The following is a 144,179-nucleotide window of genomic DNA, read 5'->3' on the forward strand; positions in this document are numbered from 1 at the left end:
GATGACTGTGAATACAAGACTGCAACAAGAAATGAAATGCAACACACATCCAAGCCTATGCAGACATATCTCAGCACTAATGTTCTTTTCGAGGATATAATTCACTAACCACAGGGTTCCCAGTGATATAACTCAAGAATCCCACCCTTTTTTCGATATGAACACTTTGGGTGGTGATCTTGGTGATTTCATTCAGCCTTTGAGCTGATGCTCTCCAAGTGTTGGCAGTCTTACAAAGAGAAAAGCCAAGCAAAACTAAATTATCAAAAATTTTCAGTGATTTTTTACAGCAGCGATGGTGAGGAGGAAGGATTTCATTCTGCTTCATGTGGGATCAGCTGGCTCGTTCCTCTGAGCGAAGGAACTGCTTCTTTCTTTCTCTGCCTCTTGATCTGCCTTCAGCTTCATCTCCTGCACCTCAAATACTGACTCTGTGATACTTATAGGCACAAGAACCAGTTGATGGGCAAGCTGTAATATGAGCAGAGCTTCCTCTTAATATCATCATTGTGTGTGGGTTTGGTGGAAGAGGAGAAGAAATGATCATCCATAATGTCTACGAATTCTCATTCTTACTTCATGGAATTATTCAGTATGATGTTAATGTTATTTGAATCATTTCCTGATGAGCCATTATCTTGGAAAGGTTGGCTATAACCAAAAACCTGTTCTAGCATTACTGAATTGAAAGGAAATCATAATCCAGATCTTGTATGATCCTCCTCCCCTCCTCTCATTTTAAATGTATTTCCTATCCGCCCCTTTTTTCACTCTCCCTTACGATGTTGTCTTTTTGGGGACTGGCTCATTGACTCCCCGAAGATGCCCTTTGCCTTTCCCATGTTTGACATCTAAATGGAAAGAGCAGCAAGTACTGAGTCAGAAGGCAGGACCGACGTTCAAGTACATTCATCCACTGCGTGGGGCTACTTACTGATCCACAGCCGGAACCCTGGGTGCTTCCTCTCCCACCACTGGCAAGGAGCAAGGAGTTATCATTCATCAAATGCATCTGATGATGATATTTCTGAGCATGGGGTGGGTCACTTTGGGTTATATGACACAGTTCCTAAATCAACTATCAGAGATGGTCAGCCTCAACTTTTCTTGAACTTTTCAGGCTTCCATTTTTAAAAAATCTAAACCCATTTGATATTTCACAGAGACTATCGACCATTGTGTTTACAACAGGTAACTATGGCATTGATCTGAAGTCTTTTATGAATGTAACACTTTTAGATCCATTTGTTGCTATTCAGGGAGCACCGACCATTGTGTTTTCAATGGGTAGCAATAGTATTGGTCTGAAACTTTTTGTAAATGTAGTACTTCTAAATCCATTTGATGCCACTTAAAAACTATAAGCCATCCTATTTTCAACATGTAACACTTTGATCTGAAACCTTGCACGAATGCAGTGTTCCTTTAAAAACCTGGAGAAGTCTCCTTTTTATGTCAGAACAAACCTTTCAGAAGTGAAGATGTAGCATCCATGGGTGCTGGCCAAATTTCCTTGTGTTTTTATGAGGGCTGATTCTTAGATTCATATTTAAGGTATGGTATACAGTAGATTGCTGCTGATGCTGAGACTGGAGCTATTCATTCAGCTAGCAATCCTCAAAGTTATGCAAAGGCCTCAACAGAAATATAGCATTCTAGTAGCAATTGGAAATTTGAGTCCAAGGCATTGCAATTATTTCAGGTAGAAATAAGTTTGGACATACTTTTGTTTCACTGTAGTGTCCTGAACAACACTCCTCAGCCTTTCATACCTCACAGCGTCAACTTACTATATAAAAGACTCCGGAAGGAGCCCACAGCAAACTCCAGGGTTTCCCTGCTTCATGTCACCGACAACAGGGGCCAGTCATCAGCGAGCGTGGGTGCTGCATGCAGAGATTTACCTTGGTCCAGATTCTTGTTGACAGTTGTGGAGAGGGTTGTGCTTGTTGCTTCCTGCCTGCCCAATTTGGAGTGGTCTCAAGCATGTGGGGGAGGGGAAGGATTCAGAGGCAGGAATGTAGAAGATGTGGGTGAGGATAATTATTGGTGGAGTAAACAACTGCAGCGGGAAAATATTTATTAAATCACCATCATCAGCTCAGAACATTATGTGACTGTAAAGAATGATTAAAGTGAACAAGAAGAGGATTGTGGAGATTACACTCTTGGGAGTATTGTAAAGCTAAATCTGTTCTTCCAGATCAGCCTTTGCCATAAAACTGCACCATTGCCCAAAAATCTGAATAACAATTATACGATATGTTTGTACACTAATTATATTTTATCATTCTGACTGTTTTTCCCAGTTTACATTTCAAATTCTTCTTTATTTTCTCAACATTGACAAATGATTTCTGATGTACATGCACATAAATACAAGGCAGGGAGAAGTTATGAGTTTATGCAGCTCACATTTTTGAGTAGTTTACAAGGTGCTCAGCCTGTGTTCTTGCCCGTAGGCAGTTTGTATCTCACTTCAATTGGTGCAATGAGCAGTGGTCACTCAGCATCTGCAGAGGTAAGTGGACAGTCAACATTTCAGTTTGTTGTCCTTCATTATCTGAATGGTGGCCGATTAGGAAAAGGGGAGGTGCAACGAGACCTGGGTGTCGTTATACACCAGTCATTGAAAGTGGGCATGCAGGTACAGTTGGTGGTGAAAAAGGCGAATGGTATGCTGGCATTTATAGTGAGAGGATTCGAGTACAGGAGCAGGGAGGTACTACTGCAGTTGTACAAGGCCTTGGTGAGACCACACCTGGAGTATTGTGTGCAGTTTTGGTCCCCTAATCTGAGGAAAGACATCTTTGCCATAGAGGGAGTACAAAGAAGGTTCACCAGATTGATTCCTGGGATGGCAGGACTTTCATATGAAGAAAGACTGGATGAATTGGGCTTGTACTCGTTGGAATTTAGAAGATTGAGGGGGGATCTGATTGAAACATATAAGATCCTAAAGGGATTGGACAGGCTAGATGCAGGAAGATTGTTCCCGATGTTGGGGAAGTCCAGAACGAGGGGTCACAGTTTGAGGATAGAGGGGAAGCCTTTTAGGACCGAGATTAGGAAAAACTTCTTCACACAGAGAGTGGTGAATCTGTGGAATTCTCTGCCACAGGAAACAGTTGAGGCCAGTTCATTGGCTATATTTAAGAGGGAGTTAGATATGGCCCTTGTGGCTACGGGGGTCAGGGGGTATGGAGGGAAGGCTGGGGCGGGGTTCTGAGTTGGATGATCAGCCATGATCATAATAAATGGCAGTGCAGGCTCGAAGGGCCGAATGGCCTACTCCTGCACCTATTTTCTATGTTTCTATGTTTCTATGTTTCATCTGATCAGTCCAGTTGAAGGTCCTCGACCCGAAACCTCGACTTTCCATTTACCTCCTCAAACGCTGCCTGATCTACTAAGTTCCTCCAGCAGGTTGCTTGTTGTTCCATATTCCAGCATGTACTGTCTCTTCTGTCTCCATGGTGCAATTACTCATCTTTTTCAGAAATTATTGATTTGTAAGAACATTTGAAATGAATGATATTACATCCCATGTCATATAGCTCTCACTGGCTGTTCATAAGACATGATTAGTGACTGAAGAATTATTAAAAATGACTTGCATTCACACAGTTCTTTTCATAGTCTCAAGAATCCCAAAGTGATTGATAACAATTGGAGATCTTTTCTAAAAGCAGCCAAGTTTCACACAGCAGGTGAATATGACCCAACAATTCGCTTTCGGGAAGAACACTGGCCAGGAAGCAGGCAAAGCTGCCATGCTCTTCCTCAGAGTGTTGTACTACAAATTTCCTATTCTGACACTGGATCATTCACCTGAAACAGTAACTGTTTTTCTCTATTTAGTTGTGATACCTGACCTCCTGAACGACCCCAGCACTTCTTGATTTCCAGCCTCTGCAGTGTTTTTGATTTTCGATGTTTTCTTTGTAACCTCTGCGAGGTTATTTAAGATTTCTCTTTAACCTCTGCACATTGCCTAAATCTTTCAGCCTCAGTCTTGAGCTGGGCATTCCGGAGCAGGATTTGAACTCACCATCTACTAGTTCAAGACCAGCATGCTGCCTACTCACTGCAACTGAAATTTATGTCACTGCAGAAAAAAATTATGTCAAATACAAAAACTTTTGTAAATGAAAGTTCACATCCAGAACGTTAGCTTCTGTTCTCTTGGTCTTTGAAAGAGTAGTCAGGCTAATTATGTTTCCAGAGTGAAAAACAAACTGCAGGAGGAACTCAGCAGGTCAGGCAGCGTCTGTGGATGAAAATGGTCAGTCGAAATTTCAGGTCGAATCCCTCCATCTGGAGCTACTTACCCTTCTACTTCATGCTTACATCATGGTGACCTACTTATAGATCAGTAAACAGTATAGCAGGGATAAAATCAAGGTCTTCGGTCACAGAAAGAGGCCCTTCAACCCATCAAATCCATGCTGACCATTAAACACCTATTTGCTGTAATGTTGCACTCACTTCATTTTATTTTCCCCACATTCCCATCAATTTTTCCCAGATTCTAAAAGGGATAATTGATAGTGGCTGATTAAACTACCAGCCTCCACATCTCTGGGACATAGGAGAAAACCAGAGCACCCAGGAGAGTCACAGGGAGAATGTGCAAACCTCCACATCGACAGCACTAGAGGTGAAGATTGTACCCAGATTACTGAAGCTATGAGGCAGTAGGTCTATTAGCTGTGCTGTTGTTTGGGTCCAAGTTAGATATTTCGGCTAGGCAGGAGCTCTTGAGTCCTATGACTGGAAATGGAGCTCTGAGAATGACATTCCAATTTCCTGCTCTGTGACACTGAATGCAATGGGTGACTCCTTCCTTTAATCCCAGGTGGCATTGGTAACTTCATTGTAGGACACATTCTGGGTCATGAGTCAGAGAACATAGAACATTGCAGCGCAGGAACTGGCCCTTCAACCCACAAGGTTTGTACCAAATAGGTTGCTAAATTATACTAAATCCCTCTGTCTACACATTAATATCCCTTCTATTCTCTGCATATTCATTTGACCAGATAACAATCCCTCGAATGTCATGATGGTATCTGCTTACACTACTACTCCCGGCAACATGTCGCAGGCACATACCACTCTCTGCGTAAAAATAAAACTTGCCTTGTAAATCTCCTTAAAACTTGACCCCTTCAACTGCAGCCAATGCCCTCTCATATTCAAAGTGTCATGGCTCCCTATTCTGACAGGGCATTTGACAATTATTCCCAAGTGTAGTGGACAGGAAGTGGTCACTTTGTTAGAATTGGGCTGATCACTGTTTTTTGCTGATGATTTAGACTAATCTTGTGCATTGGTGTTGGTGTAGGTTAATTGTTGTCACGTGAACCAAGATACAATGAAAACCTATTTGTCTGTCTTTGACAGATCATTCCATCATTAAGGACCCTCTCCATCTCGGACTTGCCTTCTTTTCATTATCATCATTATGGGAGAAGTACAGGACAAAGACCACATTTGATGATTTAGGAACAGCTTCTGCCCCTCTGCAATCAGATTTCTGAACGGTTCCTGAACTCATGAATATATCTCACTGTTCCCCTTTCACACTATGTTATTTATCTAACTGTTGGTTTGTTTGTTTGTTTGTCTGTCTATGTATATACAGTATTTACCTATCAATTTGTGTATTTATTTACCTGTTTACCTATTTATTATTTATTTGTAACTAATAGTATTTTTCTTGTGTCTTGCACTGTGTTGCTGCCACAGATCAACAAATTTCATGACCTGCCGGTTATAATAAGCCCGGATTTTGGTTCTGATAAATTGAGATAGTAAAAAGAAAAGCAGAATGCAGAATAGTGATGTAGTCACATAGAAAGTGCAGTATAGGATGACAAATAAAGTGAAAAGGCTATACAGATTAAGAGTTCATCCTTTAACATTTGAGAGGTCTATTCAAGAGTCGGCTGAAAGCGGGATTACACAGGTATTCTTGAAACTCATAACTTGTGCTCTCGGGCTTTTTAAAATCTTGCCTCAGTGGAAAGGGGAGAAGAGAAAATGGCCAGAATGACAAATATTTTTGACTATGTTACCTGTTGTCCCAAGGCAGTTGATGGACTCAATAGAGGGGAGGCGGATTTGTGTGACAGGCTAGGCTGTGTCCACAGCTCCCTGCAAAATCTTGCAATCTTGCCAGAGCAGTTGCTACACCAGGCTGAGACACATCTGGGTCGGGAGGAAGGCTGTAATCTTGGGCTCACGGTTTAAACTCACAGTGCATCAGTAACAATTGAAGGGGTTTGTGATGTGGATCTGTGTTTCTTTCACAAATGATTAGTATTTTAATATTGACAAAAATAACAATTCCCTCCTGGTTCAGTCCCTGAGAGAGTGGTGTAGATAATTATTACCTTTAGACTAGCTGCAGGAAATCTTTTAGATTTTTCTCACTTGGATATGCCTGCATGTTTGACACACATCTGATGAATTCAAGAGGTTAAGGAGCTTCTGACATCCTATCTCGCCCTTTATAAGTGCCAAATCAATGCTAAGCATACTCTGTGACATTCAATATGATGCACTCCATGTACATCGCATCAAGTGGATTTTCCTGGACCAGTTCTCTATGCCCCTTCTTGAAGGTGTCAGACATTAACATGTGACCACTATGTTTATTTGTAACCAACAGAGCACAAAAGGAGCAATCAAATTGCAAACTGTTCCAGGAGACACCAGATAAACACATCTCTAGAGCTACATAAGAACCTAAGAAATAGGAGCAGGACTAGGCTATCTGGTCCGTCGAGCCTGTTCTGTTATTCAATAAGATCATAGGCTAATCTCCACCTACCAGCCTTTTCCCCATAACTCTTAATTCCCCTTCTACACTGAGATAGCCTCCACTGCTTCATTGGGCAGAGAAATCCACAGATTCACCACTCTCCGGGAAAGCAGTCCCTCTTCATCGCCGTCCTAAATCTACTCCCTCAAATCTTGAGGCTACTTCCCCTAGTTCTAGTCTCACCTACAGTGGAAACAACTTTCCTGCCTCTATCTTATCTATCTCTTTCATAATTTTATATGTTTCGATAAGATCTCCTCTCATTCTTCTCACTTGGATCTGCCTGCTTGTCTGACACACATCTGATAAACGCAATAGGTTATGGAGTTTCTGTCAACCTATCTCGCCCTGCGGTGAGGGACTGAATTAGCGGCAGGGATTTTGCCTTCTTAATCCTATTGTATCTGATCACCTTCTCGGAGAGTTTGCTGGCATAGTATATGGATCATTGGGATCACTTTTGGGGAAGGTATGACCTGTACAAAAGGGACAGTTTATATTTGAGCCCGAGAGGGTTCACTATCCTTGCGGGCAGGTGGGCTAGAGTTGTTTGGGTGGGTTTAATCTAATTTGCCAGGGGCTGGGAACCAGAGTGATAATGAAGATGAGGTAGTTGGTTTACAAACAGAGGCAATGGAGGAGGCTGAAGTTAGGGCAAAGTTCCATTCGACAGGACGAGATGCAAAATAAAAGGCAGACAAAATCAAAAAAGGTCTGAAGGTAGATAAATCACCTGGATCAGATGCTGTACACCCCAGGGTTTTGAAAGAGGTGGCTGAAGAGATTATGGAGGCATTGGTAATGATCTTTCAAGCATCACTAGATTCTGGAATGGATCCAGAAGACTGGAAAATTGAAAATGTCACTCTACTCTTCAAAAAGGGAGAGAGGCAGAAAAAAGAAATTATACTTCAGCTAGTCTGACTTCAGTTTTTGGGAAGATGTTGCAACTGATTATTAAGGATGTGGTGTTGGGGCACTTGGAGGCACATGATAAAATAGGCTGAAGTCAGCATGGTTTCATCAAGAGAAATCCTTGCCTGACAAATCTGTTGGAATTCTTTGAGAAATAACAAGCATGATAGACAAAGGAGAATCAGTTGATGTTGTGTACTTGGATTTTCAGAATGTTTTGATAAGTTGCCACATATGAGGCTGCTTAACAAGCTATGAGCCCATGGTATTACAGGAAAGATTCTAGCATGGATAAAACTGTGGCTGATTGGCAGGAGGCAAAGAGTGGGAATGAAGGGACCCTTTTCTGGTTGGCTGCCAGTAACTCGTAATATTCCACAGGGATCTGTGTTGGGACCAATTCTTTTTACTTTACATGTCAATAATTTAGATGATGGAATTGATGGCTTTGTTGCAAAGTTTGGAGATGATACAAAGATAGGTGGAGGGGCAGGTAGTTCTGAGTAAATAGAGGAGCTACAAGAAGGACTTAGACAGATTAAGAGCTTGGGCAAAGAAGTGGCAGATGGAATACAGGGTCAAGATATGTATGGTCATGCACTTTGGTAGAAGAAATGAAAGGGTTGACTATTTTCTAAATGGAGAGAAAACACAAAAATCTGAAGCAAAAAAGGGATTTGGGAGTGTTTGTGCTAGATTCCCTAAAGATTATTTTGCAGGTTGAGTCTGTGGTGAGGAAGGCATATGCAATGTTAGCATTCATTTCAAGAGGAATAGTAGATGAATAGCATTTGATGGCCATGGGCCTGTATTTACTAGAACTTAGAACAATGAGGGGTGACCTACTTGAAACCTGTTGAATGGTGAAAGGTTTTGATGGAGTGGATATGGAGAGGATGTTTCTTGTGGTGGGAGAGTATAAGACCGGAGGAAACAACCTCAAAATCGAGGGATGTCCTTTTAGAATGATGAGGATGAATTTCTATTGCCAGAGTGTGGTGACTCTGTTAAATTCTTCGCCACAAGCATCTGTGGAGGCCACATCTTTAAGTATACTTAAAGCAGAGATTGATAGGTTCTTGACTGGTCACGGCATGAAGGGATGCGGGGAGAAGGCTGGAGACTTGGGCTGAGATGGAAAATTGGATCAGGCGTGATGAAATAGCAGAGCAGACTCAATGGGCCAAATGGCTCATTTCTGCTCCTATATCTTATGGTTTTATGGTCTGAAATCAGCGAGTTCAAAATGTTTATTTATCCAGTCCTGTCATAGCTTAATTCAAGATATTAAATATATCTTTTACACATCATGTATTGTCTCATTTATTTTTAAGAGCTGCAACATTGGTCATCCACATACAAAATCGACAACAGTTAATTCTCTAGCACCTTTGAAAAGTGATGAAAGGTGGCCAATCAGTACTGTAAATTGAATTGAAAATCTTTTGTAGCTAATTCAGTGTGCAAGATTTTCTTCAAGATGCATTCTCACCCAAAGTAAAGTTGGATTACCAAAAACGTTCAAATTTGAGACAACTGAGTATCAATGCTGTTAACTGCAGTTTTTCATTCCGCCTTAGACAATGGTGGCGCTAGAACACAAGAGAAGTCAAACAGCAAAAATAAGCTGTAAATCAGTTAGTCTAGCCTCAGTGATGGAGAAGCTGCAGAGATAATAATCAGGACAAAAATATTAATTTACTGCCATGATGAGGCTACGCTTAGGTTGAAGGAGTAACACCTCATATTCTCATGTTGAGGTAGCTTCCAACTTGATAACAAGAACATTGATGCCTCTAACTTTCGGTAATTTCTTCCCCTTCCTCCACTCTTTTTCCATTCACCATTTTGGCTCCCCTCCCACCTCTTCTCTTCTCTTCAGCTGCTGAACACCATCCTCTGGTGCCCCTCTAACTTCCCTTTCACACATGGTCCACTATCCTCTCCTATCAGATTTCTTCTCCTTCAGCTCTTTACCTCTTCCACCTATCAATTCCCAGGTTCTTACTTCACCCCTCACCTTCTCACTTACCTATCACATGCTACCTTTTACTCCTGCCCCCTCTCCCCCTTCTTATTCTGGCTCCGCCCCTCCTTTCCAGTTAACGTGAATTCCTCACATCAAAATGTTCCCTGTCTTTTCCCCTCCACAGTCGCTGCTTGACCTGCTGAGTTCCTTCAGCATTTTGTAAGTGTTCCTCAAAATTATTAATCATCCAGATGGATGAATAATGTGAAGCCACTAAAGGTTGTGAGAGGCAAGTTACCATTGACCAAAGATGAGTTTTTTTGTCAAACAATGTGTTTGAGATGTTGTCCATGAACTTTCAAAGAGTGTTTCATAAAGTGGCCAGAGCAACCTTGCCATCAGAACTGAAACCAATGGATTAGATTAGATTAGATTATGGGGACACTCAGTCCTCGTTTATATGAGGAAACCTGCAGATGCTGGAAGTTCAAGCGACACACATAAAAGTTGCTGGTGAACGCAGCAGGCCAGGCAGCATCTCTAGGAAGAGGTACAGTCGACGTTTCGGGCTGAGACCCTTCGTCAGGACTAACTGAAAGAAGAGCTAGTAAGAGATTTGAAAGTGGGAGGGGGAGGGGGAAATCCAAAATGATAGGAGAAGACAGGAGGGGGAGGGATGGAGCCACGAGCTGGACAGGTGATAGGCAAAAGGGATACGAGAGGATCATGGGACAGGAGGCCTAGGGAGAAAGAAAAGGGGGAGGGAGGAAAAAGCCCAGAGGATGGACAAGGGGTATAGTGAGAGGGACAGAGGGAGAAAAAGGAGAGAGAGAAAGAATGTGTGTATATAAATAAATAACGGATGGGGTACGAGGGGGAGGTGGGGCATTAGCGGAAGTTTGAGAAGTCAATGTTCATGCCATCAGGTTGGATGGCAGCAGCAAGAAGGGAGCATGACCTGGGTGGTAGAGGTCCCTGATGATTGATGCTACGTTCCTGTGACAACGTTTCATGTAGACATGCTCAATGATTGGGAGAGCTTTACCTGTGATTGACTACAAGGATCTTGCCATAACGAAGACCTGAGTTACAGGGAAAGGTTGAATAGGTTAGGACTTTATCCCATGGGGAATATCTTGGGTGCAACACAGATAGACAGGGCTTTAAGGAGAAATTTTTAGGTCATTGGCCTTCATAAATCAAAGCATTGAGTACAGGAGTTGTTATGCAATGCTGAAGTTGTATAAGATGTTGGTGAGACTTAATTTGCAATGTTGTGTGCAGTTCTGGTCGCCTACCTACAGGAAAGATATCAATAAAATCAAAGGAGTACTGAAGATATTGCTGGGACTTCAGGACGTGAGTTATAGGTAGAGGTTGCATAGATTAGGTCTTCATTCCCTGGAGTGTAGGAGAATGAGGGGAGATTTGATAAAATTATGAGAGCTATAGACAGAGTACACGCAAGCAGGCTTTTTCCACTGAGGTGGGGCGAGACTAGAACTATAAGTCATGGGTTAAAGGTTAAAGGTGAAAAGTTTAAGGAGAACATGAGGGGGAACTTCTTCAGTCAGTGGATGGTGAGATTTTGGAATGAGCAGCCGCTGCAAATGGTGGATGCAAGTTCAATTTCAACATTTCAGAAAGGTTTGTGTAAGCACATGGACACGAGAGATGTTGACAGCTATGGCCCAAGTGCAGGTCAATAAGACTAGAATAGATAATAGTTCAGCACATACTAGATGGACCGAATGGTTGTTTATGTGCTATAGAGCTCTATAACTATGACTCTGTACCCATAGCTCTACTAATGAGTTGTTCTGTCAAAAGTTCTTAGCATTAATTGCAAATACTGAAAAGAGTTAAAATAGTTGATAAAAAAATGAGAATTCAGCTGGCTGGGTAGTGTCACAACAAGCAATCTTGCACTCAGCCTGAGCAAGAACAAGGAACTGATGGTTAACTTCAGCAAGGGGAAGTCAGGAAAACACTTACCAGTCTTCATTGAGGGGTCAATGGTGGAAAAGGTGAGCAGTTTCAAATCCCTGGCTGTTGTCATCTTATAGGTTCTATCTTGAGCCCAACACATTGATGCAATTACAAAGAAGGCATGCCAGCAGCTCTACTTCATTAAAAGTTTGAACCAATTTGGTATGTCTACAGATGTAGATTGAAGAGCAATCTGAGGGAATGCATCACTAGCTAACATGAAAGCTCCTGGGCACAAGATTGAAAGAGGCTGCAAAGGGTTATTGGTTCAGTCAGCTCCATTACAAGCACGTCCCTCCCACCATGGATATCTTCAGGAGATGGTGCCTCAGGAAGGTGGCATCCACCATCGAAGGGAGGAGGTACAGGAGCACAAAGACACTCGCTTAACTGTACATCATTGGGTATTCACCAAGGAAGAACAAGGGAGAAAATGTTAGAGCTGCAGCAATGAGGAAAATGCCCATTTCTCATGTCTAATTATGCCTAAGCTATCTCCTGGGTCCCAAAGACTCTTTCCTTCAAAATATAACGTTGAAGATCTTAAAAATTTAAAAAAATCTAATGACAGATTTTAACAACCCAAATACCATTTCAACCCTGCTGCAGTCCCACATGATGACAACTCATCCAGTGTTTAAGGCAGCATATTGCCGAATATGTCAGGAGATTCCAGCAGACAAAGGAGATACAAAGAGGCAGGCTGACTTGCGCATAATATCTAAATGAATTCTTAATGATCAGTGATATGCAAAACAAGTCTACAAGCAAATTCATGAATATCTTTATTATCTTATTTTGATCCACAATATATTAAACAATCATATACAGAAATGACAGAACATTTACAAACAATCAAATCTCCCATTTACAATAAAATCCTCAGTCAGGAGCTCCAGGCCCCTCAGTCTTGTAATCAGTAGGTACAGTACAATTGTTAACATTTTATCTATTCTGAATGAGGTTTTCTTGTGTTCACATTGAGTTCAGACTCTGTGGAGTTTCATTCGTGGTTAGTGCTGGGCTCTTGAGTCTTCATTTTGTTCCTGGAATGGAAAGATGAGCAGATTTGTAATTTTCAGCTGGACTGAGCTCACTCTGATGTTAATATTTTGCCATTAGTTTTAAAGATGATCATGTAGATACAAATCCTCAGTTTACACTTACATTTGAAGGTTCCTCCAATGATAATTCCATTGACTTGCTTTTCATCTGTTTTATGAGATAAATTATTGTAGCATTAGAAATCATCTCCAGGTGCAAGGTTTAAGTAGTGTTTATTTGTAAATGGGTAAGTGAAATCACTTTAAATTCAGAATTGCAAGTCACCGAGAAATCCCAACAAACACTTCACTTCACAATCAATCAGCAAAATATTAACATAATGGGCTCAAAGAAGATTTATAAGGGTGTTACTGAGAATAAGGAGTTTATAAGGAGATAAGTGAGGAGTTGTTTCTCTGGAGTGCAGGAAACTGAGGAAAAATGTAACAGAGGTTTATAGAATTATGACTGACATTGTTAAAACAAATAGCCAAAGTCTTTTCCCCAGGTTAAAGGATTCTAAAGCTAGAGAGCATAGGATAAATGTGAGAGGGGAAAGAAATAAATGGGATCTGATAGCAACTTTTTCATACAGAGCTGGTGTGTTTATAGAATGATCTGCCCAAGGAATTGGTAGAGCCGGGTACAATTATGACACTTAAAATTCATTTGGACAGCTCCATGGATAGAAAAATTTTCAAGGGACATGGGGCAAGTGCAGGGAAATGGGATTAGCTCAGTTCGACAACTTGGTGAGCACAAATGAATTGAATCAAAATTCCTGTTTCTGCATTGTATGAATAGAAGACTATTAATCTAAGAGAGGCCACTTCTTCCATCAATTGGTCTTGACTCTACTGACTTCCCTGCAGCATACACTTCCAGTCCCAGAGCCAGTAATTATATTCAATTAAATGAGGGAAATGGAAAGAATGCTCCTTTCATGAAGCCACCAGTTATATCTGCCCACAGACCATGAACAGGAGAGTGTGTCCTTTCTAATTCTATTTATTTTTCTAGGTCAAATATGATGGCAGAATATAGTATTAATGGTAAGACTCTTGGCAGTGTGGAGGATCAGAGGGATCTTGGACTCCGAGTCCATAGGACACTCAAAGCAGCTGCGCAGGTTGACTCTGCGGTTAAGAAGGCATATGGTGTATTGGCTTTCATCAATCGTGGAATTCAATTTAGGAGCCGAGAGGTAATGTTGCAGCTATATAGGACCCTGATCAGACCCCACTTGGAGTACTGTGCTCAGTTCTGGTCACCTCACTACAGGAAGGATGTGGAAACCATAAAAAAGGTGCAGAGGAAATTTACAAGGATGTTGCCTGGATTGGGGAGCATGCCTTATGAAAACAGGTTGAGAGAACTTGGCCTTTTCTGCTTAGAGCGGCAGAGGATGAGAGGTGACCTGATAGAGGTGTATAAGATGATGAGAGGCATTGATCGTGGGGATAGTCAGAGGCTTTTTCTCAGGGCTGAAATGGCTAGTATGAGAGGGCACAGGTTTAAGGTGCTTGGGAGTAGGTGCAGAGGAGATGTCGGGGTAAGTTTTTACGCAGAGAGTGGTGAGTGCGTGGAATGGGCTGCCGGCAACGGTGGACGAGGCAGAAACGATAGAGTCTTTTAAGAGGCTTTTGGATAGGTACATGGAGCTTAGAAATATAGAGCACTATGGATAACCCTAGGTAATTTCAAAGGTAAGGACATTTTCGCCCCAACTCTGTGGGCCGAAGGGCCTGTATTATGCTGTAGGTTTTCCATGTTTCTATGAAAATTAAGTGAAGAACAAATTTGTAGTCAGTTGGTCATGCTCTGAAAATGAATAGAGAATGTGTGCATTAATATGCCCTTTGTTGCCCATCTCCAGAGGGTCATTTAATTAAGATTACTCAGATTAGATTTCGTCACTATATTATAGTTGAAAATCAATAGATAAACATTCCACGATTATACTTACATGAGAAGACTCCTCGACTGATGTCTCCTTTGACTTACTCTCTACCTGCATGAAAAGATCAATATTTATATTGTCAGAATGTTAATCAATAAAAGTTTAAGGAGTAACCCTTGAACAAATCTTTAATGACTGAATTATAAATAACATTTGATATCATTTGTGTTCAATAATGCAGTGTAGAAGTGCTCGCCAAAACAACAATGTTTTGCAACAACGATCAACATAGCCTGGATAGAGTGAGGTGTGGGGATTGGTAGTTAATTTGGGAATAATGTCCTTCCATCTCAATTAATTGGCAATGGGTGTATGAAGCTGCTCTGCATCAACACCTGGACTCTGTTACTGCTGAGTGTTACAGTCAGTATCCTCATGCCCAGCACCAATAATGTTGATATCAAGCTCAAGTTATCCTTGTAGGAGACTCCACATTGGAGTCAAATCAACAAACTGCCCCTCAGCTAAACATCCCCACCGGAATCAATCATCAGAATCCCTTTCTCAATACACCGATCTACAAACGTAAAATAAATGGCCCTCTGTCCCTTTATTCTGACATGGTTGAATCCAAGCTTTTAAACATTTTTTACTTGGATTCAAGGTCAGAGAGATCATCAGAATTTTTTCCATTTATACTCACATTGGTTGAATCCTCAAGTGATGTGTCTTCTGATTTGTCTTTTTCCTGTATGGAAATAATATTTATATGTTTAGGACAGGATACTGAGGAATTTTGAAAATATATAAACTGAAAAATTACCAGCTTGTACTAGTAATAAATATTGGAATCTAATGGAGTCTTTTTTCACTCTGGAAATTTCAGAGCAGTGATTCAGTAGCAAATGCAGAAGGCCATCAAGAAGGCAAATTGCCTTTATTGCAAGAGGACCTGACAACAAGAATACTACAATTATATTGAGCATTGATGAGTATTGGGTAATTTTGGTCTGCTTATATCAGGAAGGAAATACTTGAGAAGGAGAGGCAAGAAAGGAACTATCATCAGGGTAGTTCCCAAGTCTGTCACCTGAGGACTGATTATTTAGGATGGTATCTATAGGCTGGAAGAATGAAATGTGATTGCCTTACAATGATCAAAATTATGTTTGCCTGTTCGAATAGGTAGAATACTTCACCCATCTAACAGCTTGGGTCACAGTCTCAAAGTAAAAGGTAGACCAATTAGGAATGAGGTGAGTTGAAATTAGGTGGTAGAGCTTTGGAATTTGCTACCCGAGAGAGCTGTGGAGGCTGATTCAAAATTGGGATTGTTGGATTGTTGGATCTTAAGGGAATCGAAACGTACAGTGTTACTACAGAAAAATGGATTGAGGTAGAAATTAATATTGAATATTCTCCCAGTCTACTCTCACCCATTGCCTGGAACAGGTCTATTATGAAGAAAGATCCTCGGACTCTATTCTGACAGATCAATCTAGGTTTCACATCTTATTGAGACTCTGAAGGTAGCAACTCCCAAATTAAACTTACATTCAGAGATTCTTCGTTCAGTGAAGTTTCTTCTGACTTGCTTTTCACCTGCATAAAATAATGAACATTTATAATATTAGCACAAGGTATATTTATTAAAATAATGCATTAATAGATTACCTCTAACTAGTAGAGCAGGATACAGAATCAAAAAAGAGGAGATGTTGACATTTCAGTGATAATCCAATGATTTATCATTAGATTAGAGAAGCCTCAATAAAAAGACTCAAAAATTAAAAAAAAACGACACCAATACACAAAAGAATACCTTGCCTAGAATCTGGTTCAGAGTGAATGGATATTCCTACAATAGAGGGCAAAGGCATCAACTGCCATCTCTTTTATTGAATCCTTCGTGCCCCTCCAAGAAGGAATGGTACTTAATGATTCCCTTTGCTGAAAGTTTGGCAGACACTCTTCTGGAAGTCCTAACTTCAAATATTAGAGTCCTCTCCATGCACATCAGGATCACCCACTGTTGCTCACACTTCATTGCTAACAATTGAGATCACAAGAAGAAAATTATAAATTACTAATTAATACTCACATTAGAGGTTTCCTCAAGTGATGATTCTTTTGATTTGCTTTGCGACTGTAAGGTGAAAGATACTTATTTTTAGATCTTCTGCATATGACACCAGTGAAATATTCAGTAAATGATTTTGTGTTAGAAATTCCATTGTCCTGAATTGTATGAATGCAGTTACCTCAATACTGTTGTCATTTGTTTCTGTTGAGTCACTCTCGCTGTCAACTGTCGTCAGACCGTCACACTCCACTTCAACATCAGCTACCTTATCAGCAAAAAATTCCACATGGCTTTTGCAAAACCCTTTCTCCTGTTAGAGTGAAGCATAATGTAAGGAAATTATTCATGATTCCAAGCAAGACACAAAACCAACATGATTATGATCTAACTCAATTCTTAGTATTTACTTTGATATAACTACGTATGTAAGGTCATTTCCATCAAAAAAGTTGTTAATATAGCTCATGTTTTGATGCTAATACGTGCATGGACTTGCATGATCTAATATAACTCTGGACTCACCGCAATGTTTTTAGGGAGGAAGGAGCAGCTGGGATCATCAAATTCCTGTCCAGAATTCTTGGAGCAGACAGTTTCTTTCACAGAGAATGTTAAATCCACGCTGTGGGACAGTTTACCTGTACGGTATGTCTGAAGAAAGGAAAAGGGATTATTGGTGAATTACTATCTCTGATGTTCTTCCTCTGGTCTGATAAAGCTCAGTGCTGCATAGGGCTTTATTTTCAGCAGATAATTATACTGGCAGAATCAGAGTCATCAACCAAACTGGCCCAAGAGGCTTAATTTACCCAATGCCAAAATGGCCACTTAAACCATCGTGATATGGATATGCAGTATGCAAGAACCGTTAGTTATTGGTGGAAAAAAACAACAAATTTCAAGACATACAGTATGACGGTGATATTGAAACTGATTCTGATTCTGAAATTGCAAACAAAATTGGAGAAGTTTTCAGGGACTTCCAAAATAATTGGTAGAACTTTCATCCCTAGTGCTGTAACTTTGGTCCAATCAGAGTTTCATGACTCTGATTGAGAATTTAAATTCCTGATCAGATATTCGTTGAAAACACAGTATAGAATGTAATACTCAGCTCCTGTTTAATGACTAAACTTTATCTCATCTTAATGTATCCCTAAGACTTAGATTTATACAGATTAAGGCCATTCAGCCCATCAGCCCTATACAGTCTCAACAGAACAATTCCATCAATCCCACTCTCTTGCTCCTCAAATCCCCATAATGCTGCATTGATCTTCCTATCACATGTCATTATCTCCCCTTTGCTTTCCTTTTTGCTGTTTATCTGCTCTAAGTGTAAATTTCAGTAGCCAATTAACCTGCACTCAGACACACCCATAGACTGTGAAACACAGTTAGCCAAGGACACACTTACATTTGTCACTCCACTCCTGGAGATACCACAGAGGTTGGTGATCTCGGTGATTTCATTCAGCTTTACAACTGAGGCTCTCAGAGCTTCCTTGGTGCTTGGCACTCCTGCAGAAAGAGAGTAGAAGTTGTACAGTACATTCCAACAAACTTCAGTGAATTCTTCTTACACATAGGTGAAATATCACTGACTGAAGCTCATTACCAACAACTCATTGCTCTCTGGGGTCCCACTCTCCCCTGGTACCTACCTAAGCAGTGGAGGATCTGCACGGCAATGATGGTGAGCAGGAAGGATTTCATTCTGCCTTGTATGGAATCAGTTAGCTGGTTTCTCAGAGCGAAGGAGCTGCTTCTCTCTCTCTTGATATGCCTTCACCTTGCTGCCTTTGCTCTTTATATCCTGCACCCCCACCACATTCAAACACAGACTCGTGTTTGCTCAGCTTGCTGACCGTGGGCACCGGAACTAGATGAAAGGTGGGTTCTAGTTATGGGCAAAGCTTCCTCCTGGTATCGTCATCATGTTTAGATTTGCTGGGAAATTGAGTGAGATCATGTTTCATTCCTTGGAATATGAAATACTAAACTTAAAGAGGAGAAGAAACATTCAACTCAAATTGATATAAATTTTCATTTTCTTTTCTTTTCTGTCAATCCTTCTGTGTAATTTTGATGCCATTATTAGACGTGAAGAAGCTTTGTGGGCAGTTGGAAGAGATTGCTTGATGACTTCTCCAGGAATATCTCCTTTCAGAGTAAGCATCTTCAAATTGATTGTGTAGTGATTGACTTTGGAAAGTCGAATTTGAAGGCAGAATACAGGGTTAATGGCAGGAATTAGTTGTGTAGCAGAAAAAAAGGGATCTTGGGTGCCATGCCCATAGATACCATATGCCACAAGTGTTTCCATAATTCCATAAGACATAGGATCAGAATTAGGCCATTCAGCCCATTGAGTCTACTCCACCACACTATTATGGCTGATTTATTATCCCTCTCAACCCCATTCTCCTGGTTTCTCCTCTTTGAAGCCCTTACTAATCAAGAACCGATCAACCTCCAGTTTAAATATACCCAATTACTTGACCTATATTTATGACTCTGAAGTTAAATACAGCTCCGATGTCATATTTAAGTTTGCTGACAACATTGTTGTTGTTTGCTGAATCAAAGGTGGTGACAAATCAGAATACAGGAGGGAGATCGAAAATATGGCTGAAAGGTGCCACAACAGCAACCTCTCACTCAACATCAGTAAAATCAAAGAACTGACCATTGACCACAGGGGGAGGAAACCAGAGATCCATGAGCCAGTCCTCATCAGGGGATCAGAGTGTCAGCAGCTTCGGTGTTATCAGTTCAGAGGATCTGTCCTGGGTGCAGCATGCAAATGCCATCACAAAGAAAGCACAGTTGTGCCTCTACTTTCTTAGAAGTTTGCGAAGATCCGGCATGTCATCCAAAACTTTGACAGACCACTATAGATGCACGGAGGAGAATAGACTGCCAGAAATGTCAAAGCTTGGTATGGAAGCACCAGCGTCCTTGACAGAAAAGGCCTAGAAAAAGTAATAGATACCGCCCAGTCTATCACAGGAAAAGCCCTCCCCACCATTGAACACATCTACAAGGAGCACTGTAGCAGGAAAGCAGCATACACCATCAAGGGCGCTCACCATCCAAGTCATACTCTCTTCTCACTGCTACCATCAACAAGGAGGTGCTAAAGCATTAGGTCCTACACCTTTGAGTCCCCTCCTTTACTCCCTGTACATCCATGACTGTGTCATCACCCACAGCTCTAATCTGCTAATTAAATTTGTTGATGACACTACATCGATTGGCCTTATCTCAAACAATATTGAGGTGGCCTACAGGGAAGAAGTCATCTCTCTGACACAGTGATGTCAGGAAAACAACCTCTCCCTCAATGTCACAAAAACAAAATAGGTGGTTGTGGACCACAGGAGGAATGGAGGCAGGCTAACACCTATAGCCATCAATCGATCTGGGGTTGAGGAAGTTTGGTATGGGCCCCCAAATCCTAAGAACTTTCTACAGAGGCACAATTGAGAGCATCCTGACTGGCTGCATCACTGCCAGGTATGGGAACTGTACCTCCCTTAATCACAGGATTCTGCAGAGAGTGGTGCGGACAGCCCAGCGCATCTGTAGTTGTGAACTTCCCATGATTCAGGACATTTACAAAGACAGGTTTGTAAAAAGGGCCAGAAAGATCACTGGGGACTCAAGTCACCCCAACCACAATCTATTCCAGCTGCTACCATCCGGGAAACAGTACTGCAGCATAAAAGCCAGGACCAACAAGCTCTGGGATAACTTCTTCCACCAGGCCACCAGGCTGATTAACTCACGCTAATTTGAGTGTATTTCAATGTTACATTGACTGTTCTATTTATTAAAGTTATTATAAATTACTATGATTGCACATTGCACATTTAGACAGAGACATAACGTAAAGATTTTTACTCCTCGTGTATGTGAAGGATGTAAGAAATAAAGTCAATTCAATTCACATGGTTCAGGAGCAGTTATCACCCCTCAACCATCAGCCACCTGAACCAGAGTGAATAACTTCACTCAGCCCAACACTGAAATGATTCCACAATCTATGAACTCACTTTTAAGGAGTCTACAGTTTACATCATCAATATTTACTGTTTCTTATTTATTTTTATTATTATTTTGTTTTTCTTTTCTGTATTTACACAGTTTGCTATCATTTGCACATTGATTGTCTGTCTTTGTCTGCAGCTTTTCATTGGATTTGTATTTCTTTGTATCAACTGTGAATGCCCTCAAGAAAACAAACCTCAGGGTAGTATATGGTAACATACTCGGACTTTGATAATAAATCTACTTTGAACTTTAATGTTTGAACATATGTCTGTAACAATGAATTTCACAGTTTCACTATTCTCTGGCTAGAGGAATTCCTCCTTATCTCTGTTCTAAATGGACATCCTTCTATTCTGAAACTGTACACAATGGTCCTGGCCTACCCCGTTGTGAGAAACATCCTTTCCATCTTCACTCTACTGGGCCTTTCAATATCTGATAGGTTTCAATGAGCTACCACCTCATTCTGCTAAACACCAGAGAGTACAGGCTTAGAGCCATCAAATGTTTCTCACACATTAACCCTTTCATTCGCTGGTTCTTTCTCGTGAATTTCCTCTGAACCCTCTCCAATGTCAGCACATCCTTTCTTAGATAAGGAGCACAAAAATGCTCACAATATTCCAAGTGTGGGCTGACTAATTTCTTACAAAGGCTCAGCATTACATCCTTGTTTTTATATTCTCGTCCTCTCGAAATGAATGCTAACGTTACATTTGCCTTTCTTATTATTGACTCAAACTGCAATTTAACCCTTAATGGATCTTGCACAAAGAATCCCAGGTCCCTTTGCACCTCTGATTTCTGAATTTTCTCCCATTTAGAGAGCAGCCTATGCCTTTATTCCTTTTACCAAAGTGCATGACTATGCACTTCCCTACACTATATTCCCTGCCACTTCTTTGTTCATTCTCTCAATCTGTCTCAGTCCTTCTGCATACTCCCTGCTTCCTCAACACTACCTGCCTCTCCACCTATCATCATATCATCTGCAAACTTGGCTGCAAATCCATCCATTCCAACATCCAAATCATTGACATATAACATAAAAAGAAGTCGTGTCCACTCTCACCCCTGAGAAACATCGGCAGTCACCGGCAGCCAATGAGAAAAGGCCCCTTTATTCAAACTCTTTCCTTCCTGTCAGTCAGCTAATCTTTGATCCATGCTAGTATCTTTACTGAAATACCATGGGACTTGCCTTGTTTAGCAGCATCATGTTCAGCACCTTGCTTAAGAGCTTCTGAAAATCCAACATCCACTGACTCTTTTGTTTATCCTGCTGGATATTTCTTCAAAGAATTCCAACTGATTTGTCAGGTAAGATTTCCCCTTAAGGAAACCATGCTGACTTTGGTCTACGTTACCATGAGCCTCCAGTACCTTGAAATCTCATCCTTAATAACGGACTCTAACATCTTGCCAACCATGGAAGTCAGACTAAACAGCCTATAATTTCTTATCTTTTGCCTCCCTCCATTCTTAAAGACTGGAATGACATTAGTAGTTTTCCAGTCCTTGGAACCATTTCAAAATCTAGTGATCTTTGAAAGATCAACATAAATGTCTCTTCAGCTATAGTTTTCAGAATCCTGAAGTGTAGTCCATTTTGTCCAGGTGACTTGTATACATTCAGAACTTTCAGTTATCCAAGCATCTTCTCCTTAGTAATTAAAACTGCACTCACTTGCTATATTTACCAAGGAGTTGTTTGGAAAGCAGGAAAGTCTGAAAGGTATGGTTTATTAGCCTTCATTAGTCAGGGCATTGAGTTCAAGGGCCGCTAGGTGATGTCGTAGCTCCATAAAACCTTGGCCAGACCACAATTGGAGTATTGTGCTAAGGTCTGGTTGCACCTTTATAGATTCAAATAGGCTTAAGTTTATTTATCACATGCACATCAAAGCATGCAGTGAAATGCGTCATTTGCATTAGCAGCCAACACGCTTAAGGCTGTGTTGGGGGAAACCCATAAGTATTGCCACGCATTCCACACCAACAGAGCCAGAATCAGAATCAGGTTTAATATCACTGGTATATGTAGTGAAATGTGGTGTTTTGTGGCAGCAGTACAGTACATCACAATACCTAATTTTTAAAAAAACCTATAAATCACAATAAGAAATATATACAGAAAATTAAATTAATAAGTAGTACAAAAAGAGAGAAATAAAAGAAAAAAAGATAGTGAAGTAGCATACACGGGTTCATTGTCCATTCTGAAATCTGATGGCAATCTGTTCCTAAAGCATTGAGTGTGTGCCTTCAGGTTCCTGTACCTCCTGCTTGATGATAGCAATGAGAAGAAGGCACGTCCTACGTGATGGGGTCCTTAATGACAGATGCTGCCTTTTTAAAGCATCATGTTTTGAAGATGTCCTCGACGCTGGTGAGGCCAGTGGCCATGATGAAACTGGTTGAGGATGCAACTTTCTGAAGCTTTTTCCTGTGCAGTGGACCCTCCATACCAGACAGTGATACAACCAGTTAGAATGCATTTCACAGTACAGTTTGCTGTCTTTGGTCACCTACCAAATCTCCTTAAAGTCCTAATGAAATATAGCCACTGTCACACCTTCTTTGTAATTGCATCAATATGTTGAGCTCAGGATAGGTCTTCGTAGATGTTCACACCCAGGCTCCTTGTCCTGGAGTATGTCCACAATGCTTGGCAGAACAACAACAGAACACAACAAGCAACAAATAACAATGGTAAAACCAAGCTCCATTCCTCCTTTCCTACCCAGGCACATACACAGTTTTCTCACCCCTGGAGGGACAACAGGCTTCAAGTTCCCCTGCGGACTTACAGAAGTTTGTACACTTGGCCTTGAGAAACAAACTTTGACTTCTGGACTTCTGATTCAACCTCGTGCCTTGATCGTTGGCATCAATCCCGCTGTTCACCAAACACCAGGTCTTGAAATCCCAGATCTCCAATAGTAGGACCCTGAATGCTAGGCCTCAGACTCCGGTCTTACTGATTCACAAACCTGGGGCGGGGGGTGGTCAAGAAAACTTATTCCTATTGACAGCATGGAACTCTGATTCCAGAATCTCCTAACATCCTGCTGTCTTGCGGTGAATTCTCGTCCACTCTCTGTAAGTTCAACATTTGATATCTGACATCTGACCACAGATGTCCCACGTCCGTGTCACTTGTTTCAAACACATAGTGGAGATTTAGACTCCAGCCTGTTCTCTAATTCCCCCACATCCCTGTTCCCTAGCCATATCCTGATCCCTAAATGCCCTCTATGACCCAAAAACCATCGCTACAAACATAAAAAAACAATTACAATTAAACAATTAAATATTTGAGAGACAGAGAGAGAAAGACCCTTCCTCAGAGCTGTTCCGATCAACTAGTCAAAAACCCAAAATATCAACTGTTTCTCCACAGATGCTGCCTGACGCACACATTTTTTCCCCAGCATTCTGTGTTTTCATTTCACACTCACCCTATTGGTGACATATTAAATCAATGGGCCTCATGACTTGCTCTTCATTCTGAGGAAATAACCTCCATTGCCCATAAGAAATTCTGAATTGTTCTGTTAAATTCCTAATAAACTAATCCTTCCCTGCACCAATGGAAACTGTCTTGGTATCTCAAATTTCCGAACTGCAGTTTCTAGTCATTCCTAACAGGTATTAACTCCATCCTGTCCACACTTTGTGGGTTTAACTTCCTTTCTCCCACTCTGGTAGATTGATTCCTTGGTACCAGCAGAGCCAAACACAGGGTGTTACTGGAGCCAGTGACACGTGGCTAGCTCGATAGGTTTATTACAGTTGAGATCATTCTTGGCGTCACTAATGTTGCGCTTACTTGGTCACCAACCAGTAGGCAATGTCAAGGGGAATGTTGGAGAGAAGGGCACAAACCTGAAACAACATCATTCAGCTCCACCATTCCCAAGGTACTGACGCAAGGGCATTTGGCTTGTGGTGTGCTGCAAGTCTCTAAGCACCGCCAAGCTTTTCCAGGCGTCATTCCAGTCGCCTTAACTCATTCATTTTCAGTGGGTGAAACGGAGAAAACAGGCAGTGTTTGGTTAATCTGGTCTGTCAACACATGCTGACAATTTCACACAGTTGAGCATTTCTGAGCAGAGCTGGCCATTCAGGTGATCTCCTGTGCTGTGTGTGGGTGTACCTGTTCACTCGTGCACTGGGAGCAGTAGGCACCCGTTGGCAACATCCAAGGTGGTTTCGTGGGTGGCCTCTGACTGACTGCTTCTCTGTCTGCTGGCCAAGTTTGTGTGGGACACATTCCCCAGATCACTCCTAAGGCTCCTCATCACAGTTTGCTAATATATTAATTACCAATCGTGCAGATAAACTTCTGGCAAGGAATATGAATAATCCAGCATCCAGAAATTAAAGCATTCACACTGTGACAGACAAAACAAGATGTTGACAACAAGATGTTGCAAAGCCCCAGTGTGATCTGTGAGAAAGTTATATCAGAACGTGTTGTTTTGTTCAACTTACCTTGTATCAAGGTTAGCAATAGTTCAGTAAATACCTGACATGCTCATGACCTGGTGTTCAGATTTACGCCACTGTTAATGAAAAGAGGATTGAATAATAGGTTCTTGGGACAGTTTTTTAGATTATGAGAACACTCAGTCCTCTTTTATTGTCATTTAGAAATGCATACATGCATTAAGAAATGATACAATGTTTCTCCGGAGTGATATCGCAGAAAACAGGACAGATCAAAGACTAACAATAACAGAACCACATAATTATAACATATAGTTACAGCAGTGCAAAGCAATATCATAATTTGATGAAGAACAGACCATGGGCACAGTAAACAAAAAGTCTCAAAGTCCCGAGTCAATCGACTCCTGAGTCCCCGATAGCAGCGGCAAAAGGGAGAAACTTCCTGCCATAAACCTCCAGGCACCGTCAACTTGCCGATACCTTGGAAGCAGCTGACCACAGCTGACACTGAGTTCATCCGTCCGAAAACTTCGAGCCTCTGACCAGCCTCTCCGATACAGCCTCCCGAGCACCATCCTCTGCCGAGCGCCTTCGACCTCTCCCCGGCCGCTGAAACACGCAAAGCCGAGGATTTCGGGGCCTTCAGCTCCGGAGATTCCGGTTACCACACAGTAGCAGCAGCAGCGAAGTGGGCATTTCAGAAGTTTTCCAAATGTTCCTCTGTGTTCTCACGTCTGTCCCCATCAAATCAGAATTGTGCACGGTCCCCACTTGACAGGTAACAGGTATTCATCACTGAAGTGGCCGCGTGCACTGCCGTCACGCTGCCATCTTCTCCCCCCTCCCGGGAGGTTTAGACCATGATCATAGATTGCTCCTCACTGTGTTGTGAAGAACGTCCATTTACTCAAACCTCTATATGCATTGAACTCATGTTATTGCAGCATTAAAGCAGAGGATTGTCAGAATAAAAGATCAGCCCTATTACAAAGCTTTCTCTGCAGCTTGTTCCTGATAACTGTAACCGTTTAGCTCTCTAAGCATGGGTGCTTCACCCAGGGCTATGTTTTAAACTGGGATTTGATGACAGTGGTACTGAAACCTGTGGTCAGGCTTCCTGGCTCCTGGGCTGCACGCTGGCCCCAGAGTTCGAATGGGAGGGGAAGTAGAGAGTGAAAATGAGAACATCAAAACAAATAGTGGAGGTAAATAGGTCAAGAAAAGGATGACTGCCAGGGGAATGAGGTGTCAACATCTGCACAAAAATAGCAATCATATTTTGAACAAGAATTAAAGTTCAAAGTTCAAAATAAATTTATTATTGAAGTACATATTTGTCACCTTATACAACTCTGAGATTTGTTTTTATTGTGGGCATACACAGTAAATCCAAGAAACATAATAGAATTGATGAAAAACCACACCCAACAGGACAGAAAAATCAATATGCAAAAGACAACAAAGGAAGCAAATTAAAAAGAAAAAAAGAAATAAAAATAATAAGTAAATAAGCAAGAAATATTGAGAATGAGAAGAAGAGTCCTTGAAAGTGAGCCAATAGATTGTGGAAACAGTTCAGTGTTGGTGTGAATGAAATTGATCACAGTTGACTTAAGTTATCCCCACTGGTTCAAAAGCCTGATGGTTGAAAAGTAATAACTATTTCTGGACCTGTTGATGTGAGTTGGTGTGTGGCTTCTGTATCTACTTCCAGATGGCAGAATCAGGATGAGAGCATGGCCTGGATGGTGGGAGTCTTGTGATGTTGGATGCTGCTTTCCTGCGACATCACTTCACATAAGTATGCTTTGTACTCAATGGTTCTGAGGGCTTTACCCCTGATGGACTGAGCCATCTCCACTACTTTTTGTAGGATTTTCCATTCAAGGGCATTGGTGTTCCCATACCAGGCCATTATGTAACTGGCCAATATACTCTCCACCACATATCTATAGAACTTTGTCAAAATTGTAGATGTCATGCCAAATCTTCGCAAGCTCCTAAGTAGATGCAACTCTGTGTCGTGCTTTCTTTCATAGTTGCACTAATGCGCTGGGCACCAGGACAGATGTTCCAAAATGATAACACTAATGAATTTAAAGTTGCTGACCTCCTCCATCTCTGATCCGTTGATGAGGACAGGCTCATGGGCCTCTGGTTTCCTCCTCCTACAGTCAATCATCAGCTCTTTGGTTTTGCTGACATTGAGTGAGAGGTTATTATTGTGGCACCACTCAGCCGGATTTTCAATTTCCCTCCCATATGCTGATTTATCACCACCTTTGATTCAGTCAATGACAGTGGTGTAATCAACAGACTTAAATATAGTGTTGGAGTTGTGCTTAGCCTCAGAATCATGAGTATAAAGCAAGTAGAGCAGGGGGCTAAGCACAAGACCTTGTGGAGCACCTGTGCTGTTGGAGGCTGTGGAGGAGATACTACCAGTCTGAAACGTCTGAGATCCATTTGCACAAGGAGATATTGAGGCCAAGGTCTTGAAGCTTATTGTTAGTTTTGAAGGGGTGATAGTATTGAAAGCCAAGTTGTAGTCAATGAAGAGCATCCTGATGAATGCATCTTTGCTGTCCAGGTGTTCAATAGTATTGAGTGAAGAGACAGTGAAATGACACCTGTTGTGCTGGTAGGCAAATTGGAGTGGATTCATGTCGCTTTTCAGACAGGAGTTGATATGTCTCATCACTAACCTCTCAAAGCACTTCATCATTGTGGATGTAAGTATCACTGGACAATAGTAATTGACGCGGGTTACCATGTTCTTCTAGGGCACCAGTATAATTGAAGCAAGTGGGACCCTCTGACTGCCAAAGTGAGAAGTTAAAGATATTGGTGAACGTGCCAGCCAATTGATCAGCACAGGTCTTTATTACTCAGCCAGGTACTAAACTGGGCCGGATGCTTTCCAAGGGTTCAGCCTCCCCTCACATCGGGAAGTAAGGGAAGGATAGCCAAGTAATCAGATTTCCCAAAGTGCGGACTGGGCATGAAACAGTAAGGTTTCCTTGGTGTAGTATAGCAGTGGTGTACTGTGTTGGGACCCCTGGTGCTAGAGGTTACATGCTAATTGTAGTTGGGCAGAGATTTCTTCGAAGAAGCTTGACTGATGTCCTTGACTATGATTTGAAATGTGTTGGTGTGGGCTGTTTCATGTTTGGTAATGGCAGCATTCAACATCTTGAGTGCCTGATTCCCGTCAGCTTTTGGCCATATGTAAACAGGTCAGGATCATGGAGGAGAACTCCCTGGTAAGTGAAATGATTGGCACTTAATTGTTAGATGTTCCAGGTCAGGAGAACAATAGTGCCACAAGACCATTGTGTCCGAGCACTACAAGGAGTTTATCATGAAACACAGACCCCCACTTTTTCAAAGTTGCTGGTGAACGCAGGAGGCCAGGCAGCATCTCTAGGAAGAGGTAGAGTCGACGCTTCGGGCCGAGACAGTTAGTCCTGATGAAGGGTCTCGGCTCAAAACTTGGACTGTACCTCTTCCCAGAGATGCTGCCTGGCCTGCTGCGTTCACCAGCAACTTTGACGTGTGTTGCTTGAATTTCCAGCATCTGTAGATTTCGTAGTGTTTGCCCCCACTTTTTGCCTTCTCTAAATCACATGGCTCATCCAGGGTTTCTGGTTGGGAAACACTGAATGACTTTGTGGGGTCATACTTGTCCACAGCTGTTTTTATGAAGTCCTTAACAACCATGCCATCTTCATTCAGATCCTCCAAATCCTTGAACACAGCACAGTAGACCAACTCGAAGCAATCCTGTAATTGTTTTCTGCCTCCTGCAAACACCTCTCAGGTGTTTTTATGTTTGTAGCTTTGCCGTTATGCAGGCCGGAGGAGGATAACCAAATGATCATATTTCCCAAAATGCAGTCTAGGCATGGAACGGTAGGCACTCCTAATGGTAGTATAGCAGTGGCCGAGTGTGTTGGGACCCCTGGTACTGCAGGTTATATATTGATGATAATTGGGCAAAGATTTCTTGAAACAAGCCTGAGTTCCCTGAGAATGATTTGAAAGGTGTCAGGGTAAGCTGTTTCTTGTTTGCAAATGGTAGCACTCAATATATCGAGTGCCTGTTTAATGTTAGCCTTTGGCGGTATGTAAACTGCGGTCAAGCTCATGGAGGAGAACTCTCTTGGTAGATAGAATGGTCAGCACTTAATCATTAGATGTTCCAGGTCTAGGGGAAATGAATATGACAAAATCACCACATCCGAGCACCGCAGTCAGTTTACCATGAGACACCATCTTTTTCCTAATCTGAATCCACAGTTTGGTCCATTCTGTGTGTTGAGAAGCCTTCAGTTTTAATTGCCAAATCTAGCATGGTCAGAGTGAGCCATGTCTCCATGAAACACTGTCTGTCTGTCTAGGTACCATATCCGATGCGGACTTTGGTGACCATGGTTTTCCATATAGATCTATCCTTCGTTTTTTGGATGACTTCCATTTCCTCGATGTGTAGACACCTGGCTATGCTTTTGATGTACATAAGCCGAGGTCTTCCTCTAGGTTTGCTCCCCTCAATCTTTCCAGAGAGTATGAGTTTTTCTAGTTCATCTTTCCGCATGATGTGTCCTAGGAACCTGAGTTGTCTTTCTCTTATTGTTGGTATGAATGATCGAACTGCTTAGGCTCTTCTGAGAACTCCTTCATTTGATGTGTGTGTGTGGTCCATGATATTTTTAACATTCTCCTGTAGAACCATAATTCAGCTGCTTCTCGTCTCTTTTCCATTTCTGGAGAAATGGTCCAGCATTCACTTCCATAAGTCAGGATAGAATGAATGTAGAACTGCAGTATTCTGTTTTTAGTGTACGTGCTCATCTTTCTGTCTGTTAATATGGTCTTCATTTTTTGGAAAGCTTCTTTCGCCATTGCTATTCTGTATTTGATATCTGTGTCGCACCTGCCATCACTTGTTATTAGGCTGCCGAGATATTTGAATTTGTTGACTTGTTTGATGTTTGTATTTCCGATCTTGATCACACATTGTGGGATGTTTGTCTTTCTGGAGATGACCATGCTTTCTGTCTTCTTGGTGTTGATTGAGAGGCCTCTGCGATTACTTTCTGCTGCCACTATAGTAGCAGTTCTTGAAGTTTTGTTTCTGAGTCAGCTACTAGTACGATGTCATCAGCATATCTGATGTTATTTATATTATGGCCTCCAATTGTGAATCCTTTGTCTTTGATACTTCTCAAGATATTTTCACTATACAAGTTGAATAAATCTGGCGAAAAGACACAACCTTGCCTGACTCCTGCAATGATATTCACATACTCACTCACTTCTCCTTCTATTCTGATGGATGCTGTCTGGTCCCAGTATACGTTTCTTAAGAAACGTATATCTTTCCCATCTATGTCAAGATCTTGAAGCAATTCCAGAAGATCTTGCTGTCTGACAGTGTCAAAAGCTTTTGTATAGTCAGTGAAACACAGGTAGATGTCCTTTTGTACCTGGTTGTCTCGTTCACAGATCATCCGTAGCATGAAAATTGCATTTCTGGTTCCAGTGGTTTCCACAAAGCTGCATTGTTCTTTACTGATTTCTGGTTTTACGCAGTGTCTTGCTCTCATCATGGTTACTCTGAGAATAATTTTTGCCACGTGGCTCATCAGGCTTATTGTATGATGTAACTCACATTCTGTTGCTCCCTCTTTCTTTGGAAGTGTGATGAACACTGATTTACTTAAATCATCAGGTATCTCCCCACGATCATAGATTTCATTTGCTATTTCTGTCGTTTTCTCTATTCCAAAATCTTCTAAGGCCAGTATCATTTCAACAGCGATGTTGTCTGGACCAGTTGCTCCGTTATGTTTTGTTTTATTTACGGCTGCTCAAATTTCTGATTTTATAATGCTAGGTCCTTCAAGATTCATCTTTGCGTTCGGCTTTTTTCCTCTTTGATCTTCAAAAAGGTTCTTTTATATATTCTGTCCATCTGTGTAGGATTTCCCTTTTGTTCGTAATTAAGCTGCCATCTTTTGCCTTGATGCATCCACTTACTGAGCAAGGTAATTTCCCCGTTAGTTCTTTAATCTTATTGTGCATCAACTTTGTTCCAGGGTTATGGGTTTGTAGCATTTCTATCTCTGAGCATTTCTCAATTTGCCATCTGTCTTCAGCTTCTCTGCATTTTCTTTTTATTGTCTTATCAAGTTGTTTGTATTCTTAGCTGTCTCTTAATTTGACGGTCTTTTTTTGTTGCATCAATTGTATTATATCTTCAGTTATCCATTTATTCTTACTTTTCTGTTCTTTTTGTGGGATGGTTTCTTTTGCAGCTACAACCATGGATTCCTTCAGTATGTTCCAGGAAGATTTGCCTCCTTCATCCTGCAGCAATCGGAAATGGTTTTTCACCTTGATTGTGTATTCTGTTTTCAGATGAAGGTTGTTTTGTAGTTGTTGATAATCCAGTGGTTCTGATCTTTTGGTTTCTTTAATTTTCTCATCTTTATTTTCATTTTGCAAATGACTGGTATGTAGTCGTTTCCACGGTCTGCTCCAGGGTAGCTTTTAGATTGAGTTATCGAGTTTTTGAATCTGTTATTGCTTGTTATGTAGTCGATTTGATTTTTGTTGTTCCCATCTGGGCTTTTCCATGTCCATTTCCTTTTTGGATGTTGTTTAAAACAAGTGTTGGTGATTATCTGATTGTTTGTTTTATACCATGATATAAGCTTTTCTCCTCTTTCATTTCTTTCTCCCAGTCCCTGGTCTCCAACAATATGGTCTTCTCTTCCCTCACCAACTTTTGCATTGAAGTCACCCATGACTATGATGGCTTCTTGTGATTTGCATTCTTCTAGTGCTTTGTCTAGGGAGTGGTAGAAGGCATCAGTTTCTTCCTCTGAGCTTCCCATTGTGGGTGCATATCCTTGGGTGATAGAGATGTTGTTTTGTTGTCCTTTTAGTTTGATTAGCATCATTCTGTCTGAGATATGCCAGTATCCTAGCAGGTTCTTGGATGTTTCTTTGTTTCCATGAAACACAGAACACTGTAATTCCTCATTTCCCTCCAATACTGCAATCTTGCCCTTAGGTCCTCAGTCTTGTTTTCCAGTGACTGGTTAACAAGATGCTGGGTAGAGGGGGGTTACAATCTTTGCTTTTCAGCCTGGCTTGGAGTCCATCTCTCCTCCTTCTCTTCCAGCCAGCATTTACCCTCATCGGTGTAAAGCTGCCATACCTGCACACTTGTGAGTTAAGTTGCTGAGTCCTTCAGAAGATCGTGAAACTGCTAGTTCATTAAGATAGTTCAAAAGTATGTTGCTTAAAGGAAAATTTCATAAAGCCTTAAGTTGCTCCATCAGTTTCAGTCTTCAGAGCAAGGCATCTCCAGTTGCAGTAACATTTGAAAAATTGCTGTTGATTGGCTTCCATGATGGCAAACTTCCCCCATGTTTTTATATCTTCATAAAATGAGCTGTTTCTCTCCTCAATCATATTACTGCATTGTTTTAATTGTCCGTGAACCCCATTAAGATTGTTCATCCATTTTCTATATCCAGAATAGCACAAGACATCTTTTCTGTATTGAGAGGTACATGAGCAGCTTTTCCTGGACTTGCAAAAGCACTGCTTTCCAGGCAAACATCCTGTTCAATGAAACTTCGTCCTGGAAAGGCTGGGTGAAATGGGTTGCGGGCAATTTGATGCAAAATATTCCTGTTACCTCAGTCCGTTTTCATGAAAGATACTTTGGTATGCCTGTTTCCCTACCCTGTTTATGGATGTTTGGCCAGTGTTTACTTCTCTGCACCACACACCTGTAATTTACATTGGGCAGTTAACCTGTGAGTCTTTGGGACATGGGAGAAATCTGGAGGACCTGGAGGGAAACCTATGCCACCACAACAAGCAGACTCCACACAGGCTCCCTGAAAATCGGGATCAAAATGCAATCTCTATCAGGGTGAGGTAGTAGTTCTACCTGTTGTGCCACTCTGCTGCCCAAAGCGATAAGACTACAGAATTATAACTGAGCATAAATTAAATTTGTTCGCTGTTCCCATAATGAGATTCTGGCCTTCCAGGTATATTATTGTCTTTACTTATGTGTCTCTCTCATGTTTAGCCCTGAAAATTAAAAGCAACTTTGAATTCAGTAAATCTAAGTTCAGACACAGAATATTGTGGCTTTGTCCATTCTGAGTAGAAACTTTCACTTCTTGATATATATCTTACTTAGAGGCCCAAACCGTTTCATAGTTAAAATCTGGCTGGAAATCTGAGAGTAGTGCTAGGAATGGATTTGGATCTGTTTGGTGATAAGGCACCAGTGAAGTCCCATACTGCTAGGTTCATTGCTCTTTACAGGAACACACAGCTTCTTGTAAATTGAGGAATTCCTGTAGTCACTTCAGGTCAGCCATGGAGGGATTTGAACACAGGTCACTGGATTAACGTTCTAGCATTCTGGATAGCAGAAGAGGAACTTAATCAGAGTGCTAAACACACCCAACATATTGTTCTCATTTGAGACTTTGGGCAGAACTCACTTGTTGTGGGTTTTTGAGGATGTGGAAATGGTGCAGAGGTTACCAGACCACTGCCCGGTTTATAGAATCTGGGCTGTCAAGGTAGGCTGAAAAAGCAGGTACATGCTACATTAGAAAAGTGTAGAAAAACTGATTTCCACTGGGTTCCCGCTGAGTTCCTCCAGTGGATTGTCTGTTGCCTTACTGACCACAGGAGCTGGGTCTGAGTAATAGTTTTGATCGAGCCCAATCTGGCCCACTTTCTGTTACATTGTGAAATACATAAGTCACAACAGCAGCTTTCAGAGTTCGCATACATGCCCTCAAAAGTAGAAACATGAAGTTCCCAGCCAAAGTTCCACATCAACCCCATATACTGTAACTATGTGTTCCTCAGTTCACTTGGCTTTGATATCAATGTAAGGACAGGAAGTCAAACAGCAGCAACCATCAATCTCCCACTTACTCTACACCTGCACTGCCCCTATTGCCTTCCCTTCATCAATTCCTCCAGTCTCCTCCGCTCACCTACGTATGAGGGGCATATACAGTAGTACATTACCACTGCACCTGTTGACCTGTATGTCCTTGAGATGCAAGAAGAAACCCATACCAAGAAACCCACAAGGAGAACTTGTAAACTCCATCTAAGCAGCACTGAAAGTCGGGATCAAAGCCGGGTCCCTGGGGATGTGAGACAGAACTTCAACACTGACACTGTTGGATATTTACCCACGGAACAAGGGAGAAAATATTTGAGCTGCTGTAAAGAGGCAGATGTTCATTTCAATAATATCTCCTTCCTATTAAAGTCTAAACAAGCTCATGAGCCCCAAAGTCAAATTCCTTCAAAATATAATTATTGATATTAAACAAAACTTTAAAAAATGCTAAAGGCAGATTTTATCAACCAAAGACTCTATCCTTCCTACAGTTGAAATAAGCAGTCCAAGATGCAGAGTAACTCATCCGCTGTCTGACCTTAAGTTTAAAGCAGCAAATTGCCCAACATGTTAGGAGATTTCAGCAGACAAAGAAGATACACCACCGGGTGATTACTCATCTGAACAACCCACCAGACAAAGCAGATAAGCAATTAGTCAGATACAGGCTGACCTAAACATAATAACTGGATAAACGACCGGAGATCAATGACATGCAAAATAACTTCTAGAAGCAAATCTGTGAATATCTATAATTTTTTTATTTTGATCCACAATGTATTACAAAATAAGACCATAAGACCATAAGAAATAGGACAGAATTAGGCCATTTGGCCCATCCAGTCTGCTCTGCCATTTCATCATGGCTGATCCAATTTTTCTCTCAGCCCCAATCTCCTGCTTTCTCCTTGTATCCCTTCATGTCTTGACCAATCAAGAATCTATTAATCTCCACCTTAAATATACATAAAGACTTGATTTCCACAGCTGCCCATGGCGAAGAATTCCACAGATTCACCATTCTCTGGCTGAAAAAAAAATCCTCCTCATCTTCATTCTAAAAGGACTCCCTTTTATTCTGAGGCTGTGTCCTTTGGCCTTAGACTCAACCCACTATAGGAAACATTCTCTCCACAGCCACTCTATCAAGGCCTTTCACCATTCAATTGGTTTCAAGGAGGTCAACTGTCATTCTTCTGAATTCCAGTGAATACAGGACCAGAGCCATCAAATGCTCTTCATATGACAAGCCATTCAATCCTGGAATCATTTTTGTGAACCTCCTTTGAGCCCTCTCCAGTTTCAGGACATCCTTTCTAAGCTAAGGGGCTCAAACATGCTCACAAGCCTCCAAATGTGGCTTCACAAGTGTTTTATAAAGTTTCAACATTACATCCTTGCTTTTATATTCTAATCCTCTAAAAATAAATATTAACATTGCATTTTCCTTCCTCACCACAGACTCAACCTACAAATTAACCTTTAGGGAATCCTGCACAAGGATTCCTAAGTTCCCTTGCCCCTCATTTTTTTTTTGAATTTTCTGTCCATTTAGAAAATAGTCAATCCTTTCATTTCTTCTATCAAAGTGCATGACTATATACTTTCCGACATTATTCCATCTGCATTTATTTGTCCATTTCCTTAATCTGTCTAAGCCCTTCTGTAACATCTTTACTTCCTCAGAACTTCCTGCCCCTCCACCTATCTTCAGATCATCTGCAAACTTTGCAACAAAGCCATCAATTGCATCATCCAAGCCATTGACATATGTATCTCTCGCTTTGGCTAGCAGCTTAATATAGGGGATGATAGCCTCCAGCCTGGCCAAATTTAAGAAATCTCGTTTGGGTGGATGCTGCGTGATGTGTCCCCTGTTACAAATCAGTACCCCAAAATAACAAACAGTACACAATATGCGATTAAATGATTAAGTTTTATAATTCTTACTTTGACTATATGGTTAGTAAAGAAACGAAAAAAAGAAAAAAAGGGCCCAATCTTATTAAACAGTCTGTTGCGCAACGTTGGAGCTCACTGATAAGTCAATCATCTACCCTCGACCTCCTCCGATTGTCGCTGCCCTTCGGACCCTCTCTCCAAGTCCACCCTGTCTGGCAGTCTAGCAACTCTCTCCATTCGTGTCTTCTCTCCTCATCCCTCCCCGTCAAAAGACCGCGAAAATCTCTCTTCCAGCTCACAAGAAAGAACAACAGCATTTCAAACCCCATTATCTCTAGTCATAACCCAAACATTGCTGCTACAATGAAACCATTACATTATCAGCGAAACCTTACAGCATGGTACACTGCAGTGAATTCCTACAGCATGTTACACATATAACATAAAAAGAATCGGTCCCAACACAGATCCCAGTGGAACACCATTAGTCACAGGCAGCCAGTCTGAAAAGGCTCCCATTGTTCCCATTCTTTACCTCCTGCCAATCAGTCACTGCTTTGTCCATACTAGAATCTTTCCCATAATACAAGCTCAACAAGCTTGTAGCTTGTTGAGCTGCCTCATGTGTGGCACCTTGTCAAAAGCCTTCTGAAAATCCTAGTACACTACGTCAACTGATTTTTCTTTGTCTATCCTGCTTGTTACTTTTTCAAAAAATTCTAATAGAATTCTCAGGCAAGATTTTTCCTTGAGGAAAGCATGCTGACTTCAGCCTATTTTATCATGTGCCTCCAAGTACCCTGAGGCCTCATTCTTAATAATCAACTCCAACATCTTCCAAACCACTGAAATCAGACTAACTGGCCTATAGTTTCCTTTCTTCTGCCTCTCTCCTTTCTTGAAGAGTGGAATGACATTTGCAATTTTCCCGTCTTCTGGAACCATTCCAGAATCTAGTAATACCCTAAAGATCATTATTAATGCCTCCACAATCTCATCAGCCACCTCTTGCAGAACCCTGGGGTGTACACCATCTGGTCCAGGTGACTTATCTATCTTCAGACCTTTCAGTTTCCCAAGAACCTTCTCTCTAGTTATGATAACTTCACACACTTCATGCCCACTGACACATGGAACTTCTATAATACTGCCGGTGTCTTCCATCATGAAAATAACGTACAGCAAAGGACAGAACATTTACAAACAATCAGATCTCCCAGTTACAGTAAAACATACAGTCGAGAATTCCAGATCCCTCAGTCTGAGCGATAAGAAGAGGTTGGATAGGCTAGGAGTTGTTTCCATTGAGCATAAGAAGTTGAGGGAGAAGTAATGAAGTTTATAAAATGATGAGGGGTATAGATAAGGTGAAGAGCCAGAATATTTTCCCCGGTGTAGGGGAGTATAAAACTAGACAGCATAGTTTTAAAGTGAGAGGGGTAAGATATAAAAAGGATCTGAGGGATAACCTTTTCACACAGAGTTGGCATGTTTATGGAATGAAGTGCCAGAGGAATTGCTAGAGACGGGTATGACATTTAAAATGCATTTGGACAGTTCCATGGATAGGAAAAGTTCCAGGGATAGGAGCCAAATGTAGGTAAATGGGATTAGCTCAGTTAGGCAACATGATCAGAACAGATGAATTGAATCAAAGGCCCTGACATACTCAGGGCCCTGTGTACACAATTACCACTGTTAATGCTCAGAGGTTGAGTCGCAGGTCCTTGGGGCTGTTTAGACCACAGTCATGGATTGATACTTACTTTGCTCATACAGATGTTCCTTTTGTTCATACCTCTACACACAATAAGCTCGGGTAATTGCAACATTTCAGCACAGTAGAGTCTGAATGAAATATCAGCCCCATTACAAAGCTTTCTCTGCAATAGCTTCCTGATAACAGTAGGGGAAAGTGGTGTCAACTTCTGCACAAAAATATCATTTCTATTTTGAACAAGAACTAGTTTATCATCTCTTTAATATAAACAAATTGCAAGGTGTTTTAGAAGTAGGAAAATTCAAAACCAGTTGCCCTGTGAGAATTGCTTCTGTCACTAACGTTTGCTGTGCAGTGCATTTGAGTTAATAATTTTCAAGATAAAATTCATTAGCTGGGGCTGCTGTCCCTTCTTCATGTTGCTCATTGAAAGAAGGCTTTAATCAATAATGCAGCTGTTTGAGGTGCAGCAGATTCTTCTTTCAATGGGAATGGGATGTTGAGATTGGCATTGGCAGAAGAAACAAAGTGTGACCAAGTTTACACTCTATAATATTACAAGTGTGGATTGGGTCTGGAGGAACACCAGAATAGGTCTTGATTATTCAGTAATAATTTGGCTGATCTGTGCCATTTAATCACTTGATCCTGCCACCTTTAGATAACAGCATCATAGATACCCATCTACACCCTTCATAAAGCTTCAAAAGGGTATCAATATGTTGCCTCTGTGTTTCATTTTGTCAGATAAAGACACTACGTCATATCTACCTGCTGCCTTTACACACATTGAGTTCATCTTATTGTAGGATTACTACAGATTAGTGTCTGAATAAAGGATCAACCCATTATAAGGATTTCACTGCAATTTGTTCCTGATGACAGAAGCTGTTTAGTACTCTGAGCATGGGTACTTCACCCAGGGCTTTGTTTTTGGACTGGGAGTTATTGACAGTGGTCATGAAAGCTGTGGTCAGGGTTCCTGGCTCCTGGGCTGCATGCTGACATCAGAGTTCATGTGGGAAGGGAAGGAGAGAGTGAAAGAGAAAACACTAAATCAATTAGTGCAGGTAAACAGCTCAGGAAAAGGAAACAAGTTAACAAGCAGATGCCTGGAAAACACGTGCCAATATTTGCATGAAAATATCAATCATATTTTGAACAGAACCAGGCTTTCATCTTTTCAACATAAAGATTTTGGCTGATCTGTGCCACTTAATCACTTGATTCTGTCACCTTTAGATAACAACTTCACAGAAATCCATCTGCACCCTTCATAAAGCCTTAAATTGCTCCATCACTTTCTGTCTTCCAGCAAAGAGTTCCAGGCTCCAGCAACTTTGAAGAATTTGCCTCTTGACTGATCCCCACAATGACCAGACTTTACTCATGCTTTTATATCTTCACAAAATGAACTGTTTCTCTCCTCAACAATATTGCAACCTTATTTTAACTCATTCAAATTGTTCATCCATTCTCTATATCCAAAAAAACACAGAACACCTATTCAGTACTTAAGAACATGAGCATCTTTTCTTGGACTTGCAAAAGCAGTCCTTTCCACTCAAATATTGTCCTAAGTGCTGCATAACCCAATGTTGATCTCCCAGATCACTGCATAATCCTACTTTGGTCTCCCAGATCACTGCATCCAGGGCTCCCGATGCGACCTTCTATATATTAGCGAGACCCGACGCAGGCTGGGAGACCGTTTCGCTGAACACCTATGCTCTGTCAAAGTAGGATCTCCCAGTGGCCACACATTTTAATTCCACGTCCCATTCCCATTCTGATATATCTATCCACGGCCTCCTCTACTGTAAAGATGAAGCCACACTCAGGTTGGAGGAACAACACCTTATATTCCGTCTGGGTAGCCTCCAACCTGATGGTATGAACATTGACTTCTCAAACTTCCGCTAATGCCCCACCTCTCCCCCGCACCCCATCCGTTATTGATTGATTTATTTATTTATATACACACACTCTTTTTCTCTCTCTCCTTTTTCTCCCTCTGTCCCTCTCACTATACCCCTTGCTCATCCTTTGGGTTTCCCCCCCTCCCCCCTTCTTTCTCCCTGGGCCTCCAGTCCCATGATCCTCTCATATCCCTTTTGCCAATCACCTGTCCAACTCTTGGCTCCATCCCTCCCCCTCCTGTCTTCTCCTATCATTTCGGATCTCCTCCTCCCCCTCCCACTTTCAAATCTCTTACTAGCTCTTCTTTCAGTTAGTCCTGACGAAGGGTCTCGGCCCGAAACGTCGACTGTACCTCTTCCTAGAGATGCTGCCTGGCCTGCTGCATTCACCAGCAACTTTTATGTGTGTTGCTTGAAATTCCAGCATCTGCAGATTTCCTCGTGATTGAGGAGATTGTACATCTGGCTGTCCACTAGACAAAGGAGATACATTATCGGTGAGGGACAGGTTGACTTGAGTATAATACCTGGATAAACTCCTGTAGATCAGTGACATGCAAAAGAACTTCACAAAGCAAATCCATGAATAATGTTATTACTTTATTTGAACCACAATGTATTACACAATGATATGCAGCAAAGCACAGAACATTACAAACAATCAAATGTCCCAGTTACAGTAAAATATAGTGAGGAGCTCCAGGCCCCTCAGCTTTGTATTTCAGTAAGTACAGTACAATTATTAACATCTTGTATATTCTGAATGAGGTCTTCTTGTGTTCACACTGAACTCAGACTCTGTGGAGTTTCATTCATGGTTAGTGATGGGATCTCGAGTCCTCATTTTGTTCCTGGAATGGAAAGATGAGCAGATTTGTAATTTTCAGCTGGACTGAGCTCACTCTAATGTCAATGTTTTCTCATTAGTTTTGAATATGATCACATCAGACACAAAACGTAGTTTAAACTTACGTTTGATGACTCCTCCAGTGACAATTCTGTTGACTTGCTTTTCATCTGTTTTACAAGATAAATTTTTGCAGCATTAAAAATCACCTTCAGACACCGAGTTTAAATAGTTTTAGTTTGCCAATGATTAAGTGAAATCAATTTAAATTCAGTATTGCAAGTCACCGAAAAATCCACAACAAACACACTACTTCACAATCAATCTGAATTTCAGCAAAATATTAATGTAATAGATTGATTGCTACAAAGGATGGCATTAAATTGGAGAGGGGACACAAGAGATTTATGAGATGTTACTGGGACTGGAGGGCTTGGGTTACAAGGACAGGTTGGATAGTTGAGGAGCTGCTTCTGTGCAGCTCAGGAAACTGGGGGAAGATGTGATAGAGGATTATAAAATAATGAAGGGCATAGTTAAAATGAATAGCCAAAGTCTAGCATAGGTTTAGAGGGAGAGGAGAAAGAGATAAAAGGTATCTGGGAGGCAATATTTTCACGAGGAGATGGTGGGTTTATGGAATGATCTACCTGAGGAATTGGTAGAGATGGATACAAATATGGCACTTTAAAATACATTTGGTCAGTTCCATGGAGTGGAAATGTTTCTGGGGATATGGGCCAAATGCAGGGAAATGGGATTGGCTCATTTCGGGAACCTGGTCAGCAAAGATGAATTGAATGGAAGGACCTGCCCCTGTATTGTATAACTCCAGGACTCTATTAATCCGAGAGAGATGATTCTTTCACCAATTGGTCTTGACTGCTGAAATCTCCCTGCACAGTATACTTCAGCCCCATCCCCAGTAATTATAAATAGTTAAATGAGGAAAATGCAATGAATGCTCCTTTAATGAAAGCACAGTTATATCTGCCCACAAACTATGATTGCCCCTAGGAGAGAGTGTCTTTTCTAATTCTTTAGGTGAAGAACAAACTCATACTCAGGCTGACATTGGTCATGTTCAGAAAATGAATACAGAATTTTCTAGAGAATTTGTGCATTAATATTCCCTCCTCTGCCTAGCACTTAATTAGGTAGTCATTTAATTAAGATTGCTCATATTAGATGTCAGCACTTTACATATTATGGTTAAATCAATAAATAGATCAGACTTACATGAGAAGACTCCTCAGCTGATGTCTCTTTTGACTTGCTTTCTACCTACAAGAATAGATGAATATTTATACACTCAACAAATTAGTTAATGAATAGTTATGGAATAGCCTTTAAATACAATGTTTAATGATTTAAACATAAATAACCTTAGATATATCATGATTTGTGATTCATTACTGCAGTGGACAAATGCTCACCAAAACAATTAGGTTCTGCAATAACTATCAACATAATCTAGATAAGCTGAGGTGTGAGGCTCAGTAGAAAACTTGAGGATCAAAGCCACATGCAATCAATTAATTCGCAATAGGTATATTGAAACTGCTCTGCACCAACGTTTCATCTTTGTTACTGGTGAGTGTTACAGATGTTGCCCTCATGTCTAGCACCCGATCCTGTTGATGCCAGGCTTGCATTATCCTTGAGGGGAGCAAATTAATCCTCAGATTGTTGGAATTTACTCAACATCAGCCCCTCAGCATAACATCTCCACAGTAATCAAACATTCCTTCCTCAATACACTGATCTAAAGTAAATGGCTCTTCCTCCCTCTGTTCTAAAATGGTTGAATTAATGATGCTAAACATTTTTACTTGGAGTCAAGATCAGAAAGACCATCTGAACTTTTTTTCAATTTATACTCACATTGGCTCGATTCTCGAATGATAGTTCCTTTGATCTGTCTTCTTCCTGTACAGAAATAATATTTATGTATTTAATTCCAGACTGAAGAATTTAAAAAATATATACTAAAAAATGACCAGTGTACACAAGTAATAAATATTGAATTATAATGGCGTCTTTGTTTACTCTGGGCATTTCAGCAGCAACTGCAGCAGGCCATTAGGAAGGCAAATTGCCTTATTGCAAGAAGGCTTGAGAACAAGAGTACTGCAGTTGTATCGATCCCTAGTGAGTATTGTGTAGTTTTGGTCTGTTGACGTAAAGAAAGAGGATGAGGCATAGTTCCACCTGGATAAAGTCCGGGATGGTGCATATGGCACAAGAGGAATAATCTCTATTATTTACAGCTTTGAAGAAAAGAGTGCTGCCTTACAGTGAACAAAATTCAGAGAGGTCTTGGCTGGTTAGAAAGAAGGGATGTTTCGTCCAAGAAGCTGAGAGCTTGAGTTGCAGTTTCAGAATAAGGGATTTGCCAATTAGAAATGCAGTAAAATGCAATCTCTTCACTCAGATGGTGAATTTTTGCAACTCATTACCCTAGAGAGCTGTTAAGGCTCATTTAGTGAGTTCATTCAAATCAAGGATTGGTGGATTGTTGGATATTAAGGGAATCTAGGCTTATGGCGTTCCTGAAGGAAACTGGTTTGAGATAGAAGATAATATTCAATGTTCACCTTGTTTTCTCTCACCCACTGTCTGGAACAGGCGTATTATGAAGTCAGATCCTCAGCATCTATTCTGACAGATCAATCTATGTAGATTTCTCATCTTATTGAGAATCTGAAGATAACTCCAAAATTAAACTTACATTTGGAGATTCTTCCACTGGTTTCTTTTGACTTGCTTTTCACCTATATAAAAGTACAAAGATTTATAACGTTAGTACAAGATATATTTATTAATAGAAAGCATTAGCAGATTACCTTCAAATAGTAGATCTGATACTAAAATTATAAAAGGGAAGCTATTAATCCTAAACAACACACACAAAATGCTGGAGGAACTAAGCAAGTCAGTCAATATCTATGGAAATGAATGAACAGTCAACATTTCAATCCTGATGAAAGGTCTCAGCCCAAAATGTCAACAGTTTATTCATTCATTTCCACAGATGCTGTCTGACCTGCTGAGTTCCTCCAGCAATTTGAGTGTGTTGCTTTGGATTTCCAGCATCTTCAGACTTTCCAGTGTTTATGATTAGCTCTTAATCCTGACATTTCTGAATGATGATCCCATGACTTAGCATTAAATTGCAGAAGTCTCAATAAAAAGTATCACTCTCCACAGTACACCAATGTTCGGAAACATGCCTGGCTAAGAGTGTGGTGTACGGTTAATGGATATTCCTACCGCAGGTGAAACAGGCATCATTACCATCTGTTTTTTGAATCCATGGAAGGATTGGTACTTAATAACTTTCAGTGATAAGAGTTTGTCAGACACTTCTCCTGTAGTCCTGTTCTGCTGATGCTCAGCTCATCTTCAGCAGAGAACAAACTCATCATGCACTGAAATCTAATATTAGGATCCCCTCCCTACACATCAGACTGGGACACATGCTGTCTCGTCCACTATTCCTAACGGAGAACTTAACATTTTCTTGCTAACGATTATAATCACCTCAGCACAAACAATTGAGATCAACAAGAAAAATATCTGATAAATTACTGATTAATACTCACATGTGAGGTTTCCTCAAGTGGTGTTTCTTTTGACTTGCTTTGTTCCTGTAAGATAAAGATAGTTATTTTTAGATCTTCAACACACATAAACAGTGAAATGCTCAGTAAATGATCTTCTGTTAGAAATTCCATTGGCCTGAATTGTATGAATACAGTTACCTCAATACTGTTTTCACTTGTTTCTGTTGAGTCACTTTTGCTGTCAACCGTCGTCAGACCGTCACACTCCACTTCAACATCAGCTGCCTTATCAGCAAAAAAATTCCACATAGCTTTTGCAAAACCCTTTCTCCTGTTAGAATGAAGCATAATGTAAGCGTAATTTCAAGCAAGACATGAAATCAACATGATTATGATCTAATTCAATTCTTAGCCTTTACTTTGATATAGCTACACATGTATAGTTCGTGTTTAATCCTAAAACATACATGGGTTTGTATGATCTGACATATAACTCCGGACTCACCGCAGGGTGAAAGGAGCAGTTGGGATCATCAAATTCCTGTCCAGAATTCTTGGAGCAGACTGTTTCTTTTACGGAGAACGTTAAATCCATGCTGTAGGACAGTTTACCTGTACGATATGTCTGCAGAAAGGAAAAGAGGTTATTAGTGCATTAGTCCTGACGAAGGGTCTCGGCCTGAAACGTCGACTGCACCTCTTCCTAGGGATGCTGCCTGGCCTGCTGCGTTCACCAGCAACTTTTATGTGTGTTGCTTGTTATTAGTGCATTGTTATATCTGGTGTTCTTCCACTGGTCTGACAAAGAGCAGAGCAACACAGGGCTTTATTTACAGCTGATGGTTACACTAGGTTAGTCAAAATAGAGAAGATAATTAATTTGTTCAATGGTAAAATTGCCACTTAAACTGTCATGATAAGGATACTCAGTTTGCAGGAACCCTTAATTATGGCAGGAAATTAGCAAACAAAATTTGGGAAAACTTTCAGTGATTTCCAAATCAAGGACTGGAAGAACTTCCAACCTTAATTCCAAAACTTTGTCCCAATCAGAGTTCCACACCTCAGATATTGATTGAGAATTCAAAGCACTGATCTGATATACATGGAAAACTCTTTATATAATATCATGTTCTGCAAGTTATTCTCCCTATCACATAACATCCTCTCCCACTTGATTTTTTTTCTCGTTAACCTACTCTCAAGGTAAGTTTCAGTAGCCAATTAACCTGCACTCAGACGCATCCATAGTTTGTGAAGCACGATTAGCCAAGGACACACTTACATTTGTCACTCCTCTCCTGGTGATACCACAGAGGCTGGTGATCTTGGTAATTTCATTCAGCTTTATAACTGAGGCTCTCAGAGCTTCCTTGGTGCTTGGCACTCCTGCAGAAAAAGAGGGAAAGTTGTAGAACAGATTCCAATGAACCTAAGTGAATTCTGCTTACACATGGATGACATATCATTGACTAAAGCACAGAACCAACAACTTACTGCTTTCTGAGGTCTCTGTCTCCCCAGTACCTACCTGAGCAGTGCAGGATCTGCACGGCAGCGAGAGTGAGCAAGAAGGATTTCATTCTGCCTTGTGTGGGATGGACCAGCTGGTTTCTCAGAGTGAACAAGTTACTTCTCTTTGCCTTCACCTCACTGCCTTTGGTCTTTATATAATGCCCCTCCACCACATTCGAACATTGACTCATATTTGCTCAGCATGCTAACCGTAGGCACTGGAACCAGATGAAGGTGTGCTCAACTTATGGACAGAGCTTCCTACTAGTTTCATCATCATGTATAGATTTAGTGGAAAATTGAGTCTGTTCATGTTTTATTCCTTGGAATATAAGAACATAAGAAATAGGTGCAGGAGTAGGCCATCTGGCCCATCGTGCCTGCTCCGCCATTCAATAAGCTCATGGCTGATCTGACCATGGACTTATCTCCACCTACAGTGGCATGCAAAAGTTTGGACACTCCTGGTCAAAATTACTGTTACTGTGACCCTATCTAAAGATTGGAGGTGTAGTAGACAGTGAGGAAGGTTTTCAGAGCCTGCAGAGGGACTTGGACCAGCTGGAAAAATGGGCTGAAAAATGGCAGATGGAGTTTAATACTGACAAGTGTGAGGTATTGCATGTTGGAAGGACACACCAACGTAGAACATACAGGGTTAATGATAAGGCACTGAGGAGTGCAGTGGAACAGAGGGATCTGGGAATACAGATACAAAATTCCCTAAAAGTGTCATCACAGGTAGATAGGGTCGTAAACAGAGCTTTTGGTACATTGGCCTTTATTAATCGAAGTATTGAGTATAAGAGCTGGAATGTTATGATGAGGTTGTATAAGGCATTGGTGAGGCCGAATCTGGAGTATTATGTTCAGTTTTGGTCACCAAATTACAGGAAGTATTTAAATAAGGTTGAAAGAGTGCAGAGAAGGTTTACAAGGATGTTGCCGGGACTTGAGAAACTCAGTTACAGAGAAAGGTTGAATAGGTTAGGACTTTATTTTCTGGAGCGTAGAAGAATGAGGGGAGATTTGATAGAGGTATATAAAATTATGATGGGTATAGATAGAGTGAATGCAAGCAGGCTTTTCCACTGAGGCAAGGGGAGAAAAAAACCCAGAGGACATGGGTTAAGGGTGAGGGGGGAAAAGTTTAAAGGGAACATTTTGGGGGGCTTCTTCACACAGAGAGTGGTGGGAGTATGGAATGAGCTGCTAGACGAGGTGGTAAATGCGGGTTCTTTTTTAACATTTAAGAATAAATTGGACAGATACATGGATGGGAGGTGTATGGAGGGATATGGTCCATGTGCAGGTCAGTGGGACTAGGCAGAAAATGGTTCGGCACAGCCAAGAAGGGCCAAAGGGCCTGTTTCTGTGCTGTAGTTTCTATGGTTCTATGGTTCTATGTGTATAGCTAAGTGAGTAAAAGATGAACTGATATCCAAAAGGCATAAAGTTAAAGATGACACATTTCTTTAATATTTTAAGCAAGAACATTTTTTTATTTCCATCTTTTACAGTTTCAAAATAACAGAAAAGGAAAAGGGCCCAAAGCAAAAGTTTGGGCACCCTGCATGGCAGTACTTAGTAACACCCTCTTTGGCAAGTATCACAGCTTGTAAAAGCTTTTTGTAGCCAGCTAAGAGTCTTTCAATTCTTGTTTGGGGGATTTTCACCCATTCTTCATTGCAAAAGGCTTCTAGTTCTGTGAGATTCTTGGGCGGTCTTGCATGCGCTGCTCTTTTGAGGTCTATCCACAGATTCTTGATGATGTTTAGGTCAGGGGACTGTGAGGGTCATGGCAAAACCTTCACCTTGCGCTCTTGAGGTAGTCCACTGTGAATTTTGAGGTGTGTTTAGGTTCATTATCCTGTTGTAGAAGCCATCCTCTTTTCATCTTCAGCTTTTTTACAGATGGTGTGATGTTTGCTTCCAGAATTAGCTGGTATTTAATTGGATTCATTCTTCCCTCTACCAGTAAATGTTCCCCGTGCCACTGGCTGCAACACAAGCCCAAAGCATGATCGATCCACCCCTGTGCTTAACAGTTGGAGAGGGGTTCTTTTCATGAAATTCTGCACCCTTTTTTCTCCAAACATACCTTTGCTCATTTGCAGCCAATAAGTTCTATTCAAAAGGTTCAAAGGAATATCTCAACAAGCCTGATGCATTTTGGAAACAAGTCCTGTGGACTGATGAAGTTAAAATAGAACTTTTTGGTCACTATCTGCCCTTGCTCCAACTTTAATTATCTTACTATTTCCAACTTGTCTTGAAACTTCTTTTTTAAGTGTGATATTCTTTCATTATGGCTGGAAGGAGTGCTAGAGGTACTAGAAAGGATGATCTCCCTACCTCTTTGGTTTCTATTATGGAATTGCTGCAAAGTCATACACAAGAAGCCTCTGAGAAGTTTCAACAATTCAGCTCTGAATTTAAACAAATAGATGGTAAATTCGATTCTATTCAACAAACTATTAGTGAACACGATAAACGTATTAAAAGTAATGAGGAAAATTTGTCAGCTCTGGAAACGGAAGTGGATGAATTGCAGAAGCTTTGTGAAAAGCAATCGAAGTCCATTGAAAAGTTAAGACAGAAGGTTATCGACTTAGAAAATAGAAGTAGAAGGAAAAGTTCAGCCCGTATTGTGTTGTAATGTCTCACTGTATGTTCTAATTCTGCAGATGGTAGAAATCTGGAGTAACACACAAAGGCGTTAGAGAAACTCTGCAGGTCAGACAGCATCTATGGTGGGAGGTGGACAGGCAACGTTTCGGTTTCAGTCACTTCGTCCAGGCTGGAAATAAAGAAGAAATTTAGTTAGTATAAAATGTTAGAGAGAAGGGGTGGAACAAGAGGTGACAGGGTACAACACTGTTAGCTGGTTTAATCATTATTAGAATTACTTCTTTTGCTTTATTGCTTTTATAACCTTCCTTTAAAGTGTACAGATAGAAGGGCAAGGATATTCTAGCTGCTCCACATGAAGTGCCTCCAGTCCTCAGTTCACACAAGATGGAAGCTAAAACATTTTATTTTATTTTATTTAGAGATACAACACAGAATAGGCCCTTCTGGACCTTTGAGCCATGCTGCCCAGCAACCCAGACAACCCCAATTTAACCTAAATCTAATCGTGGGACAATGTACAGTAACCAATTAACCTACCTGGTACATTGTGGGAGGAAATCAGAACACCCGGAGAAAACCTACACATTCCATAGGAAGGACGTACCGAGTCTCCTTACCGAGGATGCTGGGATTGAACTACAAACTGTGATGTACCAAGCTGTAATAGCGTGTTCTTTCTCCTATGCTACCATGGCTCCCCAATATCTGCAGGCACTGGAGATCTGAAATATGATTTCAGTGGCTAATCAGCAAATGAAGGCGGAGAAGGCATAGCTCACTCAGGTTTGCCAGTTGAGTACATAAGGCATCGATTTGTGGCGGCTTTGTGTATTGAGCAGCGGACAATCAGCAAACAGGCTCGATTGGCAAGAACAAATTAAAATAAGGCAGTTGCAAGCAGAGTGGCCATTGTCGAAGTGTGCAGTGTTAGAGTGGTTATTTAAGGCTTCAGCTCTTCGAGGCTTCAGTGAAGAGGGGCTTGTATGAGAGAAGATGAAAAAGCTGTTGGTAGATTCTTTTCCCCCAGTTTATTGCTTTCCTTCTTTATATTTGCATGGTTAGAGCAGTAGGGATGTCAGACAGAACAGTTGAATGTTCCTCTTGCAGGATGTGGGAAAGCAGGGAGACCTCCACTGTCCCTGACGACTTCACCTGTGAGAAGTGCATCCAGCTGCAGCTTCTAACACTCCGCATTAAGGAATCGGAGCTGGAACTGGATGAACTCTGGATCATTAGAGAGGCTGAGTGTGTGATAAATAGGATATAGAGAGAGGTAGTTACACTCAAGGTGCGGAAACCAGGGAAATGGGTGAGTCAGGAAGGGGAAAGGGGTTAAAGTACAGTACCCCTATGGCCAACCCCCTCAACAACAGGTGCACTTTGGATACTGTTTTGGGGGGGGGGCGCGGGGGAATGACCTAGCCCAGGAAAGTCACAGTGGTCAGGTCTTTGGCACTGAGTCAGGTTCTGTCACCCAGAAGGGAAGGAGGGAGAAGAGGTGAATCATTAGTTTGGGGAACAGAAAGAAGGTTCTGTGGACGAGAACAAGATTCCTGGATGGCATGCTGCCCCTCAGGTGCCAGGATCTCAGATCAAGCCCTCAGCAGCAGAGCTCGTGGTCCATTTAGGTACTCATGAGACAGGTAGGAAGAGTCATGATTTTCTGCAATGTTCATGGAGTTAGGTGCTAAGTTAAAGGACAGGACCTCCAAGGTTGTGATCTCAGGATTGCTACCCAGGCCATGTGCAAGTGAGGCCAGAAATAGGAAGATCATACTGTTTAACAGGCGCAGGTCAATGGGAATAGGTATTTCAAAAGGTTTGGCACAGACTAGATGGGTCAAAGGGCCTATTTCTGTGCTGTAATTTTCTGTGATTCTCTGACTCAAAAGAAAGTCTGTATGCCTTTGGGGAGAGAGAGAGAGTGAGATAGAAAGAGAAAGGAACTGCTGATGTTGCAGATTGATGACCCGTCCACAGAACTGTTCTGATGGAGGATCATTAACCTGAAATGTTAATTCTTTCTCTATGGTTGATGCCAGACCTGCTAACTTTTTTTCCAGCATTTTCTGCTTTCACTTCACTCTTGCTCTCTTGGGGACAAGTTTAAATTAATAAACTTCACAACCTGCTCTTCATTCTTAGGAGTTGATCATCTCAATTGACCACAACAAAACCCTGAACCATTCTATTAAGTTCCTATTAAATTAGAATCAGAATCAGAAATTTCCTAACTGCAGTTTCTTATCAATCCTAACGTGCCAATAACTGCATCCTATCCACTTTTTTTTTGTGATTTTAACATCATTTCTCCTACTCTGGCAGTTCAATTCCTTGGTGCCAGCTGCACCTAACACAGGATGTTACAGGAGCCATTGAAAACTGGCTGGTTCAATATGTTTATTGTTGATAAGACTGTTTCTTGGCATCACCAGTCCAACACTTATTTGGTCACCTACGAGTAGGTCACTTTAAGCGTGGCGTTGGAGAGAAGGACACAAAACCGAAGCGCTCCACCTTTCTCAAGATACTGATGTAAGGCATTCAGAAACAGCGGCTGCACAGATTATCCTGTGGTGCGCTGCGCATCTCTCAGCCCTGCCAAGATTTCCCAGGCATCATTCCAGTAACGTTAACCTTAACTCATTCATTTTCAGTGGGTGAAACAGGCAGTGTTTAGTTAATCTGGTCTGTAAATACATGCTGATGATTTCACACAGCTGAGCATTAGTGAGCAGAGCTGACCATTCAGGTGATCCACTGTGCTGTGTGTGGGTGTAACAGTCCAGTCATTCACTGGGAGCAGAGGGATCATGTTCAACACACCCAAGAAGGTTTGTGGGTAGCTCGTGAACAGACGGCCTCTTTATATGCTGGCCAATTTTGTGTGTGGTACTTTCCCCAGTTCACTCTGAAGTATGCATCGTCACAGTTTGCGGATATATAAATTATCGAACGTGCAGTTGAACTGATGGCAAGGATTAGGACTAATCCAGCACCCAGGAACTGAAGCATTCACACTGCAACAGGCAAACAAGATTCCGGGAACAAGATGTTGCAAAGCCCCAGTGTGATCTCTGAGAAAGTTATATCAGAATGTGTTGCTTTGTTCAAGTCATCTTGTGCCAAATCAATTAGTAGTGTGGTAAGCACCTGACGTGTTCACTGCCATATACTCACACTTACCACAGTGTTACTGCTCAGATATTTGACTGGCGGGTCCCTGGGACAGTCTGCCCCATGGTTATGGATTGACCCTCACTGTGATGTGCAGATTGTCCATTTGCTCATACCCCCACATACAATAAATACGATTGTTGCAGCATTTACAACAGAGGAGAGTCTAAATAAACTCTCAGCCCCATTTCAAAGCTTTCTCTACAACATGCTCCCAATAACAGAAACTATAGAACACTCCAATCATGGATGCTTCACTCAGGGATTTGTTTTGGATGAGAAATTGTTGATGGTGGTGCTGAACCTATAGGCAGGCCTTATATCTCCTGGGCTGCATGCTGTTTGTGGGGAGTGAGTAGAGACCAAAAGTGAGAATGTCAAAATAATTAGTTTAGAGAAAAATGGCTGCCTATAGCAGATGTCAACATCTGCACAAAAATATCAATTGTATTTTGAACAAGAACTAGGTTGTCATCTTTCAATGTTAGTGAATTGCAATTTGTTTTAGAAGGAGGAAGATTTGAATCCAGTTACCTTGTGAGAAGTTTTTGCTGTGCAGTGCATTTGAGTTAATCATTTTCATGACAAAATTCAATAGTTGTGGCTGATTTTTCCTCATCATGATTCTGATTGAAGCAAAATTTCAGTTAATATTGTAGCTATATGAGGTTCTGCAGACTCTTCTTCCAAAAGGAATGGGATGTCAAGATTGCATTGGCAACGTCATCAACTTTACAATCTATACATTTTTAAAAGGTGAATTGAATCTGCAGTACCACCAGAACACCACCTATAAATTTGACAATGTCACAAATGTTGTTTGCAGAATCTTGGGTGGTGATGAACAGCCGTACAGGAGGGAGGTGTTGGCTGGTTAAGTGGTGTCGCGACAACAATCTTGCATCCAGTGTTAGTAAGGCCAAGGAACTGATTGTGGTTTTCAGGAAGCGCAAAGTTGGGGGAGCACATGCTAGTTCTCTTTGAGGGGTCATCAGTGGAAAAGGTGAGCAGTTTCTAGGTCCAAGGTCTGAAATTATCTGAAGTTCTATTGATGCAGTTATGAAGAAGGCACACCAGTGGCTACATTTCATTAGGATTTTGAGAAGATTTGGTATGGAACCAAAGACTCTCGCAAATTTCTACAGATGCACCGTGGAAAACATTCTGACATTACCATCTGATATGGAGGTGCCAATGCACAGGATCAGAAAAAAACTGCACAGGGTTGTAAGCTCAGAAAGCTCCATCATGGATACTAGCTTCCCCACCATTGAGGATATCTTCAAAAGGCGATGACTCAAGGAGGCGGCATCCATCATTAAATATCTTCAGCATCTACGACATGTTTTCCTCTTATTGGCACCGTAGGGAGGAGGTACAAGAGCCTGAAGGCACAAACTCAACATCTTAGGATTAGCTTCTTTCCCTCTGCTATCAGATTTCAGAAGAGACCATGAACCTATGAACACTAGCTCACATTTACCTTTCTTTTTGCAATACCTATTCTTAAAATATTTTTTATTGTAACTTATAGATTTTTCATGTTTTGCACATACTGCCATTGCAAACCAACACATTTCACAACAACACACATAAAAGTTGCTGGTGAACACAGCAGGCCAGGCAGCATCTCTAGGAAGAGGTACAGTCGACGTTTCGGGCGAAGACCCTTCGTCAGGACTACCTCTTCCTAGAGATGCTGCCTGGCCTGCTGCGTTCACCAGCAACTTTAATGTGTGTTGCTTGAAATTCCAGCATCTGCAGATTTCCTCATGTTTACATTTCACAACAATTTCTGTGATAATAAACTTGATTCTGAATGGGCTTTGACTATTCAGAAGTATTGTGGCTGGTCTGTGCCATTTAATCATGTGACCCTGAAACCTGTCGGTAATATTGCCACAGAAATCCATTTGCCCACCCTCATAAAGCCTTAAGTTGCTCCATCAACTCCAGTCTTCTAAGCAAGGCAGTTCCAGGTTCCAGCAACTTTTGGGAAATTGTCGTTTGATTGGTCTCTGCAATAGCTAAGTTTTACCATATGCCTTTATATCTTCATGAATGTTTCTCTCCTCAACAATATCGTTGCATTGTTTTAATTTGGTGAATACCATGTAAACAGCTCATACATTTTCTGTATTCAAGACAACATAGGACATCTCTTTTGTATTTAACAGACACTTGGGAAGCTTTTCCTGGACTTGCCAAAACAGTGCTTTCCAGGCAAACATCTGTATAGATGCTACCTGACCTGCTGAGTTCCTCCATCACTTAGTGTCCCCAGAATTATTAATCATTCAGGTGGATGAATAAAGTAAACCCAGCACTGACTGTGAGAGACAAATTACCTTTGATCAATGATTGAGACGTTTCATCAATCAGTTCGAGGCGCTGTCCTTGAACTTTCAAAGAGTGCTTGATAAAGTGGCTCGAGCAAGCCTGTTAACAGAACTGAAGCCGCAGAATGAAAGCAGTAGAAAGAGCCTGAGTGAGAACAGGATCAGAGAGTCAGGGGGAGCAGTGTTTGTTGGGTAGATAGAAGGCGTAGAGTGATATTCCCCAAAGGTCTCCACAGATCATCTGCAGTCCCTTCTCATACAACAGCCAATCTCTGTCTCCTAACCACCATCCAAACACCACACAGTCCTTCTACCCAGAGCAGCATTTAACCTGTATTTGTTCAACTTACCCCCATCTCCCTCTATTGAGTACCTCAGTCACTGTGCTACACTGTAAACTCCTTAAACCACTTTTTATAATGATGTTTATGTTGTAAATACATGCTGGTATTTGTGCACATTTTATTACATATTTGTTCTTGAACCTCTGTTTATATTTCATATAGTTCTTTATATTTTATAATTGCTAAATGTTGTTTTTTTGTTGCACATCATACTAAAAGCCAACAGCAAAGAGCAAACTCCTAATACCTGTAAATGTTTATGTAACCCTTAGGTTCGGCCAGCAGTATGAGTCTAGGGAAGACAGTCCTTGGCTCTGCCAAATGAGTGAAATCTGAGGTGCAAAACCTGCTGTTTGTGAGGATGCTGCGTGATGTGTTACCCTGTTACAAATCAGTACCACAAAGTAACAGACGGTACACCATATGCAATTGAATGATTTAGCTTTATAATTCTTAATTTGACTAGAAGGTTGGTAAAGAAAAACAAAAAGAAAAGGACCCATTTTAATGAAATAGTCTCACGTGCACCTTGGAGCTCATGGTTTCCCTTCTGGTGGTCCTCCGTTGATTTCCACTGGGCTTCATCGACTCCCAGTCCCTCTCCAAGTCCACTCCTTTCAGGCATCTTCTCTCTTCATCTTCAGCCGAACAAAAGACTCAGATCACCTCGTTCTCAGGCACACAGCGGGAAAAAAAACTCCCTTCATTGGATGGTGCGCATTCCAATGCCCTCGTCATCTCTAGTCATAACCCAAACACTGCTGCTACAGAAAACCCATTGCATTAGCAGTGCTTCTACAGAAAAACCATTACATTAACAATGAAACCTTTGCCAGGGTGTTACATATATGGCAGACAAGGATGGTCTTGATGATCCATGAGGCTTAATTATCCATTTTTCCAGTCAATGCCCTGCAATCTCTTCTCAGGACTTGTTCTGCTCTGCAACACACAGATCAATGAAGGGATCATTATCCCAGTGCAAAGCCAAAATTCCAGTTTCTTCATTTCCTGACTTTCTCACCCTCTGACCTCATATCTTGAATGTAAGTCTGAGGTACAACATAATATCTTCTCACTCGGTGTTGCATGAAATCAGGTCCATGGATTCAGTGAGTGGGGACAGAAGAGACTCACTGCCGGCAGTAAATTAACCATTTACAAGACAAGACAGACACTAAACATTCAGTAAACCCTTCAAGCTAAACTCAGTTATCGATACTTATCTAAACGGAGTACCTGAAGTGTCAGGACAAAACAGACACTAAACATAAACGCAATGGCAAATGCTTATCTAAAGAGTGCACCCGGGCCCTCTTTACTGCAGCACACCCCCACCTTTACTGTTACAATGGCACCCTTGACTACCTGGTCCAGAGTGACCGAGAGAGAGTGTATGTTAGATTTAAACTCTACCAGCACCATGACGTCATCAACTAAACGTGCACACAGTGTCTAATGATTACCTAAAGTGTGCGCCTGGGCCCTCTTTACTGCAGTACACCTCCGCTCTTTACCATTTCCTTGATACCTTCGACTATCTGGTTTAAGGTAACCCGGAGAGTGAAAAAAAGACTGTGTGGTTACTGTGCGCTAGATTTAAACTCCACTGGCGCTGTGACATCACCAGCTAAATAGAAGCTAGTGGGTGGGTGCTGCAATGTTCCTGACATGGGCCAATCTCCACTTCCCATGGGTGAGTGGCTTTTGATGAGCACATAAGATAGACACTTCAACGTATCACCCCTTGAAAGACACAATGCCATGACGCTCGGCTCGCAGACTAGTATAACCCCCCATGAATGTCCCGCCAAACTGCATACAAAGCATAACACAATAATACTCAGAGTTATCAGCTCACCAGTTGCTACCCAATGTATTACAGTAGTCCACCAGCCTCCCAACGCCCCGGAAGACCACCACCTTTCCCCTGGGGTGTAGTAGTTATGGATTCGACCCCCTACTTTCCTGATCTTAGTTACTGACTGTTGGGTATGATCAGCCAGGTGAGGAATGTTCCCAGACTCGTTGGGTACGTAGGTGCAGCACTTCTGACCAATCACAGCACAGGTGCCACCTTTCTCCATTAGCAGGTAGTCTAAGGCCATCCAATTCTACAAGGCAACCATTCGAATAGCCATCATCTCAGCTGGCACTGTTGGTCTTGATGACCAACCGTGATGTACCATACAGGGGAAAGGCTATCATCCAGAACCTTTCTGCCTTGGTGATATGCCCCTTACTGTGCTACCCCACCTTGGGCAGGTTGTCAAGGTGGTATATCTATGGCACCGCTTACCCCAGATAGCAGCAGCTGTGCCATCCTGCAGGCAGCCATGGGCAGGCCTGGGTAGCGCATATCTAGTACATAACATTTGGCGTTGAGGGAGTGCCCATCTTCACAGTACCAATCAGTGTCGACACAGTCATCCAAAGATACTGCTTCCCCTCACTGTCGTTGTGCCCCGCTGACTGTTTGGACCTGAGCTCATCGTACCACCTGCGCCATCCATCTTCCCCTTCCCTGTTGGCCAAGGGATCACTCTCTGAGAAATCATATGTCAGGAAGTACCAGTCCTGAAAACACTGACTCCACCGGGAACTACTGAGATTCAAGTTCTTTAAGGCCATTCCCATAATATGGGGTGAGGTTGGCTGGAAGGGGCTGCCCCCTCCCAATTTCCCCAAAGCAGAATACCAAAACCTGAGAAGCTAGACAAGTTTCTCCTGCAGTCTTGTTCTTCTTCATTAAAGGGTATCGGTATTAGCAGCACCCTTTCTGCAGCGTGGAATGGCACCCTCATGCAGACTCAACAGTGTGAAGGAGTGTTGTGGATTGCACACTTGTATGCCATGGTAGAAATTTTTTTTAGGATCTCACACCCACCACCCCGTCAACATCTACGGCTTTGCCATTCTGTAATGCAAGGAGACAAAAAAACTTACTCCCTCCTGGTTAGTTGCCGGGTACTTAGGCAGACTAGCCCCCTTTCCCCGGGTAATGCTACCTATCTCGTACTCCTTGGTTCCCCTGCCACAATCTCCCCATGCCTTGGGTATCTCTGCGGATGATGCACCCAAACCTTCTCTGATTCCTCCTGCAACTCGACCTCTCCTATCTTTGGAGGATTCCACACCGCCAAGAGCCAGGACATCGGGAACTCTCCTGGGCCCACTGGCTGGGAATTCAGGTTATCCACCACCTGCTACATCACACTCAGCTGCCCCGGAAAGTTGCGGGGTGGGGGTTAAAAACTTAATCTGCTGTTTCAACAGCCCGATCATTCACTCGATCAGACCCCCACCCGCCGCCTATGAGTAGTAGGGGACGTGGAACACCCACAGAATGCCGGACTCCGCAGCCCACCCCTGGACTTCGACCCCTGCAAGATGTGAGCCATTGTCTGAGCAGGCATGTGGGCTCCCACCACCCATTCACCCAACACCTGCTGCCACTGATGATCCAATGGTGCCTTTTTCAGAGTTTCCAGTACGGGATATAAAGAACTCTGAATGGAATGCAAGGAATTCTGGGAGGGCAGAAGGAGCCCTCATTGGGGGAGGGCTTGGAGATTGACCCTTCTCCCTTAAAGGTCTCTTTGCCTCTCTTCTGCTGGTAATGCTCCCTCATCATGGTGTAGAGGGTGGGATTGGGAACCACAGTTACCTGCTCCTTAGAGACGTTGACACTGAGCAACACAAGAAACATTTCCTTGTGGGTTACGCAGGGTCCTCTACCCCCAGGCTGCGGTACCCCTTATCACCAGTACCCATAAGGGCAGCACCACTCCCTTTAGACCGTGAGCTGCTGCTTTAACTAAGTACCCAGCCATGGTCAAGGTTAAGCTATGACCCTCCAGTAGGATCACAGTGTCCGGAGCCCATTGGTAAAGGGCTCCGGTCTCTTCCTCCACTGTATCCCACTGCAAATCCCGCTCGAAGAGTGAGGAATAACTGATCTTCACGGCCACTATCATTCTGCCCCATAGCAATTCCTCACCCCCTTGGGAAGCAGGTGGCACTCTCAGGACATTGTTAATTACATGGTGAGATGATAGACTACCCCCAAGCCACCTTGCTCCCTGTTGGATAAGCCCACTCCAGCAAGTCCACATCCCTGATCCTCAGAGGCTCCCCTGGCTGTACATGTCTTCCAACTCTGCCAGCTCTTTAGTGGAGAACTCCTTGCTGGTAGTTGTCTCAGTGAGGCCAACAGAGTTACCCTCCCCAGGACCCTCTCCCTCATACTGATCCTCTCCCCCAGAATGGCTGTTCTTCCTCACCTTGTTCCATGGAGGCCAGAGGGGATATGGGCCAGTGGCCTCTTTTCTGGGTCTGGGACCATGTGACCACCAGTCTGGCTTGTACTAGTGCAGCCGCACAGGAGCAGCAAAGGGCACTCACTTAGAGGAGGAGCCCCGATGCTCTCTTTTAACCTTTCACCCCCACCTCACCTTCTAACCAAACATCTCCATCCCACATCCATGTGTATGGTCGCCTCCCCACAACATCAGAGCTTAGCCCTTAATGGGGTTCAGTTGCCAGTAGGCCCTGCGAGTAGACTTTAACTGCTGCAACTTTACTAGCCCACAGGGCCTCTCTGTATTTTTATCCTCTAGCTCTTTAGACCAAGTCTATGCTGACGGAGCAGCCTCCCCAATCCATGGTAACTCATCTCTGGTTTAGCACTTCCACTTCTCCTGCTATGAAATTGTCTCGTACTGTGGCTTCCGATATCCAGGAAGCACCTCTTTACCTCTTCTTCCTCTTACGGATCCCTCACTTAGTACAGACACGATGTGATATCCCATTTTCACCCCACAGGAGTAAAACTTTTTGACCAATCTACCGGTCATAGTCCAGCAGTAAGTTGGCGGGACTCCCAAGTCCAGCACTGTTGTCAATCTACCCCAGGGCTCGACATTCCTCACACAGAGGTGGGGTGGAGGGATGGTTCTGTCTCTTATTTTTCCTTTTAAAGATATTCATCTTCCGTTCAATGAACAAACCCTGTTCACTGTGCCAATTGTGTGAAGTCAAGTTCACGTGTTCGGTAAGTGAGGACAGAAGAGACTCACTACCGACAAATAGGTTTACAATTTATTTATAAGACAAGGTAGACATTAAATATTCAGTAAACCTTTCAAGCTAAACTCATCTACAGATACTAAACTGAGCACCTGAAGTGTCAGGACAAAACAGACACTGAACGTACACACAGTGGCAAATACTTATCTAAAGTGTGCACCCGGGCCCTCTTTACTGCAGCGCACTCCCACCGCATACTGTTACTATGGCACCTCGACTACCTGGTCCAGGGTGACCTGGAGAGAGTGTATGCTAGATTTAAACTCTACCAGTGCCATGATGTCATCAACTAAACAGAAGCTATGCTCCTGAAACGAGCAAATCCCCACCAACCACGGGGGAGACAGTTACTTCCATATTGGGTCTTCCTGACTCAGCACTGCGGCCAACAATTTCAGTACTCAGCATTTCCGGCATGTTTAATCCAAATTTCCAGAATCCCTTCCACATTTCTCTTGTACATTCAGACTTAACACACATCAATGCTGGAGGAACACCTATGTACAGCAGGTTAGGCAGCATCTATGAACAGTCAAGACTGATAACAGGTCTCAGCCTTAAACATTGACTGTTCATTTCTCTCCGTGGATGCTGTCTGACCTGCTGAGTTCCTCTGTCATTTAGTGGGTGCTCCTCTGGATTTCCAGCACCTTCAGAATTTCTGTGTCTACATTCAATTTTCTTTTATTACTCTGTTTGTTTAACCGGCACCTTCTTTTTCCTTCAACTTTCACTCTTTTTATTCTTTATTTTCTACTGGCTTCCACTCTATCACTATTTCATTTGTTCTGCCCTCCTCTCCCACTTTTGTCTGCACCATATAAGTTGTTTCATCTATTCACAGCCTAAAACATTAGTGGATTACATCCCACTCAGACTACGGCGTGGTCTCATACACTATTTGCCTTACCCCAACCTATGGCTGCACTAATCTTTTGAGTCCTAAGATCTCCCAGCCTCAGTCATTGCATGACCAGGAGCCAGACTACACAGATGGTGGTAGGAAAAGCCCTGCTGATGGATTGTTCTGTCAAAAGCTCTTTGCAATAACCTGGGCCGAAATGGTTGCCACAAGAGGACACAGGTTTAAGGTGCTGGGGAGTAGGTACAGAGGAGATGTCAGGGGTAAGTTTTTTTCTCAGAGAGTGGCAAGTGTGTGGAACGGTGGTGGAGGCAGATACGATAGGGTCTTTAAAGAGACTTTTGGACAAGTACATGGAGCTTAGAAAAATAGAGGGCTATGGGTAAGTCTAGCAATTTCTAAGGTAGGGACATGTTTGGCACAACTCTGTGGGCCGAAGGGCCTGTATTGTGCTGTAGGTTTTCTATGTTTCTATGTTTCTAGATCAACTGGGTTAGTGATGTTGCAAAAACAACTCACACTCAATTTCAGCAGACCAAGGAAGTGATTGTTAACTTCAGGAAGCGAAAGTCAGGAGAACACACACCAGTCCTGGTAGAGAGGTCAGTGGTGGAAAAGGTGATAGTTTTAAGTCCTGGGCATCAACATCTTGGAGGATCTACCATGGGCACACGTGTCTTATTTGTGATTACTGAGGTAATCACAGATAAGACACGCCAGAGTCTCTACTGATGGTGAATCTATGGAATTTATTGCCACGGGCGGCAGTGGAGGCCAAGTTATTGGGTGTATTTAAGGCAGAAATTGATAGGTATCTGAGTAGCCAGGGCATCAAAGGTTATGGTGAGAAGGTGGGGGAGTCGGACTAAATGGGAGAATGGATCAGCTCATGATAAAATGGCAGAGCAGACTCGATGGGCCAAATGGCCGACTTCTGCTCCTTTGTCTTATGGTCTTACTTCTGTAAGAGTTTGAGACGACAAATATTCTTTGTATGTCAACAAAGATTCTTGCAAATTTCTGAGATGTAGAGCAGAGATCATTCCAACTGGTTGCAGCATCACCTAGTATAAAGATTCCAATGCACAGGATTGAGAGAAGGTTATAAACTCAGTCAGTTCCATCACAGGAACATCCCTCCCACCATCAGGAAGTAGTTCCTCAAGAAGGTCACATCAACTCTTTGAGGATCCTCTCCATTTGGGACATGCCATCTTCTTTATACTATCAATGGGGAGGAGGACAGGACCATGGAGACCCATCTTCAACTGTACACTGTTGAATATTCACCTACAGTACAAGGGAGACAATATTGGAGTTGCTGCAATGAAACAGATGATCATTTCAATGATATCTCATTCCTAATAATGTCTGAACAATCTCATGATTCCCCAAAGACTCATTCCTTCAAAATATCACTATTTCAGATTTTAAGCAAAGTTTAAAGAAAAAGCTGATGGCAAATTTGAACAACACAAAGGCTTCAGCCTTGCTGTAATTGAAATAAGCAGTCCAGGATGCATGGCAACCTTTCTAGTGTCTGATGTTAATTTTAAAGCAGCAAATTGCCCAACACGTCCGGAGAATACACCAGACAAAGGAGATATCACTCACAGTAAGGGACAAGCTGACCAGAGTATAATAACTGGATGAACCCCCGTCGATCAGTGACAACCACAATGACCTCTAGAAGCAGTTCCGTGAATAAACAGTACAGTATATTTTATTACTATAATTTGATCCATAATATATTAAACAATAATATACAGCAAAGGACAGAACATTTACAAACAATCAAATCTCCCATTTTACAACATAATGTACAGTCAGGAGCTCCAGGCCCCTCAGACTTGGACATGAGTGAGTACAGTACAATTGTTAACATCTTGTAGATTCTGAATGAGGTCTTCTTGTGTTCACATTGAGTTCAGACTCTGTGGAGTTTCTTTCACCGTCAGTGCAGGGCTCTCGAGTCCTTATTTTGTTCCTGGAATGGAAAGATGAACAGATTTGTAATTTTCATCTGGACTGAGCTCACTCTAACATCAATGTTCTGTCATTAGTTTTAATGATGATCACATCAGACACAAAGCTTTAGTTTATACTTACATTTGAAGGCTCCTCCATTGATAATTCTGTTGATTTGCTTTTCATCTGTTTTATGGGATAAAATTTTGCAGTATTAGAAATCATTTCTATGTACAAAGTCCAATGAGGTTTAGTTTGTAATTGGGTGTGTGAAATCACTTTAATTTCGGAACTGTAGGTTAGTGAGAAATCTACAGCAAACACCACTATCAATTTGAATTTCAGCAAAATATAAAGGCAATGGGACTCTAAGATTGAATGTTACAAAGGATGGCATTGGATTGGAAAGGGTGCACAAAAGATTTATGGGACTGTTACTAAGTCTGGAGGGCTTTGGTTATAAGGAGAGGCTGGACAGGCCTGAAGTTGCTTCCGTTGACCATAGGAAGATGGATAAAGATGTAATTTAGATTTATAAAATTATAAGACGGAAAGCCAAAGTATTTTCCAGAGGGTAGGAGACTCTAAAACTGGAGAGCGCAAGTTTAAAGTCAGCAAGGAGAGATTTAGAAGTGATCTGAAGGGAATATTTTTTCACAGTGATGGTGGATTTATGGAATGATCTGCCAGAGGAATTGGCAGAGGCAGGTACAATGATGGCATTTATAATGCATTTGGACAGCTCCATAGATCGGAAAAGTTTCAAGGGATATGGGTCAAAAGCAGGGAAATTTCAATAAGCTGCTTTCGGCAACTTGGTCAGCACAGATGAACTGAATCAGATGATCTGTTACTGCATTGTATATGCCTATGACTCTATTAATCTAAGAGAGATGATTCTTTCACCAATTGGTCTTGACTGGGCTGACATATCTCAGCCTCTGTGCCAGTAATTATATACAATTAAATGAGGAAATTTAAGAGATGCTCCTTTCATGAAGCCACAGTTATATCTTTCCACAGACCATGATTGTCCCCTGGAGAGAGTGCCTTTTCTAACTTTACTTCAATATTAAGTGAAGATCAAACTCAAATTCAGGCTGAAGTTGGGCATCATCAGGAATTGAATGGAGAATATTCTATAAAATTTGTGCATTTATATGCCCTCTCTGTCTATCTCTAGATCTGGGGTTCCCTACCTTTTTTATGCCATGAACCAATATTATTATGCAAGGAGTCCATGGGCCTCAGGTTGGGAACCCCTGCTCGAGATAGTCATTAATTAAGTTTACTCAAATTAGGTTTCATCACTATATTATGGTTGAAAATCAATAGATAAAATTTCCAAGATTAGACTTACATCAGAAGGCTCTTCGACTGATGTCACTTTTGACTTGCTGTCTACCTGCATGAAAAAAATCAATATTTATATGCTTAGCATGTTTATTAATAAAGGTTTGTGGAGTAACCTTTGAACAAATCTTTAATGATTGAATTAGAAATGACCTTAGATATATCAGGCTTTGAGATTCAGTACAGCGGTGGATAATTGCTCACCAAAGCAATTACGATCTGCAACAGCGATCAACATAGCTTGGATGTTGTGAGATTTGGGGTGGGGTGGGGTCAGAAGATAACTCAAGAAACAGTGTCATTCTCACCGACATTTGGTCTGTAATTGGTGAATGTTACAGACACTGCCCTCATGTCTAACACCCAATCTGGTTGATATCTATATCATTTTATCCTTGAGAGAACAAACTCATTCTCTGTATTGGAGCCTCAACAATTTGCCTCTCAGCTCAACTTCCCCATAGGAATCAAATCACCGAATCCCTTTCTCAATGCACTGACCAAAGTAAATGGTTCTCTTTTCTTCTCTTCTAACATGGTCAAGTCCAAGATGTTAAACATTTTAACTTGCAATCAAGATCAAATAGATCATCAGCATTTTTTTCCATTCATACTCACATCAGCTGAATCCTCAAGAGATGTCTCTTTTGATTTGTCTTTTTCCTGTATGGAAATAATATTTACATATATATTTAGTACAGGACAGTGAGAAATTTTGAAAATACATAAACTGAAAAATTCCCAGCTTGCACAAGTATTAAATATTGAAATATAACGGAGTCTATGTTCACTCTGGGCTTTTCAGCAGCAAATGCAGCAGGCCATTGAGAAGGCAAATTGCCTTTATGCAAGAAGGCTTGAGAACAAGAGTAGTACAGTTGTATCAAGCTCTGGTGAGGATTGTGTAGTTTTGGTCAGCTGATCTGAAAAAGGATATGCTTGAGAAAGAGGATGAAGCATGGTTCCACCTGGATAGAGTCTGGGATGGTGCATTTGGAACATGAGGAATAATCTCTATTATTTACAGCTTGGAAGAATGAGAGGTAATTGCCTTACAGTGAACAAAATTATGAGAGGTCTTGGCTGGTTAGAAAGGTGGGATATTTTGCCTATCTAAGGAGTTGAGAGCTTGGGTTGCAGTCTCAGGATAAGGGATTGGCCAATTAGAAATGAGGTGAGATGCAATCTCTTCACCAAGATGGTGAATTTTTGGAATTTGCTACCCCACAGAGCTGTGGAGGCTCATTCACTGAGTTAATTCAAAACAGTAATTGGTGGATTGATGGATATTAAGGGAATCAAGAATTACAGTGTTACCATAGGAAAATGGTTTGAGGTAGAAGTTAATATTCAATATTTTCTCAGTCTTCTCTCTCTCTCACCCACAGTCTGGAAAAGGCCTATTATAAAGTAAGACCCTCGATATTCTGACAGTTCAGTCAAGGTTTCACATCTTACTGAGAATCTGAAGGTAACATTTTCCAAATTAAACTTACGTTTAGAGATTCTTCTTCCAGTGAAGTTTCTTGTGACTGGCTTTCGACCTACGTAAAAAAACATAAACATCCTAACATTAACACAGTAGGACAGAAAGCATTAATAGATGACCTCCAATAAATAGAAAACATTAATAGTTTACCTCCAAAAAGTAGACAAGAATACTTAATGCTAAATAAAGGATTGTCAATCCTGACATTGCCGAATGAAGATCCTATGACCGATCATAAAATTGCAGAAGCCTCAATAAAAGCCCCAGTCTCTACAGTACACCAATGTTCAGAAAAGTGCCTGGCTAAGTGTCTGGTGTAGAGTAAATGGATGTTCCTACAATAGGTGGCACAGCTCCAAGTATCATATTTTTTATTGAATCCGTGGTTTCCCTCCAGGAATCAATAGAACATGACTCCCATTGGTGCAAGTTTTACAGGTACTCCTCTTTCAGTCCTGTTCTACTGGCGGTCAGTTCCTCTTTAGTGGAGAATAAACTCAGCATGCTCTGAAGTCAAAGGTTACTAAAAACTCCATTACCAACAACTGAGATCAACAAGAAAAAAAATCTGATGAATTATTAAGTAATACTCACATTTAAGGATATCAGTAAGATTGAAAGAGTGCAGAGAAGATTTACTAGGGTGTTGCTGGGTCTTCAGGAGTTGAGTTACAGGGAAAGATTGAACAGGTTAGGACTTTATTCCTTGCAGCGTAGAAGAATGAGGGGGGATTTGATAGAAGTTTACAAAATCATGAGGGGTATTGACAGAGTAAATGTGAGAAGGCTCTTTCCACTTAGATTAGGAGTGATAAATACGAGAGGACATGGCTTTAGGGTGAAAGGGGAAAGGTTTAGGGGGAACATTAAGGGGAACTTCACTCAGAGATTGGTGGGAGTGTGGAAAGAGGTGCCATCTGACGTGGTAAATGTGGGCTCACTCTTAGGTTTTAAGAATAAGTCGGACAGATACATGGATGGGAGAGGTTTGGAGGGTTATGGACTGGGTGCAGGTCAATGGGACTAGTGGAATAAAGTTTTGGCACAGACTAGAAGGGCCAAATGGCCTGTTTTCTATGCTGTAGCGTTCTATGGTTCAATGGTTCTACGTTAGAATCCTCACCCTGCACATCAGACCAGGATAATATGCCATCTCACCCACTATTTCTAATGAAGAGCTGAACATTTCATTGCTAGCAATTATAATCACTTCGTTACTAACAACTGAGATCAACAAGAAAAAACATCTGCTGAAGTATTAAGTAATACTCACATTTGGGGTTTCCTCTCGTGATGTCTCTTTTGATTTGGTTTGGGCCTGTAAGATAAAGATATTTATATTTAGATCTTCAGCATACCTCACTAATATAATGTTTAGTGAATGATCTTGTGTTAGAAATCCCATTGACCAGATTGCCGATACTATACCTCAATTCTGGTTTCACTTGATTCTTTCGAGTCACTCTCGCTGTCAACTATCTTCAGACCGTCACACTCCACATCGACATCAGCTACCTTATCAGCAAAAAATTCCACATGGCTTTTGCAAAACCCTTTCTCCTGTTGGAATGAAGCATAGTGCAAGGAAATTATTGATGACTCCAAGCAAGAATGTAAATCAAAATGATTATGATCTAACCCAATTCTTAGTCTTTCCTTCCTTATCTATACTCACTTCTATGAAATAGGTTGTAATTAAAGCTCGTGTTTTAATGCTAATACATACGCGGACTTGTATGATCTAAGATATAACTCTGGACTCACCGCAATGCTTTTAGAGCAGAAAGAGCAACTGGGATCATCAAATTCCTGCCCAGAATTCTTGGAGCAGACAGTTTCTTTCACAGAGAACGTTAAATCCATGCTGTAGGATAGTTTACCTGTGCGATATGTCTGAAGAAAGGAAAATAGTTTATTAGTGCATTGCTATGTTTGGAGCTCTTCCAATGGTCTGACAAAGAGCAGAGCTACACAGGGCTTTATTTCCAGCAGATAGTTACATTGACAGTGTCTGAGTCATCAGCCAAAATAGACAAGAGACTTAATTTGCCTGATAGTAAAATTGCAACTTAAACCATCATGATAGGAATATCAGTTTGCAGGAAATCCTAATTATTGGTGGAAAATAACAAACAAAATTTGAAAACCTTTCAGGGACTTCCAGATCAATGAATGGTAGAACATCCAATCTTAATTCCAAAACATTGATCCAATCAGAGATATACAATTCAAATACTGATTGAGAATTTAAGTTCCTAATCTGATATTCAGTGTAAGTTCTGCATGTAATGTAATATTCAGCTCCAATTTAGTACTTGGTTACCATCATATCTTAAATATACCTTATACTTAAAATTGCACAGTTTGAGGCCACTTAGCCCATAAAGCCTACACTGGCTCTAAGCAAAACAATCCCATCAATTCCATTCCCCCTTTCCTCAAATACCCATAATACTGTATGCTATTGTTCCAACTACGTCAGCATCTCCCCTTTGATTTTTTTTTTGCTGTTAACCTACTCTCAGGATAATTTTTAGTAGCCTATTAATCTACACTCTGATGCATCCAAGGGCTGTGAAACACAATTCTCCAAGAACACACTTACATTTGTTACACCTCTTCTGGTGATACCACAGAGATTGGTGATGTCGGAGATTTCATTCAGCTTATTAACTGAGGCTCTCAGAGCTTCCTTGGTGCTTGGCACTCCTGCAGAGAGAGAGGGAAATTTGTACAAGACATTCTAACCAACTTCAGCGAATTTTTCTTGCACATGGGTGAAATATCACTGACTGAAGCTCAGTACCAATAACTCATTGGTCTCTAGGGTCCCACTCTCCCCAGTACTTACCTGAGCAGTAGAGAATCTGCACGGCAATGATGGTGAGCACGCAAGTTTTCATTCTGCCTTGTATGGAATCAACTGGTTTCTCAGAATGAAGGAAATGCTTCTCTCTCTCTTGATCTGCTTTCACTTTGCTGCTTCAGTCTTTATATCCTGCAGCTCCACCACATTCAAGCACTGACTCATGTTTGCTCAGCTTGCTGACCGTGGGCACCGGAACCAGATGAAAGGTGGGATCTAGTTATGGGCAGAGCTTCCTCCTAGTATCGTCATCATGTTTAGATTTGGTTGAAAGTGGGGTGAGATGAGGTTTCATTCCTCAGAATATGAAATAGTGAAGTTCAGAGGGGAAGAAATATCGTCTCTAATTTGTACAACCTAAATTCCGTGATGAATTCCTTGCAATGCACCTCCTGTTCAAGGACTGTGTTGGAATTTACAGGACACTGTTGCAAGAAATGTAATAGATAAATCCTAAGTATGTTTCGAGAAATCCTGTATTTTTTCATTCTCTATCAACACTTCTGTATAATATTGATGACATTATTAGAGGTAAAGAAACTTTGTTGTCAGTTGGAAGAGTTCATGATGACTTCTCCAGGAATATCTCCAGACAGAGTTAGCATCTTCAAGTCGAGGGTACAATTGATTGTGAAGTGATTGACTTTGGAAAGCCAATTTTGAAGGCAGAATATGGCAGGATTCTTAGCAGTGTGGAGAAACTGAGGATCTTGGTTTCATGTCTACAGATTCCTTCAAGGTTACTGTGATAGAGTTGTTAAGAAGGTGTACAGTGTGTTTGCTGTCATTAGTTCGGATATTGAGCTCAAGAGCCATGAGGTATAGTAATGTTACAGCTCTATGAAACCTTGGTTAGACCATACTTTGAATATTGTGATCAGTTCTAGATTCCAAGTAGATTGATTTGTCACATGTACATTGAAACATACAGTGAAATGCATCATTTCCATGAATAACCAACACACAGAAAGCTATGCTAGAAGCAGCCTGCAAATGTGGCCATGATACCAGTGCCAACATAGCAGGCCCACAATGCTTAGTAGAACATGGTAGAATACAACAGGGAACAAAGAACAGCAGCAACATCGAGCCACCTTCCTCCCTTCTACCGAAGCACATGCACAGTCCTTTAACCCCAGGTCACACACTAGAACCCGCTGACAACTTACTGACCTGGTGGACGGAGTTCTCGTCCACTCTCTGCAGGTCCAACATCTGACATCCGATATCTGATCAAACAGATGTCCCACATCCACATCGCTGGTCTTTGAATGTGGATCGGCAACTTAACCTCTGGCCTGACCTGTAATTCCTCCACATCCCTGTTCCTCAACCCATCTTGACCTATAACTGACTTCTCTATACCCAAAACCATGCTTACAAACCTAAAAAACAATTAAACAATTAAAAACAACTAAATCGGAGCTGCTACTCAACAGGGGAGGCAGCTCGGCACCATGTTGGAAAACCTTGGGAGAATGTAGAAGCTTTAGTGAGGGTGCAGAGGAGATTTACTGCATGGCCTGGAAAGCATGTCTTGTAAGGATAAGTTCAGTGAGCTAGGGCTTTTCACTTTAGAGCGAAGGAGGTTCAGAGGTGACTTGACAGAGGTGTACAAGATGATAAGAAGCTTAGATCGAGTCGCATCAAAGGCTCTTTCCCAAGGTGGAAATGACTAAAATGAGGGGACATAATTTTAAGGTGATTGGAGGAAAATATAAAGGGCATGTCAGAAGTATGTTTTTTTTATACAGTGAGTGGTGGGTGCATGGAACACCCTGCCAGGGAAGGTGATAGAGGAAGATACATTAGGAACATTTAGGTGGCACATAGATGATGGAAATATAGAGGACAAAAAAATAGAAGGAAGTGTTAGATCAGCGGTTCCCAAGCTTTTTTGGAGTTATTCCCCCTTGACTCCCAGATCACATCCCCAGCACACTCTTTCCGGTGATTGTGACTCTAAGCCCATTCTCACTGCAGCTTAGAAGAATAAAGGAGGAATCTCATGGAAACCTATTGAATATTGAAAGGACTACATAGAGTGGATGTGGAGAGGACGGTTCCTATAGTTGATGACTCTAGGACCGGGGGGCACAGCCTCAGAATTTAGAACAGAGATGAGGAGGAAAGGGAGAGGGTGGTGAATCTATGGAATCATTGCCACAGATGCCTATGGAAGCCAAGTCATTGGATATATTTAAATCAGAGTTTGATTGGTCCTTGATTAGTCTGGGTGTCAAAGGTTATGGAGGAAACACAGCAGAATGGAGTTGAGAGGGATAATACATCAGCCATGATATAATGGCAGGGCAGACTAGATGAGCAGAGTGGCCTAGTTCTGCTCCTATGTCTGATTGTGCTATTACATAGAAGCTGTAAAGAATTTTGATTTATGATGCACAATGAAAAGAAATGGGAACTGCAAATTCAAAACAGTGACAAATAATAGCAAGAATTATTCAAATCTATCTAAACCTACAAATAAAATTATTTCTTTATTTAATTACAATTCGAACAATTTTCATCAGCAAATTTAAAGTGTTTATTAGTAGTCCAACTATTCACTACTTCATTGCTTTCTCGCCTTGCAATCAGATGGATGAGCTTGTATAGTAATATCAGCTTCTCAACATCAGGCTGAATGCCATTGAGAAGTCTCAGATCCTCACCTTCAGTAATTTGCAGTCTGTCTCATTGTTTTGAAACAAGTTGGACGCCTGCACTAAAATAGCACTCCACTAAATATGATGTTGGAAAGGCAACAGGGAATATCTTGAACTTTATCCACAGTGCTGGATAGCATTCAGAGATTTCTTTCTGCAAACAATGGTCTTGATTTGATTTTTGAACCTCGGTTTCAGCTCAAAGTCATTTTGTCGTGAGATCAGCTCTTCCACTATCTTTCGTGCTAATTTCTCATTACAAGTATTCAGAAATGAATTTGGTAACCAATCTGGAATTTGGATTGAGAGTTCCTGCATTCTATCTGACACGTCTTTATGCAGCTCACCCAGGTGGACAAAATATACTTGAAAATCATCATCTGGTAATCTTTCGTTCTCTTCCAACTCAGAGAGGTTCAGAAACTGGAAAAGGTCGCGACAACCAATGTTGCAATTAAATAGGGTTAGCTTGGACAGAAATGTGGAAAGTACAGATTTGACTTTGATAAGATGCACATTATTCCCTTTCAATTGAAGATTAACTTCATTAAACTTTTCAAATAATTCTGACAAACAAGCAATGTCATGCCTAATATTATTGAGTTGATTACTGGATGAAGCAATCGAGTTTTCAAAGAATTTCATCACAGTTTTTAAAAGCACAAAAACGCTATCTATTTTTGAGAGCCATCTGACTTCCGTGTGCACAAGCAAGCATCCAAACTGTGCATCATTCTCAATACAAAAGCTCTCGAAGTAGTCAAGAACTGAAAGCACAGGATTTGATTTTATTTACCGCAGTGATAACAGTATTTAATGATTTACACAGGTGATCACTTAGGTCTTTTTTTACAACAAAGTGTTATTTGTTAATTACACAATAAATGATAAATGTGTTAGGTACAGCTTTTTCAAGAAAGTAATAACCCCCTAGTGGCACCCTGTCATTGATGGTGTCCATCTTTTGCACAAGCATGATATTGGTGAGCAGAACGTCCTTGTCTTTGAAAAATTGCACATCAGCCCAAAATATTGACTCCCCCTTTGTATCTGTTTCTAGTTCCCTTGCAAATAAATCTTGAGCCATGCTTTTATCTTTTATGAAACAAACATAACCAAGGAGCAGAGATTCATTGCCTGACAATGTTGGCTCATTCAACTGCAGAGAAATTTTGTTGTCCTGTGCATGCTGCACAATGTGTCTTTCACATTCTCAGACATTTAATTTATTCGTCTTTGAATAAAGTTGTGGCTGAGTGGAATCACTTTAATTATTTGGTCTGGTAACTTACCCTGAGTGGGAAGAGAGAAAGAATACCAAATGATGATCTTCTAGTATACTGCTGGCAGAATCGGTCCTTCTCCAGAGCTTTCCAGATTTAGCAATGAGCAATGAGATGTTGATTGAATCATGCAAACTGTCACTGTCCTGTTATGAAGTGCTGGCAAACATGTTTTGAAGTGTATCATTGCATGTATTCTTGTTGTTTTTATTTGCAAGGAAGTGGTTTGAGGGTTTCATGCTTTCGTCACTATTTTTTTGCAAGAGAGGGGGTGTGTTGGGGGGGTTGGGCTTTTTGATGTTCCAGCTGCCGTTTTCTATGTGGGTGATCTGTTAGTTTTTTGTGCGAGGAAGGGGGTGGGGGATTTTGGGGTTTGCGAGTTTTATTTCTTTTTCTTTTTCATGCTGGGACTGCGGGGGGTGGTGGTGGAAGTTGGTGTCTTTTCTTTCAACAACTCCCAAGTTCCTTCTGCATTTCATGACTATCTGGAGAAGACGAATATCAGGGTTGTATTGTACATGCATACTCGGACAAGTAAAGATCTTTTGCAAGGTTTCTCGGAGTGACTGAAAGTAAGTGTAAGCTCTTAAGATTTTCAAAGTAAGTGTAAACTCTTAAGATGTTCAAGGAGCCTGGACAGTTTCATTGTCTCATTTGAAAAAAACTTTTTCATGCATCAGGCTCATTGGCTGCTGTTGGTTGCGTGACGCTTGTATAAATCTATATTTCAGACACTTCGTATGATACTGTCTACAATTCTTTTTCATTTGGTCTGCTTCTGACATTTTTGTTATGGATTGATGACCACAGTCAATTCCCTGTTGTTGAAGACTGACCTCAAACATTGTGATCAATAAAGGGTTAAGTTAAGATCTCATAATAGCGCAGGCCAAACCTGACTTTATGCCTAAAGGTATTTAAACTGGAGCAGCAATATCTGCGTTGGGTTTGGGCTAGAGAAATGCAGTCAGGACCATTTGAAAAAGGAGATTCTGAACCATGCCATTGAATGCCATAATCTAATTCACAGGAATTACATTACTGCATGATTAGAGTATAGAATCATATTAGCTAACAGTATATTACAGGAAGTGAATGGCAATAATGTATGGAAAAACACCATTTCTTCAGTCCAGATTTCTCTTGTGCTGCCAAATACAGAAGCATCTCATTGCTTTTTAACAACTATAATGCACTTTGAGCAAAATCGAAGGGAATGGTGGGTTAGCAAGAGATGAGGTGATTATGTGATCATTCTAATCAATTATAAAGCTATGAAGGTTAAATGCTTATAATAAGTAATTCATTTCTCAAATTAAGCCTGAAATCCTTCCGCTGTCCCCTTGCGACTGAGAGACATCACAACCCTTTATCTTTATTTCCTCCTTAGAATCTCCCACCACCCCCAGGGGCCTGATATCATCCACTTTGGGAACTACTGGATCCGATGATATTAGAGTAGGTTAAAAGGTTAGCACAAGATTGTGAACTGTGCTGTAATGTTCTATGTTTTAATTTTGGAGATGCAAAGTACTTGGTAGAAATCTGGAGTAACACTCAAAAAAGTTGGAAGAACTCTATAGGTCAGGCAGCATTTACAGTGCGAAAAGGACAAGTAATGCTTTGGTTTGAGTCCCTTTATTTGGGCTGGAAATAAAGAAGGAAGATTAATAGTAAATAAAGGGGAAGGGAAGGGGTGGAGCACGAATAGACAAGGTACAACACTGTTGCCTGGATTTAAACATTATTAGAATTATTTCTTTCCCTGAACCAGTGTGGAAAACTTCACTCGACACAGCACTGAATGATTACTGAACACAACCTACAGACTCACTCTCAAGGACTCTGCAACTCATCTTTTCATTGTTATTTAATTAATTATCTATCTATCTATTTATTTACTTTTTATTTGCAGTTGTCATCTTTTACACATTGCTTGCTTGTCAGAGTTTGCTTGTGAGCAGCTTTTCATTGATTTTCCTGTATTTCTTTCTTCCACTATGAAGGCCTGCAAGAAAATGAATCTCCAAGCAGTATTTAGTGACATATATGTACTTTTATAATGAACTTTGAACTTTTATTGCTCTTATATCTTTTCTTTGAAGTGTACAGGATTTTAAAGTTGCATGTCAATGAGTGCCGTAATTGCTTCGCATGAAGAAATATCTCCAATCCTCACTTTTCACAAGGAGGAAACAAAAATACCTGCAGGTGCTACAAGTCTGAAGTAAAAACAGAAAATGTGAGAGAAGTTCAGTGGATCCAGCAGCATCTGCAGAGAGAGGGCTTTCTTCTGTTGTCGCTCCATAAGACATAGGAGCAGAATTAGGCCATTTGACCCATCGTGTCTTCTCCACCAGTCTATCACTTTTGACTCATTATCCCTCTCGACTGTGGTCTCCTGCCTTACTAATCAAGAACCCATCAAGCTCCACTTTAAATATACCTAATATTTGGCCTTCACACCTGTCTGTGGCAATGAAATCCATTGTAACGCACACAAAATGCTGGAAGAGCTCAGCAGACCAGGCAGCATCTATGGAAAAAAAGTACAGTCGACGTTTCGGGCCAAATGCTGCCCGGCCTGCTGAGTTCCTCCAGCACTTTGTGTGTGTTGCTCAGATTTCCAGCATCTGCAGATCTTCTCTTGTTAATGAAATCCACAGATACACCACCTTCTGCCAAAAGAAATTCCTCCTCACTTCTGCTCAAAAGGGACCAAACTGAAATGTCAATGGTTTCTCTACAGTAGCTCCATAACACTGGCTGACCCAGAAATTATTTCCAGCATTGTCTGATTTCACTTCACTCTCACTCTTGTGGTGACAGGTTTAAATCAATGGCCCTCACAACCTGCTCTTCATTCTTAGGAATTGATCATTTCCATTGACCACAACAAATTTCTGAATTTTTGTAATAACTTCCTATTAAAATAATTCTTCTCTGCACCAATAAAAATTGTCTTGAAATCTCAAATTTCCTAACTGCAGTTTTTTTATATCATTCCTAGCATGCCAGTAATTCCATCCTAGCCACTGGCTGTGGGTTCAGTGCCCTTTCTCCTTCTCTGGCAGATCAATTTCTTGGTACCAGCAGAGCCCACCGCAGGACACTACAGGAGGCAGTGACACGTGGCTAGTTCAACAGGCTTATTGCTGGTGAGACCATTTCTTGTCATCACGGATGTGGCACTTACCTGGTCATCAACTGGTAGGCAACATCAAGGGTGATATCTGAGAGAAGGCTACTGACCTGAAGCAAAATCATTCCTCTCCATCACCACCAAAGTCCCTACGTAGGGGCATTCAGTAACATTCTGCTCAGATTTGGTTTGGGGCGCTCTGCACATCTCTCAGCCCTGACAAGATTTCAGGAACAGTTCTTTTCTCTCTTCTTCCCCTCGGCCATCCATTTTCTAAATGGACATTGAGCCCATGAACACTGCCTCACCACTTTTTTATTTCTGTTATTTGGCACCACTTATTTTAATATAACTAGTTAATGTACATATAGATCCTTAAAGTAACTCAGTTTTCCCCCATATTTATTTGTCATAAAATTCATTGTACTGCTGCCAAAAAGTTAACGAATTTCACAATATATGCCAGTGTTGTTAGCATAGAACATAGAAAACATACAGCACAATACAGGCCCTTCGACCCACAAAGCTATGCTGAACATGTCCCTACCTTAGAACTACCTATGCTTTACCCATAGCCCTCTATTTTTCGAAGCTCCATGTAGCCATCCAGGAGTCTCTTAAAAGACCCTATCATTTCCGCCGCCACCGGCAGCCCATTCCACACACTTACCGCTCTCTGCGTTAAAAAGCTAACCCTGACATCTCCTCTGTACCTACTTCCAAGCACCTTAAAACTATACCCTCTCATGCTAGCCATTTCAGCCCTAGGGAAAAGCCTCTGAGTATCCACACGATCAATGTCTCTCATTATCTTGTACACCTCTATCAGGTCACCTCTCATCCTCCGTAGCTCCAAGGAGAAAAGGCCAAGTTCACTCAACCTATTCTCGTAAATCATGCTCCCCAATTCAGAAACATCCTTGTAAATCTCCTCTGCACCCCTTTCTATGGTTTCCACATCCTTCCTGTAGTGAGGCGACCAGAATTGAGCACAGTACGCCAAGTAGGATCTGACCAGGGTCCTATATAGCTGCAACATTACCTCTCGGCTCTTGAACTCAGTCCCACGATTGATGAAGGCCAATGCAGAGTCAACCTGCATAGCAGCTTTGAGTGTCCTACGGACTTGGACCCCAAGATCCCTCTGATCCTCCACACTGCTATATTCTGCCATCATTTTTGACCTACCAAGATGAACCACCTCACACTTATCTGGGTTGAACTCCATCTGCTACTCTCAGCCCAGTTTTGCATCCTATCAATGTCCTGTTGTAACCTCTGACAGCCCTCCACACTATCCGCAACACCCCCAACCTTTGTGTCATCAGAAAATTTACCCATCCCTCCACTTCCTCATCCAGGTCATTTATAAAAATCACAAAGAGTAGGGGTCCCAGAACAGATCCCTGAGGCACACTTAAATCTGATATATCTGTTTCTGACTCTGATTTTAATTTTCCAGGCATCATTCCAGTAACACTAACCTTAACTCTTCCGTTTTCAATGGGTTAAACTTGGAGCAAACATGTCAGTGTTTGGTTAATCTGATTTGTAAACAGAATGGTGATTTCACACAATTGAGTATTTCTGAGCAGCACTGACTGTTGAGATGATCCACTGTGCCGTGTGTGGGTGTACCAATTAACTGATGTAGGGACAGTGTGCACACGTTGGCCACGTCCAACATGGTTTTGTGGGAAGCTCATGAACTGATGGTCTCTTTATCTACCGGCCAAGTTTGTGTGGGATAAATTCCCCATTTCACTCTCAAGAATCCAGTTTGTTGATAAATAAATTAACGAATGTGCAGATAAACAGTAATCAAGGATTATGAGTAATCCAGCACCCAGAAACTGAAGCATTCACACTGGAGAAGGCAAACAAGATGCTGAAAAGCCCCAGTGCAGTCTCTGAGAAAGCGATATCAGAATGTGTCGTTCTGTTCAACTCAGTTTGTGTCAACAATAGCAATAATGCAGAAACGTTGATGGCCCTGTGTTTTCATTTAGCCGGTGTTAATGCTCAGAGATTTGAATCACAGGCCTTTGGGACAGTTTTGACCGTGGTCATGCATTGATCCACAATGTGCGGAACATTTGCTCAAACCTCGACAGACATTGAATTCATATTATTGTAGCATTACTGCAGTCATGTCTGAATAAAAAAGGATCACGCCCATTGTAAGGATTTTTCTGCAATTTGTTCCTGATAACAGAAGCTGTTTATCACTTCAAGCATGGGTACTACGCCCAGGGCTTTGTTTTGGACTGGGAGTTGTTGACAGTAGTCATGAAATCAACATATCTTGAGTGCATGCAGAGTCAACCTTTCCAGCGGCATGTACACTTGAAGACATAACAACTTCTCAAAGTTGTAACAGAAGCGGTTGAGCAGAGAGTACTGCAGCACAACTTATCTCATGCCCCATGCTGCACAGAACATTGTATATCATTTGTGAAAGAGGGCTCCAAGTCAAGGGTGTACAGCACAGGCTCACGATCAAGCATACTTTCTTCAGCCAATGATTGGTGTGTCAAGGCTGACCTGGACGGGAAAGGCAGTTTCCCGGAGCAAATAGCTTTCACAACATTGCGTCCAGATATAATCATATGATCTGACAGCAGTAGAGAAGCGGTTATTGGTGAACTCACAGTCCTCTGGGAAGACAACATCGATGAAGCCCATGAGCGCAAGTTAACCAAATATGCAGAGTTAAGATCAGAGTGCAGAGACAGAGGGTGGAAGGTCTCATGCTATCCATTCAAAGTAGGCTGCCGTGGGTTTATTGCGTTCACTCTCCAGAAGTGGTTGCGTGACCTTGGCTTCACTAGAAGAGAGATCAAGTCAACCAGCAGGGCTGTAGCTGAGGCAGCAGAGAAAGGATCAGCATGGGTGTGGACCAAGTATGTCCAGAGGGGCAGATAGTCAGACAATGTATACATATCTTGCAAACCTTTCAGTAGTTGCATAGACACCTGAAGAGCAGACTGTCTGTCGGATGGAAGTGACCAACAAATCTGATAGAGGCAGATGCCAAGTTTTTAAACTCACCAGTGGGAGATGGTGCTTTAGCACTGCTGGCCCACCACCTCGAGGGAGTCTTGGTCATAAGCGGGCCGAAACTTCTGAAGACAGGTGGCAGATCAGCTGATGATCCCACTGGTGATAGCACAGGACAGTTAACATCTTAGTCCATGTGTACTTTGTAACTCTGTGGTCAGGGTTTCTGGCTCCTGGGCTGTATGCTGACATCAGAGTTCATGTGGGAGGGGACAGGGAGAGTGAAAGAGAAAACAGAAAATTAATTTGTGGAGGTAAACAGTTCAAGAAACGTTAACAAGTCAACACTTGCTGGGGAATCGTGTCAACAATTGCATTAATTATCAATCATTGTTTAACAGAACCAGGCTCACGCCTTTTCAACATAAAGACTTGCAAAATGTTTTAAAAGAATCAGAATCAGATTTAATATAACCGGCATACATCCTAAATTTGTTAACTGTACGGCAGCAGTACAAGGCAATACATGATAAATAAATATAGAGGAAAAAATTGTTCCTTTTAATATATATATATATATATACATACACACACACACACACACACATATATATATGTATGTGTGTGTGTGTATATATATATATATATATATATATATATATATATATATATATATATATAAAGTATCCATTTTAATATCCATTTAGAAATTGGATGGCAGAGGAGAAGAAGTTATTCCTGAATAGCTGAGTGTATGTGTATGCCTTCAGGCTTCTGTAAAAGCAGGAAGATTTGAATCCTATTATCTTGTGAGAAGTCCATTTATCTCCAGTTTTCACCGGGTAGTACACTTAAGTTAACCCTTTACATGACAAAATTCATTAGTTGTGGCTGGTGTTCCATTTTCATGTTGCTCATTGAAGCAAAGTTTCTGTCAATAATGCAGCCGTATGAAGTGCTGCAGACTCTGCTTTCAAAGGAGGATGGAATGCCAAGAAAGGTTTGGTGATTGGCATTTGCAGAGGAAACTAAGTATGAGCAAGTTTACCCTTTATGCGTTACAAGGTGGATTGGATCTGGGGGAACCCAGAATGCCATCTATAAATTCACCAATGACACAACTGCTGTTGGCAGAATCTCAGATGGCGACAAAGAGGCATACAACAGTGAGACAGCAGCTAGTTGGGTGGTGTCACAACAAAAACTATGCACTCAGTGTCAGCAAGACCAAGGAATTTACTGTGGATTTCAGGAAGGGGAAGTTGGGAGAACACATCCCAGTCCTTATCGAGTAGTGGAAAGGGAGAGCATCACCATCTATATCTCCATCATGGCTAACAGCCTTCCCACCATCAAGGACATACCAAAAGACAATGCTTCAACAGGATGGCATCTACAGCTTTGTTCTCTCAGCCATCAGATTTCAGAATGGATCATGAACCCATAAACGCTGCCCCACTTTTTGCACTCTTTTTGAACTACGTATTTACTTTTTTATATTTTCTACTGTAATTTATAGTAATATTTTATGTATTGTTCTGTACTGCTGCCACAAAACAACAAATTTCATAACCTATATCAGTGATAATAAATCTGATTCTGAATGGGCCTTGAATATTCAGTAACACTGTGGCTGTTCTGTGCCAACTAGTCACTTGATTTTGACACCTTTATGTAACAACATCAGTGAAATCCATCTGCATCCTTCATAAAACTGTAAGTTGCTCAATCAGATCCTGCCTTCCAGCAAGGCAGTTTCAGGTTCCAGCACGTTTGAGAAATTGTCTCTTGACTCCACAATGGCCATACTTTACCTCATGCTTTTATATCTTCATGAAGTGAACTCTTCTCTTTCAATCATATTGGCACATTGTTTTAATTAGCAATGAACCCTATTCAAATCACTCTAGACATTTTCTATACCTGAGACAAGACAAAACATCTCTTCTGCATTTAAAAATTTCACAGATTGCTTTTCCCGATCTGTGTCACTTAATCACTTGATTCTGGCACCTTTGAGTACCAACATGACAGAAGGAAACAGATGCTTTCCAGGTAAACACCTGCATAGATGAGTTCCGCCAGCTATTAATGTGTGTTCTGCAAGATTATTCATCATTTGGATGGATAAGTAAAGCAGTCTGCATTGATTGTGAGAAGCAAATTACCATTGATCAGTGATTGAGATTTTTCATCAAAAAATGTGCTGGAGGTGCTTCAATGAACTTTTGATGAGTGCTTGATAAAGCAGTCAAAACAAGCTTGTCATCAGAACTAAAGCAAATGGAATGAAAGTAGCAGAGCCTGAGTAAGGACAGGAGCAGAGTCAGGAGGAGCAGAGTTTTTTTTGGTAGACAGACATTTGCAGTGGTGTTCCCCAAAGTCTGTACAAATCTACACATACAATGGTCTCTTCTCATACAATGGCCGGCCTCGATTTCTTCTCACCGTTATCCAGGACACCACATGAGAAAAGGAGGTGCATAGCAGGTGTAGGCAGGTAGGAACAAATGGGGTACTAATGGGGTATAAGAAATGGAAGAGAACATTTAAGAAAGAAATCAGAAGGGCTCAAAGAAGGCATGAAGTTGCCCTAGCTAACAAGGTGAAGGAGAATCCTAAGGGATTCCACAGATATGTTAAGAGCAAAAGGATTTACAAGGGACGAAATTGGAAAGTCAGAATGGTAATTCATGAGTGGAGCCACAAGAGGTGGGGAGATCCTATATAAATTTTTTGCATCAATATTTAATCAGGAGATGGACACTGAGTCTATAGAAGTGAGATCGACAAGTGTGAGATGTTGCACTTTGGTAGGACCAACCAGGGTAGGTCTTATACAGTGAATGGTAGGGCACTGAGGTGTGCGGTAGAACGATGGGATCTAGGAATACAGGTCCATAATTCATTGAAAGTATCGTTACAGGTGCATAGGGTCATAAAGAAAGCTTTTGGCACAATGGTTTTCATAAATCAAAGTATTGAGTAAAGGAGATGGGATGTTATGTTGAAGTTGTATAAGACATTAGTGAGGCTGTATTTGTAGTAATGTATGCAGTTTTTGTCATCTACCCACAGGAAAGATGTAAATAAGGTTGAAAGAGTACAGAGAAAAGTTACAAGGATATTGCTGGTTCTGGAAGACCTGAGCTATAAGGAAAGATTGAATACATTAGGGCTTTATTCCCTGGCATGTAGAAGATTGAGAGGAGATTTGATGGAGGTGTACAAAATTATGAGGGGTATCAAGAGGGTAAGTGCAAGCAGGCTTTTTCCACTGACAACAACCAAAGGTTATGGGTTAAGGGTGAAAGGTGAAATGTTTAAGGCGAACATGTGGGAAACTTTTTCACTCAGAGGGTCATGAAAGTGTGGACTGAGCTTCCAGTACAAATGAAGCATGCAAGTTCAACTTCAACATTCGAGTGAAGTTTGGATAGGTAGGGGTTTGGAGGACTGTGGTCCAGATGCTGGTCGATGGGAGTAGGCACTTTAAATGGTTCGATACGGTTTAGATAGGTTGAAGGGCCTGTTTCTGTGCTTTTCTTTTCTATGACTCAATGACTCTGAGATAGATCAGATCGTTAAATGATGCGGCAACAACATACTCTCATTCAGAGTCATCAAGATCAAGGTACTGATAGTTAACTTCAGAAGGGGAATACACACCAGTCCTCACTGAGAGGTTAGTGTTGGAAAAGGTGAGCAGTAAGTTCCTGAGTGTCAACAGCTCGAAGGATCTATCTTGGTCCCAGCACTTCAATGCAATTACAATTGAAACCTTACTGGTTTCCTTGCCTGTGTGAGTCTAGGGAATACACACTCCTCTCCCAACAAACCTACAAGATTGAGACTGCTATCCCATCCCAAATGCTGGTTTGTGTGGATGCTGTGTAATTTGCTACCCTGTTACAACTCAGTACCAAGAAATAACAGACAGCACACAGCATACAATTAAAGGAATTATATTTATGATCTTAACTAAAGGGTTAGTTAAGAAAAGAAAGAAAAAAAACAAAAAGGGCCCATTATAATTAAACAGTTAAATGTGCACAAGAATCAGAATCAGGTTTATTATCACCAGCATGTGACGTGAAATTTGTTAACTTAGCAACAGCAGTTCAATGCAATACATAATCTAGCAGAGAAAAAAATAAATAAAAATAATAATAATAATAATAATAATAATAATAAATAGACAAGTAAATCAATTACATATATTGAATAGATTTTAAAAAAGTGCAAAAACAGAAATACTGCATATTTAAAAAAGTGAGGTAGTATCCAAAGATTTAATGTCCATTTAGGAATTGGATGGCAGAGAGGAAGAAGCTGGTCCTGAATCACTGAGTGTGTGCCTTCAGCTTAACTCTCCCAAAGGTCAGAAATATTCACCCACCCGCAGTCGAAATTGGCTCCTTGCTCCAGCAAATCATGGACCCCCCACTGGGTTGAATCCTACGATCGGTTCTCTCCAGTGTTTTCTCTCTGCATCTCCCGATGAACAAAGGACCCAGCTCACATTACAAAGCACCCATAATCTCTACCCATAAGCCAAGAACTGCTTCTAGAGAAAGACCTTGACTTTAGTAGTGAAACCTTTCCCTGGGTGTTACACAAAGAAGGCACACCAGCAGCTCTAATTCATTAGTAGTTTAAGAAGATTTGGTATGTCATCAAAGATTCTTGTGAATTTCTACAGATGTGGAGTCACGAGCTTTCAAAATGGTTGCATTGGCACCTGGTATGAAGGTTCCAAGGCACAAGATTGAAAGAGGCTGCAGAGAGTTGTAGACCCAGAAAGCTCCATCACAGGAACACCCCTCACACTGCCAAGGACATCTTCAAGAGGCAGGGCCTCAAGAAGGTAGCATCCTTCAAAAAGACCCTAAACATCTGACTCATGCAGTCCTTTAGTTACTGAAATTGGGGAAGAGGTACGGGATCCTGAAGACGTATACACATCAGGACAATTTTGGATATTTACCCATTGAATAAGAGAGAAAAAAATTTCCCTCCACCTTCACTTTCTTTCAATTGCCAACTTTGGCCTCATACCTCTTCTAACCTGCCTATTACACATTACACTCTACCCCTAGTCTCCTCTGCCTTCCCTTACCCCTATGGTCCATTCTCCTCTACTATCAGATTTGTTCCTTTCCAGTCCTTCTCTTTCCAACCCACCTGCTTTAACCTATCACCTCATTCCTCCCTCCCCAGCTGTTATTCTGGCATTTTCCCACTTCCTTTTCAGTCCAGAAAAAGGGTCCCGGCCCGAAACACCAAGAGTTTATTGGTCTCCATAGATGCTGCCTGGCCTGCTGAGTTCCTCAGCATTTTGTGTGCGTTGCTTCGATTTCCAGCATCTGCAGATTTTCTTGTGTTTATAAATATTAGAGCTGCTGCAATAAGGCAGATGTTCACCTTATTGATACCTCGGTCCTAATTATGTCTAAAATGTCTCAATGGCCCCAAGGTCCTTCAAAATGTAACTTTTGGAGATTTTAAACAAAATTTTAAAAAGACAAAATTAAACAATCCAAAGATTTCAAGCTTGCTGCAATTGGAATAAGCAGTCCAGGATGCACAGCATCTCATTCAGCGCCTGCTGTCAATATTAAGACAGCAAATTAAGCAAGATAACAGGAGATCCCACGTCAGGAGGTCCTACCAGACACTATCAGCAAGAGACAGATGAACATGAGCATAATAACTGGATGAACTACCTTAGGTCAGGGACAAACAAAACAACTTCCAGATACAATTCTGTAAATATACAATACAGTATTTATTACTTTATTTTGATCCACAATACATTAAACAATAATATGCAACAAAGGACAGAACATTTACAAACAATCTAGTGTCCCAGTTACAATAAAATCTTCAGTCAGGAGCTCCAGGCCCCTCAGTCTTGTAATCAGTAAGTACAGTACAATTATTAACATCTTGTGTATTCTGAATGAGGTCTTCTTGTGTTCACAGTGAGTTCAGACTTTGTGGAGTTTCTTTCATGGTTAGTGATGGGATCTCAAGTCCTCATTTTGTTCCTGGAATGGGAAGATGAGCAGATTTGTAATCTTCAGCTGGACTGAACTCACTCTGATGTCAATGTTTTCTCATTAGTTTTAATGATGATCATATCAGACACAAAGCTTCAGTTTATACTTACATTTGAAGGCTCCTCCGATGATAATTCTGTTGACTTGCTTTTCATCTGTTTTACAAGATAAAATCAGATTTGCACATCAGTGATAGATCCACATCAAAAACTTTACAATCAATCTGAATCTCGGCAAAATATTAACATAATGAAATCAATTGCAAAGAATGTCATTATGTTGAAGAAGATGCAAACAAGAATTGTGAAGATATTACCAAGACTGGAGGGTTTGTTGTGTCAGAAAAGGCTGGATAGGTGAGGAGTTGATTCCCTGAAGTGCAAGAAAGTAGGTGAAGATGTAATAGTGGTTAATAAAACTTGGAGAGGAATAGATAAGGCAAATAGGGTAGAGGAGTCTAAAGTGAGAGAACATAGATTTAAAGTGCAAGGGGAAGATTCAAAAGTGAGGTGAGGAGCAACTTTTTCAAACAGAGATGGTGGTTTAATGGCATGAACGGCCAGTAGAAATGTGAGATTTAAAATGCATTTGGACAGTCCATAGATAAAAAAACGATATTTAAGAGATATGGGCCAAATGTAGGAAACTTGTTCAGCACAGATGAATTGGACCAAGGACCAGCACCTGCATTGTATAGCTCGATGATTCTATTAATTTAAGAGGGGTGATTGATTACTTCATTTGTTCTCGACTGTGCTGACATTGGGTGCTTAAGGTTGTTATAGGCGGGGGCTGTAGTTGGGATAGGCTCCCACTACCTATTAAATGCTCCCAATAGCATATATTTCAAATAACCTCTTGACAACCAAACCCAGCTCCAGGCCTTCACATGTACCTTAGCTACTAAGCCAATGGAACTGTTTCTACTGAAAGGAGGAGGGGCAAAGATGGTTTACTGGCGCTTTAAAACTAGTCGCTTCAGGCACATGGGGCTCATCAGCTGTGGTTAGCAGTTCATCTTGGAGAATGAATACTCCGATCTCAAACCTCCACTGCTTTGCGTCTACAGCCACCCATGGGAATGGCTTTCAGAATAAACCACAAGGAAAGCTCTGGATCTGCAGTCCCTAAGGCAGTCCTATGTTGAGTTCAAAGCTGACTGGCAACTCCTGCAACACCACTGGTGCCAAACTGTATCAGTCTCCGTCGTCCTTTGGACTCATCAGCTATGTGGACAGGGTGAGCCTACGACATGGACAACAGCTTGCTCTCCATATCATACTGCCCTGGCTTGTGTGCCACATAGACAGCTGGGACACCACCTCCATGGTTGACCGGACCGGTGGAAAGCCTCAGTGCTGGCATCTCCCTGCACCATACACTTCTATACTCAGGGCCAATAGTTATAGTGATTTAAATGAGGGGATCCTCCTTTCATGAAACTACCAGAAATATCAATCCACAGGCTATGATTGTCTGCAGGAGAGAGTGTCCTTCCAAATTCTATTTCAAAATTTCGTGAAGAACAAACTCAAACTCAGGCTAATGATGGGCATCTCCAGGACATGCACAGAGAATTTGTGCATTAATATGCCATCCTCTCCCTTCTCCAGGTAGTCATTAAATTATGTTTACCCAGATTAGTTTTCATCGGTATATTATGGTTGAAAATCAATAGATGAAAATTCCAAGATTAGACTTACATCAGAAGACTCCTCGACTGATGTCTCATTTGACTTGCTCTCTACCTGCATGAAAAGATCAAAATTTATATGCTCAGCATGTTAATTTATGAAAGTTTGTGAAGTAACCTGAGAACAAGCCCTTTAAAGATTTAATTATTTATAAACCTAGATATATCCCCTTTATTTATTTATTACCGCAGTGGAGAAATGCTCACCAGAACAACTAAATTTTGCAAAAATAATCATATCACATAATGTGAGGTGTGACGGGTCTCTAGATAATTTGGGGAAAATGTCACTCTCACCCAATTAATTGGTATTGTTGTATTGAACCTGCTCTGCACCTTCACTTGGTCTCTTTAATTGGTGAGTGTTACAGACATTGCCCTCATGTCTAGCACCCAATCTTGTTGCTATCCAGCTCGCTTTATCCTTGAGAGGAAGCAAACTCACTTTCTGTTTTGGAGCCCCTCAGTCAAACTTCCCCTCAGGAATCAAACATCGCAATACCTATCTCAATAGACTGACCTAAAGAGAGCGGTGCAGACTTGATGGCCAAATGGTCTTATTCTGCTCCTATATCTTATATTTTATGGTCTAAGTGGCCCTTTCTCCTCTACTCTGACATAGTTGAATGCAATATGTTTAACATATTTACTTAGCGTCGAGATCAAAAAGATCATCAATTTTTTTTCCATTTATACTCACATCAGCTGAATCCTCAAGAGATGACTCTGTTGATTTGTCTTTTTCCTGTACGGAAATAATATTAATTTGTTTAGTACAAGACAGTGAGGAATTTTGAAAATATATAAACTGAAAAATTCCCAGTTTGCACAAGTATTAAATATTGAAATATAATTCAGTCTTTGTTCACTCTGGGCATTTCAGCAGAAAATGCAGCAGGCCATTGGGAAGGCAAATTATCTTTATTGCAAGAGGACTTGAAAAGAAGAATACTACAATTGTATCGAACCCTGGTGAGGATTGTATGGTTTTGGTCGACTTATCTGAAGAAAGATATGTTTGAGACAGAGGATACAGCAAAGTTCTACAAGTATACTACCCATGAAGGTACATCTGCCACATGAGGAGAGATTAAGTGCGATAGACTCTACTCACTCCAGATTGGAAGAATGAGAGGTGATACCATGAGCAAAATTATGAGAGGTCTTGAATACTTATCAGGGAAAGGGTTTTCACCAATCCAAGGAGTTGAGACTTGGCTTACAGTCTCAAAATAAGAGCTTGGTCAATGAGGAATGAGGTGAAACTCAGATGGTGAATCTTTGGAATTCTCTACCCTGGAAAGCTGGGGAGCCTCATTCGCAAGTTCATCCAAAACAGGGTTGATGAATTGTTCGATTTTAAGGGAATCAGGGCTTACAGTGTTACGACAGGAAAATTGCTTTGAGGTAGAAGCTAATATTCAATATCCTCGCTGTCCTCTTTCACCCATTGTCTAGAACAGGCCTAGAATGAAGTAAGATCCTCAGACTCTATTCTGACAGATCAATCTAGGTTTCATATCTTATTGAGAAACCGGATATCAAATCCCAAATTAAACTTACGTTTGAAGATATTTCCAGTGAAGTTTCCTCTGAACTGCTTTTCACCTGTATAAAAACATGTACATGTATATCATTAGTACAAGGTATATTTAGTAAATCTAAAACAAATAATAGACCAGAATGTTGAATTATCAACGGAGAGTTATTAATCCTAACATTTCTGAATGATAATTCAATGAATTAGTGTTAGATTGCAGAAGCTTCAATAAAAATTATCTCTATACTACACTGATGTACAAAAAAAATGTCAGGAGCAGAATGAATGGATATTCCTATAACAGTTGCTGTAGGCATCATTGCCATCTGTTTTATTGAATCCATGGAAGGATTGGTACTTCATGAATCTCAGTGATGAGAGTTTGTCAGACACTTCTCCTGTAGTCCTGTTCTGCTGATGCTCAGCTCATCTTCAGTAGAGAACAAACCCATCATGCACTGAAATCTAATATTAGGATTCCCTCCCTACACATCAGACAACAAAAAAAATCTGATAAATTACTGATTAATACTCACATCTGAGGTTTCCTCAAATGATTTTTCTTTTGATTTGCTTTGTGCCTGTAAGATAAAGATACTTATTTTCAGATCTTCAGCATACATAAACAATGAAATCTTCAGTAAACAATCTTCTGTTAGAAATTCCATTGCCCTGAATTGTATGAATGCAGTTACCTCGATACTGTTTTCATTTGATTCTGTTGAGTCACTCTCGCTGTCAACCGTCGTCAGACCGTCACACTCCACATCAACGTCAGCTACCTTATCAGCAAAAAATTCCACATGGCTTTTGCAGAACCCTTTCTCCTGTTAGAATGAAGCAGAATGTAAGGAAATTATTTATGATTCCAAGCAAGACACAAAATCAAAATGATTATGCTCTAACTTAATTCTTAGCCTTTACTTTGATATAACCACATATGTATGGCCATTTCTATCAAACAGGTTGTAATTAAAGTTTGTATTTTGTTGCTAATACATACACGGACTTGCATGATCTAAGATATAACTCTGGACTCACCGCAATGTTTTTATGGCGGAAAGAGCAACTGGGATCATCAAATTCCTGTCCAGAATTCTTGGAGCAGACAGTTTCTTTCACGGAGAATGTTAAATCCACACTGTAGGACAGTTTACCCGTACGATATGTCTTAAGAAAGGGAAAAGGATAATTGGTGAATTATTACTTCTGGTGTTTTTCCACTGGTCTGATAAAACTCAGAGTTACAGAGGCTTTAATTCCAGCAAATGGTTACAGTGGTAGCGTCTGAGCAGTCAACCAAAATGAACAGGAGGATGACTTTGCCCAGTGGTAAAACTGTCACTTAAACCATCACAATAGGGATACTCAATTTTCATGAATCCATAATTATTGGAGGAAATTAACTAACAAATTTGGGAAACTTTCAGTGACTTCAAAATCAAAGATTGGCTGAACTTCCAAACTTAATTCCAAAGCTTTGGTCCAATCAAAGTTGCACAACTCAAACACTGATGGAGAGTTAAAAAGCTGACCACTCTGTACACAATATAATATTCAGCTCCCGTTGAAGACTTAGATTCCATCTTATCTTAACATTTATCTCATACATTGAATTATGCAGCTTGAGGCCACTCAGCCCTTCAGGCATATACTGGCTCCCAGCTGACCCATCCCATCAATCCCACTCTCCCTCTCGTCAAATCCCCATAATGTTGCAACTTACTCTCTCTATCACAAACATCATCTCTCCTTTGATTTGTTTTTTGGTGTTAAACTACTCTTAGGGTAAGTTTAAGTAGACAGTTACCCTGCACTCAGACACATCAATAGTTTGTGAAACACAATCAGCCAAAGGCACACTTACATTTGTCACGCCTCTCCTGGAGATACCACAGAGGTTGGTGATCTCGGTGATTTCATTCAGCTTTATCACTGAGGCTCTCAGAGCTTCCTTGGTGCTTGGCACTCCTGTAGAGAGAGAGGGGAAGTCATACAATATGCATTCGAACAAACCTCTGTGAATTCTTCTCACACCTGGGTGAAATGTCGTTGCTTGAAGCTCAGTACCAACAACTTTCTGCTCTCTGATTTCCCACTCTCCCCAGTACTTACCTGAGCAGTAGAGGATCTGCACTGCAGCAATGGCAAGCAGGAAAGTTTTCATTCTGGTTTGTGTGGAATCAGCTAGTTTCTCACAGTGAAGGAACTGCTTCTCTCTCTCTCGATCTGCCTTTACCACGCTGCCTTCAGTCTTTATATCCTGCACCTCCACCACATTCAAACACTAGCTCGTGTTTGCATTGCTTGCTGACCGTGGGCACCGGAACCAGATGAGAGGTGGGTCTAATTATGGGCAAGCTTCCTCCTAGTATCGTCATCATGTTTAGGTTTGGTGGGAAATTGAGTCAGTTCATGTTGCATTCCTTGGAATATGAAATAATAAATTTACAGAGGTGAAGAAACAATCTTCTCAAACTTGTACAAATTCAATTAACACTTGCACTAAATTCCCTGATGATTTACCTACAGTGTACCAGGAATATGCTGGAAATACCAGCACACTGTTACAAGAAACCTTAGTGATAAATCCAAAGTATGTTGAGAGAAGTCTTGTATGTTTTTCATGTTCTACCAACGTTTACAGTGATATTGATGACATTATTAGAGGTAAATGAGTTTTCTGAGCAGTTGGGAGAGTTTGTGTGATTGGATGATTGAAATATAGAAGGCAGAAAATAAAGAAATTAAAAGGGTTAACTCAACATTGTGGGCCAGAAGGCCTGTAATGTGCTCTAATGTAATTTTGGAGACACAGTAGACTGCGGATGGTAGAAATCTAGACTACCATACAAAGGCATTGGAGAAACTCTGCAAGTCAGGCAGGATCTATGGTGGGAAATGGACAGGCAAGATTTTGGTTTAAGTCTCTCATCTGGGCTGGAAATAAAGAGGGGAGGTAGTGATGCACTATCAATAACTCCAAAAGCTTGGAAGTTGAGTAAGTACTGAAAGGCTTTTGTTAGCAGTAAAACGTGACCTCCACCATGCTGAGTATCTGTCCTGGACTGAGAGGAGGAGCAATGGCACAAACGCCTTTATTCAGGGATCTGTGGGAGGAGCCACAGGAGCAGTCAGCAGAGGGGTGTGTCCAGACAGGTTACCTAGTTACAACATATATATGGTTTACCACAGGTAGTTAGTATAAAAGTGAAGAAAGTGATGGAGCAAGATTTGACAGCATAACACACTATAGCCTGGTTTATTCATTATTAGAAATATTTCATTCCTTTATTTTTTTTTGCTTTTTTTTATAGATCTTTACAAAGACAGTGCAATGAATGTTCTAATTGCTGCACATGAAGAAATTTCTCTAAATGTCACATCTGACATTCGGAAAGCAAAATACCCTCTGTTGCTGGAAATCTGAACTTCACTCTCACTCTCTTGGTGACAGGTTTAAATCAATGGCCCTCACAACCTGCTCTTTGTTGTTAGGAATTGATCATTTCCATTGACCACAACAAATTTCTGAATTGTTCTATTAACTTTCTATTAAATTAATCCTTTTCTGTTCCAATGAAAATTGTCTTGAAATCTAAAATTTCCTAACTGCAGTCTCATATCATCCCTAATATGCCAGAAATTCTATCCTATCCACTTGCTGTGGGTTCAACATCCTTTCTCCCTCTCTGGCAGGTTGATTCCTTCGTATTGGCAGAGCCCAACACAGGATGTTATCAGAGCCAGTGACAGGTGGCTAGTTCAACAGGTTTATTGCTGTTAAGACCATTTCTTGGCATCATCAATCCAGCGCTTATGTGGTCACCAACCAGAAGGCAACATCAAGGGTGAAGTCTGAGAGAAGAACACAGACCCCAAAGAAACATCATTCTGCTCCATCATTAAGTTCTGATGTAAGGGCATTCTGTAACATTCAGCTACGATTGGCTTGTGTTCCACTGTGCATCTCTTAGCCCTGCTGTGATTTTCCAGGCATCGTTCCAGTAATGAAAACCTTAAATCATTCATCTTCAATGGGTTGAACTTGGAGCAAACATGTCAGTGTTTGGTTAATCTGATCTGTAAACAGAATGGTGATTACACACAGTTGTGTATTTCTGAGCAGCACTGACCATTGAGATGACCCACTGTGCCGTGTGTGGGAGTACCAGTTCACTGATGCAGGGGCAGTGTGCACACATTGGCCACGTCCAACATGGTTTTGTGGGAAGCTCATGAACTGATGGTCTCTTTATCTACCAGCCAAGTTTGTGTGGGATAAATTCCCCATTTCACTCTCAGGAATCCAGTTTGCTGATAAATAAATTAACAAACATGCTGATAAACAGTAATCAAGGATTATGAGTAATCCAGCACCCAGAAACTGAAGCATTCACACTGGAACAGGCAACAAGATGCTGCAAAGCCCCAGTGCAGTCTCTGAGACAGTGATATAAGAATGTGTCGTTCTGTTCCATTCACTTAGTGTCAACAATAGCAATAGTGCAGTAAACACCTAATGTGTTGCTGGCCCTGTGTTCACATTTACCCCAGTATTAAAGCTCATAGATTTGAATCACAGGTCCTTGGGATAGTTTTGACCGTGGTCATACATTGATCTTCAATGTGCGGGGCATTTGCTCAAACCACTTTATGGCATTTTTGGGATTAGGAGATATGGCAAAATATTAAGTATTAACGTCAGCAGCTAACTGCTGCCACCAAGCTCCAGATCTGAATATGGACTGTAGATTAAACTTAAAATGCAGCTGTGGCCAATGGGTTTCAAAGAGCTGTGAACTGCAATTAATTAAAAAACCAGACTATGCTGATTTAACATTCATTTGGGTGTCTGTAGTGTGGGTACAAAGAAGGATGTGTGAACGATATATGCAATTCAAAGGAAGTATTGTAGATACATCATAAATATAGAATTGTCCTTTGATCTTTAGCATATAAAATATCATGAAATGTTGGGTCGAGTAAATCTCTTCCTCCGAAAGGGTATCAACATGATGCCCTCTGTGTTTCATTTTGTTGAATAAAGACACTACTTCATATCCACCAGCTGCCTCTACACACATTGAGTTCATATTATGGTAGCATTACTACAGATTAGTGTCTGAATAAAGGATCAACCCATTACAAAGATTTCGCTGCAATATGTTCTGATGACAGAAGCTAGTTAGTGACCCGAATATGGGTACTTCACCCAGGGCTTTGTTTTTGGACTGTGTGTTGTTGACGGTGGTCATGAAAGCTGTGGTCAGGGTTCCTGGCTCCTGGGCTGCATACTGGTGTCAGAGTTCATGTGGGAGGAGAAGGGGAGAGTTAAAGAAAAAACACTAAATCAATTAGTGGAGGTAAACAGCTCAGGAAAAGGAAACAAGTCAACATCTGCCTGGAAAACATGTGCCAATATTTGCATGAAAATATCAATCATATTTTGAACAGAATGAGGCTCTCATCTTTTCATCATAAAGACTTGCAAAATGTTTTAAAAGTAGGAAAATCTGAATCCAGTTATCTTGTGAGAAATCTATTTATCCCCAGTTTTTACAGGGCAGTACATTTAAGTTAACCCCTTTCATGCCAAAATTCATTAGTTGTAGCCGGTGTTTCATCTTCATGTTGCTCATTGAAGCAAAGTTTCAGTCAATAACAAGGCCATAAGACCATAAGATATAGGAGCAGAAGTAGGCCATTTACCCCACTGAGTCTGCTCCATCATTCAATCATGAGCTGATCCAATTCTTCCAGTCATCCCCACTCCCCTGCCTTCTCCCCATACTCTTTGATGCCCCGGCTAATCAAGAACCTATCTATCTCTGCCTTAAATACAAACGTTTGTACATCCAATGACTTGGCCTCCACAGCTGCTTGTGGCAACAAATTCCACAGATTTACCACACTCTGACTAAAGTAATTTCTCTGCATCTCAGTTCTAAAAGGATGTCCTTCAATCCTGAAGTTGTGCACTCTTGTCCTAGAATCCCCTACCATGGGAAATAAATTTGCCATATCTAATCTGTTCAGGCCTTTTAACATTTGGAATTTTCTATGAGATCACTCCTCATTCTCCTGAACTCCAGAGAATACAGCTCAAGAGCTGCTAGACTTTCCTCATACAGTAACCCTGTAGCGATGTGCTACACACAGCGCTAGAATAACCACACGGAGTCGGTGAGTTGGAGTCGCGATGAAAGAGGTTTATTCAAACTTCGCGGCCCGCTTTAAAGCCTTCCTGTTCCCGTCCTTTTTGCTGCCGGCCCTCTGCCTGCGCGCGCTGTTTCGTGAGCCGGTTCGTGGGTGTCAGAAAGTGGATCGCCACATAACCCCCCCCCCAGAAACGGCGATACCTCCCCCAATGTCCACAGTCTGGATCGGCCTCTGTTTGGGAGGTCTGCCCCTGCGCCGCGGTGCCTGAGCCCGGACCGGTTGCGCCAAGTCCACATGGGCCGGTTTGAGTCGGTCCACCTTGAAAACCTCCTCTCTCCCCCCAATGTCCAGCACGAACGTGGACCTGTTGTTGCTGATCACCTTAAACGGCCCCTCGTAGGGCTGCTGTAGCGGTGCCCGGTGTCCGCCCCGTCGTACAAAAAGAAACTTACAGTTCTGCAGGTCTTTGGGTACGCAGGTCGGGCTCTGTCCGTGCTGTGAAGTGGGTATGGGGGCCAGGTTACTGAGCCTCTCCCGTAGTCTGTCCAGGACTGCTGTGGGTTCTTCCTCTTGCCCCCTTGGGGCTGGTATGAACTCTCCTGGGACGACCAGGGGCGTGCCGTACACCAACTCGGCCGACGAGGTGTGTAGATCCTCTTTGGGCGCCGTGCGGATTCCAAGCAGGACCCAGGGAAGTTCGTCCACCCAGTTAGGCCCCTCCAGGCGGGCCATGAGAGCCGATTTCAGGTGACGGTGGAAGCGCTCCACTAGTCCGTTCGACTGTGGGTGGTAGGCAGTTGTGTGGTGTAGCTGTGTTCCTAAAAGTCTGGCCATAGCCGACCACAGGCTGGAGGTGAACTGGGCGCCCCTGTCGGAGGTAATGTGGGCCGGTACCCAAGTTGCGATCAGTGCTCGGGCGCAGGATTCGGAGGTGGTGTCGCTGAGCGGGACTGCCTCTGGCCATCTGGTGAACCGGTCTATCATAGTTAGGAGGTACCGCGCTCCTCGTGACACTGGCAGGGGCCCCACGATATCTACATGGATGTGGTCGAACCTCCGGCGGGTGGGTTCGAACCGCTGCGGCGGAGCCTTGGTATGCCGCTGCACCTTGGCCGTTTGGCACTGCATACACGTTTTGGCCCATTCACTGACCTGTTTACGAAGTCCATGCCACACGAACCTGTTGGAGACCAGCCGGACAGTTGTCCTGATGGAGGGGTGCGCTAAGTTGTGAATGGATTCGAACACCCGCCGGCGCCAGGCTGCTGGGACGACGGGGCGGGGTTGGCCAGTAGCTACGTCACATAGTAGGGTCCTCTCACCTGGGCCTACGGGGAGGTCTTGGAGCTGCAAACCGGAGACTGCAGTCCTGTAACTGGGGATCTCAGTGTCTCCCTGCTGTGCCTCTGCCAGCGCTGCATAGTCCACCCCCTGGGACAGGGCCTGTATGGTAGGTCTGGAGAGTGCGCCTGCCACGACATTGTTCTTTCCAGAGACATGCCGGATGTCCGTCATGTACTCGGAGATGTAGGACAGATGTCGCTGCTGGCGGGACGACCAGGGGTCGGACACCTTAGTGAACGCAAAGGTAAGCGGTTTGTGATCTGTGAACGCGGTGAAGGGCCTACCTTCTAAGAAGTACCTGAAATGCCGGATTGCCAGGTATAGTGCCAATAGCTCCCGGTCGAAAGCACTGTATTTGAGTTCGGGTGGTCGTAGGTGTTTGCTGAAGAACGCCAGGGGTTGCCAGCAACCCTCGATGAGTTGTTCCAGCACTCCACCGACTGCTGTGTTGGATGCGTCCACCGTGAGGGCAGTAGGAACGTCCGTTCTGGGGTGCACTAGCATCGCGGCGTTTGCCAAGGCTTCTTTGGTTTTAACGAAAGCGGTTGCGGCCTCTTCGTTCCAGGTAATGTCCTTGCCCTTACCCGACATTAGAGTGAACAAGGGGCGCATGGTTCGGGCTGCTGAGGGGAGGAAACGGTGGTAGAAATTCACCATACCCACGAATTCCTGCAAGCCTTTGATTGTGTTGGGTCGGGGGAAGTGGCGGACCGCGTCTACCTTGGCGGGCAGAGGGGTTGCCCCATCTTTAGTAATCCTGTGGCCCAGGAAGTCGATGGTGTCAAGTCCAAACTGGCATTTGGCTGGATTGATTGTAAGGCCGAATTCACTCAGGCGGGAGTAGAGCTGGCGGAGGTGGGACAGATGCTCCTGCCGACTACTGCTGGCTATGAGGATGTCGTCCAAATAGATGAATGCAAAGTCCAGGTCGCGTCCCTCCGCGTCCATTAGCCGCTGGAAAGTCTGTGCGGCGTTCTTTAGACCAAACGGCATTCAGAGGAATTCGAAAAGTCCGAACGGGGTGATAAGTGCTGTTTTGGGGATGTCGTCCGGATGTACAGGGATTTGATGGTATCCCCGGACGAGGTCTACCTTGGAAAAGATCCTTGCGCCGTGTAGGTTTGCTGCGAAGTCTTGAATGTGCGGCACAGGGTAGCGGTCTGGCGTCGTAGCCTCGTTCAGTCTGCGGTAGTCACCGCATGGTCTCCAGCCCCCTGTTGCCTTGGGCACCATGTGAAGGGGGGAGGCCCATGGGCTGTCGGACCGTCGTATGATCCCTAATTCCTCCATCTTCTTGAACTCCTCCTTCGCCAGTCGGAGCTTGTCCGGGGGAAGCCTTCGAGCACGGGCGTGGAGGGGTGGTCCCTGGGTCGGGATGTGGTGCTGTACTCCGTGTCTGGGCATGGTTGCCGTGAACTGCACTGTCAGTACTGATGGGAAATCCGCCAGGACCCTGGTGAATTCATCGTCGGACAGCGTGATGGAGTCCAGGTGTGGGGCTGGCAACTGTGTTTCACCCAGGGAAAACGTTTGAAAAGTCTTGGCGTGGACTAATCGCTTCCCTTGCAAGTCGACCAGCAGGCTGTGGGCTCGTAGAAAATCTGCCCCCAGCAGTGGTTGGGCCACGGCGGCCAGTGTGAAGTCCCACGTGAACCGGCTGGAGCTGAACTGTAGCCGCACCATGCGGGTGCCGTAGGTTCGTATTGTGCTGCCATTAGCGGCCCTCAGGGTGGGTCCCGGTTCTCTGTTGCAGGTGTCGTAACTCATTGGAGGTAAGACGCTGATCTCCGCTCCGGTGTCGACCAAAAAGCGGCGTCCCGACTGCTTGTCCCAGACGTACAGGAGGCTGTCCTGAAGGCCAGCCGCCGTAGCGATCGGCAGCGGCTGGGCCTTGGTGTTTCCCGGGAATTTGCAGGGCTGTCTGCAGCGGCGGGCCTCCGTGCCCCACCGCTGGTGGTAGAAACACCATTGTTCGTTGGGCTCCTCACTCCCGTCGCCGGGTTTTGTAGGCTCTGCTGCCGGGCCCGGTCTGGTCTGTTGTTGGGCACGCGGCTTGATGATCTGTGCGACGGATGCCCCTCTATCTTTCCTGGCATTCCACAGCACATCTGCTTGGGCCGCCACCTCCCGGGGTTTGCTGAAATCTGCGTCGGACAGCAGCAGGCATATGTCCTCGGGCAGTTGCTCTAGGAACGCCTGCTCAAACATGAGGCAGGGTTTGTGTCCTTCAGCCAGGGCCAGCATCTCGTTCATTAATGCTGACGGCCGCCTGTCTCCCAAACCATCCAGGTGCATTAAGCAGCGTGCTCGTTCGCGCCGTGAGAGTCCGAAAGTCCTTATGAGCAGGGCTTTGAATGCTGTGTATTTGCCGTCCTCCGGGGGCGACTGTATAAACTCCTCAACTTGTGCAGCAGTCTCCTGGTCGAGGGAGCTCAGCACGTAGTAGTAGCGGGTGGAATCCGAGGTTATCTGCCGAATGTGGAATTGTGCTTCTGCTTGTTCGAACCATAAATGGGGTCGCAGCGTCCAAAAGCTTGGCAGTTTTAACGAAACTGCGTGAACAGATGCAGCATCGGTCATCTCTGGTCCAAATATCGTTTGGGCCGTCAGGGTCACCAATTGTAGCGATGTGCTACACACAGCGCTAGAATAACCACGCGGAGTCGGTGAGTTGGAGTTGCGATGAAAGAGGTTTATTCAAACTTCACGGCCCGCTTTAAAGCCTTCCCGTTCCCGCCCTTTTTGCTGCCGGCCCTCTGCCTGCGCGCGCTGTTTCGTGAGCCGGTTCGTGGGTGTCAGAAAGTGGGTCGCCACAACCCTTTCATTCCTGGAATCATCCTTGTGAATCTTCTCTGACCCTCTCTAATGTCAGCATATTCTTTCTAAGATAAGGAGCCCAAAACTTCACACAATACTCCAAGTGTGGTCTCACGATTGCCTTAAAGAGTCTCAACATCACATCCCTGCTGTTATATTCTATACCTCTAGAAATGAATGCCAACATTGCATTCACCTTCTTCATAACCAACTCAACCTGGAGGTTAACCTTTAGTGTATCTTGCACAAGGACGCCCAAGTCTCCTTGCATCTCTGCATTTTGAATTCTCTCCCCATCTAAATAATAGTCTGCCCATTTGTCTCTTCTACCAAAGTGCATGACCATACACTTTCCAACATTGTATTTCATTTGCCACTTCTTTGCCCATTCCCCTATACTATCTAAGTCTCTCTGCAGGCTCTCTGTTTCCTCAACACTACCCGCTCCTCCACCTATTTTTGTATCATAGGCAATTTTAGCCACAAATCCATTAATACCTTGGTCCAAATCATTGACATACATTGTGAAAAGCAGCGGTCCCAACAACAACCCCTGTGGAACTCCAGCTAGCCAGAATAGAATTCCTTTATTCCTACTCTGTGTTTTCTGCCGACCAGCCAATACTCCACCCACTCTAGTAACTTCCCTGTAATTCCATGGGTTCTTGTCATGCTAAGCAGCCTCATCTGCAGCACTTTGTCAAAGGCATTCTGAAAATCCAAGTACGCCACGTTTACTACATCTCCTTTGTCTACCCTGCTTGTAATTTCCTCAAAAAATTGCAGTAGGTTTGTCAGGCAGGATTTTCCTTTCGGGAAACCATGCTGGCTTTGGCCCTATCTTGTCATCTGCCTCCAGGTTCTCCATAATCCCATCCCTAAAAGTTGATTCCAACAACTTCCCAACCACTTATTTCAGGCTAACAGGTCTATCATTTCCTTTCTGCTGCCTCCCACCCTTCTTAAAAAACAGAGTAACATTTGCAATTTTTCGGTCATCCGGTACAATGCCAGAATCTATTGATTCTTGAAAGATCATTGTTAATGCTTCCGCAATCTCTCCAACTACTTCCTTCAGAACCCGAGGGTGCATTCCATCAGTTCCAGGAGATTTATCCACCTTCAGACCAATAAGCTTCCTGCGCACCTTCTCAGTTGCAATTTTCACTGCATAAACTTCACTTCCCTGACACTCTTGTATGTCCGGTGTATTGCAGACATCTTCCACTGTGAAGACTGATGCAAAATACACATTCATTTCCTCTGCCATCTCTGCATCTCTCATTACACGATCTACAGTGTCATTTTGTATTGGTGCTATATCTACCCTCGACTCTCTTTTGCCCTTTATATACTTAAAAAAGCTTTTTGTATCTTCTTTGATATTAGTTGCCAGTTTCCTCTCATAATTCATCTTTTCCTTCTGAATGACCTTCTTAGATTCCTTCTGCAAGTTTTTAAAAGCTCTCCATTCCTCTATCTTCCCACTAGCTCTGGCTTCCTTGTATGTCCCCTCTTCTGTTTATACTTTGGCTCTGACTTCACTTGTCAGCCACGGTAGTGTCCTTCATCCCTTTGAAAATTTCTTCTTATTTGGAATATATCTGTCTTGCACTTCCCTCATTTTTCGCAGAAACTCCAGCCATTGCTGCTCTGCTGTCCTTCCTGCAAATGTCCCTTTCCAGTCAACTTTGGTCAGTTCCCCTCTCATGCCATTGTAATTATTCCACTGAAATACTGACACATTGGATTTTATTTTTTCCCTCTCAAATTGCAATGTGAACTCGGTCATATTGTGATCACTGTTCCCTAAGGATTCCTTAACCTTAAGCTCTCATATCACCTCCAGATCATTGCACAACACTCAATCCAGCACAGCCAATCCCCTAGTGGGCTCAACAACAAGCTGCTCCGAAAAGCCATCCCTTAGACATTCTGCAAATTCTCTCTTTTTAAGTTCAGTACTGACCTGGTTTTCCCAATCCACTTTCCTGTAGCTGTATGTGATGGTGCAGACCCTGCTTTCTAAGGTGGATGGCATGCCAAGAAAGGTTTGGTGACTGGCATTTGCAGAGAAAACTAATGAGCAAGTTTACCTTCTATGCATTATACTGGGTGGATTGAATCTGGAGGAACACCAGAACGCCTTCTCTCAATTCACCGGTGACACAATTGTTGTTGGCAGAATCTCAGATGGTGACGAAGAGGCATACAACCGTGAGACGTCAGCTAGTTGAGTGGTGCTACAAGAACAACATTACACTAGATGTCAGTAAGACCGAAGAATTTATTGTGGATTTCAGGAAGGGGCAGTTGGGGGAACACATACCAGTCCTTATCGAGTGGCCAGCAGTGTAAAGAGAGAGCAGCTTCTAGCTCTGGGTTGTCAGCATCTCTGAAGATCTATCCTGGACCTAACATATTGATGCAATTATGAAGAAGGGACAACAAGAGCTATATTTCATACAGTTTGAGGAGATTTGACATGACAGCAAATACTCTTACAAAATTCAACAGGTGTACCATTGAGTGCATCCTGTCTGTTTGCATCTCCATCATGGGCACCAGCCTTCTCACCATCAAGGACATATTGAAAGGCAGTGCTTCAACTGGATGGCATCTATAGATTCATTCTCTCAGCTATCCGACTTCAGAATGAATCATGAACCCATAAACACTGCCCCACTTTTTGCTCTCTTTTTACACTACTTGTTTATGTTTTATATTTCCAGTTACAATTTTTGGTATTTTTTATGTGTTGTTCTGTACTACCACCACAAAACAACAAATTTCATGACAAACAACAGGAATTCTGCAGATGCTGGAAATTCAAGCACACACATCAAAATTGCTGGTGAACACAGCAGGCCAAATTTCATGACATATATCAATGATAATTAAGCTGATTCTGATTCTGAGGGACCAGATATATGAGTGTTTGAATAGATATAAACTGGTTAAGGATAGTCAGCGTGGCTTTGTGTGTGCTAAATCATGTCTACCCAATCTTATAGAGTTTTCCGAGGAAGTTAGCAGCAAAGTTCAAGAAGGCAAGGCACTGGATGTCATATGCATGAACTAAAGTAAGGCCTTTGACAAGGTCCAATATGGGAGGTGTCAGTCTCTCACCATTCAAGATGGCATAGTAAATTATATTAGACATTGCTTTGTGCAAGAAGCCAGAAATGGTAGTAGATGGTTGCCTCTCTGACTGGAGGCCTGTGGCTAATGGGGTGCTGCAGGGATCAGTGCTGGGTCCATTATTGTTTGTCATCTATATCAACGATCTAGGTGACAATGCGATTGATTGGATCAGCAATTTGTGGATGACACCAGGATGAGTGGAGAGCGAGGATGACTATCAAAGCCTGGATCTGGACTGGCTGGAAAAATGGCAGGTGGGATCTAATGCACACAAGTTTGAGATGTTGCACTTCAGTAGGACCAACCAGAGTAGGTCCTACACAATAAATGATTGGACACTGAGAAGTGCGGTAGAACAATGGGATCTGGGAATACAGGTCCATAATTCATAGAAAGTGACGTCACAGGTAGATAAGGTTGTAAAGAAAGCTTTTGACACATTGGCCCTTTTAAATCAAAGTATTGAATGCAGGAGACGGGATGTTATATTGAAGTTGTACAAAGTATTGGTGAGGCCTTATTTGGAGTATTGTGTGCAGTTTTGGTTACCTACCTACCGGAAAGATGACAATAAGGTTGAAAGAGTACAGAGAAAATTTACAAGGACATTGCCAGATTTGGAGTACCTGAACTATAAGGAAAGATTGAATACGTTAGGATTTTATTCCTTGGCATGTAGAAGATTGAGAGGAGATTTGATAGAGGTGTACAAAATTATGAGAGGTATAGATAGCAGCGCGATGCAGCGTGCACAGCTCTCCAGTGAAATGATATCATATCTGTTAAATAGGGGCCGTGGACAATTCTGATTTGATGGAGACAGACGTGAAAGCACAGAGGAACATCAGGAGAAATTTCTGAAATGCAGGTTCACTGCCATTGTTACCGTGCGATCGAGAATCTTCCGGAGGGAAGGCCCCAAAATCCCCGGCTTTGCCTGCTGCTGGCGACTGAGGCTGAGGTCGAAGCGCTCGGATAGAGATGGTGCTCGGTATTCGGTGTCGGAGGGCGGATCGGAGGCTCAAAGTTTTCGGCCGGCTCAGAGTCGGACTGTGGTCGGGCATGGCAGGGAGAGTTTTCTTCCTTCTCCCGTCTGCATGAGATTTGGGACATTCAAGAGACTTTGAACTTTTTTACTGTGCCATGGCCTGTTCTTCATCAAGTTATGGTATTGTTGCACCGTTGTAAATATATTTTATAATTATGTGGTTTTTGTTAGTTCTTCAGTTAGTTAGTCTGCCCTGTATTTCTGTGATATCACACCGGAGGAATATGCATGCATTACTAAATGACAATAAAAGAGGACTGCGTGTCCTCATAATCTAATCTAATCTAATAGGGAATCTTGTCACTCAGAAGGCCATGAGAGTGTGGAACAAGCTGCCAGCACAAATGGGGCATCCAAGAAGAGAAGTTTGGACAGGTAGGGGTATGGATGACCATGGCTCCAATGCAGTTTGATGGGAGCAGGCAGTTTAAATGGTTCGGACTGGAGGGAACCATTTCTGTGCTGTACTTTTCTATGACTCTATAACTCTGTGATAGATCAGATCGTTAAGTGGTGCCCCAACATTAAACTCTCATTCAGAGTCATCAAGATCAAGGGACTGAGTGTTAACTTCAGGAAGGGGAAGTCGGTAAAACACACACCAGTCCTCATTTAGGTGTTAGTGGTGGAAAAGGTGAGCAGTTTCAAGTTCCTGAGTGTCAGCATCTCAGAGGATCTGTCTTGGTGCCAATACATTGGTGCAACTACAAAGAAGGCACATCCCAGCAGCTCTACTTCATTCGTACTTTGAGAAGATCTGGTATGTCACCAAAGATTCTTGTGAATTTCTACAGATGTAGAGTGACGAGCTTTCAAAATGGTTGCATTGGCACCTGGTATGAAGGCTCCAAGGCACAGGATTGAAAGAGGCTGCAGAGAGTTGTAGACCCAGAAAGCTCCATCAAAAGAACATCCCTCACACCACCAAGGACATCTTTGAGAGGCAGGTACTAAAGAAGTCAGGATCCTTCACAAAAGACTCTAACCATCTGACACATACTGTCAACTGGTTTCTGAAATTTGGGAGGAAGTACAGGAGCCTGATGATGTATGCACAACAGTATATTTTTGGATAATTAACCACTGAATAAGAGAAAAAATGAATTTCCCTCCCCTCCACTTTTATTCTATTTCCCACTCTAGTGTCTTATCTCTTCTCACCTGCTGATTATCCCACCTTCCCCCCAACTCCAGATCCCACATCTGGAGGTTCCACCAGACAAAGCATTTGCACCAGCAGTTGGCCCCATGTCAGGAGGTCCCACCAGACAAAGGAGATACACTATCCTCAAGGGACAGGTGAACATAATAACATAAGCATAATAACTGGATGAACTCCCGCAGGTCAGTGACAAACAAAACAACTTCCATAAGCAATTCCGTGAATATACAATACTGTATTTATTACTTTATTTTGATCCACAATATATTAAACAATAATATACAACAAAGGACAGAACATTTACAAATAATCAAATCTCCCATTTGCAACAAAATGTACAGTCAGGAGCTCCAGGCCCCTCAGTCTTGGACATGAGTGAGTACAGTACAATTGTTAGCATCTTGTAAATTCTGAATGAGGTCTTCTTGTGTTCACATTGAGTTCAGACTCTGTGGAGTTTCACTCATGGTTAGTGCTGGGCTCTCGAGTCCTCATTTTGTTCCTGGAATGGAAAGATGAACAAATTTGTAATTTTCAGCTCGATGGAGCTCACTCTGATGTCAATATTTTGTCATTAGTTTTAATAATGATCACATCAGTCACAAAGCTTCAGTTTATACTTACATTTGAACGTTCCTCCAGTGATAATTCCGTTGATTTGCTTTTCATCTGTTTTATGAGATAAAATCAGATTTGCACATCAGTGATAGATCCACATCAGAAACTTCACAATCAATCTGAATTTCAGCAAAATATTAACGTAATGGGACTATAAGATTGAGTAATACAAAGTATGCCATTATCTTGGAGAAGATGAAAACAAGAATTATGAAGATATTACCAGTACTGGAGGGTTTGTGTTATAAGGAGAGGCTGGATAGGTGAGTTGATTCCCTGGAGTGCAAGAAAGTATGGGAAGATAAAATTATGGGGTGAAAAGATATGGCAAATAGCCAAAGTAATTTTTTTTAGAGTAGAGGAGTCTAAAATGAGAAAACATAGGTTTAAATTGCAAGGGAAAAAATTCAAAAGTGATATGACGGGCAACTATTTCAAACAGAGATGGTGCGTTTATGGAATGAACAGTCAGTAGAATCGGTAGAGACAGGTTGAATTGTGACCTTTAAAATGCATTTGGACAGTTCCATAGATAAGAAAGATTTTTAAGTGATATGCCCTGGCTTAGTACTGGCTTGCATAACACACTTGAGGACCTTGAGGACCTGAGGAGAGTAAGGTACCGGTGACCCCTGTTTCCATCCATGGGGTCAGTGTGGACATGGTGGAGGATTACAAATACCTGGGGATACGAATTGACAATAAACTGGACTGGTCAAGGAACACTGAGGCTGTCTGCAAGAAGGGTCAGAGCCGTCTCTATTTCATAGAAGACTGAGGTCCTTTAACATCTGTCGGACGATGCTGAGGATGTTCTACGAGTCTGCGGTGGCCAATGCTATCATGTTTGCTGTTGTGTGCTGGGGCAGCAGGCTGAGGGTGGCAGACACCAACAGAATCAATAAACTCATCCATAAGGCCAGTGATGTTGTGGGGATGGAACTGGACTCTCTCACGGTGATGTCTGAAAAGAGGATGCTGTCTAAGTTGCATGCCATCTTGGACAATGTCTCCCATCCACTACATAATGTACTGGGTGGGCACAGGAGTACATTCAGCCAGAGATTCATTCCACCAAGATGCAGCACAGAGCATCATAGGAAGTCATTCCTGCCTGTGGCCATCAAACTTTACAACTCCTCCCTTGGAGGGTCAGACACCCTGAGCCAATAGGCTGGTCCTGGACTTATTTCATAATTTACTGGCATAATTTACATACTACTATTTAACTATTTATGGTTTTATTACTATTTATTATTTATGGTGCAACTTTAACGAAAACCAATTTGCCCCGGGAGCAATACAGTATGACTATGACTATGACTATGACACAGACAGCTGGGACACAACTTCCGTGTTCAACCTGACCAACGAAGGTCTCAGTGCTGATATCTACACCATACACTTCAGCTCATAGTTATAATCAATTAAATGTGAGAAATGTTATGGATCCCCCATTCATGAAACTACCAGAAATATCAATCCACAGACCATGATTGTCCCCAGGAGAGAGTGTCCTTCTAAATTCTATTTCAAAATTTAGAGAAGAACAAACTCACACTCAGGCTAATGATGGGCATCCTCAGGACATGCACAGAGAATTTGTGCATTAATATGCTATTCTCTCCCTGATCTCTGTAGTCATTTAACTATGTTTGCCCAAATTAGGTTTTATCTGTATATTATGGTTGAAAATCAATAGATGAAATTTCTTAGACTTACATCAGAAGACTCCTCGACCGATGTCTCATTTGACTTGCTCTCTACCTGCATGAAAAGATCAATATTTATATGCTCAGCATGTTAATTAATGAAAGTTTGTGAAGTAACCTGAGAACAAAACTAGAAATATCTTGATTTTTAATTTATTACTGCAGTGGAGAAGTCCTCGCCAGGAGAATTACATTCCGTATAATGATCAACATAGCCGGGAAAATATGAGGTGTGGGGTGTCTGGAGATGAATTGGGGAAAATGTCACTCTCACCCAATTAATTGGCATTGCATGTATTGAAGCTGCTCTGCACCATCACTTGGACTCTGTAATTGGTGAGTGTTAGAGACTTTGCCCTCACTCCTAGCACCCAATCCAGCTCACTTTATCCTTGAGGGGAAGCAAACTCATTCTCTATATTGGAACCCCTCAGTCAAACTTCCCAACAGGAATCAAACAACATATTCCCTTTCTCAATGCACTGACCTAACGTTAGTGGAGCAGATTCAATGGGAAAAATGGCATAATTCTTCTCCTTTGTCTCGTATCTTATGGTCTAAATTGCCCTCTCTCCTTGTATTCTGACAAGGCCGAATTGAATATGTTTAACGTATTTACTTAGCGACGAGGTCAAAAAGATCATCTGAATTTTTTTAGTTATACTCACATCAGCTGAGTCTTCAAGAGATGTCTCTTTTGATTTGTCCTTTTCCTGTATGAAAATAATATTTATATGTTTAGTACAAGACAGTGAAGAATTTTGATGATATATAAACTGAAAAATCACCAGTTTGCACAATTATTAAATATTGAAATATAATGTAGACTTCGTTCACTCTGGGCATTTCAGCAGCAAATGCAGCAGGCCATTAGGAAAGCAGATTATTTTTATAGCAAGAGGACTTGAAAAGAAGAGTACTACAATTGTATCGAGCCCAGTGAGGGTTGTGTAATTCTGGTTGCTTATCTGAAGAAGGATATGCTTGAGACAGAGGATATAGCAAAGTTATACTAGTATAGTGCCCATGAACGTGGATCTGTCACATGAGGAGAGATTAAGTATGATAGACTATTCATTACAGATAGGAAGAATGAGATGTGATTGCATAACCATAAGCAAAATTGTGAGAGGGTTTGATTGGATATCGGGGAAGGGTTTTCACCTGTCTAAGGAGATGAGAGCTTGGCTCATAGTCTCAATATAAGAGCTTGGTCAATGAGGAATGAGGTGAAACTCAGATGGTGAATCTTTGGAATTTACTACCCCCAAAGAGCTGTGGAGGCTCAATTGAAAGTTCATTCAAAACAGAGATTGGTGAATTGTAGAATATTAAGGGAATCAAGGCTTACAGTTTTATTATAGGAAAATGGTTTGAGGTGGGCACTAGCTAATATTCAATATTCTCTCTCAACCCCGCTGTCTGGAACAGGGCAAGAATTAATTAAGATCCCTAGACTCTATTCTGACAGATCAATCTAGGTTTCACATCTTATTGAGAAACTGAAGATATCAACTCCCAAATTAGACTTATATTTGAAAACAATTCCAGTGAAGTTTCTTCTGATTTGCTTTTTGCCTATATAAAATATGTACATTTATAGCATTAGTACGAGGTATATTTAGTAAATCTAAAGCACTATCACCGAATAATAGACCAGAATGCTGAATTATGAATGGAGCTATTAATCCTGACATTTCTGAATGATAATCCCATGAACTAGCGTTAGATTGCAGAAGCTTCAATAAAAATTCTCTCTATACTACACTGATACTCAAAAAAAATGTCAGGAACAGATTGAATGGATATTCTGACAATAGGTGAAACAGGCATCGTTACCATTTGTTTTATTGAATCCATGGAAGGATTGGTACTTAATGACTCTCAGTGGTGAGAGTTTGTCATACACTTCTCTTGTAGTTCTCTTCTGCCGATGCTCAGTTCATCTTCAACAGAGAACAAACTCCTCATGCACTGAAACCTAATATTATGATCCCCTCCCTACACATCAGACTGGGACAAGACCACAGACCACAACATCATAATACATAGGAGCAGTATTAGGCCATCTAGCCTATCGAGTGTGCTCCGCCATTCAATCATGGCTGATCTTTTTTTCTATCTCCTTCTCAACCCCAGTTCCCGGCCTTCTCCCCGTACCCTTTGATGCCACATCCAATCAATAACCTATCAATCTCTGCCTTAAATACACCCAACGACCTGGCCTCCACAGCTGCAAGTGGCAACAAATTCCACAATTTCACCACACTTTGGCTAAAGAAATTTTTCCTCATCTGCTTTGAAAGGGCGCCCCTCTATCCTGAGGCTGTGCACTCTTGTCCTAGACTCTCCCACCAAGGGAGCCATCCTTTCCACATCTTCTCTGTCTAAGCTTTTCAATATTCGAAAGGTTTCAATGAGATCCTCCTTCATCCTTCTGAATTCCAGCGACTGCTGGTATAACCCTTTCATTCCTGGAATCATCCTTGTGAACCTCCTCTGGACCCTCTCCAATGCCAGCACATCTTTTTTAAGATGAGGGGCCCAAAACCTTTCACAATCGTCAAGGTGAGGCCTCACCAGTGCCTAATAAAGCCTCAGCATCAAAACCTTGCTCCTTTATTCTAAACCTCTTGAAATGAATGCTAACATGGCATTGGCCTTCCTCACCACCAACTCAACCTGCAAGTTAACCTTAAGAGTGGACTCCCAAGGACTCCCAAGTCCCTCTGCAACTCATATTCCTGGATTTTCTCCTCGTTTAGAAAATAGCCCACACATTTATTTCTACTACCAAAGTGCATGACCATGCATTTTCCAACATTGTATTTCATTTGCCACTTTCTTGCCCATTCTCCTAATCTGTCTAAGTCCTTCTGCTTCCTACCTGTTTCCTCAACATTACCTGCCCCCCACTAATCTTTCTATCATCTGCAAACTTGTCAACAAAGCCATCTATTTCATCATCTAAATCATTTATATACAGCATAAAAAGAAATAGTCCCAACACCGACCTCTGCGGAACACCACTAGTCACTGGCAGCCAACCAGAAAAGGACCCTTTTATTCCCACTTGCAGCCTCCTTCTAATCAGCCAATGCTCTAACCATGTTTGTAACTTTCCTGTAGTACCATGGGCTCTTAATTTGGTAAGCAGCCTCATGTGTGGCACCTTGTCAAAGACCTTCTGAAAGTCCGAATGCACAAAATTCCCTTTATCTATCCTACTTGTAATCTCTTCAAAGAATTCTAACAGGTTCACCAGGCAGGATTTTCCATGAAGGAAACCATGCTGACTTTATATTATCTTGTCCTGTGTCACCAAGTACTCCACCTCGTCCTTAACAACTAACTCTAACATCTTCCCAACCACTGAGATCAATCTAACTGGTCTATACTTTCCTTTCTGCTGCTTTCCTCCTTTCTTAAAGAGTGGAATAACATTTGCAATTTTCCAGTCCTCTGGCACCATGCCAGAGTCCAATAATTTTTGAAAGATCATTTCTAATGCCACCACAATCTCTAACGCAACCTCTTTCAGAACCCTAGGGTGCAGTTCATCTGGTCCAGGTGACTTATGTACCTTTAGGTTTTCCAGCTTTTTGAGCACCTTCTCTCTTGTAACAGTAACTGCACCCACTTCTCTTCCTTCACACACTACATTATCAGGCATACTGCTGGTGTCTTCCACAGTAAAGACTGACGCAAAATACTCATTCAGTTCAGCAGCCATCTCCTTGTTCCCCGTTATTATTTCTCCTGCCTCATTTTCTAGCAATCCTGTATCCATTCTCATTTCTCCTTTATTTTTAACTCGAAAAATCTTTTACTGTCCACTTTGATATTACTTGCTAGCTTGCTTTCATATTTCATCTTTTCCCTTCTAATGATTTTTATAGTTGCTTTCTGTAAGTTTTTAAAAACTTCCCAATCCTCTATCTTCTGACTAATTTTTGCTTTGTTGTATGCCCTTTCATTTGCTTTTATAATAGCTTTGAACTCCCATGTCAGCTACGGTTATACTATTTTACAATGTGCGTATTTCTTCATTTTTGGAATACACATGTCCTGCACCTTCCTCATTTTTCCCAGAAACGCACACCATTGTGATTCTACTGACATCTCTGCCAGCAGCTCCTTCCAATTTACTTTTGCCAACTTCTCTCTCATACCACTATAATTTCCCTTACTCCACTGAAATACTGCTACATCACACTTCACTTTCTCATTATCAAATTTCAAGTTGAACACAATCATATTGTGATCACTGGTTCCTAAGGGTTCTTTTATATTAACCTCCCTACTCGCCTCCAGTTCATTACATAACACCCAATCCAGTATAGCTGATCCCCTAGGAGGCTCAACAACAAACTGCTCTAAAAAGCTATCTCTTAGGCATTCAACAGACTCACTCCCCTGAGATCCATTACTAACCTGATTTTCCCAATCAACCTGTATGTCAAAATCTTCCATGACTACCATAACATGCTGTCTCACCCACTATTCCTAATGGAGAACTTAAAATTTCATTGCGAAGAATTTTAATCATTTCATCGTGAACAATTGAGTGCAACAAGAAAAAAATCTGATAAATTACTGATTAATACTCACATCTGAGGTTCCTTCAAGTGATGTTTCTTTTGATTTGGGTTGCGCCTGTAAGATAAAGATATTTATTTTTAGATCTTCAGCATACATAAACAATGAAATGTTCAGTAAAGGATCTTCTGTTAGAAATTCCATTGCCCTGAATTGTATGAATGCAGTTACCTCAATACTGTTTTCATTTGTTTCTGTTGAGTCACTCTCGCTGTCAGCTGTCGTCAGACCGTCACACTCCACTTCAACGTCAGCTACCTTATCAGCAAAAAATTCTACATGGCTTTTGCAAAACCCTTTCTCCTGTTAGAATGAAACATAATGTAAGGAAATTATTCATGATTCCAAGCAAGACAATAAATCAACATGATTATGATCTAACTCAATTCTTAGCCTTTCCTTTATTATAACTACATATGTATGTATGGTCATTTCTATGAAATGGGTTGTAATTAAAGCCTGTATTTTGATGTTAAAACATACAAGGACTTGCATGATCTAATATAACTCTGGACTCACCGCAATGTTTTTATGGCGGAAGGAGCAGCTGGGATCATCAAATTCCTGTCCAGAATTCTTGGAGCAGACAGTTTCTTTCACGGAAAACGTTAAAACCATGCTGTAGGACAGTTTACCCGTACGATATGTCTTAAGAAAGGAAAAGAGATCATTGGTGAATTGTTATGTCTGGTATTCTTCTACGGGTCTGAGAAAATGCAGAGTTACAGGGGGTCTACTTCCAGCCGATGGTTTCACTGGTCATGTCTGAGTTTTTTTTTTGTACGTCACATCCGGAGTTTCTCCGGTTAGCAGACAATTTCCATCCACGTCTCTCTGACGTAGCGGGGAACCGCGTACGAGGCAAGTTACAGCAATGGTTTGCCATTGCCTTCTGCCGGGTGAGTTTCCAAAGAGATCACCAGCTCCTAACCCAGCGCGGATAGAAAGCGTGCAGAGGAGCCGGCTGGAGCTGGATTCGAACTCAGAACCTTCCGTCCTGAAGTCCGATGCTGATGCCACTACGCCACTAGCCAGGTCATGCCTGAGTAATCAACCAAAATGGATAAGAGAATTACTTTGCCCAATGGTAAAACTGTCACTTAAACCATCATGATAGGGATATTCAGTTTGCATGAATTCGTAATTATTGAAGGAAATTAACTGACAAATTTGAGAAAATTTTCAGTGACTTGCAAATCAAAGACTGGTAGAACATCCAACCTTAATTCTGAAACTCTGGTCCAATCAAATTTCCACAACTCAAACACTGATTGAGAACTAAATTGCTGAACACTCTGTACATAATATGAAATTCAGCTCCTGTTGAATACCTAGATTCTATCTTATCTTAAAATGTATCTCACAATTAGTTTTATGCAGTTTGTGGCCAGTCAGCCCTTCAGGCTTATACTGGCTCCCAGCTGACCAATCCCATCAATCCCACTCTCCCTCTCATCAAATCCCCATAATGTTGCAATTTATTCTCCTTATCACAAAACATTATCTCTCCTTCCAGCATCTGCAGAATTCCTCGTGTTTACTCTCCTTTGATCTGTTTTTTGCTGTTAAACTATTCTTAGGGTAGGTTTAAGTAGACAATTACCCTGCACTCAGACATATCCATAGTTTGTGAAACACAATTAGCCAAAGGCACACTTACATTTGCTACGCCTCTCCTGGTGATACCACAGAGGTTGGTGATCTCGGTGATTTCATTCAGCTTTATTACTGAAGCTCTCAGAGCTTCCTTGGTGCTTGGCACTCCTGCAGAGAGAGAGGGGAAGTCATACAAGGTATCCCAAAAAATCTCTGTGAATTCTTCTCACACCTGGGTGAAATGTTGCTGATTGAACTTCAGTACAAACAATTATCTGCTCTCTGATTTTCCTTTCTCCCCAATACTTACCTGAGCAGTAGAGGATCTGCACAGCAGTGATGGCAAGCAAGAAAGTTTTCATTCCGGTTCAGCTAGTTAATTAGCTAGTTTTTCACAGTGAAGAACAGCTTCTCTCTCTCTCTCAATCTGCCTTCACCAGGCTGCCTTCAATCTTTATATCCTGCACCCCCACCACATTCAAACACTGACCTGTGTTTGCTCAGCTTGCTGACCGTGGGCACCAGAACCAGATGAAATGTGGGCTCTAATTATGGGCAGAGCTTCCTCCTAGTACCATCATCATGTTTAGGTTTGGTGCAAAATTGAGTAAGATCATGTTTTATTCCTTGGAATATGAAATAATAAATTTACAGAGGAGAAGACTCAATCATCTCAAACTTGTACAAAATCCCTGTGCCCTGTGCATTTAAACTAAATTCCGTGATGATTTACCTCCAGTGGTCCAAAAACGCGCTGGAATTACCAGCACACTGCTGCAAGAATATCTGGGTGATAAATCCAAAGTATGTTGAGAGAAATCTTGTATTTTTTCATGTTCTATCAACATTCCTATTTACAATGATATTGATGACATTACTGGAGGTAAAGGAGTTTTGAGGGCAGTTGGGAGAGTATGTGTCATGACTGCTTCAGGAATATCTCTCATCAGAGTTAGCACCTTCAACTTGATTGTGAAATATTTGACTTTGAAATGTCAAATTTGAAGGCAAATTTGGTGTTAGTGGCAGGAATCTTAACGGTGTTGGGGGAACAGGGGAAACCTGGTGCCATGTCTATAGATTTCCTCTAAGATGCCATGAAAGTTCATCAGTTTGTTAGGAAGGCAGTTAGTGTCTTGGGGAATTGAGTTCAAGAGTCAAGAGGTAAATTTGCAGTGATATAAGTCCCTGATCAGACTATCCTTCAAATATTGATTTCAGTACTGGTTGATTCAATCTGGATTCAAATAGATTTAAGTTAATTTGGCACATGTACATCGAAACATACAATGAGATACGTCCTACATGAAGAACCAACACACCTGAGGCTCTGCTTGGGCAGCCCACAAGTGTCGCCACACACTCCAACGTCAGCTTAGCAGGCCCTCAGTACTCAGCAGATCAATACAGAACACAACAAGCAAAAACAGCAGCAGCAAAAACAAGCCCTGTTCCTCTTTTCTCCATGGATTGAAGGAGGATCAGACATGAAGTGATAGATATGTAGAAGATAAGAGGTATTGATCGAGTGGGCAGCCGGAAACATTTTTTCCCAGGATGGAAATGCCAAAAATGAGTGGACATAAATTTAAGGTGATAAATGTATAAGAATGAAAAAGGTGGATGTCAGAAGTAAGTTTTTTTATAAAGAAAGTGATGGATCCATGGAAGACCCTGCCAGGGGTTGTGGTAGAGGCTGTTACATCAGGGATATTTAAGCGACACTTATAAAAGCACATTAAAAAATAAAGGATAGAAAATAAAGAGAAGGGTTAGATTGATCTTACAGTATATTAGATGGTCAACACAGGGCCAAAGGGCCTGTACTGTGCTCTAATCTACTACGTTCTAATTTTGAAGACACAAGAGACTGTGGATGGTAGAAATCTGGACTACGAGAAATGGATAGACAAGATTTCAGTTTAAGTCTCTTCATCTGGGCTGGAAATAAAGACAGGAGGTAGCTAGTATAAAAAAGTGAGGAAGGCAGAGCGAGTGTTGACAGGCTACCACACTGCAGCGTGGTTTCATCATTATTAGAATTATTTATTTTCCTTTATTGCTTTTATACCTTTACTTTAAAGTGTATAGATCTTTAAACTGGCAATACAATGAATGTTCCATTTCCTCCACATGAAGGAATGTCTCCAACCCCCCACTTTTCATAAGATGAAAACAAAAATTCCCATAGGTGCTGGAAATATGATATAAAAACAGATAACATGAAAGGAAGTCAGTGGATTGGGCAGCATCTGCAGAGAGAGAGAGAGAGAGAGAGAGAGAGAGAGAGAGAAAGAGAGAGAGGAGACAGACAGAGAGAGAGAGAGGGAGAAAGAGAGACAGAGAGTTGCTGTTGCTGTCCTATAAGGCATAGGAGCAAAATTAGGCCATTTGGTATCTCAAGTCTGCTCCGTATTCCATCATGGCTGATTCATTATCCTTCTCAAATGCATTCTCCTGCCTTCACCCAATAAACTTTGACACCCTTACAAATCAAGAACCAATCAACCTTCACTTTAAATATACCCAATACTTGGCCACCTTAGTTGTCTGTAGCAATGAATTCCACAGATTCACCATCTTCTGCCTGAAGAAATCCTCCTCATTAAGGGACGTCCCTTCTCGGAACTGTTCTTATTAACTGGTTATCAAACTGAAATGTCAACTGTTTCTCTACAGTTGCTCCATAACACTGCCTGGCCTGGTAATTATTTCCAACATTGCCTGATTTCACTTCACTCTCACTCTCTTTGTGACAGGTTTAAATCAATGGACCACACAACCTGCTCTTCATTCTTAGGAACTGATAACCTCCTTTGACTGCAACAAATTTCTGAATTGTTCTGTTAACTTCCTATTAAATTAATCCTTTTCTGCTCCAATGAGAATTGTCTTGAAATCTTAAATTTCCTAACTGCATTTTCTTATCATTCCTAACATGCCGGAAATTCCATTCTATCCACTTCTTATAGTTTCAATGTCCTTTCTCCCGCTCAGGCAGTTTGATTTCTTGATACCAGCAGAGCCCAACATAAGATGTTGCAGGAGCCAGTGACACGTGGCCAATTCAACAGGTTTATTGTTGTTAAGATCATTTCCTGGCATCACCAATCCAGTGCTTACTAGGTCACCAACCGGAAGGCAGCGTCAAGGGTGGGGTCTGAGAGAAGAACACAGACCTGAAGCAACATCATCTGCAAAGTTCTGACATAAGAACATTCAATAACATTCAACTCTGTTTTGGCTTGTGGTGTGCTGCACATCACTTAGCCCTGCCGCAATTTTCCAGGCATCATTCCAGGAATGAGAACCTTAACTCTTTCATTTTCAATGGGTTAAACTTGGAGCAAACATGTCAGTGTTTGGTCAATCTGATCTGTAAACAGAATGGTGATTTCACACAATTGAGTATTTCTGAGCAGCACTGACCATTAAGGTGACCCACTGTGCCGTGTGTGGGAGTACCAGTTCACTAATGCAGGGACAGTGTGCACACGTTGGCCACGTCCAACACGGTTTTGTGGGAAGCTCATGAACTGATGGTCACTTTATCCACCGGCCAAGTTTGTGTGGGATAAATTCCCCATTTCACTCCCAAGAATCCAGTTTGCTGATAAATAAATTAACAAACGTGCTGATAAATGGCAATCAAGGGTTATGAGTAATCCAGCACACAGAAACTGAAGCATTCACACTGTGGCAGGCAAACAAGATACTGCAAAACCCCAATGATGTTCCTGAGAAAGTGATATCAGAATGTGTCTTTCTGTTCATGTGTCAACAATAGCAATAGTTCAGTAAATGCCTAATGTGTTGATGGTCCTGTGTTCACTTTACCTCAGAGTTTGAATCACATGTCTGTGGGACAGTTTTGACCGTAGTCATGCATTGATCCACAACGTGTGGAGTAGTTCATCAAACCACTGCCTGGGCATTTTTGGGGTTAGGACAAATATGGAAAAAACATTAACTATTAACTTCAGCAACTAACTGTGTTGGCGCGTGGCCAAGTGGTTAAGGTGTTCGCCTAGTGATCTGAAGGTCACTAGTTCGAGCCTTGGCTGAGGCAGCATGTTGTGTTCTTGAGCAAGGCACTTAACTACATATTGCTCTGCAACGACACCAGTGCCAAGCTGTATGGGTCATAATGTCCTTCCCTTGGATAATATCGGTGGTGTGGAGAGGGGAGACTTGCAGCATGGGCAACTGCCGGTCTTCCATACAACCTTGCCCAGGCCTGCGCCCTGGAAACCTTCCAAGGCGCAAATCCATGGTCTCACGAGACTAACGGATGCCTATAACTGTAGCCACCAAAGTTCAGATCTGTATACGGACTGCAAATTAAACTTAAAATGCGGCACTGGTCAATGTGAACCGCAGTTAAATGGAAAACCAAATATTGCTGAATTAACTTTCAATTGGGTGTCCATAGTGTGGATGAAGAGAAGGAGGTGTGAAAGATATATGTAATTCGAAAGAAGTATTGTAGATACATCATAAATATAGAATTGTCCTTCAGTATTTAACATATAAAATGTCATGTAATGTTGGGTCGAGCAGGCCTTCTCCTCTGAGAGGCTGTAAGTATAATGCCTGCTGTGTCTCATTTTGTTCATATCTTCCAACTGCCTCTACAGACATTGAGTTCATATTATTGTAGGGTTACTACAGATTAGTGTCTAAATAAAGAATCAACCCCATTACAAAGATTTCTCTGCAATATGTTCCTGATGACAGAAGCTATTTAGTACTCTTGAGCATGGACAGTTCACCTGGGATATTGTTTTGGACTGGGAGTTGTTGACCGTGATCATGAAAGCTGTGGTCAGGGTTCCTGGCTTCTGGGCTGCAAGTTGATGTCAGAGTTCATGTCGAAAAGGAAGGGAAGAGTGAAGGAGAAAACATCAAATCAATTAGTGGAGGTAAACAGTTCAGGAAAAGGTAACATCTGACTGGAGAAACATATGCCAAGATTTGTATGAAAATACCATTCATATTTTGAACAGAACTAGGCTGTCATCTTTTCAACATAAAGACTTGCAAAATGTTTTGAAGGTAGGAGGATTTGAATCTTATTATCTTGTGAGAAGTTCATTTATCCCCAGTTTTCACTGGGCAGTACATTTAAGTTAGCCTTTTCATGACAAAATTCATTAGTTGTGCCTGGTGTTCCATCTTCATGTTGCTCATTGAAGCAAAGTTTTAGTCAATAATGCAGCTGCCGACTCTGCTTTCTAAGGATGATTGGATGCCAAGAACGGTTTGGTGATTGGCATTTGCAGAGGAAACTAAGTATGAGCAAGTTTGCACTTCATGTGTTATACAAGGTGGATTGGATCTGGAGGAACACTAGAGTGCCACCTCTCAATTCGCCGATAACACAACCGTTGCTGGCAGAATCTCAGAGGGTGACGAAGAGGCATACAGCAGTGAGACATCAGATAGTTGCAACAACAACATTGCACTCAATGTCAGTAAGACCAAGGAATTTATTGTGGATTTCAGGAAGGAGAAGTTGAGAGAAAAGACCTCAATGCATCTAACCACTTGATCCTGTCACTTTTAGATAACAACATCACAGAAGTCCATCTGCAGCCTTCAAAGAGCCTTAAGTTTCTCCTTCAGTACCTGTCTCCCAGCAAGGTAGTTCAAGGTTCCAGCTACGTTTGAGACACTGTTTCTTGATTCTTCTGCACAATAGCCAAACCTTACATCATGCTTTTGTACCTTTGGAAAGTGAACCTTTTCTCTTTCCATCATATCAACTGATTGTTTAATTAAGAATGAACCCTATTCAAATCTCTCAAACGTTTTCTAGATTTGAGACAAAACAAAAGATGCCTTGAACATTTAAGAAGTACATGAGCAGCTTGTACTTATCTGTGCCACTTAATCACTTGTTTCTGACACCTTTAGGTAACAACATCACAGAAAAAGACATTGTTTTCCAGGCAAACATCTTGCACAGAGTCCGTCACTTCTCATACAATAGCCGGCCTCTATTTCCTGTCACCAATGTCCGAGACCACACTCAGTTTTTTTACCCAGAACAACAGTTTATCTGTACTTTTTTGATCATATAGTTAGCCTTCATCACTGCACTACACTGTAAACAATTTAAACCACTTTTTATAATGGTGCTTATGTTGTAAATACAGGTTGCTATTAATGTATTGTTGCACATTTTATTATATATTAACACTTTAAACTCTATTTATCTTTTATATACTATCGTATTCTTCATAATTGCTGAATGTTGTTTTTTTGTTGCATGTCATTCCAGCACATCACAGCAAATTCCTAATAAGTATACTGTAAATGTAGATGGTGAATATGATCAATCCTTGATAATCCTTGGTCTTTGATGATCCTTGTTTCTGGACAATACACTGTAGATACTTCTCGGGACTCGTTCTTTGCTGCAACAGGCAGAGCAATGAAGAGATCATTATCCCAGTGCAAAACCAAACTGCTAGTCATGCCATTTTCAATCTTGGTCACCCCCTGACCTCATATTCTTCAATATAAGTCGGGGGAACCGCTTAATATCTTCTCACCAGGTCTTCCTAACTCAGCAGAGCAACCAACAATTTCAGGTACTCAGCATTTCCTACATATTTCATCCAGATTTCCAGAAATCCCCCCACGTTCCTTTGGTACATTCAGTTTTAACACACCCAAAATGTAGCAGGAAGTCAGCAGGCCAGGCAGCATCTGTGAAGGGAAATGAACAGTCGTGATTGATGAAGGGTCCTGGCCTGAAATGCTGATTGTTCATTTCCCTATGTAGATGCTGTCATAAATCTTGAACTTTGCTCCAGAATTTTGTGTGTGTTACTCCAGATTTTCAGCATCTGTAGAGTTTCTGTCTGCATTCAGATTTCTTTGTTACTTTGCTTGCTCAAATGGCCCTTTCTTTCACCTTGGGCTTTCAAGCTTCCTATCATTTAGTGTCTATTGACTTCCATCTTATCACTGAAGTTTCCTTTGTTCTGTCTGGGTCTGCTCCTTTCCTCTGCATCGTAAGAGTTGTTTCACCTATCCGCGGCCTGAAACTTTTGTGGATTACGTCCCGCTCAAGCCACAGCCTGTGGTCTCACCCCTCTCATGCCTTATCCCAAACTATGGTTACATTAATCTTTTGGGTCCTGTGATCTCCCAGCCTCAGCCATTCCATGAGCAAGTGCCAGGCCACAGAGCAGCTGGTAGGATAAGCACTACCCATAGGTCTGCTGATGGGTTGTTCTGTCACAAGGTCTCTGCATTAATTCCAAACAGTGGAAAGAGTTAATATAATTTAAAAAGCAGTGCCCAATCAGAGATCAGAAGCCTGAGAAGACATAGATCACTCATGTTCACTTATTGGTACCTGTGAGAAGTGCATCCAGCTGCAGCTTCTAACACTCCACATTAAGGAGTTGTAGTTGGAACTGGAGGAACTCTGGGTCATCTGGGGGGCTGTGGGGGTGCCAGGGAGGATATGTAGAGACATTGTTACACCCAAGGTGCAGGGCAAATAGACTGGGGACACTCAGGAAGGGGAAAGGAGTTAAACAGCCATTGCACAGTACTCCTGAGGCCTGCCCCCTCAACAACAGGAAGACTACTTTGAATACTGTTGGAGGACTGACCTAGCATGTGTCCAGCACTGTCTCCGTGACTCAGAAGGAAAGGGGAGAGAAGAGGCGAGCTGTGGCGATAGGGTTTGATAGTTAGGGGAACAGAAAGGACATTCTGTGGACGAGAACGAGATTCCTGGATGGTATGTTGCCTCCCAATTGCCAGAGTCCAGGACATATCAGATTGAGTCCTCAGCATTCTTAAGTGGGAGTGCAAACAGCCAGAGGTCGTGGTCCATGTAGGTGGCAATGACATGGGTAGGAAGAGTGATGAGGTTCTGCAAAGTGAGTTCATGGAGTTAGGTGCTAAGTTAAAGGGCAGACATCCAGGGTTGTTGTATCAGGATTGCTATTCATGCTACATGCAAGTGAGGCCAGAACTAGGAATATGATACAGTTTAACACATGGCAAAGGAGTTGCTGCAGGAGGGAGGGCATAAGATTTTTAAGTTGTTGGGCTCTATCCAGGGAAGGTGGGACTTGTACAGAAGAGACAGTTTACACCTCAAATTAGAGGGAGGAACTAATATCCTCGAGGGAATGCTTGCTAGTGCTGCACGGGAGAGAGGGATAGTGTGTGTGTGTGGTTTAAACTAGAGTTGCAGGAGAGTTGGAACCAAAGTGCCAGAACAGATACTGGAGAGGTTGTGGAGACATGTTGTTAAGACTTCAGACAAAGTCGGGAACCAAAAGATTGAGTATGGTGCGACTGAAGTCTTGAGCTGCATATACTTGAATGCAAGAAGTATCGTAGGAAAGGCAGACTAGCAAAAGGCATGGGTCAACACCTGGAATTGTGACATTGTAGCCATTAGTGAGATTTGGTTGCAGGAGAGGCAGGACTGTCAGCTCAATATTACGGGGTTCTGCTGATTAGACGCGACAGAGTGAGAGGGTTTAAAGGATGAGGTGTAGCGTTACTAGTCAGGGAAAATGTCACAGCTGTGCTCAATCATGACAGACTAGAGAATGCCTCGAGTCAGGCGTTATGGGTGAAACTAAGAAATAAGAAAGGTATGACCAGGTTAATAGGGCTATATTACAGACCATCCAACAGTCTGAGGGACTTAGGGGGACAGATTTGCAGAGAGATCGCAGACGGTTGCATGAAAAATAAACTTCATAGAGTAGGTGATTTTAACTTTCCACATATTGACTGGGATTCCCACACTGTAAAAGGACTAGATAGGATAAAATTTATCAAATGTGTCCTGGAAAGTTTCCTTAATCAGTATGTCGAAGTCCTAACAAGAGCGTGTGCGATAATTGATCTGCTATTAGCGAATGAGACAGGGCAGTGACAGAGGTTTGTCTGGTAGAACACTTTGCATCTAGTGATCACAATGCCATTAGTTTCAAAGTAAATATTCAAAAAGACATGTCTGGTCCACGGGTGAGATTCGAAATTAGTGAAAGTCCAATTTTGATGGTATCAGAAAGGACCTGACAAATGAGGTTTGGGGAGACAGTGTGACGAGAGACCTTGATAAGAATGGTTCAGATCCATGTGCTGGAGTATCTGAGGTTAGGATCGAGACACAGTACGAGACTGAAACAAGAACTGAGCACTAAACAAGACACCAGATGAGCACTAAACAAGACACCAGATGATAACCCAAGCTGGGTTTGTGATTGGGCACTGAACCTCCATTCAGGTGCTCTTTAAATACTGAAATACTGGTTTAAGGAAAAATGGAGGTGCATAGCAGGTATGGGCAGGTTGGAACTAATGGGGTACTTACAGAGTATAAGATATGCAAGAAAACACTTAAGAAAGAAATCAGAAGGACTAAAAGAAGGCGCGAAGTTGCTCTAGCCGACAAGATGAAAGAGAATCCTAAGGGATCCTACAGATATGCTAAGAGCAAAAGCATTGCAAGGGATAAAATTGGTCCTCTGGAAGGTCAAAATGGTAATTCGTGTGTGGAGCTAAAAGAGATAGGGAGATCTTAAATAATTTTTTTGCATTGATATTTAGTCAGGAGATGGACACAGATACTATAGAAGTGAGGGAAAGCAACATCAACTTCATGGACCCTATACAGATTACAGAGGAGGAGGTGTTTGCTGTCCTGAGGTAAATGAGAGTGGATAAATCCCCTGGGTGTGACAAAGTGTTCCTACGGACAGTGTGGCCCCATCTGCAGCCCTAGCAGACATATTTAAATCATCCTTAGCGACAGGTGATATGCCAGAGGATTGGAGGATAGCTAATATGGTTCCACTGTTCAAGAAAGGTTGTAAAAGTAAACCTGGAAATTATAGGCCCGTAAACCTGACATTGGAAGGTAGTCTGAGGCACCAGATATATCTGTATTTGGATAGATATGGACTGATTAAGGACAGCCAACATGGCTTCGTGTGGGGCGTCACGTGATGACGTGGGATTGAGACGTGTAAATTCAGCTCTCCCGCAACAAATCAGTAAAGTACCGTTTAAACAAAACAAAGTTCATAAATATTTTTTGAAAACTATTTATAAACTTTATAAGACTACTTTACGGTATGCCTCCTAAACCGCAACAAAAGAAGTCTGCTGTTGCGAAGCAGCTGTGAGACGGGAAGAAAAAAGGGCCTACTGCAACGATGGAGCCTCGGACTCAGGTTGGATCTCCTTCGGTAGAACAGGGAGCAATGGCGGTGGCAGAGGTTGCTCCGAAGAAGACAACGGAATTGTGCATGCGCAAAGAAGAGCGCATGCGCAAATCGACACAACGCAAACTACAAGAACCGACACCCACTGCAATTGAAAATGACTCAGAGTCAGAACTGGATTCTGCAGAGAACACAGATGAAGAAGAGGAAGAAGAATTGGAAGCGAGTGGAAGTAAAGGAGATGATAGAGACATAAGAGAGGCTGTATTGCGATCAACGGCTGAATTAAGGAAAGTAAGAGAAGAGCTTAGAGATACGAAGAGATGCTATAATAAAGTTATGGAAAGACAGGACAAAATGGAAAAGAAGCTTCAGAAGATGGAAAGAGAAATGGGGCTTATGAATGATAGAGTGGAAAAAACAGAAAATGATTTGCTTGTCTGGAACTCGGAAAGAAACCGACTCTTGGAGAAAGTGGACATGTTGGAAAATTTCAGTAGACGTAATAATATAAAAATTGTTGGTCTTGCAGAAGGTATGGAAGGAGATAAGCCAATAGAATTTTTTCAAAGATGGATCCCGGAGGTTTTGCAAATGGGAGAGGAGGCTCGATCAATTGAAATTGAGCGGGCACATAGAGCTTTAAGACCAAAACCAAAAGACGACCAATATCCACGATCGATTTTAATAAAATTCTTAAGATTTCAAGACAAGGAAAGGATTCTACAGACGGCTGTTCGAGCTGCCAAAGATAGAAAAGGGCCATTGATAATTAAAGGGAAAAGAGTTTTTTTCTACCCTGATATAAGTTACGAACTTTTGAAGAAAAGGAAGAAGTTTAATCCAGTGAAAAAAACCCTATGGGAGCATGGTTATCAATTTATACTGCGTTATCCTGCAACTTTGAAGAGTTTTTTGTCTGGTGGAGAAAAAAGATTTTTTGATGACTACCAGAAAGCAGAGCAGTTTGTGCAAGATTCTCTGAATATTCACCAGATACAAGAACAAACTCAGGAGAGGGAGATAGATTGAAGATGAAGATTGGGTTTAAGAATGGATTTTTTGGATTTTTGAAGCTGGATGAATGTATAAATATAGTATTAATTATATGAGGGGGGTAAGAAAGGTTAATACTGGAGGAAATTAGCTGGGAATAATAATACTAATTTTGTTTATATATATATAACTTTTTTTTGTTGCGGGGGAGCTGGAAGAAGCACTGATCGATTGCTACGTTAATCATGTGTGCAAGCGTGGCTTTTCCGCGACCCGTAAAATGGAGGGGGGTAGTGTTGTGTATCTTTTCATTCACAACATTAGTGGGGGGGTATTTTGTTTTTTCTTTTTTTTTCTATCTTTTTTTTTTCTTTTTGCCTGGAAGGTTGGGGGGGGGGGGAAACACATATCATCATGGTGAAGTTTAAAGTGATTCCCCAAGGAACTATGAGAGTTGAGAAGATAAGTAATGTTTTAGATTGGAGTAACTTTGTTAAGAATAATGACTAATTTATTGAATTTTTTGAGTTTTAATGTTAATGGGCTTAATGGACCAGTGAAAAGAAAAAGAATCTTAACATATATTAAAAAAATGAAGATAGATTTAGCTTTTTTACAGGAAACGCACCTAACAGAAACAGAACATCAGAAACTAAAGAGAGATTGGGTGGGTAATGTTGTTGCGGCCTCATTTAATTCAAAAGCGAGGGGAGTAGAAATTTTGATCAATAAAATGTTACCAATTAGGATACAAAATGTAATAACTGATTCTGCGGGGAGATATGTGATTATACATTGTCAACTTTTTTCCGAACTATGGACTTTTATGAATATTTATGCACCAAATGAAAATGATGCAAAATTCATACAAGAAACTTTTTTGAATTTGGCGGATGCACATGAAAAAATATTAATTGGAGGCGACTTCAATTTTTGCTTAGACCCAGTCTTAGATAGATCAACCAAGGCTGTTATAAAATCGAAGGTAGTAAATCTAACTTTATCATTGATGAAAGATTTAAATTTGATTGATATATGGAGAAGAATCAATCCTAAAGAAAGAGACTATTCGTTCTATTCCCACAGACATAAAACTTATTCAAGGATAGATTTTTTTCTATTATCAATGCATATTCAACACAGAGTGAAAAATATGGAATATAAAGCAAGAATATTATCAGATCATTCTCCTTTATTAATGACAATAATAATGGCTGATAAGGAAGAAGTGGCTTATAGATGGAGATTTAATTCAATATTATTAAAACGTCAAGATTTTTGTGATCTTATGAAAAAGCAGATTCAATTTTTTTTGGATACAAATTTTCATTCAGTGGAGGATAAATTTATATTATGGGATGCGATGAAAGCATATCTTAGGGGACAGATAATAAGTTATACGTCTAAAATTAAGAAAGAATATATGGCAGAACTAGATCTATTGGAAAAAGAGATTACAAGAATAGAAAAAGAATCACAAAGATATATGTCAGAAGAAAAACGAAGACAACTTGTCAATAAGAAGTTACAATATAATAAACTTCAGACACATAGAACGGAAAAAGCAATTATAAGATCTAAACAAAGGTATTATGAGTTAGGTGAGAGAGCACATAAAATTCTTGCCTGGCAGTTGAAAACAGAACAAGCTTCCAAAACAATAAATGCAATTAGAACAAGGGCAGATAAAATATCTTATAAACCTCTTGAAATAAATGAAACCTTTAAAAATTTTTATTCTGAATTATATCAACCAGAATCCCAAAACGATGTTAATGAGATAGAAAGGTTTTTATCACAAGTTTCTCTTCCAAAATTGAATTTGGAAGAACAGAGGGGATTAGATATGCCTTTTACATTAAAAGAAGTTGAAGAAGCTTTAGGATCACTTCAAAGTAATAAATCTCCAGGAGAAGATGGTTTTCCACCTGAATTTTATAAAAAATTTAAAGATTTATTATTTCCTCTTTTTATGGAACTAATACGTCAAGCAGAAAAAATACATAAACTTCCAGATTCTTTTTCAACAGCGATTGTAATAGTATTGCCAAAAAAGGACAGAGATCCTATGAAACCAACATCATACAGGCCTATTTCTTTATTGAATACGGATTATAAAATAATAGCAAAAATTTTATCGAATAGATTATCTAAATATTTACCAAAATTAATACATATGGATCAAACAGAATTTATTAAAAATAGACAACTGGCAGATAATGTAACTCGGCTACTCAGTATAATTCATTTGGCACAAAAAAGGGATGAGAAGAGTATAGTAGTAGCTTCGGATGCAGAAAAAGCATTTGATAGATTAGAATGGGATTTTTTATTTAAAGTATTAGAAAAATATGGGTTAGGAACATCTTTTATAAATTGGATTAAAACTTTAAATTCTAACCCTAAAGCTAAAGCAGTGACAAATTCTCAAATTTCAACACCATTTCTGCTAAAAAGGTCAACTAGACAAGGTTGTCCACTATCACCTGCTCTATTTGTATTGGCGATAGAGCCATTAGCAGAACTAATTAGATTGGATCCAGATATTATGGGTTTTAGAGTTAACCAAGAGGAATATAAAATTAATCTTTTTGCCGATGATGTTTTGATCTATTTAACAAACCCACAACATTCGTTACATAAATTATCTTCTAGATTGGATGAATATGGGAAGGTATCAGGTTACAAAACAAACTGGGATAAAAGTGAAATTTTGTCTCTTACTAAAGGAGACTATAGTCAATGTCGATTAGTAACTCAATTTAGATGGCCGGTAAATGGTATAAAGTATTTAGGTATAAGACTTGATAGTGATGTAAAGAATTTATATAAATTTAATTATTTACCACTATTGAAAAAAATTCAAGAAGATCTTGACAAATGGATGATACTACCAATAACATTAGTAGGTAGAGTCAATGTTGTAAAAATGAATATATTTCCGAGATTACAATATTTGTTTCAAACATTACCAATACAATTGCCACAGAAATTTTTTCAAGAGTTAAATAAATCTGTGAAGAAAATTTCTTTGGAAAGGTAAAATGTCAAGAATATCATTGGAAAAACTGACATGTAAATTTAGGTTAGGAGGGTTACAACTTCCAAACTTTAAAAATTACTATAAAGCAAATCAACTTAGATTTATTGCATCTTTTTTCGATGATCAAAAACCAGCATGGATTAAAATAGAACTAGACAAGATAGGAGAAAATAAACCTGAAGATTTTATATATAAATAGGAATCTAAATGGATACGGGAAAAGAAAGAATCTCCTATATTAACACACTTGATTGATCTATGGAATAAGATAAATGTTGATAAGGAAACACAGAAATCTCTATTAGCAAGGAGACTTTTGTTTCAAAACAGACTTATTCCTTTTACAATGGACAATCAACTTTTATATAATTGGTACCAAAAAGGGATTAAATTTATAGGAGATTGTTTTGAGCGAGGTATATTGATGTCATTTGAACAATTAAAGGATAAATATAATATATCTAATAATACTTTCTTTTGCTACTTTCAGTTAAGGGCTTACTTAATAGGTAAGCTGGGTCAAACAATGTTTTTGCCAAAAGCTAATGAAATTGAAATTTTAATTCAAAAAGGGAAAATTAAAAAAATTATTTCTTGTATGTATAATTTGATTCAAGAACAGACAATTAAACAAGGAACATACATCAAAGTTGCTGGTGAACGCAGCAGGCCAAGCAGCATCTATAGGAAGAGGCGCAGTCGACGTTTCAGGCCGAGACCCTTCGTCAGGACTAACTGAAGGAAGAGTGAGTAAGGGATTTGAAAGCTAGAGGGGGAGGGGGAGATGCAAAATGATAGGAGAAGACAGGAGGGGGAGGGATAGAGCCAAGAGCTGGACAGGTGATAGGCAAAAGGGGATACAAGAGGATCATGGGACAGGAGGTCCGGGAAGAAAGACAAGGGGGGGGGGTGACCCAGAGGATGGGCAAGAGGTATATTCAGAGGGACAGAGGGAGAAAAAGGAGAGTGAGAGAAAGAATGTGTGCATAAAAATGAGTAACAGATGGGGTACGAGGGGGAGGTGGGGCCTTAGCGGAAGTTAGAGAAGTCAATGTTCATGCCATCAGGTTGGAGGCTACCCAGACGGAATATAAGGTGTTGTTCCTCCAACCTGAGTGTGGCTTCATCTTTACAGTAGAGGAGGCCGTGGATAGACATGTCAGAATGGGAATGGGATGTGGAATTAAAATGTGTGGCCACTGGGAGATCCTACTTTCTCTGGCGGACAGAGCGTAGATGTTCAGCAAAGCGGTCTCCCAGTCTGCGTCGGGTCTCACCAATATATAAAAGGCCACATCGGGAGCACCGGACGCAGTATATCACCCCAGTCGACTCACAGGTGAAGTGATGCCTCACCTGGAAAGACTGTTTGGGGCCCTGAATGGTGGTAAGGGAGGAAGTGTAAGGGCATGTGCAGCACTTGTTCCGCTTACACGGATAAGTGCCAGGAGGGAGATCAGTGGGGAGGGATGGAGGAGACGAATGGACAAGGGAGTTGTGTAGGGAGCGATCCCTGCGGAATGCAGAGAGAGGAGGAGAGGGAAAGATGTGCTTAGTGGTGGGATCCCGTTGGAGGTGGCGGAAGTTACGGAGAATAATATGTTGGACCCGGAGGCTGGTGGGGTGGTAGGTGAGGACCAGGGGAACCCTATTGCTAGTGGGGTGGTGGGAGGATGGAGTGAGAGCAGATGTGCGTGAAATGGGGGAGATGCGTTTAAGAGCAGAGTTGATAGTGGAGGAAGGGAAGCCCCTTTCTTTAAAAAATGAAGACATCTCCCTCGTCCTAGAATGAAAAGCCTCATCCTGAGAGCAGATGCGGCGGAGACGGAGGAATTGCGAGAAGGGGATGGCGTTTTTGCAAGAGACAGGGTGAGAAGAGGAATAGTCCAGATTTAATAGTCCAGAATTAAACAAGGAACCCATAAGTCAAAGCAAAAATGGGAAACAGATCTGAATATTAATATTGATGAAATAAATTGGTCAAGACTTTGTCTGGACAGTATGACAAATACAATAAATGTTCGACTTAGATTAGTACAATATAATTTTTTACACCAATTATATATTACACCACAAAAAATAAATAGATTAAATTCAAATCTATCTGATAAATGTTTTCGGTGTAATCAAGAAATTGGTACTTTTTTATATTCTACTTGGTCTTGTTTTAAAATTCAACCCTTTTGGATAAATTTAAGAGTCTTATTGGAACAAATTACTGGAATTCAACTTCCACATAACCCTGTATTATTTCTATTAGGTGATATTGAAGGGATAAAACGGAAACTTAAATTGAATAAATATCAGAAAGAATTTATAAAAATTGCATTGGCAGTAGCTAAGAAGACTATAGCAGTTACTTGGAAATCTGATTCGTATTTAAGTATGGATCGTTGGAATAATGAAATGGCTAGTTCTATTCCACTTGAAAAAATTACTTATAATGTAAAGAGATAATTATCTAACATTCTTGAATATTTGGCGCCCTTATTTACAAAAGATAGGATGTCATATTTAAGTGCTCCGACAAAGAATTTGGTTACTTGGGGAAAATAACGAATAATTATACCAAATTTATTTTGAATCCCATGGAGCATGTGGAAACCTTCCAATACCCAGGCGGCTCTTCTTTTTTTTTCTCTTTCTTTCTTTTAGGTAGACTACATATATGGGGGGGGAGTGTTAAGGGGGGGGGTAGATTTTATCTTTTCATGTATTCTTTTTGAAAATTCAATAAAAATTATATTAAAAAAACATGGCTTTGTGTGTGGTAGATCACACACGAACTAACTATCTAGCTAACTAGCTAACTAACTATCTAATTTACCTAACTATCTAACCAACCTTATGGAGTTTTTTGAGAAAGTTACCAGGGAAGTTTATGAATACAAGGCAGTAGATATTGTCTACGTGGGCTTCAGCGAGGCCTTTGACAAGGTCCCACATGGGAGAGTAGTCAAGGATTTTCAGTCGTTTGGTATTCAAGATGAGGTAGTAAATTGGATTAGACATTGACTTTATGCAAGAAGTCAAAGAGTGCAGTAGATGATTGCCTCTCCGACTGGAGGCCTGTGGCTAGTGGTGTGCCACAGGGAGCAGTTCTGGGTCCATTGTTGTTTGTCATCTATATCAACGATCTGGATGATAATGTGGTTAATTAGATCAACACATTTGTAGATGACACCAAGTTTGGGGGTATAGTGAAGAGTGAGGAAGGCTGTCATGGCTGGCAGTGGGATCTGAACCAGCTAGAAAATGTACTGAAAAATGATAGATGGCATTTAATGCAGACAAGTATGTGGTGTTGCACTTCGGTAGGACCAACCAGGATAGGTCTTACACAGTGAACAGTAGGGCACTGAGGAGTGTGATAGAACAATGGGGATCTGGGAATACAGGTCCATAATTCATCGAAAGTGGCATCACAGGTAGATAGTCATAAAGAAAGCTTTCGGCACATTGATCAACGTATCATCTCTCACACTATCAAGTACATATATCAATGTATTGATGGGATGTTATGTTGAAGTTGTATAAGATATTGGTGAGGCCTGATTTGAAGTATTGTGTGCAATTTTGGTCACCGACCTACAGGAAAGATGTAAATAAGGTTGAAAAAGAGCAAAGAAAATTTACAAGGGTTTTGCAAGGTTTGGAAGACCTGGACTATAAGGAAAAATTGTATAAATAAGGTTTTACTTACTTGGCATGGAGAAGATAGAGAGGAGATTTGATAGAGGTATACAAAATTATGAGGGGTATCAATAGAGTAAATAAAAGCAGGCTTTTTCCACTGAGGTTGAATGGGACAACAATCAGAGGTCATGGGTTAAGGGCGAAAGGTGAAAATTTTAAGGGGAACTTGAGGGAGAACTTCTTCACTCAGAGTGTCATCAGTGTGTGGAACAAGCTGCCAGAAGAAATGGGACAAGCAAGCTAAATTTCAACATTCAGGCTAAGATTGGATAGGTAGGGGTATGGAGGACTATAGTCCCAATGTATGTCAATGGGAGTACACAGTTTGAATGATTGGCTCTGTCTGGATGGGATGAGGGCCTGTTTCTGTGCTGTACTTCTCTAAGACTTTGTGATTTTGTGATAGATCAGCTGGTTGAATGGTCCCACAACAACAAACTGACCTTCAGCATCATCAAGATCAAGGAACTGATTGTTAACTTCAGGAAGGAGAAGTCGGGAAAGCACACACTAGTCCTCATTCAGGTGTTAGTGGTGGAAAAGGTGAGCAGTTTCAAGTTACTGAGCATCCACATATCTGTCTTAGTCCCAGCACATTTTTGCAATTAGAAAGGCATTCCAGCAGCTCCAATTCATTAGTAGTTTGAGAAGATTTGGGATGTCATCAAAGGTCTTTGTGAATTTCTACAGATGTAGAATGATGAGCTTTCAAAATGGTTGCATCGGCATCTGGTATGAAGGCTCCAAGGCACAAGATTGAAAGATGCTGCAGAGAGTTGTAGACCCAGCAAGCTCCATCACAGGAACACCCCTCACACTATCAAGTACATCTTCAAGAGGCAGAGGCTCAAGAAAGTGGCATCCTTCAAAAAGACCCTATCCATCTGACACCTGTTGTCCTTTAATTTCTGAAATTGGGAAGGAGGTACAGGAGCCTGAAGACATATACTCAACTGTAAACCTTTGGATATTTACCCACCGAACAAGAAAAAAATAAATTTCTCTCTCCCTTCACTTTTCTTCTATTCCCCACTCTGGCTCATATCTCTTCTCACCTGCCTATCACCTCCCCCTGGGTGCCCTACACATTCCCTTGCTCCTGTCACCCACTCTCCTCTCCTATCAGATTCGTTCCTCTCCAGCACTTCCTTTTTCAACCCACCTACTTTCACCTATCACCTCCTTCCCCCTCCCCACCTTTTATTCTGGCATCTTCCCACTTCCTTTCCAGTCCAGAAAAAGAGTAACAGGTAAACAGCAACAGATTAATGATTTCCATAGAAGATGCCTGACCTGCTGAGTTACTCCAACATTTTGTGTGTGTTGCTTGGATTGCCAGCATCTGCAGAATTTCTTGTGTTTATTAATATTAGAGCTGCTGCAATGAGGTAAAAAGTTCATTTCAATGATATCTCATTTCAAAATATGTCTAAACAATCTCGTGGACCCCACAGTCTCATGCCTTTAATTGGAGATTTTAAACAAAATAAAAAAAAAACAATTTCAACATTCCAAAGATTTCAGATTTGCTGCAGTTGAAAAAAGCAGCCCAGGATGCATGCCAGCTCATTCAGTGCGTGACCTTAATCTTAAAGCAGAAAACTAGCCAACATGTCAGGAGAGTCCAACAGAAAAAGAAGGTACATCACCAGGAGATCTCACTTCTGGAGGTCCCACCAGACAAAGCAACACTCACAACACGCTGGAGGAACTCAGCAGGTTGGGCAGCATCCGTAGAAACGATGAGTCAACGTTTTGGGCCGGAACCCTTCGTCAGGACTGTAGAGGGAAGGGACTTGACCTGCTGAGTTCCTCCAGTGTGTTGTGAGTGTTGCTTTGACCCCAGCATCTGCAGAGTATTTTGTGTTTACCAGACAAAGCAGCTGGCATCACATCAGACGGTCCCAGCAGACAAAGTGGCTGCACCAGCAGATGGCCCCACATCAGGAGGTCCTACCAGACAAAGGAGATACACTATCACCAAGGGACAAGTGAACATCAGCATAATAACTGGATGAACTCCCGTAGGTCAATGACAACCAAAACAACTTCCAGAAGCTGTTCTGTGAATATACCATACAGTATTTATTACTTTATTTTGATCCACAATATATTAAACAATAATATACAACAAAAGACAGAACACTTACAAACAATCAAATCTCCCATTTACAACAAAATTTACAGTCAGGAGCTCCAGGCCCCTCAGTCTTGGACATGAGTGAGTACAGTACAATTGTTAACATCTGGTAGATTCTGAATGAGGTCTTCTTGTGTTCACATTGAATTCAGACTCTGTGGAGTTTCATTCATGGTCAGTGCAGGGCTCTAGAGTCCTCATTTTGTTCCTGGAATGGAAAGATGAACAGATTTGTAATTTTCAGCTCAACTGAGCTCACTCTAACATCAATGTTCTGTCATTAATTTTAATGATGATCACATCAGACACAAAGCTTTAGTTTATACTTACGTTTGAAGGCTCCTCCAGTGATATTTCTGTTGACTTGCTTTTCATCTGTTTTACGAGAAGAAATTTTGCATTTTAGAACGTTTCCAGATGCACAGTTTAATGAGATTTAGTTTCTAAATTATTAAGTAGAACCACTTTAAAATCAGAATTGCACAGCACTGAGAGATTCATATCATACAATCAGTCTGAATTTCAGCAAAATATTAACATAATAAGACTCTAAGATAGTTTATTACAAAGGACGTCATCATCTTGGAGAAGGTGCCAACAAAAATTGTAAGTGTATTACTTGTACTGCAGGGGTTGTGTTATAAGGAGAGGCTGTGTAGGTGAGGTGTTGTTTCCATGGAGTGCAAGAAAGTAGGGGAAGACATAAAAGAGGTTTACAAAATTATGAGGTGAATAGATAAGGCAAATAGCCATATTTTCCACAGGGGAAGTCTAAAATTAGAGAGTATAATTTTAAATTGAAAGGGGAAAGATTCAGAAGTGATCTGAGGGGCAACTTTTTCAAGCAGAGATGGTGGGTTTATGGAATGAACTGCCAGTCAAATTGGTGGAGTTGGGTACATATATGACATTTAAAATGCATTTGGATGATTCCATGAATAGGAACATTTTTAAGAGATGTAGGCAAAATGGGATTACATTACGTAAGCAACTTGGTCAGCACAGATGAATTGGTTGAGAGGACCTGTTTCTGCATTGTACAACTCTATGACTCTATTAATCTAAGACAGATGATTTATTCCTTCAGTGGGTCATGATGTGCTGACATCGGTTCTTTACGATTGTTATAGCTGGAGGTGGTAATAGGGATAAGCTCCCTCTACCTATTAAATGCCACCAATGGTGTGTATCTCAAATAGTTCTGGCAACCAAGTCAAGATCCTGGCCTTCATGCGTGCCTTAGCTACTAAGCCTGGTTGAACAGTTTCTACTGACGGGAGAAAGTGCGAAGGTGGTTTACTGGTGCCTTGAAATAAGTCCTTTGGGCAGATGGGGCACCTCAGCCATGCTTTCCTTCTTGGAGAAGGAAATCTCTGATCTCAACCTCCGCTGCTTTGTGGTTATAGCGGCTCACATGATAGGGTGCGGGAATAAACCACAAGGAAAACTTTGGAGCAGCAGTCCCTAAGGAAATCCTATATTGATTTCAAAGCTGACTGGCAACTCCTCTGACACCAGTGGTGCCAATCTGTAACAGTCTCTGCCGTCCTTTTGATTCATCAACTGCGTGAGGAGGATGAGCAACAGTTTGCTCTCCATATCATTCTGCCCTGCCTTGTGCACTGGCTTGCTTAACAAATGCAATGGATTCTCCTTTCATGAAAACACTAGTTATGTCTTCCCACAAACCAGGATTGACCCCAGGTGAGAGTGCCCTTTCAAATTCTATTTCAAACTAAAGTGAAGAACAAACTCACACTCAGGGTGAAGTTGGTCATCCTCAGGAAATGAATAGAGAATACTTTAGAGAATTTGTGCATTAATGTGCTATCCTCTCCCTGCTCTAGGTAGTCATTTAATCATGTTTGCCCAACTATGGTTTCACCATGTATTATGATTGAAAATCAATAGATAAAAATTCCATTGATTAGACTTACATTGGAAGACTCCTCATTTGATGTCTCTTTTGATTTGCTCTCTACCTACATGAAAAGAATCAAAATTTATATGCTTAGCATGTTAATCAATGAAAATTTGTCAAGTAACCTTTGAACAAAACCTTTAATGATTTAATTACATGTAAACCTACATTTATCATGATTTGTGCTTCAGTATTGCAGTGGAGAAGTGTTCCTCAGAACAATTACATTCTGTACAATGATCAACATCGCCTGGATAATGTGAGGTGTGGGGGTTAGTATATTATTTGGGTAACAATATCACTCACACTCAATTAATTGGCATTGGATATATTGAAGCTGCTCTGCACCAACTCTTGGTCTCTGTAATTGGTGATTGTTACAGACATCACCCTCATGTCTAGTACCCAATCTTCTTGATATCCAGCTCACTTTATCCTTGAGGGAAAGCAAACTCATTCTCTGTATTGGAACCCCTCAGTCAAACTTCCCCATAGGAATCAAACATCACAATACCTTTCCCAATGCACCAACGTATCTTATATCTTATTCTCTAAATGGCCCACTCTCTTTCTATTCTGACATAGTTGAATCTAAGATGTTTAACATATTTACATAGCGTCAAGGTCAAAAAGATCATCTGATTTTTTTTTTCCATTTATACTTACATCAGCTGAATCCTCAAGAGATGTCTCATTTGATTTGCCTTTTTCCTGTATGGAAATAATATTTATATGTTTACCACAGGACACTGATGAATTTTGAAAATACATGAACTGAAAAATTCCTGCTTGGACAAGTATTAAATATTGAATTATCATGGAGTTTTTGTTCTCTCTGGGCATTTCAGCAACAAATGCAGCAGGCCATTGGGAAGGCATATTGACTTTATTGCAGGAGGATTTGAAAAGAGGGATACTAAAATTGTAGTGATCCCTGTATTGTGTAGTTTTGGTCTGCTCTCTGAAAATGGATCTGCATGAGGTAGTGGATACAGCAATGGTATATTTTCCTGGAAAGATGCATATGCCACATAAGAAGAGGATGAATTGTGTTGGATAATTTGGATAATCATTACAGGTTAAAACAATGAGGGGTTATTGCCTGACCATGAGCAAAATTATGAGAGGGTTTGATTGGTAATGTAGGTATGTTTCTGCCAGTCGAAGCATTGAGAGCTTGGCTCATGTCTCAAACTAGGTGCTTGTCCAATGAGGAATGAGGTGAAACTCAAATGGTGAATCTTTGAAATTCACTGTCCCCAGAGAGCTGTGAAGGCTCAATCATGAGTTCATTCAAAACAGGGATTGGTGGATTGTTGGATATTAAGGGAAACAAGACTTACAGTTTTACTATAGAAAAATGGTTTGAGGTGGGATCTAGCGAATATTCAATATTCTCTGTCTTCTCACCCCCACTGTCTGGAACAGGCCAAGAATGAATTAAGATTCTCATACTCTATTCTGACAGATCAATCTAGGTTTCACATCTTATTGAGAAATTGAAGATACCAGAAAACATTCCCAGCAATTAACAGACCAGAATACTGAATTACGAATGAAGAGCTATTAATCATGACATTTCGGAATGATGTTCCCATTACTTAGCATTAGATTGCAGGGGCTTCAATAAAAAGACTACCCCCAATACTACATTGATATTCAAAAAAAGTGCTTGGCTACAGTAAACACCTGGAGCAGAGTGAATAGATGTTCCTACAATAGATGGCACAGGCACCATGCCATCTGCTTTATTGAATCCATGGAAGGAATGGTACTTCGTGAATCTCAGTGATGAGAGTTTGTCAGACACTTCTCCTGTAGTCCTGTTCTGCTGATGCTCAGCTCATCTTCAGCAGAGAACAAACTCATCATGCACTGAAATCTAATATTAGAATCCCCTCCTTACACATCAGACTGGGACACATGCTGTCTCATCCACTATTCCTAATGGAGAGCTTAACATTTCATTGCAAACAATTATAATCACCTCATCATGAACAATTGAGATCAACAAGATAAAATCTGATAAATTACTGATTAATACTCACATTTGAGGTTTCCTCAGGCGATGTTTCTTTTGATTTGCTTTGTCCCTGTAAGATAAAGATATTTATTTTTAGATCTTCAGCATACATAAACAATGAAATGTTCGGTAAAGGATCTTATGCTAGAAATTCCATTGTCCTGAATTGTATGAATGCAGTTACCTCAATACTGTTTTCACTTGTTTCTGTTGAGTCACTCTCGCTGTCAACTGTCGACAGACCGTCACACTCCACTTCGACATCAGCTACCTTATCAGCAAGAAATTCCACATGGCTTTTGCAAAACCCTTTCTCCTGTTGGAATGAAGCATAATGCATGGAAATCATTCCTTATTGCAAGCAAGACACAAAACCAACATGATTATGATCTAACTCAACCAATGTGACCTAGCCTTTGCTTTGATATAACTGCATATGTATGGTCATTTACATGAAAAAGGTTGTAATTAAAGCCCGTGTTTTGATGCTACGACACACACGGACTTGCATGATCTAAGATATAACTCTGGACTCACCGCAATGTTTTTAGGGCGGAAGAAACAGCTGGGATCATCAAATTCCTGTCCAGAATTCTTGGAGCAGATAGTTTCTTTCACGGAGAATGTTAAATCTACATTGTACGACAGTTTACCTGTACGATATGTCTGAAGAAAGGAAACAAGATTATTGGTGAACTATTATGTCTGGTGTTCTTACAGTGATTGATAAAACTTAGAGTTACACAGGGCTTTATTTCCAGCAGATGATAACATGGATAGTGTCTGAGCAATCAACCAAAATGGACAATGCATTTAATTTTCCCAATGATAAGATTACCATTTAAACCATCATGAATAGGGATACATAGCTGCATAGTTTTCAGGAACGCTTAATTATTGGAGGTAATTAGTAAACAAAATTGGGAAAGCATTCAAATCAAAGACTGGTTGAACTTCCAAACTTATTTCCAAAGCTTTGGTCTAATCAAAGTACCACAACTGAAATACTGATGGAGAGTTAAATAGCAGACCACTCTGTACATAATATAATAGTTAGCTCCTGTCGAACACTTAAGACTTCATCTTATCTTAAAATATATCTCTTACTTAGAATTATGCAGTTTGAGGCCACTCAGCCCTTCAGGCCTATACTGGCTCCCAACAAACCAATCCAACCAATCCCATTCCCCCTTCGTCAAATCCCCATGATGTAGCAACTTATTTTCACTATCACAAACATATCTCTCCGTTAATTTGTTTTTTGCTGTTAAACTACTCAGACTTATCCATAGTTTGTGAAACACAATCAGCCAAAGGCACACTTACATTTGTCACGCCTCTCCTGGTGATACCACAGAGGTTGGTGATCTCCGTGATTTCATTCAGCTTTATAACTGAAGCTCTCAGAGCTTCCTTGGTGCTTGGCACTCCTGCAGAAAGAGAGGGAAAGTCATACAAGGCATCCCAACAAAACTCTGTGAATTCTTCTCACACCTGGGTGAAATATCGCTGACTGAAGCTCAGTACCAACAACTTTCTGCTCTCTGATTTTCCGCTCTCCCCAGTACTTACCTGAGCAGTAGAGGATCTGCACTGCAAAGATGGAAAGCAGGAACGTTTTCATTCTGCCTTGTGTGGAATCAGTCAAATGACTTCTCAGAGTGAAGGAAATGCTTCTCTCTCTCTCGATCTGCCTTCACCAGGCTGCCTTCAGTCTTTATATCCTGCAGCTCCACCACATTCAAGCACTGGCTCGTGTTTGTATAGCTTGCTGACCGTGGGCACCAAAAGCAGATGAAAGGTGGGTCCAATTATGGGCAAGCTTCCTCCTAGTATCATCATCATGTTTAGGTTTGGTGGGAAATTGGGTGAGATCGTGTTTCATTTCTCGGAATATGAAAAAATAAATTTACAGAGAAGAAGAAACAGTCATCACAAACTTGTACAAGGTCACCATGCAGTTAAACTAAATTCCGTGATGATTTAACTCCAATGCACATCCAATGTTCAAGGAATGTGCTAGAATTACCAGCACACTGCTGAAAGATAGGTGAAAAATCCGAGGTATGTTTAGAGAAATCTTCTATTTTTTTATTTTCTATCTACGTTTCTATATAATACTGATGACATTATTAGAGGTAAAGAGGCTTTGTGCGTAGTTGGGAGAAGTTGTGCAATGACTGTTGCAGGAATATCACCAGTCAGAGTTAGTATCTTCAAACTGAGTGTACAATTGAGAAGTAATTGACTATGGACAGGGGAATTTCAACACAAATCACAGTATTAATGGCAGGATTCTTAGGAGTGTGGAGGAACAGAGGAATCTTGGATCCATGCCCATTGATTACCTCAAAGTTGCAGCAAAAGTTGACAAAGTTGTTAAGAAGGCGTTTGGTGTGTTGGCCTTCATCAGCTGGTGAACTGAGGTCAAGTGCCATGAGGTAATGTTGTAGCTCTAAAAACCCTGGTCAGATCACACTTCAAATATTGTTTTCAGTTCTGGTTGTCACAATATGGATTCAAATACATTTCAAATAGATTTAAGTTAATTTCACATGTGTGCATCGAAACGTCCAACACACCTGAGGCTCTGCTGGGAGCATCCCCCAAGTTCCTCCACACATTCCAGCGTCAGTTTAGCAGGCCGCAATACTCAGCAGAACAATACAGAATACAACAAGCAACAAACCACAACAGCAAAAACAAGCCCTGTTCCTCACTCCCACCCAGGCACGTGTACAATCCTTTAAACCCTGTACAAGCACTGGGCTTTGACCTCCCCAGCAGAGGTTCACAGACTGTCAGGGATCGGTGCTGGGTCTTTTGTTCTTTATCATCTCTATCAATGGTCTGGATGAAAATGTTGTTAACTGGATCACCAAATTTGCAGATGACAAGAAGATTGGGAGTGTAGTGACAGCAAAGAAGACTATCAAAGAAAACTACTGCAAAGATACAGGCACTTTGTCCCATCTAGTCCATGCTGAATCATTCAATTTATTTTGTTCCATCACCCTGACCATAGCCCTGCAAACCCCTCACATCCATGTACCTATCCAAACCTCTCTTAAATGCTGAAATCGAAATCATATCCACCACTTGTTGCACTCCTTCCAGTGGAATCTGGAACAGCTGAAGGAAAATGGGCTGGAAAATGTCAGGTGGAATTCAATGCACACAAATGTAACATTTTGCACTTTGGAAGGATCTTACACAGTGAGCAGTAGGGCACTGAGGAATGCAGTAGAACAAAGTGATCTGGGAATACAGGTCCATAATTCATTGAATGTGGTGTCACAGGTGGATGGGCTTGGAAAGAAAGTTTTTGGCATGTTAGCCTTCATAGATCAAAGTATTATGTACAGGAGTTGGGATGTTATGTTGAAGTTGTTTAAGACATTGTTGAGGCCTAATTTGAAGTATTGTGTGCACTTACTACAGGAAAGATGGAAGTATAATTGAAAGAGTACAGATAAAATTTACAAGGATGTTGCTGGTACTGAAGAACTTGAGATATGACGAATGAATTAATAAATTAGAATAGATAGAGTTGTACAAAATTATGAGGGGTATCGATGGGGTAAATTCAAGCAGGCTTTTTCCGGTGAGGTTGGTGAGACTACAGCCAGAGAGTATGGGTTAAAGATAAAAGGTGAAATGTTGAAAGGTTTTATGAGGTGAACATTCTTCACTCAGAGGGTGTTCGTAGAAGAAGCAATGGATGTGATTTCGATTTCAGCGTTTAAGACAAGTTTGGATTGGTACATGGATGTGAGGAGTTGGAGGGTGGTGGAGCAAAGCAGATTAGATGGTTCAGCATGGACTAGAGGGGCCAAAAGACCTGTTTTCTGTGCAGTATGACTCTATGTATCTTTTACTATAACATGAGTGGGGGAGGTTCACGTTCACTTCCTGTAAGTCCGACATCCATCATCCAATATGCGACCACGGATTTCCCTCATCTGCGTCATAGTTCCTTGAATCTGGAACGGAGACTCAGACTCTGGCCTGACCTCTAATATTCTAACATTTCTGATCCTAAACCCTAACCTGACTCCCTAACTGCACTTTCCATCTTCAAAGCCATCATTAGAAACCAAAAAAAGCTATTAAACAATTAAAAAACAACTAAAACTGAGTTGTTACTTAACAGAGGTTGCAGTTCAGAGCCACTTTGGAAAGTATAGGGGTGATGTAGAAGCTTTAGAGAGGGTGCAGAGGAGATTTATTTGGACGCTGCCTGGTTTGAAGAGCTTCTCTTCCAAAGATAGGTTGAGCAAGCTAGGACTGTTCTCCTTGGATTGAAGGAGGCTCAGGCATGAAGTGATAGAGAGAAACAAGATAAGGGGTACAGATCGAGCGGGCAGCCAGATACTCTTTCCCAGGACAGAAATGGCTAATATGAGCGGAGATCAGTTTAAGGGGGTTGGAGGAAAGTATAAAGAGGATGTCAGAAGTAAGTTTTTTATCCAAAGAGTGATTTGTCCATGGAATACGCTGCCTGGGTTGGGGGTAGAGACAGTCACATCAGGGATATTTAAGAGACACTTGGAAAGGCACATGGATGATAGAAAAATAATGGATAGAAAATTAAACGGAAGGGTGAGATTGATCTTGGAGTATGTTAAAAGGTCAACACAACATTGTGGGCCATAAGGCCTGTATTGTGCTCTAATGTATTATGATCTAATTTTGAAGACACAAGGGACTGTGAATGGTAGAAATCTGGACTACCATACGAAGGTGTTGGAGGAACTCTGCAGGTCAGGCAGCATCTATGGCAGGAAATCGACAGGAAAGATTTCGGTTTAGTCTCTTTAGCTTGGCTGGAACTAAAGAGAGGAGATGGTTTGTATGAAAAAGAGAGGGAAGGGGAGCAAGATTTGAATGGGTACCACACTGTAGCCTGGTTTAATCGTTATTAGAATTATTTCTTTGGCTTTATTGCTTTTATGCTTTTTCTTTAAAGTGTACAGATCATTAAAACAGCATTGCAATAACTATTCTGATAGCTACACATGAAATGTCTCCAGCTGTCACTCCTACAAAGTGAGAAGAAAAATACCTGCAGATGCTGAAGAACTGAAATTAAAACAGAAAATATGAGAGAAAGTTAGTGGATAGAGAGAGAGAGAGAGAGAGAGAGAGAGAGAGAGAGAGAGAGAAAGAGAGAGAGAGAGGGGAGAGAGGGAGAGAGAGAGAGGGGAGAGAGAGAGAGGGAGAGGGAGGGGAGAGGGAGGGAGGGAGAGGGAGAGGGAGAGGGAGAAGGGGGGAGAGAGAGAGAGAAAGAGAGAGAGAACAAGAACTGCTCTGATCAACTGGTCAACAACCTGAAATGTCAATCGTTTCTCCACAGTTTCTCCATAACACTGCCTGACCTGGCAATTATTTCCAGCATTGCCTGATTTCACATCACCACATCACTTTCACTCTCTTGGGGACAGGTTTAAATCAATGGCCGTCACAAGCCACTCTTTATTCTTAGGAAATGATCATCTCCCATTGACTGCAATGAAGCTCTATTGACTTCCTACTAATCCTTCTCTGCACTGATGAAAATTATCTTGGAATCTCAAATTTCCTGTTTTCAGTATCTTATCATTTGTAACATGCCAGTATTTCCATTCTATCCACTTTTTGTAGTTTCAATGCCCTCTCTACCTCTCTGGCAGCTTGTTTCCTTGGTCCCAGCAGATCCCAATACAGGATGTTACAGGAGCATGTGAGACATGACCAGTTCAAGAGGTTTATTGCTGTTGAGACCATTTCTTGGCATCATTGATGTAGCACTTTACGTGGTCACCAACTGGTAGGCAACGTCAAGGGTGAAGTCTGAGTGAAGGACAGAGACCTGAAGCAACATCGTTCCACTCCATCATCTGCAAAGTTCTGACGTAAGAGCATTCAATAACACTCAACTCTGATTTGGCTTGTGGTGTGCTGGACATCTCTTAGCTCTGCCACAATTTTCCAGGCATCATTCCAGTAACACTGACATTAACTCAATCATTTTCAATGGGTTGAACTTGGAGCAAACATGTCAGTGTTTGGTTAATCTGATCTGTAAACAGAATGGTGATTACACACAGTTGTGTATTTCTGAGCAGCACTGACCGTTGAGATGATCCACAGTGCCGCGTGTGGGTGTACCAATTAACTGATGCAGGGGCAGTGTGCACACGTTGGTCACGTCCAACATGGTTTTGTGTTAAGCTCATGAACTGATGGTCTCTTTATCTACCAGCCAAGTTTGTGTGGGATAAATTCCCCATTTCACTCCCAAGAATCCAGTTTGCTGATAAATAAATTAACAAACATGCTGATAAACAGTAATCAAGGATTATGAGTAATCCAGCACATAGAAACTGAAGCATTCACACTGCAACAGGCAACAAGATGCTGCAAAGCTCCAGTGCAGTCTCTGAGACAGTGATATAAGAATATGTTATTCTGTTCCAGTCACCTATTGTCAACAATAGCAATAGTGCAGTAAACACCAAATGTGTTGATAATCCTGTGTTCATGTTTACCCCAGAGTTAATGCTCAAAGATTTGAATCACAGGTCTTTGGGGAAGTTTTGACCATGGTCATGCATTTATCTTCAATGTGTGGAGCACTTGCTCAAACCTCTTTAGGACATATGGCAAAATATTAACTATTAACTTCAGCCACCAATCTTCGGATCTGAATATGTTCTGCAGATTAAACTTAAAATGCAGATCTGGTCAATGGGCTCCAACGTGCCCATTGAAAAACAGCCAATGATGATTTAACATTCATTTGGATATCTGTAGTGTGGGTATAAAGAAGGAGGTGTGAAAGATGTATGTAATTCAAAGGAAGTATTGTAGATACATCATAAATATAGAATTGTCCTTTGATCTTTAGCATATAAAATGTCATGTAATGTTGGGACAAGCAAGCCTCTTCCTCCAAAAGGGTCTCAATATGATGCCTGCTGTGTCTCATGTTGTTGAATAAAGAGACTATTTCATATCTAGCAGCTGCCTCTACACACATTGAGTTCATATTATTGTAGCATTACTACAGAATAGTATCTGAATAAACGGAAGGGCATCTGAATAAACAGAAAGTATTTAGTGACCCAAGCATGGGTAATTCAGCCAGAGCTTTGTTTTGGACTGGGAGTTATTGACAGTGGTCATGAAAGCTGTGGTCAGGGTTCCTGGCTCCTGGGCTGTATGCCCAAATTTCATGTGGGAGGGGAAGGGGAGAGTGAAAGAAAAAAACAGTAAATTAATTAGTACAAGTAAACAGTTCAGGAAAAGAATACAAGTCAACATCTGCCTGGAAAACATGTGCCAACATTTGCGTGAAATTATCAGTCATATTTTGAACAGATCTAAGCCCTCATCTTTTCAACATAAATACTTACAAAATGCTTTAAAACTAGGAAGACTGCAATCAAGCTATATTGTGAGAAGTCCATTTATCCCCAGTTTTTACTGGGCAGTACATTTAAATTAACTCTTTTCAAGACAAAATTCATTAGTTGTGGCTGGTGTTCCATCTTCATGTTTGCTCATTGAAGCGAAGTTTCTGTCAGTAATGTAGTTGTATGAGATGCCGCAGACTCTGCTTTCAAAGGATGATGAGATCCCAAGAATAGTTTGATGATTGGCATTTGCAGAGAAAACTAAGTATGAGCAAGTTTACACTCTATGTATTATACAAGGCAGATTGGATCCAGAGAAACACCAGAACGCCATCTCTCAATTCACCGATGACACAGTTGTTGTTGGCAGGATCTCAGAGGGTGACAAAGAGGCATACAGCCATAAGACATCAGCTAGTTGAGTGGTGTTGTGACAACAACATTGCACTCAATGTCCATAAGACCAAGGAATTTATTGTGGATTTCAGGAAGAGGAAGCTGGAAGAACAGTCTTTATCGAGATGCCAGCAGTGTAAAGAGAGAGCAGCTTCTTGTTCCTGGTTGTCAGCATCTCTGAAGATCTATCCTGGGCCTAACATATTGATGCAATTATGAAGAAGGCACAACAGCAGCTATGCTTCATACAGTTTGAGGAGATTTAGCATGTCACCAATTACTCTAACAGATGTACTGTCAAAAGCATCCTGTCTGGTTGCATCACCATCTACATCTCCATCATTGGCACCAGCCTTCTCACCATCAAGGACATATTGAAAGGCAGTGCTTCAACTGGGTGGCATCTATAGGTTCATTCTCTCAGCCATCAGATTTCAGAATGAATCATTAACCCACAAACACTGCCCCACTTTTAGCTCTCTAATGATGTCAGATGAATCTTATGGCCCCCAAGGACTCATTCCTTCAAAATATCGTTATTGCAGATTTTAAGCAAAGTTAAAAAAAAAAGCTGATGGAAAAATTAAACAGCCCAAAGACTTCAACTCTGAAATCAGCAGTCCAGGATGCATGTCAACCTATCCAGTGTCTAATGTTTGTTTGCCAGAAAGAGCTACAGTCTACAAATCAGTCAATTTGAATGAATCAAGAACACTGGAAGCAGACAGATCAATTATCTATTTTCTTGCCACAAGAACAAAGGAGATGGAGGCTGCCATTTTGTGAAACAGCTTGGCATCCTCCATTTTGTGAACTGAAGTTGCTTGGCTTGATTAATATTTTAAAGTAGACACAATGATGCTCTAGGTAATCTGCTGGACTAGAGATCATTTCCAAATAAGAAGTTAGTTGTGAGGTGTCCTTTTTTATAATAAAACATACAGGTTTGCAAATGTTAGGGTCTGTGTCTGCCC

At 41.4% G+C, this 144,179-nt stretch overlaps 6 protein-coding genes and 1 long non-coding RNA gene across 7 annotated transcripts; all 7 read right to left on the reverse strand.

The window, feature by feature from the left end:
* Positions 1 to 15,295: 15,295 nt before the first annotated feature.
* On the reverse strand, positions 15,296 to 18,445 carry LOC134348760 (secreted phosphoprotein 24-like). The gene is made up of 6 exons (XM_063052562.1): positions 18,394 to 18,445; positions 18,147 to 18,250; positions 17,252 to 17,380; positions 16,908 to 17,039; positions 16,748 to 16,792; positions 15,296 to 15,394 (listed from the first exon to the last, which is right to left on the reverse strand). The coding sequence occupies exons 1-6, from the start codon at positions 18,443 to 18,445 to the stop codon at positions 15,296 to 15,298; spliced, it is 561 nt and encodes a 186-aa protein (XP_062908632.1).
* Positions 18,446 to 33,890: 15,445 nt separating this feature from the next.
* On the reverse strand, positions 33,891 to 45,862 carry LOC134348761 (secreted phosphoprotein 24-like). Its single transcript, XM_063052563.1, has 8 exons — positions 45,688 to 45,862; positions 45,442 to 45,545; positions 44,651 to 44,781; positions 44,355 to 44,484; positions 44,196 to 44,240; positions 41,830 to 41,874; positions 40,716 to 40,760; positions 33,891 to 34,022 (listed from the first exon to the last, which is right to left on the reverse strand). Exons 1-8 carry the CDS (start codon positions 45,860 to 45,862, stop codon positions 33,891 to 33,893), a joined length of 807 nt encoding a protein of 268 aa, XP_062908633.1.
* Positions 45,863 to 62,029: 16,167 nt separating this feature from the next.
* LOC134347647 (secreted phosphoprotein 24-like) lies at positions 62,030 to 67,828 on the reverse strand. Its single transcript, XM_063050020.1, has 9 exons — positions 67,777 to 67,828; positions 67,531 to 67,634; positions 66,690 to 66,818; positions 66,354 to 66,485; positions 66,199 to 66,243; positions 64,055 to 64,099; positions 63,444 to 63,488; positions 62,225 to 62,269; positions 62,030 to 62,102 (listed from the first exon to the last, which is right to left on the reverse strand). Exons 1-9 carry the CDS (start codon positions 67,826 to 67,828, stop codon positions 62,070 to 62,072), a joined length of 630 nt encoding a protein of 209 aa, XP_062906090.1. The 3' UTR covers positions 62,030 to 62,069.
* Positions 67,829 to 83,796: 15,968 nt separating this feature from the next.
* LOC134347648 (secreted phosphoprotein 24-like) lies at positions 83,797 to 89,344 on the reverse strand. Its single transcript, XM_063050021.1, has 10 exons — positions 89,293 to 89,344; positions 89,045 to 89,148; positions 88,219 to 88,347; positions 87,873 to 88,004; positions 87,714 to 87,758; positions 87,201 to 87,245; positions 86,338 to 86,382; positions 85,648 to 85,692; positions 84,055 to 84,099; positions 83,797 to 83,932 (listed from the first exon to the last, which is right to left on the reverse strand). Exons 1-10 carry the CDS (start codon positions 89,342 to 89,344, stop codon positions 83,900 to 83,902), a joined length of 675 nt encoding a protein of 224 aa, XP_062906091.1. The 3' UTR covers positions 83,797 to 83,899.
* A 17,331-nt stretch (positions 89,345 to 106,675) lies between these two features.
* Positions 106,676 to 111,741, reverse strand: LOC134348762 (secreted phosphoprotein 24-like). Its single transcript, XM_063052564.1, has 6 exons — positions 111,690 to 111,741; positions 111,444 to 111,547; positions 110,303 to 110,431; positions 109,955 to 110,086; positions 109,796 to 109,840; positions 106,676 to 106,762 (listed from the first exon to the last, which is right to left on the reverse strand). The coding sequence occupies exons 1-6, from the start codon at positions 111,739 to 111,741 to the stop codon at positions 106,676 to 106,678; spliced, it is 549 nt and encodes a 182-aa protein (XP_062908634.1).
* Positions 111,742 to 131,499: 19,758 nt separating this feature from the next.
* LOC134347649 (uncharacterized) lies at positions 131,500 to 135,454 on the reverse strand. Its single transcript, XR_010018221.1, has 5 exons — positions 135,438 to 135,454; positions 134,056 to 134,100; positions 133,406 to 133,450; positions 131,799 to 131,843; positions 131,500 to 131,676 (listed from the first exon to the last, which is right to left on the reverse strand). It is a non-coding gene; the product is annotated as an uncharacterized LOC134347649 (long non-coding RNA).
* A 97-nt stretch (positions 135,455 to 135,551) lies between these two features.
* Positions 135,552 to 137,036, reverse strand: LOC134348763 (secreted phosphoprotein 24-like). Its single transcript, XM_063052565.1, has 4 exons — positions 136,985 to 137,036; positions 136,739 to 136,842; positions 135,950 to 136,078; positions 135,552 to 135,728 (listed from the first exon to the last, which is right to left on the reverse strand). Exons 1-4 carry the CDS (start codon positions 137,034 to 137,036, stop codon positions 135,552 to 135,554), a joined length of 462 nt encoding a protein of 153 aa, XP_062908635.1.
* Positions 137,037 to 144,179: the final 7,143 nt, after the last annotated feature.

The sequence above is a fragment of the Mobula hypostoma genome, chromosome 6, assembly GCF_963921235.1.
Source record: "Mobula hypostoma chromosome 6, sMobHyp1.1, whole genome shotgun sequence".
In the NCBI taxonomy this organism is placed as follows: Eukaryota; Metazoa; Chordata; class Chondrichthyes; order Myliobatiformes; family Myliobatidae; genus Mobula; species Mobula hypostoma.

Bases quoted from the DNA above. Each gene is read 5' to 3' on its own strand.
- LOC134348760 (XM_063052562.1), bottom strand. From the start codon at position 18,445: ATGAAATCCTTCCTGCTCACCATCATTGCCGTGCAGATCCTCCACTGC. The intron at 16,793-16,907 runs GTAACTGCATTC...TTCACCTTACAG, and splicing joins CAAATGACAACAGTATTGAG to TCGCAAAGCAAATCAAAAGA. The intron at 15,395-16,747 runs GTGAGTATTAAT...ATTTCCATACAG, and splicing joins CACTTGAGGAAACCTCTAAT to GAAAAAGACAAATCAGAAGA.
- LOC134348761 (XM_063052563.1), bottom strand. From the start codon at position 45,862: ATGAGTCAATGTTCGAATGTGGTGGAGGGGCATTATATAAAGACCAAA. The intron at 41,875-44,195 runs GTGAGTATTAAT...CTATTCTTGTAG, and splicing joins CACTTGAGGAAACCTCACAT to GTAGAAAGCAAGTCAAAAGA. The intron at 40,761-41,829 runs GTAAGTCTGATC...CTTGTAAAACAG, and splicing joins CAGCTGAGGAGTCTTCTCAT to ATGAAAAGCAAGTCAACAGA.
- LOC134347647 (XM_063050020.1), bottom strand. From the start codon at position 67,828: ATGAAAACTTGCGTGCTCACCATCATTGCCGTGCAGATTCTCTACTGC. The intron at 66,819-67,530 runs GTAAGTGTGTTC...TCCTTTCTTCAG, and splicing joins CCAGAAGAGGTGTAACAAAT to ACATATCGCACAGGTAAACT. The intron at 66,244-66,353 runs GTATAGTATCGG...TTTATCTTACAG, and splicing joins CAAGTGAAACCAGAATTGAG to GCCCAAACCAAATCAAAAGA.
- LOC134347648 (XM_063050021.1), bottom strand. From the start codon at position 89,344: ATGAAAACTTTCCTGCTTGCCATTGCTGCAGTGCAGATCCTCTACTGC. The intron at 87,246-87,713 runs GTGAGTATTAAT...GTTTTTATACAG, and splicing joins CATTTGAGGAAACCTCAGAT to GTGAAAAGCAGTTCAGAGGA. The intron at 84,100-85,647 runs GTAAGTCTAATC...CTTGTAAAACAG, and splicing joins CAGTCGAGGAGTCTTCTGAT to ATGAAAAGCAAGTCAACAGA.
- LOC134348762 (XM_063052564.1), bottom strand. From the start codon at position 111,741: ATGAAAACTTTCTTGCTTGCCATCACTGCTGTGCAGATCCTCTACTGC. The intron at 110,432-111,443 runs GTAAGTGTGCCT...TCCTTTCTTAAG, and splicing joins CCAGGAGAGGCGTAGCAAAT to ACATATCGTACGGGTAAACT. The intron at 106,763-109,795 runs GTGAGTATTAAT...TATTTTATATAG, and splicing joins CACTTGAAGGAACCTCAGAT to GCAAAAAGCAAATCAGAAGA.
- LOC134348763 (XM_063052565.1), bottom strand. From the start codon at position 137,036: ATGAAAACGTTCCTGCTTTCCATCTTTGCAGTGCAGATCCTCTACTGC. The intron at 136,843-136,984 runs GTAAGTACTGGG...CTCTTTCTGCAG, and splicing joins GCAGATCCTCTACTGCTCAG to GAGTGCCAAGCACCAAGGAA. The intron at 135,729-135,949 runs GTGAGTCCAGAG...TCATTCCAACAG, and splicing joins TCCGCCCTAAAAACATTGCG to GAGAAAGGGTTTTGCAAAAG.